Source organism: Prionailurus bengalensis, chromosome B3 (assembly GCF_016509475.1).
Source record: "Prionailurus bengalensis isolate Pbe53 chromosome B3, Fcat_Pben_1.1_paternal_pri, whole genome shotgun sequence".
Taxonomy (NCBI): Eukaryota; Metazoa; Chordata; class Mammalia; order Carnivora; family Felidae; genus Prionailurus; species Prionailurus bengalensis.
Window position 1 is genome coordinate 148,132,989 of NC_057355.1, and position 144,179 is coordinate 148,277,167.

The 144,179-nt window shown below is 43.4% G+C and overlaps 3 gene segments (V, D, J or C); all 3 read right to left on the reverse strand.

Annotated features, from left to right (window-relative positions):
• Positions 1–2,727: 2,727 nt before the first annotated feature.
• On the reverse strand, positions 2,728–74,707 carry LOC122469637. The segment is given in 3 exon segments: positions 2,728–2,755; positions 31,064–31,367; positions 74,581–74,707. Coding segments are annotated over 3 exon segments (363 nt in total).
• Positions 74,708–95,791: 21,084 nt separating this feature from the next.
• Positions 95,792–96,429, reverse strand: LOC122468139. The segment is given in 2 exon segments: positions 95,792–96,192; positions 96,294–96,429. Coding segments are annotated over 2 exon segments (447 nt in total).
• An 11,070-nt stretch (positions 96,430–107,499) lies between these two features.
• LOC122469639 lies at positions 107,500–108,024 on the reverse strand. The segment is given in 2 exon segments: positions 107,500–107,828; positions 107,914–108,024. Coding segments are annotated over 2 exon segments (360 nt in total).
• Between the last annotated feature and the right edge of the window lie 36,155 nt (positions 108,025–144,179).

Sequence of the window (144,179 nt, forward strand, 5' to 3'; positions counted from 1 at the left end):
CCTTTCTCTCTGGGCCTCGCGTGTTCTCTGTCTCAAAAATAAATAAATAAACATTACAAAAATAAAGATACATACAGGTCAGTGAGATTTAATGGAGAACCCAGAAATAATCCCCTTCATCTTTGGTCAACTTAATTTTGACAAGGGCAGACGACATGACATTGGGGAAACAATGGTCTTTTTAATAAAGGGTGCTAGACAGCTGGCTATCCATGTGCAGAGGAATGAAATTGCGTCCAGACCTCACACCATATACAAACATCAAATCAAAATGGATCAACAGTTTAAATGTAAAATTATGACCTCTGGAAGCAATATATCGAGATAAATCTTCATGACCATTGGGTTTAGCAATGCTGTTAGAGATGACACCAAAGCACAAGCAAGGAAAGAAAAAGTAGATAAATTTAGTTTTCTCAACATTAGAAACCTTTGTACACCAGAAGATGCTATACCCAAAGTGAAAAGACAAAGCCTAATGGAAGACAATATTTGCACAGTATTTGTCTGGTAAGAGCCTGTTATGCAGAATGTATAAAGAGATTTTACAACTCACCAACAAAAAGACAACCCAGTTTTTAATATGGACAAAGTATTTGGCTATATATTTCCCCAGTGCAATCATACAAATGGTGAATACCACTTGAAAAGATATTAAACATCAATAGTCCTTATGGAAATGAAGATTTAAACCACAGTGAGATACCCTTTTACACGCACTAAAAATGCTCTAATCAATAAAACTACAAAATAACAAATGTTGGTAAAGATGTTGAGAAATTGGAACCCTTCAACCTTGCTTGTGGAAATGTAAAATGGTGGAGACTATGTGTAAAATAGTTTGGCAATTCCCCCCCGCCAAAAAAAGGATAAAAACATAGAATTACCATATGGCCCAACAATACTACTCCTAGATGCATATCTCGAAGAATTGAAAACAGCTATTTAAACAAAGTGCATGTGCACATACATAGCAGCACTGTTCACAATAGCCAAATTGTAGAAACTGTGCAAATGCCTATCGGTGTGTGAATGGATAAACAACCTGGGGCAGACCCTTAAACAGGAATATTATTCTGTCATACAAAGAAATAAAGTAAAATGTTGTGGCTGTACAGAATATTGGTTTCTCAGAAAGCTATCACAGAACTCCACATCTGCACTTACATCTGGAAATTTAAAGCAAAGCCTTGAGCAGGTATTCATGGTCCTGTATTCATAGCAGCTTCTTCACAACAGCCAAAAGATGGAAGCAACCCAAGTAACTATTCACAGATGAGTAAATAAACAAAATGTAGTATATACACAATGGAATATGATTCAGCCTTAAAAAGGAAGAGAGTTCTGACACACACTAGCACACTGACTGAACTTGGCAGTCATTATGCTGAGTGAAATGAGCCAGTGACAGAAGGAAAATACACTATGGTTCCACTTAAGTGAGGTGTCCAGAAAAGTCATACTCAGAGACACCAAGTAGAATGTGGCTGTAGGGGCCGAGGGGAAAGGGGAATTGGGATTTAGGGTTTAACAGATACAGAGTTTCCCTCAGGGAACATGACAACGTTCTGGAGATGGATGTACAACAGTGTGAATGCAGTTAATGCCAGACAACTGTATGCTTAAAGTGACTTATGTGGTAAATGTTATGTTACGTACATTTAATCAGAATTTAAAAATGAAGGACTGATACTGGTCACAACATGGGTGAATGCAGAAAACATCCTCAGTGACAGAAGCCATCCAGAAAAGGCCACTCAGGAACCATCTTGCTCTTTTTTTTTTTTAACATTTATTATTTATTGTTGAAAAAGAGAGACAGAGACAGGTCATGATAGCGGCAGGGGCAGAGCAAGAGGGAGACACACAATCTGAAGCAATCTGCAGGCTCTGAGCTGTTAGCACAGAGCACAAAGCAGGCGCTGGAACCCATCAACTTGGAGATCATGACCTGAAGTGAACTCGGCCTTTAGCAGACTGAGACCCCAGGCGCCCCAGGAACCACCTTGCTCTTTAAATCCCCCCAGGTTACACAGATAGGGGAAAGTCTCAGGAGCACTTCCCCAAAAGAAACCAGATCAGAATGGGAAAAGACATTTCACAGTGGGGCAGGTGGGGACACTTGAAGTGGGCCTGTGGTCTGGGTTCTAAGGTGGAAACGCAGGGATTTCCTCATTTGGGGTTCTGTGGTGGTTTCTCGGGAGGGCGTCCCCGTTTGGGTTAAAACGCACCAAAGTATCTCATGTGAAGTGGAAAACGCCGCAAAGAAACGAGCGTCCAGGTAAAGTGTATTTGCGCTGCCGTGACACGTTCACTGCACGTCTGAAATCACAGAGTAAGGTACTCCTCGAAACAACAGTGTCAGCCCCGCATGACAGAAGCAAGAGAGGGGTCAAACGCTGTGACGTAGGCCCACGCCCAGACCCAGCTCACCCAGGCGGAGAGGCCACGGGCCCTGCAGGAGGCAGCACGTGAGCCAGAGGCACGTGGGAGGGTTCAATTGGTGGCCACGTGTCTTGGGTGCAGCGGAAGCAGTGGGATTTGGAATTCCGGTTGTCCACAAGACGCCACGAATAAGCTGTTAGAAGTGCGAAAACCAATGAAGGGACATCTCATCGAAGTGGACTCGGGAGGCGGGGAGGGGAGGCTGGAAGGCGGAGCCCAGCACCCAGGGTCAGGCTCGGGAACAACCCACCGCTACAGACCCAAGATTAGAACCCTCGGCGGAGAGAAGCCCCAGGCTCAGGCCCCGCCAGGGGGAAGCTGTGCCCTGCGGCCCCTACAGGAAACCCACCGCGCCTGCAGCTGGGCCCGGGAGGCGCCTGCTCGCCCTGCAGCCCTGCTTTCCTCCTGCGGACCTCGCTTCAAAACCACCCTCCCAACTTCCTCTTCTCCGGAAACAGCGTTCCTCTCCGTGTGCTCCCCACCCGGCCGCGGTTCTGCCACAGCTTGCTGGGCCCGGATGGCAATTCTCCGCTACTCCTGAATAAACCCACTTTTGCTGGTAACGTAACTGGCGGGGTTGTTTCCAAGGGCAACGGAAGGATAAACGAGGACACTCGCGGGATAGGAGATCAGCACGCACACACCACGTGCACGTCTGCACGCTCCTGACGACCCGTCGGAAAGAGAAAGGAGACGGTGCCATTTGCAACCGCAGCAGAAGGAACGACGTGCCCCAGAGGAAGTCTGAGCAAGGAGGTGGCAGGCCTGCTGTCCCAGGACAGGGCGCTGGGGACAGAAACGGAGGAAGACGCACGGGGGCAGAGAGCGGCTCTGTGCTCCTGGCCGCGGAGGAACCGACCCCGTGAGCACGTCTGTCCTGCCCGGAGCGACCTGCAGCTCCGGGGTGTCGCACCGAACTCCCCAAGGCGCCGTCGCAGACTCAGGAGAGACACCCCGCCCCGCACGGAGGCTTAAGGGACCCGCGAGGCCAGAGCGGCGGGAGTGCAAGCTCCGCCAGGGGACCCCGCTCCTGGACCGCGAACCGCATGAGGAAGCGGAGGGAACCGAGTGGGCGCGGAGCAGGAACACGGCCGCGCGGCCCCGCCGCCCGGCGCCGGTGAGGTAAGCCCCGCGGGGGACACGGTGTCACCGCGCACGACGCCGCGCAGGGTCCTTTCCCCCCAAGGTCTGGGGAACACCGCCGCCCTCAGCCTCCAGGTTCCGGAAGCTCCTCCTCCCGGGGCCTGGCTTTCTCCTCACCTGCTCCTCCCTTGGCGGGACCTGAGGAGACCGGGTTCTTGTCAGTGTGGAGGCCGGGCCACGTGCCTCTGAATCCTCCACAGCGGGTCCTGAGAGGACCGGGTTCTTGTCGGTGTGGACGCGGGGCCACATCCCCCTGAATCCTCCACAGCGGGTCCTGAGGAGACCGGGTTCTTGTCAGTGTGGACATGGGCCCTCATCCACCCAAAGTCTCCACAGCGGGCCCTGAGGAGTCCAGGTTATTGTTGGTTTTGACGAGGGGCCACATCCCTCTGAATCCTCTACAGTGGGTCCTGAGGAGACCGGGTCCTTGTCTGTGTGGATGCAGGCCCAGGTCCTGCTGAATCATCCACAACAGGTCCTGATGAAACCGGTTTCTTGTTGGTGCGGACATGGGCTCTCGTCCTCTCGAATCCTCCACAGGGTGTCCTGACGAAACTGGTTCTTGTCCGTGTGGACACGGGCCCTTGTCCACCCGAAGTCTCCACAGCAGGGCCTGAGGAGACCGGGTTCTTGTCAGTTTGGACGTGGCCCCTCGCCCTCCCAAATCCTCCACAGGGGGTCCTGATGAAACGGGGTCTTATCGCCATGGATGCATGCCCTCCTCCGCCCAAAGTCTCCACAGTGGGTCCTGAGGAGACCAGGTTCTCGCCACGTGGACAGGAACCCATGTCGTCCTGTTCCCCCACTGTGAATGTAATGGCACAGCCTTAAGATCAGAGTGGTCCTTCATGAAGAGCTCCTTAGATTGTGTTGTCAAGGGCCTGTCCTCCAGGTTGGAAATGGTCAAGGATCTTGGGCTCATGACACAAGGCAAAAACAAAAAACAAAAACCCCACACTCTTTGAATTGTCCCCATTCTGTCTTAGAGGTGGATTGGGTCTCTCCCAGTGGGCCTGTGCTGCCATGCCATAAAAATCCAAGTCCCAGGAATCAGAGCTTCTTTCTTCCTACCTCTGTGGGCTCTGGGGGCTTGGGGAGCGTCTTCCTCAGAGCCTTCCCCCTTTTTTTTTTTGTCTGTGTCTCCTGCCCTGTGCCTTGGCGTGCTTGTCATGGTCTTTTGATAGAGTGGAAAGTCTGGAGGCTCCTCTAGGGTGTCTCTGTAAACAGGCTGTGGATACTTTGAGTTTTTCAGTGAATGATGACTTTGGCGGTCTTGGACCAATTCAGTCAGCTGCAGTATGTCAAGTGCTGTAAGCAACAGCTCGGAGCCAATGACGAAGACCACAAAAGCCAATCAATGTCCTTGTCTCCCTCCCTTTGGACAAATGATTCTAGGAAGCCTTGCATTTCCATGATGGTATAGTGCCTGTCACCATTTCTGTCTCTCACGCTGGTCCTTGGACATGTAGGTGTAGTGGATCGTGACAGGGAAAATCTGGGATAGAAGTTATTTCTTCCCAGAGTCGTGTTCTGTGGCCTCCCACACTGAGGTGTCCCACTCAACACCTGACAGGTGGGGAGCCATTGGCGGCAGCAACGAGGATTGCAGCCACTAGGGAGAGCTTGCCTTGGCCAAGTCCTCCACCCTGGGTGCCATGATGTTTCTTGTAGATTTGCCTCCATCACTAGCTAGGGCTGGCTAATCAAGCACAACACCACGGTGCTGGCCGCAACACAGTGGACCAAGCAGCTGGCATCTTCTTTGACACTAATATAGAACACTGTCCTTGGTGTCCACCTCCTTTCGAGGTGAATAGGAAATACACACCCCTGCACCCCCCGACTGGTGCCTGCTTGTTGGTCTCTGCAGGGAGTCTGACCTTTTATGGCACTGATAATTTAGGGTGAGGGTTTCTGGCAACACCTGGCATAAGCCCAAATCAAAGCTACAGACCACCAGCAAGCACCAGCTCCTTCCCACAGCAGCTGAGACGTGAGGGTGAGGAATGAGTGAGCCATTCTTAGGTCTAAGGCATTGTAGGGGGGCATCAGCTAGGCTCCCATTCCCATCATTGGGGATAAATGTATTGTGCGACCTCAGCTTCTGGACTGAATTAAGAACATGTAGACTGTGACCTGCTGAAGGAAGTGGCAACAGCAAGTCACAGTGGGTGACAGGCAGCTCCCTAGGCATCTGAGCTCTCGCTTGGGGTACATGAGATGTGCGGGCCCCTTGTGACTGAAGGTGGGGTTTCAGTACACCCCCAACAAAGGAAATGGAAGCACAGGATTTATGACTTACAGAGCCCAGAACAAGAGGGCACAAGGACCCAGGGAAGGGCAGGCCTCCATCCCACATTCGCAATGATCAGGACATAGAAAACAGGAGAGCAAGTACAGGATTTCTTGGGAGTGGATGGGGCTGAATTCGCTAACTTTCACAGGCTCACCTCTGTGTTATTCTAGAAGGTGCTTGGAAAAGCAAAGTGGGAACCCTAGGCAGATTCTTATCTAAGGTAAACTCACTGAAAAGTAGGCAAGAGAAAGAGAGCAGGGGTTCACATTTACCGGTCTCCCTCTGGATGCCAGAGTCATCCATAGGCACTTGTGTCTACCTTTCTGATTGATTTATGGGGTGCTCCTTTCAGCCTCATGGTCTCAGTCTCCCACATTTGGAAATTTGCTCTCCAGAGAGGCACGGCTTGCACTAGGTGGAACCTAATACCAGTCCCCTTCCCTCACAGCCTGCAGACACCCCCGTGTGGGACAGGCAGTATGGGTGGGTGGTAGCCCTCTATTATCCTGAACCCACGTTGGCACTGGGGGAAGACAGATTACCTGGAGAATGAGAAACTTTTCAGTCCACAACAGCGTAGTTTTGGAGAAAACTCATGAAGTTGCCAATAAAGGAGCTTGTGTCAACTTCTCTTAATTCTGGAACCAGACACTTCCGCTCAAGACACAGCTGTGACTCAGGTCCTCTTCCCAGAAACTAAGGCTCAGTTTGGGCTCTTACAGGCTTAAAAACTACATAAAGGCCACAAGCATGCAGTTTTCAAGTTTTATTTCAGAGTGCTGGTCGGTGACCATGAGAGACCTGGTGTCAGAGCCATGATGTGCCTAAGGACCCCTGTGTCTCCCACGGACCCTTGGAAACGTGCATGTCAGCTGTGCCGCCTCATTACTGTATTTTTACAGATGTACCAGGTGCATTGTCTATAGTTGTTCAGGGGTCTGGAGGTTGAAGTATGGATTGTTTCCTCCAAAAATCCCTTCCTTAACTTTCTCTGTGTTTATAGTTCTGACATTTCTGTAAACAAGAAAGAGGAATGCAGCTATTATAGCATAAATGTGACCAAAAACCACTCTGAGATATACCATGCATTCATGACTTTGCCTGAGTGACTTAATTGTTCTTGGAGGGGTCCACTGTCTGTGCTCCCACCAGTGCCTTGTCCGTGCACCATGGAGGATCCCAGCTTATGTGGCAATGGCAGTTCCTGTTATGGTTGCACATCCCTCAGTGACTGCATTTCTCTGGGATACAGTCATAATTCAGCTGAGCCACACTGCCATTGGAGTAGGTATCCTGACAGAACTTTCCAGGAGCACAGGAAGTACCAGTTCTCAACCAATCTCGGTTGTTCCTGTGCTACGATGTGAATCCAGCCCCAAACATCAGAACCCTGGATCTCAGACAGATGGAATCCAACATGCTCTTGCAGCTGAGGGAGATGTGTGACATTCCTACACTGCAGCCTTCCACACGGCATGTCTGTGTGGGAACGGGGTTCAGCGTTGAATTCCCCGGGGTCTTCTGCAGTGTCTATATTGGCTGCCTTTTGATTTATGGTATAGCAGACATCTTCATCTTTCCCAGAATTTCTGCCAAAGCTTTCTTGGCAGTGAATAGTGCAGTCAGTGCAGTTTCCATGATAGCAGCAGCCCTCTTCAGTGCACGCAGTTCCATCTTGCATATGGAAGTCATCAGGGTACGCCAAGGTCACCCCATGGCAGGACTCTGGAAGATCACGTATATTTTGGATTGTTCTGCAGAGTGTCCAAGCAGCGGAGTTGGTGCAGTCTGTATAGCATCTGCCTGTATTACATTTGCCCCCAGGGGTTCAGATACAATCACGCATACAGCCTAGATTGCTGTAGCACTGGTTGAATGAGCCGCAGTCACACTGCTTGCCTGGATCCACTATGTAGTTTCCATAATGATAGTGGGTCAGGCTTTTATTTACATGCACCATTTCAGTGTTGAACCTGAACTTGCCTGTTCCACAATTCATTATAATGAAGGAACAGTTACTGAAAGCTTCCATTATACCAGTTAATTGGGTCCTAAGGCAGCTGGACCATTTTTGGCAAGCACATTCATCAGTGTCATTGCACAAGCCACAATTTCTTGCCATCTGATGTGTTGCTATGACAGACAAGAGTAAATAATGTCTGCCTAAATAACTCAGAATGATGGCATATAACCCATTGGTGGATGGCATATAGAATACACAACTGGAGTGCAATGAACCTCATGGGGCCCATCTCAAATCACAATTAAGGGTGAATGTGTTTTAAGAAATCGAAAATACTTTGACTCATACTATTGAAGAGAAAAAAGGACTCTGATGCAACACATAATTGCCCGTGTGAGCTTGATGTCTCTCACTATAAATGACCATGAAACCAATAACTTACATCAATACCATGAAATATTGACTCAATTAAGCTAACTAGCCTTATTAGGAATTGGGCACTTTTTTCCACGTGGTTAACACACTATACATTGTTTTGAAACTGAGAGCAAGTCCTTTGAAAATTCTGTGATGGGATGAACAGAACTTACTAGAGATCCTTGGGGCTGCACTGGCATTTCCTTGAGGAACAGGGGGTCCCCTGTCCTCCTTATATCCCAGGTTATAAGTAGGTCCCATTGCACAGATGTCTGCGACTCTCTGAGAAACAAGTGTTCAAACCATTGGAAATCACCGAGGGGTCTCATTTCATAGGCAAGTTAATCCAACTTCATGATATCTTCAAGGCTGCCATAGCCTGTGTCAATTGTGACCATGGAAAAAGGAATCTCCTCCAGGTAGCCGAGGTAGTAACAGTCTGGAGGCATGAAGGGGTAGTCCATATGCAAGGCTCCCTGAGCATCCTGAGTCATCATCAGCAGAGTCTGGACCAAAAGAGTTTCTTGTGGGGCATATGCGTAACATGTCTCTTGCCCCCAAAACGCAGGCTATAGGACAGACAGCCAGGCATCTGAATGCCCTTGCTGTGGTTCGGCTCCTTCTTGGGAATTACCACCTCAGAGGAGGTGTAGCACCATGAGGGATGCCCTTGAGAACCCTGCACAGGAGCCAGCACTGCCCAGAATGCAAACAGCAAGAGGGGTGCCCTCAGGGTGACCTGGCCCTCTGCCAGCCTCATGCCCCTGCTCAGGGACATCTGCCAGTGAGAATGGATAAATGGAGGATCCTCAGCAACACCAGGTCTAGACCATCAGACAGAGCAGAGGGCTGTGCCAGGAGGCCAGCACGCTGCACCTGGGGGCCAACAGTGGGGTTCGGCAACAGTCCCAGGGTGTGGCATTGGGTGACCTGCACATCAGTTAAGCTTGGGTGGATGTGGGAGGGGCAGGTGGGCCATGGTCAAGAGTGGTCACTTGGACATGGGTAGGGATTTGGACCCAGGCACCTGGCTCTAGTCAACACCTTCAGTCTTTCCTCCAGCTACTTGCATATGGGCTATGCAGTTATAACACCCTGAACTTCTCTACCAATTCCATGTCCTGTGGTACTGCTGGGTCACTTTCTTTGGATGACTACCTTTCCTCATTACAGACCACTGCTTTTGCTTCCTTGTGATGTGGAGGTAAACATTGTCAATTTTACCTTTATGGGTGATGCAGAAAATCACTTTGTAGTTTTATGTGTCTTATTCTCCTTGGCTATTAGTTTGCAAGCCATTTGGTCCTTTTGGTTTTTGCTTTGAAGGTTCCTCTGAGTTCACTGAGGAAAACATTTCTCAGTATTCTGAGTGATGATTGGTGAACTACAAGGTTGTATTTTAGTATTTTCTTATATCAGCTGGGGAGAACAGAAAGTACTGCTGACCATGTGTGAGCCCCAGGGGTTTTCTCCTCTAATCCCTTATGGTGGTTCTTTCCTGGCCTCTGGCAGTCTCCTCCCATGTAGTTTGGTTCCCTCTTCAGCTGGAGATGGAGGGGAGTAGAGGTTACTTTGGCAGCTTGTACCATGGAGTCTGCCCATGATCAAAAGATGGTATTGACCATGGCACTCCCTTGCTTGATTAAGTACCCTCTACTGCTTTAAAACGCCCTGGGTCAGGGAGAAACCTCAGAGTTGGCATTTGGACAAGAGATTGCCTTTTCCCCAGTGGCTGGCCTTCTGAATATAGCTCAAATTCCTTTCCCACCAAAACTAAAACTTTGAACATTGACCTTTCCAGCAACAGGCAGCTGAATTTGGGTTTTGATAACAGTGAAATGGCAGTTTCCAGGGCCTGGCAGGGAGGGTCAATGAGGAGTAAATCTTGAGGGCTATGATTTTTTGTTATGCAAGATGATTAAGTTCCAGAGGGGACTCCACATCATTACCCCTGTAGTTAACAATACTGTAAGGTATGGTTAAAATTTTGTGAAGAGTGTGGGCCTCATGTTCAGTGAGATCTTACCATGATATAAAAGTGGAAGACATGAGTTTTGCTTCTCACACAACACTGTGTTGAACTGCATGGACACACTCTCTACTGATAATTTGAAAACAATTTAAAAAAACATATGTTTTGAAAACTAACCCTGAGGATATGCCATTTACAGATATCTTCTTCCATTCCATAGGTTGCTTTTTTGTTTTGTTGATTGTTTCCTTCACTGTGCAGAAGCTTGCTATTTTGAGGTAGTCTCTCTCTATATAGAATTTTCTTGTATTGTATTAATGTAAATTCAAGTCTGTTAACATACAGTGTAGTACTGCTTTTAGGGGTAGAATTTAGGGAACCATCGCATACATATAACACCCAGTTCTCATTTCAACCAGTGCCCTCCTTAATGGCCACATGCCATTTAGCCCACCTCCCCCACTTCCCCTCAGTTTGTTCTCTGTATTTAAGAGTGTCTTCTGGTTTCCTCCCTCTCTGTTTTGATTTATTTTTCCTTTCCGTATGTTGTGTTTCTTCTATTCCACTAATATGTGAAATCATAGGATTTTGACTTTTTCTGACTGACTTGTTCCACTTAGCATAATACACTGTAGTTCCATCCACATTATTGTAATTGGCAAGATGTCATTCTTTTTGATGGCTAAGTAATATTCCATTGTATATATTTACCACCTCTTCTTTATGCATTCATGTGTTGATGAATATTTGGGCTGTTCCACAATTTGTTTTTTGTTGATAAGGCTGCCATAAAGATTGGGATGCATGTGCCCCTTCGAATCAGCATTTTGGTATCCTTTGGATACCTTTGGTATCCTTAGATAAATGCAATTGCTTGATCACAGGATAGTTCCGTTTTTCATTTTTTGAGGAATCTCCACACTGTTTTCCAGAGTGGCTGCACCAGTTTGCATTACCATCAACAGTGTGAAAGGGTTTCGCTTTCTCTGCATTCTTGGTGACATTTTGTGTTTTCTGAATTGTTAATTTTCGTCATTGTGACAGGTGTGAGTTGGTATCTCATTGTGGTTTTGATTTATATTTCACTGATGAAGAGTGTTGTTGAGCATCTTAATTCGTGTCTTTTTGCCATCTGGATGTCTTCTTTGGAAAAATATGTATTCATGTCTTCTGCCCATTTCTTCACTGGATTATTTGTTTTTTCTTGATGAGATCCCAATAGTTTATTTTTGCTATTGTTTCCCTGCCTCTGGGGACACGTCTAGTAAGAACTTGTTCTGGCCAAGGTCAAAGAGGTTGGTGCCTGTGTTCTCCTCTAGGATTTTGATGGTTTCCTGTCTCACATTTAGGTCTTTCATTCATTTTGTATTTATTTTTGTGTGTACTGTAAGAAAGTGGTCCAGGTTCATTACAAGTTCATGATGCTGTCCAGTTTTCCCAACGCCAGTGGTTGAAGGGACTTTTTCCATTTGATAGTCTTTCCTGCTCTGTCAAAGATGAGTTGATCATATAGTTATGTGTCCATTTCAGGGTTTTCTAATCTTTTCCATTAATCTATGTGTCTTTTTTGCCAGTATCATCCTGTCTTGACGACTACAGCATTGTAATATAGCTTGATATCCATAATTGTGATGCCTTCAGGTTTTTTTCTTTTTCAAGATCTTTGGTTATTTGGGGTCTTTGGTGGTTCCATGATAATTTTAGAGTTATTTGTTCTAGCTCTGTGAAAAATGCTGGTAGTATTTGACAGGAAATTGAATTATTTGCATTGAATGTCTAGATTGCTTTGGATAGTATTGTCATTTACAATGATTTTTCTTTTATCCATGTGCATGGAATATTTTTCCATTTCTTTGTGTTTTCTTCAATTTCTTCCATAAATGTCCCAGACCTTTCAGAGTACAGATCTTTTACCTCTTTACTTAGGTTTATTTCTAGTATATTATGGTTTTGGTGTAATTTTAAATGGGATTGATTCCTTGATTTCTCTTTCTCCTGCTTCATTATTGGTGTATAGAAATGTAACAAATTTCTATATGTTGATTTTGTATGCTGCAAATTTACAGGTTTATTGTACCAGTTCTAGCGGGTTTTTTTTTTTAGTGGAGTCTTTCAGGTTTTCTATATATGGTATAAAATTCAACTCCAGAACTGAATAATCCTATTAAAAATGGCCAGGAGACATGAATAAGCATTTTTCCAAATGTGACCTACAGATTGTCAATAAACACATGAAAAGATGGTCAACATCACTCCTCATCAGGGAAATATAAATCCAAACTACAATGAAATATCAACTCACACTGGTCAGAAAGGCTGAAGTCAACAGCACAAGAAACAACAGGTGTTGGTGAGGATGCAGAGAAAGAGGATCCTTTTCGAGGTGCTGGTGGGAATGCACACTGGCACAGCCACTATGGAAAACAACATGGAGGTTCCTTAGAAAGCTAAAAATATAACTACGTTACGATAGAACAAATGCACTACTAGGTATTCACCCAAACGATACAAAAATACTAATTGAAGGGAATTGTACCTCTATGTTTATAGCAGCTATGTCACAAACAGCCCAGGTATGGAAACAACCCAGCCCAAGTATGCATTGATTGATGAATGGGTATAGAATACGTGGTATATCTACATAACCCCATCCATGCAAACTGGAATATTTCTCAGCCACAAAAGAAATGACATTAGCCATTTGTAAGGACAGGGATGGGCCTAGAGAGTATTATATTTACTGAAATAAGTCAGAGAAAGACAAATATATGATTTCATCCATATGTAGAATTTAAGAAACAACAAATGGGCAAAGGGACAAATAAGAGAGAAGAGGCAAACCAAGAAATAGGCGATTTTTTCAATGTTCACTTATTTATTTAGAGAGAGAATGGGAGTGGGGCAGAGGCAGATGGGAAGAGAATCCCAAGGAAACGTCGTGCTGTCAGTGCAGAAACCAAAGTGGGGCTCGATCTCAGGAACGATGAGATCAAGACAAGAGCCCAGATCAAGAGTCATGGGCCTAACCCATGGAACCACGTAAGCACCACGAAACAGATACTTAACTATAGGGAAAAAACTGATGGTTACCGGGCTGGGGGGGGAGGGTGGGTGGAGGGATGGGGAGGTAGTTGATGGGGATTAAGGGGAGTGCTCATAATGAACAGTGGGTGCTGTATTGCAATGTTGAATCACTATATTTTACACCTGAAACTAGTATTACATTGCATGTTAACTGACTGGAATTTGAAGAAAAACTCAAATAATGTATTTATAGTGCCTGCAAATGGCCATGTTGGCATACAGCCCATGAGGAAGCATTTATTGCAGAAAATATACTACCAGAAAGAATACCTAGAATATTTGAACTAAGGTATGTTCTTTTCCTTTCCCACCCCAGATCAGCAAGTAGAAACTCCAGTGCAAGTAACTGGGACTATAGGCATGTGCCACTGAGCCTGGCTGCAACCTCCCCTCCAGACTGTTGTAGCCAATACACAGGATTCCCGGTGACCAGCTCCTGTTCAGAGGACTCTTTCCCAGAGGGACAGGATGTCAGTGACCCTAAGCTGTTTGCTGTTGAGGCCAAGCCCCAGCAGGTGCCACTGAGATGTGCGACTCACTCATTGTTGGCAGCCCCACTCCCAGGAAGGAAGCTCTGCCCTGGGCACAGTCCACTAGGGATGCTGGGAACCTGATCACCCCAGACCTGACTTGTATGGCAGGAGTCTCATGCCACCAGGACAAGCAAGCCACAAGGCAGTGAAGCTGCCAGCCACCCCTAAACAGAGCCCTCAGTTTCCAAACTGTTTGGAATCCTGTTTGTCCCCGACACCCCCTGCAGCTGCAGACCTTTGCCCAGAGTATTGCCCAGGGTAAGGGGGAGATGGAGCAATCCTCTAAATCAAGGAGCAAATCTGTTCCTATAGAACTGACTTCATTTCCAGCTGAGTGTGAGGAAGAAGGTCTGGGCCTCATGTTGTGGGAGAGTCAGGTGCAGGAGACCAATAGTTTCAGTGGAGGATTCCTAACCTACTCCTGCTCACCTGCAGGAGAGAGCCAGAGCCAGGGACAGTGGAGGGAACAGCTCCTGTCAGAACACATGTGAGATTATGGCCTCAACAACTCTCCATTCAGAGGAGTCCGAGGTTGTAGGGTTCAGTCTGTGGAGACTCCATACATCAGAGGGTGGTTGAACATAGGAGTGCTCTCAAATGAAGCAGAGTATCTCATCATGTGGTTTGGGAAAGAAAGAGATAAGGAATGCCCAACCAAACCACTGTCACCATGGTCTGGCTGTGTGAATGTCCCAGGTCACACCACCTCTGTAATTATGGGACTACCGCCCTTCCCTCCACATCATGTCTTTGAGTTTCACCTGGTTTGAGGTGTGCATCAGTAGTGTCACATTTCTGTGGCAAAGCATCCCATTGATGGAAGTTTCGTAGTTGGTTTATTCCTTTATATTTAGAAAGACTTTTGCCTTATTCTGAGCTTCTAACACTAAGAAAGATGCTATAAATATTTACACACCATTTATTTTCTGAGCATGGGATTTCATTTTTCAGGGACAAATACTCGGGAGTGGTATTTCCAGGTTCCTTTTTTATGCCATCCATGTATAATTTCATAAGTAACAGCCAACGGTTTTCCAGAGCTGGTGTTTATTTGCCAATCCTTCCTGCATTGTTTGAGGCCCCACGTATGCTGGATGCTCACCTGGATGTTGCTGTCAGTGTTGTTTTCATTCCGGAGCCATTGGGATGTGTGTATAGGGCATCTATTGCATTCTTGTTTTGAATTTCCCTGACAGTCGATGGTGTGAAGAGTCTTCTCCAGTCTCTACCTAATGTGTCTATAACCTCAAGGATAGGATGTCTACTACACAAGGCTGTGCTTGTTTTATGGAGGTTTGTTTCCTTTCTTCCTATTGACTGTTGAGGGCTCTTAGCATATTCAAGATGCAGGTCCCTTGGTGGTTATGCAATTTGTGAATATGTCTCTTACTCTGTAACTTCTCTTACTATGGGTATTCATGTGGGCAGATAAGCATATTTGATTTTCACAAAGTCTATTTATACTATTTCTTTTTATGGGTGTTGTGTTCTTAGCTATAGTTTTCATTTTCTTGACAATTGATTGCTTGTGACTAATATTTTTTTAAGATGTTTATTCTTTTTTTTAACGTTTATTTATTTTTGAGACAGAGAGAGACAGAGCATGAATGGGGGAGGGTCAGAGAGAGGGAGACACAGAATCTGAAACAGGCTCAAGGCTCTGAGCTGTCAGCACAGAGCCCGACACAGAGCTTGAACTCACAGACCACGAGATCATGACCTGAGCCAAGTTGGCTGCTTAACCGACTGAGCCACCCAGGCGCCCCTAAAATGTTTATTCTTGATAGGGAGAGAGAGACAGAACATGAGCGGGGAAAAGCAGAGAGAGGGAGACACAGAATCTGAATCAGGCTCCAGGTTCTGAGCTGTCAGCATAGGGCCTGACAACAGGGCTCAAACCCTCAAATCGTGACATCGAGACCTGAGCTGAAGTGAGACACTTAACCAACTCAACCACCCAGGCACCCCACTGATATCTTGACTTACAATGTAACTAAAAGTCTTGTTTTTTTCTGGTTTCTTTCAACATTGAATTCTTCTCTATTTGGTCTCTGGTGACTTAGAGTTTTGTCGTTTGTTTTTAAATTTATAGACTCTAGCAAATCATTTTCATGGCATGGTTTTTCATAATATATGGAAATTAGGTTCTCATGCTGAAATTGAAGTTCACATTTCACAAGAGTTGCCATTCTGTGTCTCTTTGGCCAGACTGCTCATCAGATTTGATAGATATGCTCCTGGGGTCAAAAAACACGTTTACCTTTTCAGGTGGTGGGCTTTCTATATGTCTCAGGAGCCGTTGAGCTCTGTGCACACAACCGAGTTCTTGACACAATTTTTCCTTCGCAATTCTATGTGAAACCCTCAAAATCCATTTTTTGCATTGCCAAATTTAGACAGTTCATGAATAGAACACATTGAAGCTCTTGTATCATTTCCTAAAATTATTTTACTCTTGCGTGTTGGGACTGTGATTTTTCTTCTTCCTCCCAAGGGGAGCTCATATCTGCATTTGTGGAATTCTTCCAGGCTTCTCATCTCTTAATACTTTTCCAACGTGCTGTGCAGTTTTTTTTACCAAATGAATACTTAGGTTTATTTGTACTCTACCACATTGGGTGATAGGAGCCGTGAGACAGGCTGCATCATATGGGCTTTTTTTTTGTCCCCTTGTATGTTATCTGTCATATTGAATGTTTATAGAACATCTAGCCCCTCACTTTCATGAACCACTAACAGGGGACATGGTTCTCTTCAAGACACAGGAAAGGAAGACAAGGAAGCTGAGACAGCAAGTCGGGGAAGGAAACCCAGAGCTTCTCAGGAAGCGTCAGCTGTTCACACTTTCCAGTTCTGCAGATGTGGGTCCCTGCTGAGGTCCAACCTGGGTTCTTGTGCAGGTGTCTGGACAAGCTGCCCATGATGTGTGGGCACAGTGGAGTTGGGAAGGGCAGCTGTGGTTTGAATTCCAGCCCACCTGGCACTGCTGTGAAAATTCATGAGTATGTTAATTTATGTCCACCATCAGTTAGGGATATAATGAGTAAATGCAAGACGTTAGACTCACTACCTTAGATTCCATGTTCATGACAATTTGTGACAACAATTCTCCCTTCCTATTTTCCACTTTTAAATTTTTTAAGTTTGTGTTTAAATTTTTGTTAGTTAACATATTGTGTAATATTTCAGTAGTAGAATTTATTGATTCATCACTTACCTTAACAACCAGTACTCATCACAACACGTGGCCTCCTTAATCCCCAACACCCATTATCCCACCCCCCACACACCTGCCCTCCAGCAACCCTCAGTTTGGTCTCTAACCTTAGAGTTTTTTTATGATTTCTTGCTCTTTTACCCCTTCCCCTAGATCATCTGTTGTGTTTCTTAAATTCCCCATATGAGGAAATCATATGGTGTTTGTTATCTTTGACTGACTTACTTTGCTTAGCATGATACCCTCTAGCTGCATCAACATCTTTGTGAATGGCAAGATTTCATTCTTTTTATGACTGAGTAATATACCATTCTAGACATATAGCAGATTAATCACATGGTGGACTTTTGGTCTCTTTCCTCAGTTTGCCTGTCATAGTTAATGCTGCTGTAAACATTGGGGTGCATGTACTTCCTCAAATCAGAAGTTTTGTATGCTTTGGATGAATTCCTAGTAGAGCAATTGCTGGTGTGCAAGGTTGTTTGATTTTTAGTTTTAAAACTGTTTTCTGGAATGGTCTGGGCACTTGGCATTCCCACCAAGAGTATAAAAGGGTTCCCTTCTTTCCTCATCCTCATCAATATCTGTTGTTTCCTGAGTTGTTAATTGTAGCCATTCTGACAGGTGTGCGGGCATCTCTCATTGTAGTTCTGATTTGTAATTCCCTGATGATGAGTGATGTTGAGCATATGTTCGTGTGTCAGTTAGCCATCTGAATGCTTTGTTTGGAAAAGTATCTCCTCATGTCTTCTGCCCATTTCTTCACTGGATTCTTTGTATTTTGGGTGTTGAGTTTGAGAAGTTTTTGTAGATTTTGGATAGTAAGCCTTTATCAGATATGTGGTTTGCAAATACCTTTTTAATTTCTGTAGAATGCCTTTTAGATTCGTTGATTGTTTCTTTAGCTGTGCAGAAGGTTTTTATTTTGATGAGGTCCCAGTAGTTCAAGTTTGCTGTTGTTTCCCTTGCCTCTCGAGACACGTCTAGTAAGAAGTTGCTATGTCCGATGTCCAGGAGATTGCTGCCTGTTCTCCTCTAGGATTTGATGGTCTCCTGTCTCACATTTAGGTCTTTCACCCATTTGGATTTCCTTTTGTGTATGGAGTAAGAAAGTGGTTCAGTTTCATTCTTCTGCATGTTCTGGTCCAGTTTTCCCAACACCCTTTGTTGACAAGGCTGTCTTTTTTCCCATTACATAGTCTTTCCTACTTCATCCAAGATGAGGTGGCCATACATTTGTGAGTCCATATCTGGGTTTACTCTTCTGTTCTCTTGATCTATGTGTCTCTTTTGTGCTTGTAGCTTACTGTCTTGATAAGTACAGCTTTGTAATATAGCATGAAATCCATAATCATGAAGTCTCCCATTTCTTTGTGTAGCATAGACATTTCAACACTCCTTGCTCCTTAAATCCATGAACATTGAAGGTGTTTCCATTTCTTTGTGTCATCCTCAGTTTCTTTCACTGTTTTTAGAGTCTTCTGAGTATAGATATTTTAACTCTTTAGGTATCCTATTATATTTGGTGCAATTGTAAACGGGATGGATAGTTTTTTTTATTTTTCTTTCTGTTTCTTCATTATTGCTGTGTAGAAATGCAGCAGATTTCAGTATGTTGATACTGTATCTTGTGACTTTGCTGAATTTGTGTATCAGTTCTTGGAATATTTTGGTGGAGTCTTGAGTTTTTTATATAGAGTGTCATGTTATCTGTGAAGAGGGAATGTTTGACTTCTTCTTTCCAACTTGAATGCCTTTATTTATTTTTGTTGTCTGTTTTTGAGGATAAGGTTTCCACTGCTGTGTTAAGTAGAATGATGGGAGTGGACATCCCTCTTGTGTTCCTGACAGTAGAGGAAAAGGTTTCTTTTCCCCACTGAGGATATTAGCTGTGGGGTTTTCATGTACGGACTTTATGATGTTGAGGCGTGTTTCCTCTACCCCTTCTTGAGGGTTTTATCAAGAGAGAATGCTGTACTATGTCAATTTTTTTTTGCATCTATTGAGAAGGTCATATCATTCATATCCTTTCTCTGATTGATGGTATGTATTACATTGATTTATTTGTGACTATTGAACCACCCTTACAGCCAAGGAATAAATCCCACCTGGTCACGTTAAAGGATCCTTTTAATGTATTGGTGGATTCAATTTGCAAGTATTTTCTTTCTTTTTTTTTTAACGTTTATTTATTTTTGAGACAGAGAGAGACAGAGCATGAATGGGGAGGGTCAAAGAGAGGGAGACACAGAATCTGAAACAGGCTCCAGGCTCTGAGCTGTCAGCACAGAGCCCGACACGGGGCTCGAACTCACGGACCACAAGATTACGACCTGAGCCGAAGTTGGACGCTTAACCGACTGAGCCACCCAGGTGCCCCTGCAAGTATTTTCTTGACAATTTTTGCATTCTTGCTCATTAGGGCTAGTGGCCTGTAAGTCTCATTTTTAGTGGGGTTTAATCTGGTTTGGAACCGCGATCATACTGATCTTATAGAATGAATTTGGAAGTTTTCTTTCCATTTCTATTATTTGGAACAGTTTGTGAAGACAGGAATATTCTATTCTACCTAAATAGAATATTTGACACTCTTCTTAAATATCTGGTAGAATTTACCTGTGAACCTATCTGGCCCTGGATTTTTGTGTGTCAGTAGATTTTTGATTAATGATTCAATTTCTTTGCTCATTATCAGTCTGTTCACGTTTTCTATTTCTTCCTTTTTCAGTTTAGGTAGTTTACATTATTCTGGGAATTTATCCATTTCTTCCAGATTGCCCAATTTGTTGGCATATAAATCTCCAAACTATTTCTCATAGTTGTATTTCTGTGGTGTCAGTCGCGATGTCTCCTTTCAAATTCTGATTATATTTACTTTCGTCCTTTCTCTTTTGTTTTTGCCAAGTCTGCCCATGGGTTTATCATTTTTATTTATTCTTACAAAAACCAACTTATAGTTTCATTCATCTGTTCTACTGTTTTTTTTTGTTTCTATATCATTTATTTCTGCTCTAATCTTTTTTGTTTACCTGTTCCTGCTGGCTTTAGGGTTCATTTGTTGTTCTTTTTCTAGCTCCTTTAGTTGTAAAGGTGGTTGTGTGTTTGAGACCTTTCTTCTTTCTTGAGTTTGGCCTGTACTGCTGTATATTTCACTCTTCGATCAACTTTGCTGCATCCAGATGGTTTGGAACTGGCATGTTTTCATTTTCATTTGCTTCCATGTATTTTTTATTGCTTCTGTAATTTCCTGAAAATCTCATTCCGCTTTTACTACAATGTTCTTTAACCTAATGTATTGGTGGTGTTGCCCAAATTTTTCTTGTGGTGGACCTCAAGTTTCATAGTGTTGTGGTTTGAAAATATGCATGGAATGATCTCAGTCTTTTTGTACTTGTAGAGGGCTGATTTGTGACATAGTATGTGATCTGTTCTGGAGAATGTTCCATGCACACTCAAAAAGAATGTGTCTTCTGGTGCTTTAGGATGGAATGTTGTGAATATATCCGTTAAGTCCATTCAGTCCATGTGTCTTTCAAAGCCTTTGTTTCCTTATTGATTTTCAGCTTAGATTGTCTTTCCATTGTTGTAAGTGGAGTGTTAACGTTCTCTATTACTACTATTGTCTATTATCAATGAGTTTCTTTATGTTTCTTAGTAATTGAGTTATATATTTCAGTGCTTACATTTTTGGGGTATAAATATTTAAAGCTTCAGATCTTCTTGTTGGATAGACCCCTTTATGATGATATACTGCCTTCCTGATCTCTTGTACCAAACTTTGGTTTGAAAACTAGTTAGTGTGATATGAGTGTGGTACTACAACTTTCTTTTGACGTCCATTAGCATGATAAATTGTTCACCCTCCCCTCACTTTCAATCTACAGGTGTTTTAGGTTGAAAATGAGTCAATCGTGTGCAGTGTATAGAAGGATCCTGTATTTGTTTTTATCCATTCTGGTATCCTATGTCTTTTGATTGGAGCATTTTGCCCATTTACATTCACAGTAATTATTGATAGATATAAACTTAGTGCCATAGTATTACCTCCAAAGTCATTGTTTCTGGAGATTTTCTCTGTTTATTTCTAGTCTTTGTTACTTTTAGTCTTCCTTTCCCACTCAAAGGGTCCCCTTTAATTTCTCGCAGGGCTGATTTAGAGGCCTGAACTCCTTTGGTTTTATTTGTCTGGGAAATTCTATCACTCCTTGTATCTGAATGACTGCCTTACTGGAGAAAGTATTCTTAGCTGCATAATTTTCAAATGCGCATGTTGAGGATATGATGCCACTCCTTACTTGCATGAAGGTTTCTGTAGAGACATCTGCCATAGTTTTTTTTTAATCTTCCCTTGTTAGTTAGCAACTTCTTTTGTGTTGATGCTTTTATGGTTTTTCTTTATCTGGATATTTTGCCATTTTGCTATGATATGTCTCACTGTTGACCTGTCTTTTTTTTAAATTTTATTTTAATGGGTGTTCTCTCTGCCTCCTAGATGTGGATGTCTATTTCCTTCCGCAGCTTGTGGAAATTTTCACTATAATTCACTCAGCTAAAATGTATCCCCCTTTTTCTCCCTCTTATTCTTTTGGGACACCTTTCAAAAGAATGTTATTACAGTTTATGGAGTTGCTGATTTCCCTAAGTGTATGTTTGTGATGCAATATTTTAATTTTCCTCTTCTTTCCAGCTTCATTTCCCCCATAATTTTATCTTCTGTGTCCCATCCTCGTTCATCTGCTTCTTTCAGCCTTGAGGTCATTATATCCAATCAGTTTCACATCTCGGTTACAACATTTAAAATTTCTTCCTGACTAGTTTTTAGGTCTTTTCTGTTTGCAATAAGGGTATCCCTCATGTCTCATATGCTTTCCTCAAGCACAGATCGTATCCTTAAGATACTTTTTGAAAATCCTGTTTCAATATGAGAGTTTTAGAAATTCTGTTTGAGGCACATTAGTTTATGTGTTTTAATTACATCCCTCACAATGACCTTTTATCATTTTTTCTTTTAGGATGAATTCCTCCATCATGTTGTTGTCTATGTCTCTGCCTTCTTAATTGTTTTAGAAAATCCTGTTATCTTTTCTGCTTCTAGAGTAGTATCTTTATTGAGAAGTGTTCACATACTGTCCAGGGCCTGACACTTCATGAAGCATTTGTTTTTTGTCACTTTGATCGGGATTTCATTGAATATGTAGATTGCTTTGGGTACTATCAGCATTTTAACAATATTTGTTCTTCCTATTCAGGAGCATGGAATGTTTTTCCATATTTTGTCTTCTTCAATTTCTTTCATAAGGTTTCTATGGTTTTCAGTGTAAAGATTTTTCACCTCTTTGGTTAGATTTATTCCTGGGTATTTAATGGTTTTTGGTGCTACTGTAAATGGGATAGATTCCTTGATTTCTCTTTCTGTTGCTTCATTGTTGGTGTATAGGAATGCAACCGATTTCTCTGCGTTGATTTTATATCCTGCCACTTGGCTGAATTCATGAATCAATTCTAGCAGTTTTTTGGTGGGGTCTTTTGGATTTTCCATATAGAGTATCATGTCATCTGTGAAGAGTGAAAGTTTGACCATCTCCTGGCCAATTTGGATGCCTTTTATTTCTTTGTGTTGTCTGAGTGCAGAGGCTAAGACTTCCAATACTATGTTGAATAACAGTGGCGAGAGTGGACATCCCTGTCTTGTTCCTGACCTTAGTGAGAAAGCTCTCAGATTTTCCCCATTGAGGATGATATTAGCATTGGGTCTTTCATATATGGCTTTTATGATCTCAACATTTATTTATTTTTTTGGGACACAGAGAGAGAGAGCATGAATGGGGAGGGGCAGAGAGAGAGGGAGACACAGAATTGGAAACAGGCTCCAGGCTCTGAACCATCAGCCCAGAGCCTGACGGGGGGCTCGAACTCACGGACCGCGAGATCATGACCAGGCTGAAGTCGGACGCTTAACCGACTGCGCCACCCAGGCACCCCTGGCTTTTATGATCTCGAGGTATGGTCCTTCTATCCCTACTTTCTTGAGGGTTTTTATCATGAAAGGATGTTGTATTTTGTCAAATGCTTTCTCTGTATCTATGGAGAGGATCATATGGTTCCTGTCCTTTCTTTTATCGATGTGATGAATCACGTTAATTGTTTTACAGATATTGAGCCAGCCCTGCATCCCAGGTATAAATCCCACTTGGTCGTGGTGAAGAATTTTTTAATGTATTATTGTTTCTGGTTGGATAATATGTTGTTGAGGATTTTTGCATCCATGTTCATCAGGGAAATTCGTGTATAGTTCTCTTTTTAAGTGTTGTCTGTGTCTGTTTTTGGAATCGAGGTAATGCTGGCTTCATAGAAAGGGTTTGGAAGTTTTCCTTCCATTTCTATTTTTTGGAACAGTTTCAAGAGAATAGGTGTTAACTCTTCCTTAAATGTTTGGTAGAATTACCCTGGAAAGCCATCTGGTCCTGGATTGTTGTCTTTTGGCAGATTTTTGATTACTAATTCAATTTCCTTACTGGATATGTGTCTGTTCAAATTTTCTATTTCTTCCTGTTTCAGTTTTGGTAGTGTATATGTTTCTAGGAATTTGTCTATTTCTTCCAGATTGCCCATTTTATTGGCATATAATTGCTCATAACATTCTCTTATTACTGTTTTTATTTCTGTTGTGTTGGTTGTGATCTCTCCTCTGTCATTCTTGATTTTATTTAGTTGGGTCCTTTCCTTTTTCTTTTTGATCAAACTGGATAGTGGTTTGTCAATTTTGTTAATTCTTTCAGAGAACCAGCTTTTAGTTTCATTGATGTGTTCTACTGTGTTTTGGTTTCGATAGCACAAATTTCTGCTCTAATCTTTAGTATTTCCTGCCTTCTGCTGTTTTTGGGTTTTATTTGGTGTTCCTTTTCCAGCTCTTTAGTCATAAGGTTAGGTTGTGTATCTGAGATCTTTCTTCCTTCTTTACGAAGGCCTGGATTGCTATATACTTTCCTCTTATGACCGCCTTTGCTGCATCCTAGAGGTTTGCGTTGTGGTGTTATCATTTTCATTGGCTTCCATATACTTTTTAATTTCTTCTTTAACTGCTTGGTTAGCCCATTCATTCTTTAGTAGGTTCTTCAGTCTCTGATTATTTGTTACCTTTCCAGATTTTTTCTTGTGGTTGATTTAGAGTTCATGGCATTGTGGTCTGAAAATATGCATGGTATGATCTCGATCTTTTTGTACTTACTTAGGGCTGATTTGTGTCCCAGTATATGGTCTATTCTGGAGAACATTCCATGCGCACTGGAGAAGAGTGCATATTCTGTTGCTTTAGGATGAAATGTTGTGGATATATTTGTTAAGTCCTTCTGGTCCAGTGTGTCATTCAAAGCCATTGTTTTCTTGTTGATTTTTTGATCAGGTGATCTGTTCATTGTTGTGAATGGGGTGTTGATGTCTCCTACTATTATGGTATTCTTATCGATGAGTTTCTTTATGTTTGTGATTAATTGATTTCTATATTTGGGTGCTCTCACAGTTGGTGCATAAATGTTTACAATCGTTGGATCTTCTTGGTGGTTAGACCCTTTGATTATGAAGGATATAATGCCATTCTGCATCTCTTGATGCAGTCTTTATTTTAAAGTCTAGATTGTCTGATATCAATATGGCTACTCCGGCTTTCTTTTGTTGAACATTAGCATGATAGATAGTTCTCCATCCCCTTATTTTCAATCTTAGGCGTCTTTAGGTCTAAAATGGGTCACTTGTAAAAAGCATATAGATGGATCTTGTTTTCTTCTCCATTCTGTTACCCTATGTCTTTTGATTGGGGCATTGAGTCCATTGACGTTTAGAGTGAGTACTGAAAGATAGGAGTTTATTGCTATTATGATGCTTGTAGAGTTGGAGTTTATGGTGGTGTTCTTTGGTCTTTCTAATCTTTGTTGATTTTGGTATTTATTTATTTATTTATTTATACAGATATATTTTCATCTTTTCTCCCCTCAGAGATTCCCGCTTAAAATTTCTTGCAGGGCTGGTTTAGTGGTCACAAACTCATTTAATTTTTGTTTGTATGGGAATCTTTTTATCTCGCCTTCTATTTTGAATGACATCCTTGCTGGATACAGAATTCTTGGATGCATATTTTTCTGATTTAGCACACTGAATACATCCCGCCACTCCTTTGTGGCCTGCCACCTTTCTGTGGATAGGTCTGCTAAACCTGATCTGTCTTCCCTTGTAAGTCATGGACTTTGTTTCCCTGTTGGTTTTATGATTCTCTGCTTGCCTGAGTACTTTGTCAATTTGACTATGATGTGCCTTGTTGATGGTGGGTTTTGGTGGAGTCTAATGGGAGTCCTCTGTGCTTCCTGGATTTTGATGTCTGTGTCTTTGGCCAGGTTAGGAAAGATTTCCGCTATGATTTGCTCACATAACCCTTCCACCCCTATTTTTCTCTTCCACATCTGGTTCCCCTATGATTCTCATGTTTTTCCTTTTTAATGAGTCACTGATTTCTGTAATTCTTAAATCTTGCTCTTTTGCCTTAATCTTCCTCTTTTTTTCTGCTTCATTATTCTCTATAAGGTTGTCCTCTATAACGCTGATTCTCTGTTCTGCCTCATCCATCCATGCCACCGCTGCATCCATCTGTGATTGCAGCTCAGTTATAGCATTTTAAATTTCATTCTGGATATTTTTTACTTCTTTTATCTCTGCAGAAAGGGATTCTAATCTATTTTTGACTGCAGCTAGTATTCTTATTATTGTGATTCTAAATTCGGGTTCAGAAATCTTGCTTGTATCTGTGTTGGTTAAATCCCTGGCTGTCATTTCTTCGTGGTCTTTCTTTTGGGGTGAATTCCTTCATTTTATCATTTTGAAGGGAGAAAAGGAATTAATGAGGTCGCAAAATTGAAATGAAAAGATAAAATTACAGAAATATTAAAATTACAAATTAAACACACACAAATTGAATGGAATATGCTAGATCCTAGGTGTGTTTTGTTCTGGGTGTTGAAAGTGGTTTGACAGATTAGAGAAAAAAATGGGAGGGGGAGGAAAAAAAGGAAATAATTTGAGAATTTGAAAAAATGAATACACTGAAGTAGACTAAAATGAGATGATGGGAGTAAAATAGAGTTTGAAAAAATATACAGGAAAGTAAAGAATATAGTGGAAAAAATAAAGAAAAATATTTTTAATAACAATTAAAAATAAATGTGATTTTTTTTCTTTTTCTGTGTTCTAGAAAAAAGAGAGGAAACAAAAAAGAGAAAAAAGGTACAAAAAGGAAAAAAAGGAAATCATTTGAAAATTCAAAAAGTGAATACACCGTAGTAGACTAAAATAAAATGATGGAAGTAAAATAGAATTTGAAAAAATTTACATAAAAGCAATCAATATAGTAAAAAAATTAAGGAAAAATATTTTTAATAGAAATTGAAAGTAAAATGAAGTTTTTCTCATTCTGCATTCCAGAAAAACTACAGAAACAAAGAAGAGAAAAACAGAAAAAAAAGAAAAAGTAAAAAGGAAACTGGAAATTTGAAAACGGGAGTACACTGAGGTAGAGTAAAATAAAATGATGGAAGTAAAATAGAATTTGAAAAAAAAATTACAGAAATGTAAAAAATATAGTAATAAAAATTAAGAAAAATATTTTTAATAATAATTGATAATAAAAATAATTTTTTCTGCATTCAAGAAAAAGAAAAGAAGTGTAAAAGAGAAAAAGAAAAAAAAGAAAGAAAATTGACTAGATGAACTGGCTAACAGATTGAAATAGGACTGAAATTACTTCCTTATCCCCTAGATGTCAGTCTATGTAGCTCTATATAGTCCATAAAGTAAGCGGCAGTGAGACTTGTGTTCCTGAAGAGCCCTGTTGACCCAGTTGGGAGGGGCTCAGTGTAATGGCTCTGCTGTCCACTAGATGGCACTTTTAGGCTCCTGGGGTGGATTGTTGCGGTGCTTGTAGGTGCCAATGCAAATGCGCGGGAGTGGTGAAAATGGCGCCACCAGGGTACCCAGAGTGTTCTCCTGGATCAGCAATTGCACACCCATCCTCTGTCTTCAGCCCTTGTCCACTCCTGCTCCTTCACTCTCTGTGACCAGGCCCAGGCCGCACCTCTCTCCCAAGTTTTGTCACAGACACGGCTGTTTTCCCGGTCCCTTACGTCCAAAGGACCGCGGCTTTGACCCCTTCTGCCCGTCTGTGGGAGGGTCTCACCAAGCAATGTCCGAATGAGCAATGTCCGAATATCGGCTGCAGCTAGGAATGCTTGCTGGACCCTGCTGTTGTCGGTGCCCCGAGACTGTGGCCAGGTACCAGCCCGCCCCAGAAAAAGTTTGCGAGAGAGGGTAGCAGCAGCGTTTCGTGGATTATGGAAAATCACAACACACGTCTGGCACCAGGCTTCCCCCTGAATGACCTTGTTCCAGCTCCAGCGAATGTGGCCATTTTCCGGGGTCTGCTGGGACCAGATGGCTTTGGCAGTCTCCTCCAAATGTCCTTCCAGCAGTGCAACTGCCTCTCCCCGTGTGGCCTGAGAACATCCCGGACCCCACTCTGTTCCTGGGATTCTCCCTTCCCACCAGAGCACCTCCAGGTATCGAGCTGTGGAGTTGCAGCCTTTGCACTCCCCTTGTTTACAGTCTTAGTGGAATTTACCTACTCTCCTTTCTCCTTTCTCCCTTTTTAGTTTAGTCCCTGTGGCTGTTTCCAATTTTCCACGTTCTGTCCAGCTGCTTTTGGGGAGGGGTGCTTTTCCTGTTTTCTCCCCCACTCCCCAGTCTCCGACCTCTCTCTGCCTGCAAAAGCACCTCCCTTCCTGCAGTTTCTTGCTACCCAAGGCCCCCTCTCCACGCCACATAGTTGTTGAATTCTGTGGTTCAGGTTGTGCAGATTGTTGTGTTAATCCTCAATCAGTTTTCTAGGTGTGTAGGATGGTTTAGTGTTGGTCTGGCTGTATTTCATGGATGTGAGACACACAAAAATCTTCCACGTTGTTCTGCCATCTTGTCTCCTCCCCCATTGACTGCCTGATTTTCAATTGAACATTTGAGGGTATTATGCCACTCCCTTCTTTCCTGCAGGTTTCTGTGGACACTTCTGACATAATCTTTTTTTTTATCTTCCCGTATTCGTTAGCAAACTCTTCTGTCTTCATGCTTATAGGGTTTTTTAATGTGTGTATTTTGTGAATTTTGCTATGTTATGTCTCAGAGTCGGCCTGCTTTTTTTTTTTTTTTTTTTTTATTTTAATGGGAGTTCTCTGTGACTCATAGATGTGGACGTCTGTGTCCTTCAGCATTTAGTGGAGATTTTCCACTCTAATGCACTCAGACAAAACTTTTTTCTCCCTCTCTTCTTCTTCTGGGACTCCTTTGAAAAGAATATTATTACACTTTATGAAGTTGCTGATTCCCTAAGTATACGTTTGTGATGCAATATTTTAATTTTCCTCTTCTTTCCTGCTTCATTTCTCACAAAATTTTATCTCTCATGTCACTTACTCATTCATCTGCTTCTTTCTGCCTTGAGTTCATTATATCCAATCAGGTTCACATCTCGGTTACAGCATTTTAAAAGTTTCAGCCTGACCTGGTTTTAGGTCTTTTCCATCTGTAGTCAGGGTATCCTCATGCCTTCTAGACTTTCTCAAGCGCAGCTAGTATTCTTATGATAGTTTTTAAAAGTTCTGTTTCTTTATGCTAGGTATTAAATTCTGTTTGAGGCTTATTATTTATATGTGTTTTAATTATATCCCTGGCAATGTCCTTTTATGGTTTTTTCTTTTGGAATGAATGCCTCCATCACTCTGTATGTCCATGTCTCCGCTTTCTTAAGTGTTTTAGGAAAATCCTGTTATGTTTTCTGCTTCTAGAGTAGTGTCTTTTTTGAGAAATGATTACATACTGTTGACGACCTGACATTCTGGAAGCATTTCTTGCATGTGCTGTGTGCACTGTGCTGTCATGTATTGGCTGCTCTGTCCCTCAGGTCAGTCGTCTGCAGAGTTCTCCTTGCCTCCAGGGGAGAGTTTTTCAACTTTGTCCATAGTGTTGTGAGTTTTAACTAGGTGAGTTTGGTCTCCTTATTAAAAGAGGCTAATTCCTATTTCCCTAGAGGTGAAGCTATGCCTCACTATATGGTCAGTAGACTTGGTGCCTGTGGGGGTATAAGGTGCTCTTTGGAAGGAAGGGTGCAATGGTGGTCTGGGTTCTAGGCACTCGTTCCCTAGTAAGGAAGCACCTGAGGAAGGAAAGGTGGGTATGTCTTGGTGTCAGTGGCTCAGTATCTACTGGGGGGTGTTGTGCTGCTCACTGAATTCTGTCCATGATAATTGGTGGGAGGAATATTGGCAAAAGCTCCTTCTCTAGTCCCTGCAGTTGGAGTTTCCAGCCACCCCTGTTCAGGAAGCCCTCACAAAGAGAGAACAATCTGTACTCATGGGTCCCAGGCTTCCTTCAGAACCCAGCCTTCACCCTGCCTTTGTCCAATCCATTGGCACACCTGGCAGCTCAGGACTCTTATGTTTTATCTCAGGAGCTCTAGCTGGGTTTGAATACACCAAATAGTTGAACTCAATGTGACAGGGACCCCACTGATCCTCTGGGACAGTGTCTTGCTGTGATGTGGTTGGAGCTGGTTATCCCAGAAGGGCAGTTGCATGAACACTAGGAGCTTGGAGTTCATGGTGAGGAAGAACAAGAAGGGAGCGTTCAGTTAGCTGCTCTCAGCAGAGGCTCCTATGCTAATGACCAGGGCAGTGCAATGGTGCCTGTCAGCTCTCCTGCCCCATGAGAGGCAATGCCCTGTCTCCCAAATGCACTCCAAGAAGGTAACTGTCTCACCCGATATGACCCAGGGGATCCTCAAACCTCAGCAGTCCCTATGGGCCTCGGGGCTCCTTCTCCACAGGAGCACTGCTATGCCCACCAGGGTCCACCCCAGTGATGGCATGGACTTCTAAATCTTCAGGTTTTGAACTCGACAATTACAGCAGGTTGACTTGTCATGATTACCTTTATGTGTCATCGTGACTGCATCATGGGTGTCCAGATTCACAACTGTTTCCGTGTATGTCTGTGATGAGTTTCCAGAAGAGATTGGCATTTCCATCCATGGTTTCTTTCTGCCTGGGCATCACCCATTCCATCATAGTTCTGAGTAGAATCCGTTGCAGAGGGAGGAAGAATTCCCTCATTTTTACTTCCCATGTGCTTGTTTGAACTGGAACATTGGTCTCCTCCTGCCCTTGTTCTTAGAGTTACATCATCGGCTCTGCAGGTTCTGAGACTAGACACTAGTTCAGAATCAGGCGAGAATTATACCACTGGTTTTCCTGGCTCCCCAACTTGTGACAGTAGATCATGGGACTTCTCAACATATTTTGTCATGGAAACCAATGTGCTTTGGGTTCTGTTGCTCGAGGGAATCCTGATTAATACATGGAGATGATTTATCTCTTGTTTAGAGGAATTGAATAAAGCTGTAGCTCATTTAAAGTCCTGAGTAGCAAAGTGCCATGAAGGAAGTGTCACGTTGTTTGATTGGGACAAGGGCTGGGTGAAGATAATGGGGAGCTGTGGGAGCTTGTGGTCCTGGCTGCACAGGGAGTGCATCTGGGCCTCATGTAAATGTTCAGCTATTGTGCCTCAGGAAATCTGTAATTCACTCATGTTGAGGGACAGGAGAAAGCAATGCAAACAACTGTGTCATTGTGCATGGTAGGGTAGTTTTCCTATGAAAACAATGATCTAATTCACACAGGTAATAGGTAAACACAGAATCCTGTGTCCAGAGAGGCTCCCTGGAGAAACTGCTGTGTGGACAGGAAGCCCCAGACCCTGAGAGGAAACCTGCCTGTAACCTCCATCTACACCTGCTCCTGGCAACACAAAGCAGAATTGTGCATAGTGTGCGCCCCCTGGTGGTGCTGATCCCCTCCTGCAGGGAGGTTTGCCTGTGAGCTCCCAGCGAGGTCCCCTCACCCTGTTTCTTGCACAGTAATATGTGGCCGTGTCCTCAGACTTCAGGTTGTTCATCTGCAGATACAGCGTGTTCTTGGCGTTGTCTCTGGAGATGGTGAATCGGCCCTTCACGGAGTCTGCGTAGCTTGTGCTACTTCCATCATATCTAATATATGCGACCCACTGCAGCCCCTTCCCTGGAGCCTGGCGGACCCAGTTCATGCTGGAACTACTGAAGGTGAATCCAGAGGCTACACCGGTGAGTCTCAGGGACCCCCCAGGCTTCACCAGTTTTCCTCCAGACTCCACCAGCTGCACGTCACACTGGACACCTGCAGACGCAAGACATCTTGGTCAGGAAACTGTCACACATCCACTGGTTCTCACTCATATCCACTCACATACTCAGTGTCTCTCGTTCACCATGAATTACCTTTTAAAAATGCAACAAGGTAAACCAAGCCAAGCACATACTCCATGGTGAGGTGTCTGTGTTCTGTCCTGATCACAGAATGGAAACACCTGGGACCCCTGGAGCTGGGCCTTTCTCCCAGCTGCATGGTTGGGATGGGCTGGTTTAATCAGCACAGAGAGGGCCCTATTTGCATGTCCTCTTACATATATATCACACTGCAGACTTAGATTTGATTCTTTAAAAGTGAATGGCAGGTTTGGGATGCATTTCTCCATTCGTTTGTGTGGATGGTGCTGCGACAATATGAATAATTCTTATCAGTGAGCACAGGTATATTTGCGGAACTTGTGCATTTTTACATGTCTTTCATCAACAAAGGTCATTTTCGCTCTACAATTATTTTACATACTTTATGAAGTTTAATCCCAAGTACTTTATTCTGTGCCATTTTCAGTTGTATAATCTTGTTATTTGTTTTGCATATATTTGCATGCTGGTGTGTAGAATCATAGGTGGTTTATTTTTATTTATTTTCTTTGTTCATTGTGCTCATTGTGCATCCTGCACTTTTCCTCATTTTCAAAAACTGGTTCTAATATTTTTTGTGGTATCTCTAGGGTTTTGTTATGTTTAAGATCATGTCATCTGCAAACAAGTAATTTTCCTTCCTCCTTACTGATTTAAATGTCTTTTATTTTTTTATTGCCAAAGTTTGTGGGTACTTCTTCCAGTTGTAGGAGAAGAATGCCTTTCCCTTCTTTTCTTCTGGGTTTTCACCCGGTGTAAGCATTCAGTTGACATAAGACTGATCTAAAGGGGAGAATAAATTTCCTTTTGCAAGTGCCTGGGCTTCCTAATAATATGACACCCAGAGAATGAACAAAGCAGGTGGCACTTGTGACTTTCAGACAACAAAACATTGGATTTGGCAAGAGTCAAGGCAAAGGTGTGGTTTTGGGGTATTTAATTAGTCAACAAATAACTAGGTTTGTTTTCACAACTTTCTTGTCCCTGAGTTCCTTATTCTGGTGCTAAGGATGGTTCTCCCCTCCTGGTACAGGGAAGGGGAGTTTCCCAAGGTGATTTATATCCTGCTGTCAAGGGACACAGGAGGGTCTGAGTGTCCTTGGACTGGCTGTTTCTCCCGTGACTTTCATCCAAATAAGGACTGTGACACGATGATATGGTTTGAGGAAGCATAGTTATTCTTCACGTTATCATGTGGAATACTTCTATTGGGATGACCATCATTGCCTGGCTCCTGATGTGGCAGGAATGGTTTTAGTATTTTATGTTCAATATGCTGTCAGGTGTGGGCTTTCATAGTGGCCATGATCATGTGGAGGTAATTTCCTTCTCCTTTTTAATTGAGTTATTTTAAAGTGATGAAGATGTGTTTTTTTGTTCATGAAAAAACTGTGTCTAATGATTTTATGAATTAATTAAGGATGATTCAATCATTCCCTCTGTTAATGGAGGACATCAGATTTTTGCATTTGTGTATGTTGAAGGATACTTGCATTTCAGGGATGAATCACACTGGAGTATCATGTATGATCCTTTCAGTGTGCTGTTGAATTCAGTAGGCTCGGACTTAATCAAGGAATTTTGCATGTATGTGTATGTGAGACACTGGCCTGTAGTTTCCCTTCTTGTGGTGTGTTTCTCTGGCTTTGTTGTGAGAGTAAGGTGTCCTCATAAAGTGCATCTGGGAGTGGTCTTTTTCATCAGCAATTTGTAATAGTTTGAGAAGTATTGGCATTAATTATTCTTTAAATATTGTAGAATTTTAATAAAGCCTTGGTTTTTTTTTTTTTTTTTGGAGGGTGAAGGTTTTACATTAAGGACATCTTCTTACTAATTTGTGTTTTGTTCCTCTTGTATTTTGCATGAAAGAGTCTTGGTGGATTACATAATGCTAGAAAATGTGTAATTTGTTCTTGGTGATCTAATTGTTGACCTATAAATATCTAAGTTTTTCCTTTATGATCCTTTTCATGTGTTTAGTTCAGTTAGGTCTCCTTTTTCAGTTCCGATCGCATTTGTTTGAATCTTACCTATTTCCCTAGGCTACCTAAGTTTTCTAAATTTCACTTATCTTTCCAAATTCAAATTTTAATGAAGTTGATTTGTTTTCTGTATTTGTGATAGTGTTTTTTCTCTGCTGTATCTTTTTATGTTAATTTTATATTTATCTTTTTATCTCAATGAAAATACCAATGCCTTTTTTAAAAGGAATCTGAAAAATATACTAATTCATATGTAACCACAAAACACATGGAAGTAAAAAACAAAATCATGAAGACGAGAGAACACAGAGAAGGAGAACACTTCTTCCTTCTAAATATATTGCAGAGATACATTAACTCCAACAGTGTACTGCTGGCATGAAATGAGTCATATAGACCAGTGGAGCTCATTACGGAGCCAAATGTAGAATTGTGCAGATGCAGTCAGCAAATCCTCCATGAGATTTCCAACAATGCACAGTGGGGAAAGGATTGTGTTTCTTAAACATGGTGTTGACTAGGGGCGCCTGGGTGGCTTAGTCAGCTAAGCATCCAACTTCCAGTCATGTATTATTGTCATGATTTGTGGGTTTGAGCCCCACATCAGGCTCTGTGCTGACAGCTCAGAGCCTGGATTCTGTGTCTGCCTCTATCCCTGTGCCTCCCCTGATCATGATCTATCTCTCTCCCTCAAAAATAAAAGAAACATTAAAAAATGGTGTTGATATACACATGCAAAATAATGACATTTGGCCGTAATCTTTTTTTTTTTTTTAAATTTTTTTTTTCAACGTTTATTTATTTTTGGGACAGAGAGAGACAGAGCATGAACGGGGGAGGGGCAGAGAGAGAGGGAGACACAGAACCGGAAACAGGCTCCAGGCTCCGAGCCATCAGCCCAGAGCCCGACGCGGGGCTCGAACTCCCGGACCGCGAGATCGTGACCTGGCTGAAGTCGGACGATTAACCGACTGCGCCACTCAGGCGCCCCTTGCATCATACATATATGTCAACACAAACAAATCTCAAAATCGATTAAAGATTAAGCAGAACCCTGACCCAAAATGCCTTCGAAGAAAACACACAGGATAAACATCATGACATTCTCTTGACAATGATTTATTTGATCCAAAAGCAAAATCACAGAGAACCATGGCAGACAAGGGGGACTGCATCAAACTAGAAAGGGGGCAAATCAAACAGTAGCAGGGTGAGAAGGCAGTCTATGAAATGGGAGACATTACATTAAAAATATTGAAAAGCAGTTAATCTCCAAAATACAGGAGTGACTCCTTAACATGAATAGCAAAAATCACAATTATAATCATAACAGTAAGCACATCACCTGATTAAAATTTGGGTCAAGCATGTAAATATCCATTTTGTAATTAAGGTTGAAAAAATGTCCATCCAGCATATGAATGGTGTTCATCATCACTAATCATCAGAGAATTTTCCCCCCACCGATCCACTGAGATATCACCTCACAACTGATAGCAAGGCTACTATAAAATAAGGTAAACACAACGAGAACATCTCAAGTGTTGCTGAGGATGTGGAGAACAGGCAATCCTAGAATTCACTTGATGGGAGTGCAACATCATGTAGCTACTATGGAAAACTGTGGTGAAATAACCCACTAAACTGAGTTCCTAATCTGCTCCCATACAGTTGACTTCATGTCCAGCTGAGTGTGAGGAAGGTCTGGGCCTCATGTTCTGTGGAGAGGCAGGTACAGAGACAGGTGGATCCAGTGGATGATTCCTTAACTACTTAAGTAGAATGGACCCCAGGCTGACCGTTTTGTAAGACTTGACTCAGTGTGCCTCCCCACTGGTTGTCTCTGGTTTCCTGAACTGGATGGAGAACAAAAGGAGTGAGGGGTAGAAACGACTCTTTTCTCTCAGGAACGTGTATATACTGAGAAACTTGAGAGAAAGTCATGGAGTTGATGAAGACGCTGTGGGGTTGCGACAACCACAAGGGTCTTTCCTCATGGTCTCTCTTCATGGGCATCAAAGGAAAACCTTAAGGAAAATCAAAGGAGAGAGGAGCTGCTCAAATATATTAAATTTAGATCACTTGAATGAGTCCGTCTCCTCCGTTTGAAAATCACTTACATGATGGAAACCAATTTGTCAATAAATTTCAGAAAAAAAAAAAAAAAAGAAAAAAAAAGAAAATCACTTACATGTATTTTAAATGGTGGCCCGTGTACTTGTGAGGCACAGGTCTGTATATGAGTTGATTTATCCCCAAGCTTGGTCTCTGTCAAGGTCGGCACTGCTATATGACTGTTCACTCTAAATGTTAGAAGACATCTGTGTTTGTAAATGGTTTAGGAAACAGTGTGTACTGTTTACTGGTCAGGATGAAGCTTGCAGGGCATGATGAGAAAGATGCTTCACAGGAAACCTGACCCTGAAACACTGGTTCCGGATATGAATTCTGAGATCTTGGGTGCCCCCTGGAGATGTGTGAACCCCCAGGTTACCTACGTGGCTCCTGGTGTCCTGTGTGTTCCTGATGACCTGAGTGCCCCCAGGTGAACTGAGTGGCAACTAGTGGCCTCAATGCCCCATGGAGACCTGAGCATCCCCCTGGAGGTCTGAGTGCTCAGTGCAGAACTGAGCAACCCTTGTGTCCTCTGCTCCCCCTGTTACCCTGAGCACCCCAGGAGATCTCAGTTACCCCTGGTGTTCTGAATGCCCCCTCGTGACTTTTAGGTAACCTAAGGGCAAATTGCAATTTTTGGGCCCATGCTCAGCTCTCAGAAGTCCTTTGTGGTGTTTGAGCCAGCTCTGTGGCTAGGCCTATCCTGTCCTGTTCACCCTTAGAGGCAGTTCTGATTGTGTGGCTGTTAATCCTGGGGGAACCTCCAAGGGTGTGGCCAGCACCTGCTTTATCCCTCTTCCTCTTGCCTAACAAACTGCCTAACTGATGGACATGTGGCTCTTGTGGTATGGACCCTAGTATGTGATATAGAATATATGATAGTATGTGAACCATCCACTGCATCCACTCTGCTGGGGTCGATGGATCCAATTCCACCAGAAATTACTGGTTGAGTGGAGAATCCCAAGATGCTGCCAGCGAGGTTCAGGGTGTGCAAGGCACTCACCAGTTGGTTGTGAACCCTGCAGCTGCACCTGGGACAGGACACCTTGGGACAAGGAGACTCAGCCTGGGCCAGTCACCAGCAGTCACAACCATTCCCATCATCCCACATCTGATATCTGAAACCCTCACCTTTGGGACCTCTCACCAGGCACAAGGAAGGCCCTACAGTCTCTTCTGTTTCTCGAATACAGTTCTGCCTTCCTTAGGGACTTCAGCCCTGTCTGAGGAGAGAGCTGTGGGCTCCCACACCCTGATATTGGAGTTTACTGTAGATCTTGAGAAGTTTGCCTGTGTGGGAGGGAGCATGTCCTTATAAGTGGACAAAAATTGAGTCAGGTTCCCCTTGTCCTTCCAGGTCCACCTGTGGGCATCTCTTTGTGGATCAACAGGCTTGTTGGTCCTCAGTCAAGGCAGCACTTGGTCTATGAATTGTGTTGGAGGCAGGTCAAGTGATGGCCTCATCTTCCTGATCAGATAGTGAACAAATGAGTGGATCACAATTCACTATACTCTATCTGTCCAAAAGATATTTGAAGGGATCCATATTTTCTCCAGAAAACTTTCCAAATCAAGTCTTTAAATACATTCAATTTTAACAGTCATTCCTCACATAACTGCATAGGAAAAATCTATACTGATGTCCAGTCTGGTGTAAATACAACAAGCAAAGGACACTTGTTCCCAGGATCACATTTCTTTAGTTTCCACAATGATGTATTAACCTCACCTGACAACTACCTGCAAAGCATGGGTACACCTGGAGACTTCTGATCTTGATGGTTCTCTGCTGATGGGGTTTGCTTCCTCAGTCATCTGCAAAGCTTGGAAGCAGTGCCGACATCTTTAAGTGCACAGACACCAAGACATGGATACCTTTCTGCCACCTGCAGATATGATTCCCATGCATGGCTGGTGTCTTCATCTCCTGAGAAATCCCCATCCAACACAAGGGGCTGTTAACTCAGGGAGGAGGCACTGATTTCACAGAAAAGTTGGGGACTGTTCACTGATATGGCACAGAGACCATCAGTATCTGAGGTAAGAAGTTAATGGCACTAAAACAACCACATTAATGAAAATGGATTGGCTGACCTGGACATCATTGGAATCTAAAAATCCGGAGCCGGGGCGCCTGGGTGGCTCAGTTGGTTAAGCGTCCGACTTCGGCTCAGGTCATGATCTCGCAGTCTGTGAGTTCGAGCCCTGCATTGGGCTCTGTGCTGACAGCTCGGAGCCGGGAGCCTGTTTCCAATTCTGTGTCTCCCTCTCTCTCTGACCCTCCCCCATTCATGCTCTGTCTCTCTCTGTCTCAAAAATAAACCTTAAAAAAATTTTTTTAAAAATAAAAATAAAAAAAATAAAAAAACAATAAAAATCCGGAGCCTAAAAAATTGTAGAAAATGTGTTCATAGTGCTGAAGGCATGTGCCAAGAGGATAAATGCTGAGTTAGCTGAATAGACTTCAAATAGAGATCAGAATGCTAGATAGTAGACAGATGATAAGTGGATAGGTGATGGATGACAGAGGGTAGATAGATGATAGATAGATAATAGATAATTTTATGTTATATTAAAGTCATTTTAGAGGATTCACATCATTATGAATGTATTTGAATGAAATTACCCAATATTGGCAATATTTTTAAAAGACCATAATTTCATACGGAAAAGAATATTTGACACCAACTTTAGATATACAAAAGAAATAATTATGACTTCAATATTTTCTGAATACAGCTTCCACATGGGGTAGCACATGCTTGCTTGTAGATTTCTCCTCCCTCTGGGGCTTTGGCTTCCATTCCCATTTGTTCCCAGGGTCTCCCTTCCCAGGATGTCCTGAGCTCTGGGATGTGCAGGGACAAGAGCTCTGTCCTGGATCTGGACCATCGTCCCTCTGGCCTAACATTTACAGCTCCTTCCAGGCCCTTGCTCAACCACCAGGCTTCTGCCCACCAGGCTCCCTCCCTGCATCCACCACCTGCCAGCCTCCTTCTGGACTCTTCCATTCATTTCCTGTGGATTTAACAACAGTTTGTTAGGTTGGCAGGTCTCCTAATAATAATTCGCATTGAGGAAAGAACTGTATAGGTAAAACATGACAGACTCTTTCCACCAAAGCCTTGAGTTCATTCCCATGATGTTATTATTTTGCACCCCATCTCAGCCCCTTGACCCCACAGTCTTGCATTAGAAACGGTCACTTTCATGAACTGAACTAAATCCGTCCCCCCTACAAAACTGGTCCATCCTATCTATCTACTCTATATGGTCATCAGACAACCACCAAGCTAAGAAGGAACACAATACAGAGTGTGAAGACATAAGTATTTATAGAAATAATTTTATAAAATTTTATCTAATAATCAAAGTAATGATATATTTACAGAAGTAACTTAAATATGGTAAATGACCATGTTTATTATAAGATTCTATGAGTTTAGATGAACATAATCAAGTTACAGGACAACTGAGTAACCACAGGTCAAAGAAATATATCATTCTCAGGTATATCCAAACCCTTTCCTTTGCACAACAATCAGTTTCATATCTCTCCCTTTCTCTCTGGGCCTCGCGTGTTCTCTGTCCCAAAAATAAATACATTACAAAAATAAAGATACGTACAGGTCAGTGAGATTTAATGGAGAACCTAGAAATAAGCCCCTTCATCTTTGGTCAACTGAATTTTGACATATACCTCACACCATATACAAACATCAAATCAAAATGGATCAAGTGTTTAAATGTAAAATTATGACCTCTGGAAGCAATATACCGAGATAAATCTTCATGACCACTGGGTTTAGCAATGCTGTTAGAGATGACACCAAAGCACAAGCAAGGAAAGAAAAAGTAGATAAATTTAGTTTTCTCAACATTAGAAACCTTTGTATACCAGAAGATGATATCCCCAAAGTGAAAAGACAAAGCCTAATGGAAGACAATATTTGCACAGTATTTGTCTGGTAAGAGCCTGTTATGCAGAATGTATAAAGAGTTTTTACAACTAATCAACAAAAAGACAACCCAATTTTTAATGTGGACAAAGGGTTTGGATATATCTTTCCCCAGTGCAATCATACAAATGGTGAATACCACTTGAAAAGATATTAAACATCCATAGTCCTTATGGAAATGAAGATTTAAACCACAGTGAGATACCCTTTTACACGCACTAAAAATGCTCTAATCAATACAACTACAAAATAACAAATGTTGGTAAAGATGTTGAGAAATTGGAACCCTTCAACCTTGCTTGTGGAAATGTAAAATGGTGGAGACTATGTGTAAAATAGTTTGGCAATTCCCCCCCCCCTAAAAAAAGATAAAAACATAGAATTGCCATATGGCCCAACAATACTACTCCTAGATGTATATCTCGAAGAATTGAAAACAGTTGTTTAAACAAAGTGCATGTGCACATACATAGCAGCACTGTTCACAATAGCCAAATTGTAGAAACTATGCAAATGCTTATCGGTGTGTGAATGGATAAACAACCTGGGGCAGACCCTTAAACAGGAATACTATTCTGTCATACAAAGAAATAGAGTAAAATGTTGTGGCTGTAGAAAATACTGGTTTCTCAGAAAGCTATCACAGAACTCCACATCTGCACTTACATCTGGAAATTTAAAGCAAAGCCTTGAGCAGGTATTCATGTTCCCATATTCATAGCCGCTTCTTCACAACAGCCAAAAGATGGAAGCAACCCAAGTACCTATTCACAGATGAGTAAATAAACAAAATGTAGTATATACACAATGGAATATGATTCAGCCTTAAAAAGGAAGAGAGTTCTGACACACACTGGCACACTGACTGAACTTGGCAGTCATTATGCTGAGTGAAATGAGCCAGTGACAGAAGGAAAATACACTATGGTTCCACTTAAGTGAGGTGTCCAGAAAAGTCATACTCAGAGACACCAAGTAGAATGTGGCTGTAGGGGCCTAGGGGAAAGGGGAATTGGGATTTAGGGTTTAAGAGATACAGAGTTTCCCTCAGGGAACATGACAACGTTCTGGAGATGGATGTACAACAGTGTGAATGCAGTTAATGCCAGACAACTGTATGCTTAAAGTGACTTACGTGGTAAATGTTATGTTACGTACATTTAATCAGAATTTAAAAAGGAAGGACTGATACACGTCACAACATGGGTGAATGCAGAAAACATCCTCAGTGACAGAAGCCATCCAGAAAAGGCCACTCAGGAACCATCTTGCTCTTTTTTTTTTTTTTAACATTTATTATTTATTGCTGAAAAAGAGAGACAGAGACATGTCATGATAGCGGGAGGGGCAGAGCAAGAGGGAGACACAGAATCTGAAGCAATCTGCAGGCTCTGAGCTGTTAGCACAGAGCACAAAGCAGGCGCTGGAACCCATCAATTGGAGATCATGATCTGAAGTGAACTCGGCCTTTAGCAGACTGAGACCCCAGGCGCCCCAGGAACCACCTTGCTCTTTAAATCCCCCCAGGTTACACAGATAGGGGACCTTCTCCGGAGCACTTCCCCAAAAGAAACCAGATCAGAATGGGAAAAGACATTTCACTGTGGTCTGGGTTCTAATGTGGAAACGCAGGGATTTCCTCATTTGGGGTTCTGTGGTGGTTTCTCGGGTGGCGTCCCCGTTTGGGTTAAAACGCACCAAAGTATCCCATGTGAAGTGGCAAACGCGGCAAAGAAAGGAGCGTCCATGTAAATTGTATTTGCGCTGCTGTGACACGTTCACTGCACGTCTGAAATCACAGAGTAAGGTACTCCTGGAAACAACAGTGTCAGCCCCGCATGACAGCAGCAAGAGAGGGGTCAAACGCTGTGATGTAGGCCCAAGCCCAGACCCAGCTCACCCAGGCGGAGAGGCCACGGGCCCTGCAGGAGGCAGCACGTGAGCCAGAGGCACGTGGGAGGGTTCAATTGGTGGCCACGTGTCTTGGGTGCAGCGGAAGCAGTGGGATTTGGAATTCCGGTTGTCCACAAGACGCCACGAATAAGCTGTTAGAACTGCGAAAACCAATGAAGGGACATCTCACCGAAGTGGACCTGGGAGGCGGGGAGGGGAGGCTGGAAGGCGGAGCCCAGCACCCAGGGTCAGGCTCGGGAACAACCCACCGCTACAGACCCAAGATTAGAACCCTCGGCGGAGAGAAGCCCCAGGCTCAGGCCCCGCCAGGGGGAGCTGTGCCCTGCGGCCCCTACAGGAAAACACCGCGCCTGCAGCTGGGCCCGGGAGGCACCTGCTCGCCCTGCAGCCCTGCTTTCCTCCTGCGGACCTCGCTTCAAAACCACCCTCCCAACTTCCTCTTCTCCGGAAACAGCGTTCCTCTCCGTGTGCTCCCCACCGGGCCGCGGTTCTGCCACAGCTTGCTGGGCCCGGATGGCAATTCTCCGCTACTCCTGAATAAACCCACTTTTGCTGGTAGCGTAACTGGCGGCGTTGTTTCCAAGGGCAACGGAAGGATAAACGAGGACACTCGCGGGATAGGAGATCAGCACGCACACACCACGTGCACGTCTGCAGGTTCCTGACGACCCTTCGGAAAGAGCAAGGAAGAGACGGTGCCATTTGCAACCGCAGCAGATGGCACGACGTGCCCCAGAGGAAATCTGAGCAAGGAGGTGGCAGGCCTGCTGTCCCAGGACAGGGCGCTGGGGACAGAAACGGAGGAAGACGCACGGGGGCGGAGAGCGGCTCTGTGCTCCCGGCCGCGGAGGAACCGACCCCGTGAGCACGTCTGTCCTGCCCGGAGCGACCTGCAGCTCCGGGGTGTCGCACCGAACTCCCCACGGCGCCGTCGCAGACTCGGGAGGGACACCCCGCCCCGCGCAGAGGCTGAAGGGACCCGCGAGGCCAGAGCGGCGGGAGTGCAAGCTCCGCCAGGGGACCCCGCTCCTGGACCGCGAACCGCATGAGGAAGCGGTGGGAAACCGAGTGGGCGCGGAGCAGGAACACGGCCGCGCGGCCCCGCCGCCCGGCGCCGGTGAGGTAAGCCCCGCGGGGGACACGGTGTCACCGCGCACGACGCCGCGCAGGGTCCTTTCCCCCCAGGGTCTGGGGAACACCGCCGCCCTCAGCCTCCAGGTTCCGGAAGCTCCTCCTCCCGGGGCCTGGCTTTCTCCTCACCTGCTCCTCCCTTGGCAGGACCTGAGGAGACCGGATCCTTGTCAGTGTGGACGCGGGGCCACGTCCCCCGAATCCTCCACAGCGGGTCCTGAGGAGACCGGGTTCTTGTCAGTGTGGACGCGGGGCCACGTCCCCCGAATCCTCCACAGCGGGTCCTGAGGAGACCGGGTCCTTGTCAGTGTGGACGCGGGGCCACGTGCCCCCGAATCCTCCACAGCGGGTCCTGAGGAGACCGGGTTCTTGTCAGTGTGGACGCGGGGCCACGTGCCCCCGAATCCTCCACAGCGGGTCCTGAGGAGACCGGGTCCTTGTCAGTGTGGACGCGGGGCCACGTCCCCCGAATCCTCCACAGCGGGTCCTGAGGAGACCGGGTTCTTGTCGGTGTGGACGCGGGGCCACGTCCCCCTGAATCCTCCACAGCGGGTCCTGAGAGGACCGGGTTCTTGTCGGTGTGGACGCGGGGCCACGTCCCCCCAGAATCCTCCACAGGGGGTCCTGAGGAGACCGGGTTCTGGTCCGTGTGGACGCGGGGCCACGTGCCCCTGAATCCTCCACAGCGGGTCCTGAGGAGACTGGGTCCTTGTCTGTGTGGACGCGGGGCCATCTCCCCCTGAATACTGCACAGTGGGTCCTGAGGAGACCGGGATCTTGTCCGTGTGGACACAGGCCCGGTCCTCCCAAATCCTCCACAGTGGGTCCTGATGAAACCGGGTTCTTGTCGGTGTGGACGCAGGCCCAGGTCCTCCCGAATCCTCCACAGCGGGTCCTGAGGAGACCGGGTTCTTGTCTGTGTGGACACAGGCCCGGTCCTCCTGAATCTTCCACAGCGTGTCCTGACGAAACCGGGTTATTGTCAGTGTGGATGCAGGCCCAGGTCCTCCCGAATCCTCCACAGCGGGTCCTGACGAAACCGGGATCTTGTCGGTGTGGACACGGGCCCTCATCCCCCCGAAGTCTCCACAGAAGGTCCTGTGGAGACAGGGTTCTTGTCAGTTTAGACGCGGGCCCTCCTCCTCTCGAATCCTCCACAGGGGGTCCTGATGAAACCGGTTCTTGTCAGCGTGGACATGGGCCCTCATCCACCCGAAGTCTCCACAGCAGGGCCTGAGGAGACCAGGTTATTGTCGGTTTTGATCAGGGGCCACATCCCTCTGAATCCTCTACAGTGGGTCCTGAGAAGACCAGGTCTTTGTCTGTGTGGACGCAGGCCCAGGTCCTCCTGAATCCTCCACAACAGGTCCTGACGAAACCGGGTTCTTGTCGGTGTGGACATGGGCTCTCGTCCTCTCGAATCCTCCACAGGGTGTCCTGACGAAACTGGTTCTTGTCAGCATGCACATGGGCCCTCGTCCATCCGAAGTCTCCACAGTGGGGCCTGAGGAGACTGGGTTATTGTCGGTTTGGATGCAAGGCCACCTCCCCCTGAATCCTCTACAGTGGGTCCTGAGGAGACCGGGTCTTTGTCTGTGTGGACGCAGGCCCAGGTCCTCCTGAATCCTCCACAACAGGTCCTGATGAAACCGGGTTCTTGTTGGTGCGGACATGGGCTCTCGTCCTCTCGAATCCTCCACAGGGTGTCCTGACGAAACTGGTTCTTGTCCGTGTGGACACGGGCCCTTGTCCACCCGAAGTCTCCACAGCAGGGCCTGAGGAGACCGGGTTCTTGTCAGTTTGGACGTGGCCCCTCGCCCTCCCAAATCCTCCACAGGGGGTCCTGATGAAACGGGTTCTTATCGCCATGGATGCATGCCCTCCTCCGCCCAAAGTCTCCACAGTGGGTCCTGATGAGACCAGGTTCTTGTCACGTGGCCAGGAACCTATGTCGTCCTGTTCCCCCACTGTGAATGTAATGGCACAGCCTTAAGGTCAGAGTAGTCCTTCATGAAGAGCTCCTTAGATTGTGTTGTCAAGGGCCTGTCCTCCAGGTTGGAAATGGTCAAGGATCTTGGGCGCATGACACAAGGCAAAAACAAAAAAAAAAACCCCACACTCTTTGAATTGTCCCCAGTCTATCTTAGAGTTGATGGCGTCACCTGGGCTTGACCTCTCCCAGTGGGCCTGTGCTGCCATGCCATAAAAATCCAAGTCCCAGGAATCAGAGCTTCTTTCTTCCTACCTCTGTGGGCTCTGGGTGCTTGGGGAGCGTCTTCCTCAGAGCCTTCCCCCTTTTTTTTGTCTGTGTCTCCTGCCCTGTGCCTTGGCATGCTTGTCATGGTCTTTTGATAGAGTGAAAAGTCTGGAGGCTCCTCTAGGGTGTCTCTGTAAACAGGCTGTGGATACTTTGAGTTTTTCAGTGAATGATGACTTTGGCGGTCTTGGACCAATCCAGTCAGCTGCAGTATGTCAAGTGCTGTAAGCAACAGCTCGGAGCCAATGACGAAGACCACAAAAGCCAATCAATGTCCTTGTCTCCCTCCCTTTGGACAAATGATTCCAGGAAGCCTTGCATTTCCATGATGGTATAGTGCCTGTCGCCATTTCTGTCTCTCACGCTGGTCCTTGGACATGTAGGTGTAGTGGATCGTGACAGGGAAAATCTGGGATAGAAGTTATTTCTTCCCAGAGTTGTGTTCTGTGGCCTCCCACACTGAGGTGTCCCACTCAACACCTGACAGGTGGGGAGCCATTGGCAGCAGCAGCAAGGATTGCAGCCACCAGGGGGAGCTTGCCTTGGCCAAGTCCTCCACCCTGGGTGCCATGATGTTTCTTGTAGATTTGCCTCCATCACTAGCTAGGGCTGGCTAATCAAGCACAACACCATGGTGCTGGCCGCAACACAGTGGACCAAGCAGCTGGCGTCTTCTTTGACACTAATCTACGAACACTGTCCTCAGTGCCCACCTCCTTTGGAGGTAAATAGGAAATACACACCCCTGCACCCCCAGACTGGTGCCTGATTGTTGGTCTCTGCAGGGAGTCTGACCTTTTATGGCACTGATAATTTAGGGTGAGGGTTTCTGGCAACACCTGGCATAAGCCCAAATCAAAGCTACAGACCACCAGCAAGCACCAGCTCCTTCCCACAGCAGCTGAGACGTGAGGGTGAGGAATGAGTGAGCCATTCTTAGGTCTAAGGCATTGTAGGGGGGCATCAGCTAGGCTCCCAATCCCATCCTTGGGGATAAATGTATTGTAGGACCTCAGCTTCTGGACTGAATTAAGAGCATGTAGACTGTGACCTGCTGAAGGAAGTGGCAACAGCAAGTCACAGTGGGTGACAGGCAGCTCCCTAGGCATCTGAGCTCTCGCTTGGGGTACATGAGATGTGCGGGCCCCTTGTGACTGAAGGTGGGGTTTCAGTACACCCCCAACAAAGGAAATGGAAGCACAGGATTTAATACTTACAGAGCCCAGAACAAGAGGGCACAAGGACCCAGGGAAGGGCATGCCTCCATCCCACATTCGCAATGATCAGGACATAGAAAACAGGATAGCAAGTACAGGATTTCTTGGGAGTGGATGGGGCTGAATTCGCTAACTTTCACAGGCTCACCTCTGTGTTATTCTAGAAGGTGCTTGGAAAAGCAAAGTGGGAACCCTAGGCAGATTCTTATCTAAGGTAAACTCACTGAAAAGTAGGCAAGAGAAAGAGAGCAGGGGTTCACATTTACCGGTCTCCCTCTGGATGCCAGAGTCATCCATAGGCACTTGTGTCTACCTTTCTGATTGATTTATGGGGTGCTCCTTTCAGCCTCATGGTCTCAGTCTCCCACATTTGGAAATTTGCTCTCCAGAGAGGCACGGCTTGCACTAGGTGGAACCTAATACCAGTCCCCTTCCCTCACAGCCTGCAGACACCCCCGTGTGGGACAGGCAGTATGGGTGGGTGGTAGCCCTCTATTATCCTGAACCCACGTTGGCACTGGGGGAAGACAGATTACCTGGAGAATGAGAAACTTTTCAGTCCACAACAGCGTAGTTTTGGAGAAAACTCATGAAGTTGCCAATAAAGGAGCTTGTGTCAACTTCTCTTAATTCTGGAACCAGACATTCCGCTCAAGACACAGCTGTGACTCAGGTCCTCTTCCCAGAAACTAAGGCTCAGTTTGGGCTCTTACAGGCTTAAAAACTACATAAAGGCCACAAGCATGCAGTTTTCAAGTTTTATTTCAGAGTGCTGGTCGGTGACCATGAGAGACCTGGTGTCAGAGCCATGATGTGCCTGAGGACCCCTGTGTCTCCCACGGACCCTTGGAAACGTGCATGTCAGCTGTGCCGCCTCATTACTGTATTTTTACAGATGCACCAGGTGCATTGTCTATAGTTGTTCAGGGGTCTGGAGGGTGAATTATGGATTGTCTTCTCCAAAAATCCCTTCCTTAACTTTCTCTGTGTTTATAGTTCTGACATTTCTGTAAACAAGAAAGAGGAATGCAGCTATTATGGCATAAATGTGACCAAAAACCACTCTGAGATATACCATGCATTCATGACTTTGCCTGAGTGACTTAATTGTTCTTGGAGGGGTCCACTGTCTGTGCTCCCACCAGTGCCTTGTCCGTGCACCATGGAGGATCCCAGCTTATGTGGCAATGGCAGTTCCTGTTATGGTTGCACATCCCTCAGTGACTGCATTTCTCTGGGATACAGTCATAATTCAGCTGAGCCACACTGCCATTGGAGTAGGTATCCTGACAGAACTTTCCAGGAGCACAGGAAGTACCAGTTCTCAACCAATCTCGGTTGTTCCTGTGCTACGATGTGAATCCAGCCCCAAACATCAGAACCCTGGGTCTCAGACAGATGGAATCCAACATGCTCTTGCAGCTGAGGGAGATGTGTGACATTCCTACACTGCAGCCTTCCACACGGCACATCTGTCTGGGAATGGGGTTCAGCGTTGAATTCCCCGGGGTCTTCTGCAGTGTCTATATTGGCTGCCTTTTTGATTTGTGGTATAGCAGACATCTTCACCTTTCCCAGAATTTCTGCCAAAGCTTTCTTGGCAGTGAATAGTGCGGTCAGTGCAGTTTTCATGAGCAGTAGCCCTCTTCAGTGCACGCGGTTCCATCTTGCATATGGAAGTCATCAGGGTACGCCAAAGTCACCCTATGGCAGGACTCTGGAAGATCACGTATATTTTGGATTGGTCTGCAGGGTGTCCAAGCAGCGGAGTTGGCTCAGTCTGTATAGCATCTGCCTGTATTACATTTGCCCCCAGGGGTTCAGATACAATCACGCATACAGCCTAGATTGCTGTAGCACTGGTTGAATGAGCCGCAGTCACACTGCTTGCCTGGATCCACTATGTAGTTTCCATAATGATAGTGGGTCAGGCTTTTATTTAAATGCACCATTTCAGTGTTGAACCTGAACTTGCCTGTTCCACAATTCATTATAATGAAGGAACAGTTACTGAAAGCTTCCGTTATACCAGTTAATTGGGTCCTATGGCAGCTGGACCGTTTTTGGCAAGCACATTCATCAGTGTCAATGCACAAGCCACAATTTCTTGCCATCTGATGTGTTGCTATGACAGACAAGAGTAAATAATGTCTGCGTAAATAACCCAGAATGATGGCATATAACCCATTGGTGGATGGCATATAGAATACACAACTGGAGTGCAATGAACCTCATGGGGCCCATCTCAAATCACAATTAAGGGTGAATGTGTTTTAAGAAATCAAATATACTTTGACTCATACTATTGAAGAGAAAAAAGGACTCTGATGCAACACATAATTGCCCGTGTGAGCTTGATGTCTCTCACTATAAATGACCATGAAACCAATAACTTACATCAATACCATGAAATATTGACTCAATTAAGCTAACTAGCCTTATTAGGAATTGGGCACTTTTTTCCACGTGATTAACACACTATACATTGTTTTGAAACTGAGAGCAAGTCCTTTGAAAATTCTGTGATGGTATGAACAGAACTTACTAGAGATCCTTGGGGCTGCACTGGCATTTCCTTGAGGAACAGGGGGTCCCCTGTCCTCCTTATATCCCAGGTTATAAGTAGGTTCCATTGCACAGATGTCTGCGACTCTCTGAGAAACAAAGTGTTCAAACCATTGGAAATCACCGAGGGGTCTCATTTCATAGGCAAGTTAATCCAACTTCATGATATCTTCAAGGCTGCCATAGCCTGTGTCAATTGTGACCATGGAAAAAGGAATCTCCTCCAGGTCGCCGAGGTAGTAACAGTCTGGAGGCATGAAGGGGTAGTCCACCTGCAAGGCTCCCTGAGCATCCTGAGTCATCATCAGCAGAGTCTGGACCAAAAGAGTTTCTTGTGATGCATGTGCATAACATGTCTCTTGCCCCCAAAATGCAGGCTATAGGACAGACAGCCTGGCATCTGAATGCCTTTGCTGTGGTGCGGCTCCTTCTTGGGAATTACCACCTCAGAGGAGGTGTAGCACCATGAGGGATGCCCTTGAGAACCCTGCACAGGAGCCAGCACTGCCCAGAGTGCAAACAGCAAGAGGGGTGCCCTCAGGGTGACCTGGCCCTCTGCCAGCCTCATGCCCCTGCTCAGGGACATCTGCCAGTGAGAATGGATAAATGGAGGATCCTGAGCAAAGCCAGATCTAGACCATCAGACAGAACAGAGGGCTGGACCGGGTGGCCAGCACCCTACACCTGGGGGCCAGCTGTGGGGTTCGGCAACAGTCCCAGGGTGTGGCATTGGGTGACCTGCACATGAGTTAATCTGGGGTGGATGTGGGAGGGGCAGGTGGGCCATGGTCAAGAGTGGTCACTTGGACATGGGTAGGGATTTGGACCCAGGCACCTGGCTCTAGTCAACACCTTCAGTCTTTCCTCCAGCTACTTGCATATGGGCTATGCAGTTATAACACCCTGAACTTCTCTACCAATTCCATGTCCTGTGGTACTGCTGGGTCACTTTCTTTGGATGAATACTTTTCCTCATTACAGAGACCACTTCTTTTGCTTCCTTGTGATGTGGAGGTAAACATTGTCAATTTTACCTTTATGGGCAATGCAGAAAATCACTTTGTAGTTTTATGTGTCTTATTCTCCTTGGCTATTAGTTTGCAAGCCATTTGATCCTTTTGGTTTTTGCTTTGAAGGTGCCTCTGAGTTCACTGAGGAAAACATTTCTCAGTATTCTGAGTGATGATTGGTGAACTACAAGGTTGTATTTTAGTATTTTCTTATGCCAGCTGGGGAGAACAGAAAGTACTGGTGACCATGTGTGAGCCCCAGGGGTTTTCTCCTCTAATCCCTTATGGTGGTTGTTTCCTGGCCTCTGGCAGTCTCCTCCCATGTAGTTTGGTTCCCTCTTCAGCTGGAGATGGAGGGGAGTAGAGGTTACTTTGGCAGCTTGTACCATGGAGTCTGCCCGTGATCAAAAGATGGTATTGACCGTGGCACTCCCTTGCTTGATTAAGTACCCTCTACTGCTTTAAAATGCCCTGGGCCAGGGAGAAACCTCAGAGTTGGCTTTTGGACAAGAGATTGCCTTTGCCCAGTGGCTGGCCTTCTGAATATAGCTCAAATTCCTTTCCCACCAAAATTAACTTTGAACATTGACCTTTCCAGCAACAGGCAGCTGAATTTGGGTTTTGATAACAATGAAATGGAGAGTTAAATGGCAGTTTCCAGGGCCTGGCAGGGAGGGTCAATGAGGAGTATATCTCGAGGGCTATGATTTTTTGTTATGCAAGATGATTAAGTTCCAGAGGGGACTCCACATCATTACCCCTGTAGTTAACAATACTGTAAGGTATGGTTAAAATTTTGTGAAGAGTGTGGGCCTCATGTTCAGTGAGATCTTACCACGATATAAAAGTGGAAGAGATGAGTTTTGCTTCTCACACAACAGTGTGTTGAACTGCATGGACACACTCTCTACTGATAATTTGAAAACAATTTAAAAAAACATATGTTTTGAAAACTAACCCTGAGGATATATCATTTACAGACATCTTCTTCCATTCCATAGGTTGCTTTTTGGTTTTGTTGATTGTTTCCTTCACTGTGCAGAAGCTTGCTATTTTGAGGTAGTCTCTCTCTCTCTCTATAATTTTCTTGTATTATATATATGTAAATTCAAGTCTGTTAACATACAGTGTAGTACTGCTTTTAGGGGTAGAATTTAGGGAACCATCGCATACATATAACACCCAGTTCTCATTTCAACCAGTGCCCTCCTTAATGGCCACATGCCATTTAGCCCACCTCCCCCATTTCCCCTCAGTTTGTTCTCTGTATTTAAGAGTGTCTTCTGGTTTCCTCCCTCTCTGTTTTGATTTATTTTTCCTTTCCGTATGTTGTGTTTCTTCTATTCCACTAATGTGTGAAATCATAGGATTTTGACTTTTTCTGACTGACTTGTTCCACTTAGCATAATACACTGTAGTTCCATCCACATTATTGTAATTGGCAAGATGTCATTCTTTTTGATGGCTAAGTAATATTCCATTGTATGTATTTACCACCTCTTCTTTATGCATTCATGTGTTGATGAATATTTGGGCTGTTCCACAATTTGTTTTTTGTTGATAAGGCTGCCATAAAGATTGGGATGCATGTGCCCCTTCGAATCAGCATTTTGGTATCCTTTGGATACCTTTGGTATCCTTAGATAAATGCAATTGCTTGATCACTGGATAGTTCCGTTTTTCATTTTTTGAGGAATCTCCACACTGTTTTCCAGAGTGGCTGCACCAGTTTGCATTACCATCAACAGTGTGAAAGGGTTTCGCTCTCTCTGCATTCTTGGTGACATTTTGTGTTTTCTGAATTGTTAATTTTCGTCATTGTGACAGGTGTGAGTTGGTATCTCATTGTGGTTTTGATTTATATTTCACTGATGAAGAGTGTTGTTGAGCATCTTAATTCGTGTCTTTTTGCCATCTGGATGTCTTCTTTGGAAAAATATGTATTCATGTCTTCTGCCCATTTCTTCACTGGATTATTTGTTTTTTGAGTGTTGAGTTTGGTAAGTTCTTCATAGATTTTGGATACTAACCCTTTATCTGAGATGTCATTTGCAAATATCTCCCCCCATTTTGTCAGTTGCCTTTTAGTTTTGTTGATTTGTTCTTTGCTGTGCAGAAGCTTTTTATCTTGATGAGATCCCAATAGTTTATTTTTGCTATTGTTTCCCTTGCCTCTGGGGACACATCTAGTAAGAACTTGTTCTGGCCAAGGTCAAAGAGGTTGGTGCCTGTGTTCTCCTCTAGGATTTTGATGGTTTCCTGTCTCACATTTAGGTCTTTCATTCATTTTGTATTCTTTTTTGTGTGTACTGTAAGAAAGTGGTCCAGGTTCATTACAAGTTCATGATGCTGTCCAGTTTTCCCAACACCAGTGGTTGAAGGACTTTTTCCATTTGATAGTCTTTCCTGCTCTGTCAAAGATTAGTTGATCATATAGTTATGTGTCCATTTCAGGGTTTTCTAATCTTTTCCATTAATCTATGTGTCTTTTTTTGCCAGTATCATCCTGTCTTGACGACTACAGCATTGTAATATAGCTTGATATCCATAATTGTGATGCCTTCAGGTTTTTTTCTTTTTCAAGATCTTTGGTTATTTGGGGTCTTTGGTGGTTCCATGATAATTTTAGAGTTATTTGTTCTAGCTCTGTGAAAAATGCTGGTAGTATTTGACAGGAAATTGAATTATGTGCATTGAATGTCTAGATTGCTTTGGATAGTATTGTCCTTTACCAATGATTTTTCTTTTATCCATGTGCATGGAATATTTTTCCATTTCTTTGTGTTTTCTTCAATTTCTTCCATAAATGTCCCAGACCTTTCAGAGTACAAGTCTTTTACCTCTTTACTTAGGTTTATTTCTAGTATATTATGGTTTTGGTGTAATTTTAAATGGGATTGATTCCTTGATTTCTCTTTCTCCTGCTTCATTATTGGTGTATAGAAATGTAACAAATTTATATATGTTGATTTTGTATGCTGCAAATTTACAGATTTATTGTACCCGTTCTAGCGGGGTTTTTTTTTTGGTGGAGTCTTTCAGGTTTTCTATATACGGTATAAAATTCAACTCCAGAACTGAATAATCCTATTAAAAAATGGCCAGGAGGGGCGCCTGGGTGGCGCAGTCAGTTAAGCATCCGACTTCAGCCAGGTCATGATCTTGTGGCCCGTGAGTTCGAGCCCCGCGTCAGGCTCTGGGCTGATGGCTCAGAGCCTGGAGCCTGTTTCCGATTCTGTGTCTCCCTCTCTTTCTGCCCCTCCCCCGTTCATGCTCTGTCTCTCTCTGTCCCAAAAATAAATAAATGTTGAAAAAAAATTTTGGGGCGCCTGGGTGGTGCAGTCGGTTAAGCGTCCGACTTCAGCCAGGTCACGATCTCACGGCCGTGATTTCGAGCCCCGCATCGGGCTCTGGGCTGATGGCTCAGAGCCTGGAACCTGTTTCCGATTCTGTGTCTCCCTCTCTCTCTGCCCCTCCCCCGTTCATGCTCTGTCTCTCTCTGGCCCAAAAATAAATAAACGTTGAAAAAAAATTTAAAAAAAAAAAAAGAAAAAAAAAATTTTTAAAAATGGCCAGGAGACATGAATTAGCATTTTTCCAAATGAGACCTACAGGTTGTCAATAAACACATAAAAAGATGGTCAACATCACTCCTCATCAGGGAAATATAAATCCAAACTACAATGAAATATCAACTCACACTGGTCAGAAAGGCTGAACTCAACAGAACAAAAAACAACAGGTGTTGGTGAGGATGCAGAGAAAGAGGATCCTTTTCGAGGTGCTGGTGGGAATGCACACTGGCACAGCCAGTATGGAAAACAACATGGAGGTTCCTTAGAAAGCTAAAACTATAACTACGTTACGATAGAACAAATGCACTACTAGGTATTCACCCAAATGATACAAAAATACTAATTGAAGGGAATTGTACCTCTATGTTTATAGCAGCTGTCACAAACAGCCCAGCTCTGGAAACAACCCAGCCCAAGTATGCATTGATTGATGAATGGGTATAGAATACGTGGTATATCTACATAACCCCGTCCACGCACACTGGAATATTTCTCAGCCACAAAAGAAATGACATTAGCCATTTGTAAGGACATGGATGGGCCTAGAGAGTATTATATTTACTGAAATAAGTCAGAGAAAGACAAATATATGATTTCATCCATATGTAGAATTTAAGAAACAACAAATGGGCAAAGGGACAAATAAGAGAGAAGAGGCAAACCAAGAAATAGGCGATTTTTTCAATGTTCACTTATTTATTTAGAGAGAGAATGGGAGTGGGGCAGAGGCAGATGGGAAGAGAATCCCAAGGAAACGTCATGCTGTCAGTGCAGAAACCAAAGTGGGGCTCGATCTCAGGAATGATGAGATCAAGACAAGAGCCCAGATCAAGAGTCATGGGCCTAACCCATGGAACCATGTAAGCACCACGAAACAGATACTTAACTATAGGGAAAAAACAGATGGTTACGGGGGGGGGGGGAGGGTGGGTGGAGGGATGGGAGGTAGTTGATGGGGATTAAGGGCAGTGCTCATAATGAACAGTGGGTGCTGGATTACAATGTTGAATCACTATATTTTACACCTGAAACTAGTACTACATTGCATGTTAACTGACTGGAATTTGAAGAAAAACTCAAATAATGTATTTATAGTGCCTGCAAATGGCCATGTTGGCATACAGCCCATGAAGAAGCATTTATTGGAGAAAATATACTACCAGAAAGAATACCTAGAATATTTGAACTAAGGTATGTTCTTTTCCTTTCCCACCCCAGATCAGCAAGTAGAAACTCCAGTGCAAGTAACTGGGACTATAGGCATGTGCCACTGACCCTGGCTGCAACCTCCCCTCCAGACTGTTGTAGCCAATACACAGGGTTCCTGGTGACCAGCACCTGTTCAGAGGACTCTTTCCCAGAGGGACAGGATGTCAGTGACCCTAAGCTGTTTGCTGTTGAGGCCAAGCCCCAGCAGGTGCCACTGAGATGTGCGACTCACTCATTGTTGGCAGCCCCACTCCCAGGAAGGAAGCTCTGCCCTGGGCACAGTCCACTAGGGATGCTGGGAACCTGATCACCCCAGACCTGACTTGTATGGCAGGAGTCTCATGCCACCAGGACAAGCAAGCCACAAGGCAGTGAAGCTGCCAGCCACCCCTAAACAGAGCCCTCAGTTTCCAAACTGTTTGGAATCCTGTTTGTCCCCGACACCCCCTGCAGCTGCAGACCTTTGCCCAGAGTATTGCCCAGGGTAAGGGGGAGATGGAGCAATCCTCTAAATCAAGGAGCAAATCTGTTCCTATAGAACTGACTTCATTTCCAGCTGAGTGTGAGGAAGGTCTGGGCCTCATGTTGTGGGAGAGTCAGGTGCAGGAGACCAATAGTTTCAGTTGAGTATTCCGAACCGACTCCTGCTCACCTGCAGGAGAGGGCCAGAGCCAGGGACAGTGGAGGGAACAGCTCCTGTCAGAACACATGTGAGATTATGGCCTCAACAACTCTCCATTCAGAGGAGTCCGAGGTTGTAGGGTTCAGTCTGTGGAGACTCCATACATCAGAGGGTGGTTGAACATAGGAGTGCTCTCAAATGAAGCAGAGTATCTCATCATGTGGTTTGGGAAAGAAAGAGATAAGGAATGCCCAACCAAACCACTGTCACCATGGTCTGGCTGTGTGAATGTCCCAGGTCACACCACCTCTGTAATTATGGGACTACCGCCCTTCCCTCCACATCATGTCTTTGAGTTTCACCTGGTTTCAGGTGTGCATCAGTAGTGTCACATTTCTGTGGCAAAGCATCCCATTGATGGAAGTTTCGTAGTTGGTTTATTCCTTTATATTTAGAAAGAGTTTTGCCTTATTCTGAGCTTTTAACACTAAGAAAGATGCTATAAATATTTACACACCATTTATTTTCTGAGCATGGGATTTCATTTTTCAGGGACAAATACTCGGGAGTGGTATTTCCAGGTTCCTTTTTATGCCATCCATGTATAATTTCATAAGCAACAGCCAACGGTTTTCCAGAGCTGGTGTTTATTTGCCAATCCTTCCTGCATTGTTTGAGGCCCCACGTATGCTGGATGCTCACCTGGATGTTGTTGTCAGTGTTGTTTTCATTCCGGAGCCATTGGGATGTGTGTATAGGGCATCTGTTGCATTCTTGTTTTGAATTTCCCTGACAGTCGATGGTGTGAAGAGTCTTCTCCAGTCTGTACCTAATGTGTCTATAACCTCAAGGATAGGATGTCTACTACACAAGGCTGTGCTTGTTTTATGGAGGTTTGTTTCCTTTCTTCCTATTGACTGTTGAGGGTTCTTAGCATATTCAAGATGCAGGTCCCTTGGTGGTTATGCAATTTGTGAATATGTCTCTTACTCTGTAACTTATCTTACTATTGGTATTCATGTGGGCAGATAAGCATATTTGATTTTCACAAAGTCTATTTATACTATTTCTTTTTATGGGTGTTGTGTTCTTAGCTGTAGTTTTCATTTTCTTGATGATTGATTGCTTGTGACTAATATTTTTTTAAGATGTTTATTCTTTTTTTAACTTTTATTTATTTTTGAGACAGAGAGAGACAGAGCATGAACGGGGGAGGGTCAGAGAGAGGGAGACACAGAATCTGAAACAGGCTCAAGGCTCTGAGCTGTCAGCACAGAGCCCGACACGGGGCTTGAACTCACAGACCACGAGATCATGACCTGAGCCGAAGTTGGCTGCTTAACCGACTGAGCCACCCAGGCGCCCCTAAAATGTTTATTCTTGATAGGGAGAGAGAGACAGAACATGAGCGGGGAAAAGCAGAGAGAGGGAGACACAGAATCTGAAGCAGGCTCCAGGTTCTGAGCTGTCAGCATAGGGCCTGACAACGGGGCTCAAACCCTCAAATCGTGACATCGAGACCTGAGCTGAAGTGAGACACTTAACCGATTGAACCACCCATGCACCCCACTGATATTTTGAGTTAAAATGTAACTAAAAGTCTTGTTTTTTTCTGGTTTCTCTCAACGTTGACTTCTTCTCTATTTGGTCTCTGGTGACTTAGAGTTTTGTCGTTTGTTTTTAAATTTATAGACTCTAGCAAATCATTTTCATGGCATGGTTTTTCATAATATATGGAAATTAGGTTCTCATGCTGAAATTGAAGTTCAAATTTCACAAGAGTTGCCATTCTGTGTCTCTTTGGCCAGACTGCTCATCAGATTTGATAGATATGCTCCTGGGGTCAAAAAACACGTTTACCTTTTCAGGTGGTGGGCTTTCTATATGTCTCAGGAGCCGTTGAGCTCTGTGCACACAACCGAGTTCTTGACACAATTTTTCCTTCGCAATTCTATGTGAAACCCTCAAAATCCATTTTTTGCATTGCCAAATTTAGACAGTTCATGAACAGAACACATTGAAGCTCTTGTATCATTTCCTAAAATTATTTTACTCTTGCGTGTTGGGACTGTAATTTTTCTTCTTCCTCCCAAGGGGAGCTCATATCTGCATTTGTGGAATTCTTCCAGGCTTCTCATCTCTTAATACTTTTCCAACGTGCTGTGCAGTTTTTTTTACCAAATGAATACTTAGGTTTATTTGTACTCTACCACATTGGGTGATAGGAGCCGTGAGACAGGCTGCATCATATGGGCTTTTTTTTGTCCCCTTGTATGTTATCTGTCATATTGAATGTTTATAGAACATCTAGCCCCTCACTTTCATGAACCACTAACAGGAAACATGGTTCTCTTCAAGACACAGGAAAGGAAGACAAGGAAGCTGAGACAGCAAGTCGGGGAAGGAAACCCAGAGCTTCTCAGGAAGCGTCAGCTGTTCACACTTTCCAGTTCTGCAGATGTGGGTCCCTGCTGAGGTCCAACCTGGGTTCTTGTGCAGGTGTCTGGACAAGCTGCCCATGATGAGTTGGGAAGGGCAGCTGTGGTTTGAATTCCAGCCCACCTGGCACTGCTGTGAAAATTCATGAGTATGTTAATTTATGTCCACCATCAGTTAGGGATATAATGAGTAAATGCAAGACGTTAGACTCACTACCTTAGATTCCATGTTCATGACAATTTGTGACAACAATTCTCCCTTCCTATTTTCCACTTTTAAATTTTTTAAGTTTGTGTTTAAATTTTTGTTAGTTAACATATTGTGTAATATTAATTTCAGTAGTAGAATTTATTGGTTCATCACTTACGTTAACAATACCCAGTACTCATCACAACACCCATTATCCCACCCCACACACACCTGCCCTCCAGCAACCCTCAGTTTGGTCTCTAACCTTAGAGTTTTTTATGATTTGTTGCTCTTTTACCCCTTCCCCTAGATCATCTGTTGTGTTTCTTAAACTCCCCATATGAGGAAATCATATGGTGTTTGTTATCTTTGACTGACTTACTTTGCTTAGCATGATACCCTCTAGCTGCATCAACATCTTTGTGAATGGCAAGATTTCATTCTTTTTTATGACTGAGTAATATACCATTCTAGACATATAGCAGATTAATCACATGGTGGACTTTTCGTCTCTTTCCTCAGTTTGTCTGTCTTAGTTAATGCTGCTGTAAACATTGGGGTGCATGTACTTCCTCAAATCAGAAGTTTTGTATGCTTTGGATGAATTCCTAGTAGAGCAATTGCTGGAGTGTAAGGTTGTTTGATTTTTAGTTTTAAAACTGTTTTCTGGAATGGTCCGGGCACTTGGCATTCCCACCAAGAGTATAAAAGGGTTCCCTTCTTTCCTCATCCTCATCAATATCTGTTGTTTCCTGCGTTGTTAATTGTAGCCATTCTGACAGGTGTGCGGGCATCTCTTATTGCAGTTCTGATTTGTAATTCCCTGATGATGAGTGATGTTGAGCATATGTTCGTGTGTCAGTTAGCCATCTGAATGCTTTGTTTGGAAAAGTATCTCCTCATGTCTTCTGCCCATTTCTTCACTGGATTCTTTGTATTTTGGGTGTTGAGTTTGAGAAGTTTTTGTAGATTTTGGATAGTAAGCCTTTATCAGATATGTGGTTTGCAAATACCTTTTTAATTTCTGTAGAATGCCTTTTAGATTCGTTGATTGTTTCTTTAGCTGTGCAGAAGGTTTTTATTTTGATGAGGTCCCAGTAGTTCAAGTTTGCTGTTGTTTCCCTTGCCTCTCGAGACATGTCTAGTAAGAAGTTGCTATGTCCGATGTCCAGGTGGTTGCTGCCTGTTCTCCTCTAGGATTTGATGGTCTCCTGTCTCACATTTAGGTCTTTCACCCATTTGGATTTATTTTTGTGTATGGAGTAAGAAAGTGGTTCAGTTTCATTCTTCTGCATGTTCTGGTCCAGTTTTCCCAACACCCTTTGTTGACAAGGCTGTCTTTTTTCCCATTACATAGTCTTTCCTACTTCATCCAAGATGAGGTGGCCATACATTTGTGAGTCCATATCTGGGTTTACTATTCTGTTCTTTTGATCTATGTGTCTCTTTTGTGCTTGTAGCTTACTGTCTTGATAAGTACAGCTTTGTAATATAGCATGAAATCCAGAATCATGAAGTCTCCCGTTTCTTTGTGTAGCATAAACATTTCAACACTCCTTGCTCCTCAAATCCATGAACATTGAAGGTGTTTCCATGTCTTTGTGTCATCCTCAGTTTCTTTCACCATTTTTAGAGTCTTCCCAATATAGATATTTTAACTCTTTAGGTATCTTATTATATTTGGTGCAATTGTAAACGGGATGGATAGTTTTTTTCTTTTTCTTTCTGTTTCTTCATTATTGCTGTGTAGAAATGCAGCAGATTTCAGTATGTTGATACTGTATCTTGTGACTTTGCTGAATTTGTGTATCAGTTCTTGCAATATTTTGGTGGAGTCTTGAGTTTTTTATATAGAGTGTCATGTCATCTGTGAAGAGGGAATGTTTGACTTCTTCTTTTACAACTTGAATGCCTTTATTTTTTTTTTGTTGTTGTCTCCTTTTCAGGAGAAGACTTCCACTGCTGTCTTAAGTAGAATGATGGGAGTGGACATCCCTCTTGTTTTCCTGACAGTAGAGGAAAAGGTTTTTTTTTCCCCGCTGAGGATATTAGCTGTGGGGTTTTCATGTACGGACTTTATGATGTTGAGGTGTGTTTCCTCTACCCCTTGTTGAGGGTTTTATCAAGAGAGGATGCTGTACTATGTCAATTTTTTTTTGCATCTATTGAGAGGGTCATATCATTCATATCCTTTCTCTGATTGATGGTATGTATTACATTGATTTATTTGTGACTATTGAACCACCCTTACAGCCAAGGAATAAATCCCACCTGGTCACGTTAAAGGATCCTTTTAATGTATTGGTGGATTCAATTTGCAAGTAGTTTCTTTCTTTTTTTTTAACGTTTATTTATTTTTGAGACAGAGAGAGACAGAGCATGAATGGGGGAGGGTCAAAGAGAGGGAGACACAGAATCTGAAACAGGCTCCAGGCTCTGAGCTGTCAGCACAGAGCCCGACACGGGGCTCGAACTCACGGACCACAAGATTATGACCTGAGTCAAAGTCGGACGCTTAACCGACTGAGCCACCCAGGCGCCCCTGCAAGTATTTTCTTGACAATTGTTGCATTCTTGCTCATTAGGGCTAGTGGCCTGTAAGTCTCATTTTTAGTGGGGTTTAATCTGGTTTGGAACCGTGATCATACTGATCTTATAGAATGAATTTGGAAGTTTTCTTTCCATTTCTATTATTTGGAACAGTTTGTGAAGACAGGAATATTCTATTCTACTTAAATAGAATATTTGACACTCTTCTTAAATATCTGGTAGAATTCACCTGTGAAGCTATCTGGCCCTGGATTTTTGTGTGTCAGTAGATTTTTGATTAATGATTCAATTTCTTTGCTCATTATCAGTCTGTTCCTGTTTTCTATTTCTTCCTTTTTCAGTTTAGGTAGTTTACATTATTCTGGGAATTTATCCATTTCTTCCAGATTGCCCAATTTGTTGGCATATAAATCTCCAAACTATTTCTCATAGTTGTATTTCTGTGGTGTCAGTCGCGATGTCTCCTCTCAAATTCTGATTATATTTACTTTCGTCCTTTCTCTTTTGTTTTTGCCAAGTCTGACCATGGGTTTATCATTTTTATTTATTCTTACAAAAACCAACTTATAGTTTCATTCATCTGTTCTACTGTTTTTTTTGTTTGTTTCCATATCATTTATTTCTGCTCTAATCTTTTTTGTTTACCTGTTCCTGCTGGCTTTAGGGTTCATCTGTTGTTCTTTTTCTAGCTCCTTTAGTTGTAAAGTGGTTGTGTGTTTGAGACCTTTCTTCTTTCTTGAGTTTGGCCTGTACTGCTATATATTTCACTCTTCGATCAACTTTGCTGCATCCAGATGGTTTGGAACTGGCATGTTTTCATTTTCATTTGCTTCCATGTATTTTTTATTGCTTCTGTAATTTCCTGAAAATCTCATTCCGCTTTTACTACAATGTTCTTTAACCTAATGTATTGGTGGTGTTGCCCAAAGTTTTCTTGGGGTCGACTTCAAGTTTCATAGTGTTGTGGTTTGAAAATACGCATGGAATGATCTCAGTGTTTTTGTACTTGTAGAGGGCTGATTTGTGACATAGTATGTGATCTGTTCTGGAGAATGTTCCATGCACACTCAAAAAGAATGTGTCTTCTGGTGCTTTAGGATGGAATGTTGTGAATATATCCGTTAAGTCCATTCAGTCCATGTGTCTTTCAAAGCCTTTGTTTCCTTATTGATTTTCAGCTTAGATTGTCTTTCCATTGTTGTAAGTGGAGTGTTAACGTTCTCTATTACTACTATTGTCTATTATCAATGAGTTTCTTTATCTTTCTTAGTAATTGAGTTATATATTTCAGTGCTTACATTTTTGGGGTATAAATATTTAAAGCTTCAGATCTTCTTGTTGGATAGACCCCTTTATGATGATATACTGCCTTCCTGATCTCTTGTAACAAACTTTGGTTTGAAAACCAGTTAGTGTGATATGAGTGTGGTACTACAACTTTCTTTTGACATCCATTAGCATGATAAATTGTTCACCCTCCCCTCACTTTCAATCTACAGGTGTTTTAGGTTGAAAATGAGTCAATCGTGTGCAGTGTATAGAAGGATCTTGTATTTGTTTTTATCCATTCTGGTATCCTATGTCTTTTGATTGGAGCATTTTGCCCATTTACATTCACAGTAATTATTGATAGATATAAACTTAGTGCCATAGTATTACCTCCAAAGTCATTGTTTCTGGAGATTTTCTCTGTTTATTTCTAGTCTTTGTTACTTTTAGTCTTCCTTTCCCACTCAAAGGGTCCCCTGTAATTTCTCGCAGGGCTGATTTAGAGCCCTGAACTCCTTTGGTTTTATTTGTCTGGGAAATTCTATCACTCCTTGTATCTGAATGACTGCCTTACTGGAGAAAGTATTCTTAGCTGCATAATTTTCAAATGCGCATGTTGAGGATATGATGCCACTCCCTCCTTGCATGAAGGTTTCTGTAGAGACATCTGCCATAGTTTTTTTTTAATCTTCCCTTGTTAGTTAGCAACTTCTTTTGTGTTGATGCTTTTATGGTTTTTCTTTATCTGGATATTTTGCCATTTTCCTATGATATGTCTCAGTGTTGGCCTTTTTTTTTTATTTTAATGGGTGTTCTATCTGCCTCCTAGATGTGGATGTCTATTTCCTTCCCCAGCTTGTGGAAATTTTCACTATAATTCACTCAGCTAAAATGTATCCCCCTTTTTCTCCCTCTTATTCTTTTGGGACTCCTTCCAAAAGAATGTTATTACAGTTTATGGAGTTGCTGATTTCCCTAAGTGTATGTTTGTGATGCAATATTTTAATTTTCCTCTTCTTTCCAGCTTCATTTCCCCATACTTTTATCTTCTATGTCCCTTCCTCATTCATCTGCTTCTTTCAGCCTTGAGGTCATTATATCCAATCAGTTTCACATCTCGGTTACAACATTTAAAATTTCATCCTGACTAGTTTTTAGGTCTTTTCTGTTTGCAATAAGGGTATCCCTCATGTCTCATATATTTTCCTCAAGCACAGATCGTATCCTTATGATACTTTTTGAAAATCCTGTTTCAATATGAGAGTTTTAGAAATTCTGTTTGAGGCACATTAGTTTATGTGTTTTAATTACATCCCTCACAATGACCTTTTATCATTTTTCCTTTAGGATGAATTCCTCCATCATGTTGTTGTCTATGTCTCTGCCTTCTTAAGTGTTTTAGAAAATCCTGTTATCTTTTCTGCTTCTAGAGTAGTATCTTTATTGATAAGTGTTCACATACTGTCCAGGGCCTGACACTTCATGAAGCATTTGTTTTATGTTCCATGGCACTGTGCTGTCGTGTTTTGGCTGCTCTGTCTCTCAGGAGAGTCCTCTGCAGATTTTCTCCTTGCCTCCAGTGGGGTGTGTTGGACCTTGTCCCCAGTGTTGTGAGTTTTAACTAGGTGAGTTTTGTCTTCTTGTTAAAAGAGGCTAATTCCTGGGGCACCTGGGTGGCGCAGTCGGTTAAGCGTCCGACTTCAGCTCAGGTCTCGATCTTGCGGTCCGTGAGTTCGAGCCCCGCGTCAGGCTCTGGGCTGATGGCTCGGAGCCTGGAGCCTGCTTCCGATTCTGTGTCTCCTTCTCTCTCTGCCCCTCCCCCCTTCATGCTCTGTCTCTGTCTCAAAAATAAATAAACCTTTAAAAAAAAAAAGAGGCTAATTCCTATCTCCCCTAGAGTTGAGGATATGCCTCACTGTATGATCAGCTGACTTGGTGCGTGTGTGGGTTTACGGTGGTCTTTGGAGGAAGGGGTGCAGTGGTGGTCTGGTTGCCAGGCACTCTTTCCTAGTAAGCAAGCACTTGATGGGGGCTGGAGTAGGTGGAGCTTGGTGTTAGTGGCTCAGCTTCCACTGGGGATGCTGTGATGCTGAGTGAAACCTGTCTATCCTGATTGGTGGGAGGAAATACTGGCATCAGCTCCCTCTCTAATCCCTGGAGTTGGAGTTCCCAGCCTCCCCTGTTCAAGAAGCCCTCACACAGAGAGAACATTTGTGGGTCCCAGGCTTCTGTCAGAATTGCTTTCACCCTGTCTGCGTCTAAGCCATTGGCCCATCTGGTGGCACAGGGCTCTTATGTTTTATCTCAGGAGCTCTAGCTGGGTTTGAAAACTCCAAATTGTATGAACTCAATATACAGGGACCCCACTGATCCTCTGGGAGAGGGTCTTGATGTGCTGTGCCTGGAGCTGGTTTACCCCAGATGGGCAGTTGCATGAATACTAGGGGCTTGGAGTACATGGTGAAGAACAACCAGAAGGCAGCGTCCAGCTAGCTGCTCTCAGAAGAGGCTCCTGTGCTAATGATCAGGGAATTTTAATGGTGCCTGTCAGCTCTCCTGTCCTATGAGAGGCAATGCTCCGTCTCCCAAATGCACTCCACGAAGGGAATTGTCTCTCCCCATGCGACCCAGGGGATACTCAGACCACAGTTCCCCTTATGGGCCTCTGCCCTCCTCCACAGGAGCACTGCTGTGCCCACCAGACTCCACCCCAATGATGGGATCGACTTTTAAATCTTCAGTCTTTGAGCTCCACGTTTACAGGAGGTTGACTTGTCATGATTAACTTCATGGGTTATCTTGACTACATCATGGGTGCCCAGATTCACCACAGTTTCTGTGGATGTCTGTGATGTGTTCCAGAAGAGATTGGCATTTCCATCCATGGTTTCTTTCTGCCTGGGCACCACCCATTCCATTAAGGTTGTGACTAGAATCTGATGCAGATGGGGGACGAATTCCCTCATTTTTACTTCCCATGTGCTTGTTTAAACTGGAATATTGGTCTCCTCTGGCCCTTTTTCTGAGAGTTACATCATCAGCTCTCCACATTCTGAGACTAGACACTAGTTCAGAATCAGACAAGAATTACATCACTGGTTTTCCTGGGTCTTCAGCTTGTGACAGTAGATCATGGCACTTCTCAACATATTTAGTTATGGAAACCAATGACCTTTGGGTTCTGTTCCTCAGGGGAATCTTGACTAATACATGGAGATTGTTTGTCTCTCCTTTAGAGTAATTGAATAAAGCTGTAGCTCATTTAAAGTCCTGAGTAGCAAAGGGCTATGAAGAAAGTGTCACATTGTTTGACTGGGACAAGGGCTGGGTTAGGATAAGGAGGAGCTGTGGGATCCTGTGGTCCTGGCTGCACAGGGAACGCATCTGGGAATCCTGTAAAGGTGCAGCTGTTGTGCCTCAGGAAATCTGTAATTCACTCATGTTGAGGGACTGGAGTAAGCAAGTGCAAACAACTGTGTCTTTGTGCACATTAGTCTAGTTTCCCTATGACAACCCAGTTGCTAATCCAGAGAGTTAATAGGTAAACACAGAAGCATATAACCAGGGAGGCTCCCTGGGGAAACTGCTGTGTGGAGAGGAAGCCCCAGACCCTGACAGGAAACCTGCCTGTAACCTCCATCTGCACCTGCGTCTGGAAACACAAAGGAGAATTGTGCATAGTGTGCGCCCCCTGGTGGTGCTGATCCCCTCCAGCAGGGAGGTTTGTGTGTGGGCTCCCAGTGAGGTCCCCTTACCGTGTCTCTTGCACAGTAATATGTGGCCGTGTCCTCGGTCTTGAGGCTGTTCATCTGCAGATACAGCGTGTTCTTGGCGTTGTCTCTGGAGATGGTGAATCGGCCCTTCACGGAGTCTGCGTAGCCTGTGCTACCTCCACTACCACTAATTGCTGCGACCCACTGCAGCCCCTTTCCTGGAGCCTGGCGGACCCAGCTCATTCCATATCTACTGAAGGTGAATCCAGAGGCCACACAGGTGAGTCTCAGGGACCCCCCAGGCTTCACCAGGTCTCCCCCAGACTCCACCAGCTGCTCGTCACACTGGACACCTGCAGACACAAGACATCTTGGTCAGGAAACTGTCACACATCCACTGTTTCACTCATATCCATTCACAGACTCAGTGTCCCTCGTTCACCATGAATTACCTTTTAAAAGAGCAACCAGGAAAACCCAGCCAAGCACAAACTCCATGGTGAGGTGTGTGTGTTCTGTGCTGATCACAGAATGGGAACACCTGGGACTCCTGGGGCTGGGGCTCGTCTCCCAGTTGCACGGTTGGGCTGGGCTGGTTTTATCAGCACAGACAGGGCTTCATTTGCATGTCCTCTGACATATATATCAAGCTCCAGACTTAGATTTGATTCTGTAAAAGTGAATGACAGGGTAGGGACGCACTTCAATATTAGTTTGTGTGGATGGCGGTGTGACAATATGAAGAATTCTTTTTTTTTTCTGTTTTGGATTTTTACCTTTATTAATGGAGGCTTCAGCATAATCTTTAAGAAATATTTACCTCAACAGCATGATCGCGCTTTATTTTCTCTTACAATATTTTAATTTTGAAGTAGTATTTATTTTTAGTTTTAAAAATTAACATCCAAATTAGTTAGCATATAGTGCAACGATGATTTCAGGAGTAGATTCCTTAGTGTCCCTTACCAGTTTAGCCCATCCCCCCTCCCACAACTCCTCCAGTAGCCCTCTGTTTGTTCTCCATATTTATGAGTCTCTTATGCTCTGTCCCCTCCATGTTTTCATATTATTTTTGTTTCCCTTCCCTTACGTTCATCTGTTTTGTCTCTTAAGGTCCTCATATGAGTGAACTCATATGATTTTTGTCTTTCTCTGACTGACTCATTTCACTTAGCATAATACCCTCCAGCTCCATCCACATAGTTGCAAATGGCAAGATTTCACTCTTTTTGATTGCCGAGTAATACTCCATTGTATATATTTACCACTTCTTCTTTATCCATTCATCCATCGATGGACATTTGGCTCTTTCTATACTTTGGCTATTGTTGATAGTGCTGCTATAAACACGGGGGTGCATGTGTCCCTTTCAAACAGAACACCTGTGTCCCGTGAATAAATGCCTAATAGTGCAATTGCTGGGTCGTAGGGGAATTCTATTTTCAGTTTTTGAGGAATCTCCATACAGTTTTCCAGAGTGGCTGCACCAACTTGCATTGCCTCCCAGAATGCAAAAGAGATCCTCTCTGTGCATATTCGCCAACATCTGTTGTTGCCTGAATTGTTAAGGTAGCCATTCTGTCAGGTGTCAGGTGGTATCTCATTAGGGTTTTGATTGGAATTTCCATGATGATGAGTGATGTGGAGCATTTTTTCATGTGTCGATTGGCCATCTGGATGTCTTCTTTGGAGAAGTGTCTATTCATGTCTTTTGCCCATTTCATCACTGTATTGTGTCTTGGGTGTTGAGTTCGATAAATTCTTTATAGATTTTGGATACTAACTCTTTATGTGACATGTCATTTGCAAATATCTTCTCCCATTCTGTCAGTTGAATTTTAGCTTTGCTGATTGTTGCCTTCACTATGCAGAAGATTTTTATTTTGATGAGGTCCCAGTAGTTCATTTTTGCTTTTGTTTTCCTTGCTCTGGGGACGTGTTGAGTAGGAAGTTGTTGCGGCCAAGACCAAAGATGTTTTTGCCTGCTTTCTCCTCGAGGATTTGGGTGGCTTCCTGACTTACATTGAGGTCTTTCATCCATTTTGAGTTTATTTTTGTGTATGGTGTAAGAAAGTGGTCCTGGTTCATTCTTCTGCATGTCGCTGTCCAGTTTTCCCAGCACCACTTGCTGAAGACACTGTCTTTATTCCATTGGATAGTCTTTCCTGCTTTGTCAAAGATTAGTTGGCCATACATTTGTGCGTCCATTTCTGGATTTTGTATTCTGTTCCATTGATCTGAGTGTCTGTTCTTGTTTTTTTTTAAATATTTTTTGGCATTTATTTATTACTTTTCAGAGACAGAGACAGAGCATGAGCGGGGGGAGTGTCAGAGAGAGAGGAAGACACAGAATTCCAAGCAGGCTTCAGGCTCTGAGCTGTCAGCACACAGCCTGATGTGGGACTCTAACTCACGAACTGCCAGATCGTGACCTGAGTCAAAGTCGGATGCTTAACAGACTGATCCACTCAGATGCCCCTGAGTGTCTGTTCTTGTGCCAGTACCATACTGTCTTGATGATTACATCTTTGAAGTATGCCTTGAAGTCTGGGATTGTCATGCCTCCTGCTTTGGTTTTCTTTTTCAAGATTTCTTTGGCTATTCGGCGGCTTTTCTGGTTCCATACAAATTTTAGGATTATTTTTTCTAGCTCTGTGAAGAATGCTGGTGTCACTTTGATCGGGATTACATTGAATATTTAGATTGCTTTCGGTACTATCAGCATTTTAACAATATTTGTTCTTCCTATTCAGGAGCATGGAATCTTTTTCCATATTTTGTCTTCTTCAGTTTCTTTCATAAGCTTTCTCTAGTTTTCAGTGTAAAGATTTTTCACCTCTTTGGTTAGATTTATTCCTGGGTATTTAATGGTTTTTGGTGCTACTGTAAATGGGATAGATTCCTTGATTTCTCTTTCTGTTGCTTCATTGTTGGTGTATAGGAATGCAACCGATTTCTCTGCGTTGATTTTTATCCTGCCACTTGGCTGAATTCATGAATCAATTCTAGCAGTTTTTTGGTGGGGTCTTTTGGGTTTTCCATATAGAGTATCATGTCATCTGTGAAGTGTGAAAGTTTGACCATCTCCTGGCCAATTTGGATGCCTTTTATTTCTTTGTGTTGTCTGAGTGCAGAGGCTAAGACTTCCAATACTATGTTGAATAACAGTGGCGAGAGTGGACATCCGTGTCTTGTTCCTGACCTTAGGGAGAAAGCTCTCAGTTTTTCCCCATTGAGGATGATATTAGCATTGGGTCTTTCATATATGGCTTTTATGATCTCAACGTGTATTTATTTTTTTTTGGGACACAGAGAGAGAGAGCATGAACGGGGGAGGGGCAGGGAGAGAGGGTGACACAGAATCGGAAACAGGCTCCAGGCTCTGAGCCATCAGCCCAGAGCCTGACGCAGGGCTCGAACTCACGGACCGCGAGATCGTGACCTGGCTGAAGTCGGACGCTTAACCGACTGCGCCACCCAGGCACCCCTGGCTTTTATGATCTCGAGGTCTGGTCCTTCTATCCCTACTTTCTTGAGGGTTTTTATCAAGAAAGGATGTTATATTTTGTCAAATGCTTTCTCTGCATCTATGGAGAGGATCATATGGTTCCTGTCCTTTCTTTTATCGATGTGATGAATCACGTTAATTGTTTTACAGATATTGAGCCAGCCCCGCATCCCAGGTATAAATCCCACTTGGTCGTGGTGAATAATTTTTTAATGTATTATTGTTTCTGGTTGATTATATCTTTAGTTGAGGATTTTTGCATCCATGTTCATCAGGGAAATTGGTGTATAGTTCTCTTTTTAAGTGTTGTCTGTATCTGTTTTTGGAATCGAGGTAATGCTGGCTTCATAGAAAGGGTTTGGAAGTTTTCCTTCCATTTCTATTTTTTTGGAACACCTTCAAGAGAATAGGTGTTAACTCTTCTTTAAATGTTTGGTAGAATTCCCCTGGAAAGCCATCTGGTCCTGGACTGTTGTCTTTTGGCAGATTTTTGATTACTAATTCTATTTCCTTACTGGTTATGGGTCTGTTCAAATTTTCTATTTCTTCCTGTTTCAGTTTTGGTAGTGTATATGTTTCTAGGAATTTGTCCATTTCTTCCAGATTGCCCATTTTATTGGCATATAATTGCTCATAACATTCTCTTATTACTGTTTTTATTTCTGTTGTGTTGGTTGTGATCTCTCCTCTGTCATTCTTGATTTTATTTAGTTGGGTCCTTTCCTTTTTCTTTTTGATCAAACTGGATAGTGGTTTATCAATTTTGTTAATTCTTTCAAAGCACCAGCTTTTAGTTTCATTGATTTGTTCTGTTTTGGTTTCGATAGCACAAATTTCTGCTCTAATCTTTAGTATTTCCTGCCTTCTGCTGTTTTTGGGTTTTATTTGCTGTTCCTTTTCCAGCTCTTTAGTCATAAGGTTAGGTTGTGTATCTGAGATCTTTCTTCCTTCTTTACGAAGGCCTGGATTGCTATATACTTTCCTCTTATGACTGCCTTTGCTGCATCCTAGAGGTTTGCGTTGTGGTGTTATCATTTTCATTGACTTCCATATACTTTTTAATTTCTTCTTTAACTGCTTGGTTAGCCCGATTCATTCTTTAGTAGGTTCTTCAGTCTCTAATTATTTGCTACCTTTCCAAATTTTTTCTTGTGGTTGATTTTGAGTTCATGGCATTGTGGTCTGAAAATATGCATGGTATGATCTAGATCTTTTTGTACTTACTTAGGGCTGATTTGTGTCCCATATGTGGTCTATTCTGGAGAAAGTTCCATGCGCACTGGAGAAGAGTGCATATTCTGTTGCTTTAGGATGAAATGTTCTGAATATATTTGTTAAGTCCTTCTGGTACTGTGTGTCATTCAAAGCCATTGTTTTCCTGTTGATTTTTTGATCAGGTGATCTGTTCATTGTTGTGAATGGAATGTTGAAGTCTCCTACTATTATGGTATTCTTATCGATGAGTTTCTTTATGTTTGTGATTAATTGATTTCTATATTTGGGTGCTCTCACAATTGGCGCATAAATGTTTACAATCGTTAGGTCTTCTTGGTGGATAGACCCTTTGATTATGAAGGATATAATGCCATTCTGCATCTCTTGATGCAGTATTTATTTTAAAGTCTAGATTGTCTGATATCAATATGGCTACTCCGGCTTTCTTTTGTTGAACATTAGCATGATAGATAGTTCTCCATCCCCTTATTTTCAATCTTAGGCGTCTTTAGGTCTAAAGTGGGTCTCTTGTAAAAAGCATATAGATGGATCTTGTTTTCTTCTCCTTTCTGTTACCCTGTGTCTTTTGATTGGGGCATTGAGTTCATTGACGTTTAGAGTGAGTACTGAAAGATAGGAGTTTATTGCTATTATGATGCTTGTAGAGTTGGAGTTTATGGTGGTGTTCTTTGGTCTTTCTAATCTTTGTTGATTTTGGTATTTATGTATTTATTTATACAGATATATTTTCATCTTTTCTCCCCTCAGAGATTCCCCCTTAAAATTTCTTGCAGGGCTGGTTTAGTGGTCAAAAACTCATTTAATTTTTGTTTGTATGGGAATCTTTTTATCTCGCCTTCTATTTTGAATGACAGCCTTGCTGGATACAGAATTCTTGGATGCAGTTTGTCGTGTTAATCCTCAATCAGTTTTCTAGGTGTGTAGGATGGTTTAGTGTTGGTCTGGCTGTATTTCATGGATGCGAGACACACAAAAATCTTCCACGTTGTTCTGCCATCTTGTCTCCTCCCCCATTGACTGCCTAATTTTCAATTGAACACTTGAGGGTATTATGCCACTCCCTTCTTTCCTGCAGGTTTCTGTGGACACTTCTGCCATAATCTTTTTTTATCTTCCCGTATTCGTTAGCAAACTCTTCTGTCTTCATGCTTATAGGGTTTTTGAATCTGTGTATTTTGTGAATTTTACTATGTTATGTCTCAGAGTCGGCCTGCTGTTTTTTTTTTTTTTTTAATTTTAGTGGGAGTTCTCTGTGACTCAGAGATGTGGACGTCTGTTTCCTTCACCATTTAGTGGAAATTTTCCACTCTAATGCATTCAGACAAAACTTCTCCGCCTTTTTCTCCCTCTCTTCTTCTTCTGGGACTCCTTTGAAAAGAATTTTATTACACTTTATAGAGTTGCTGATTCCCTAAGTATATGTTTGTGATGCAATATTTTAATTTTCCTCTTCTTTCCTGCTTCATTTCTCACAAATTTGTATCTTCCATGTCACTTACTCATTCATCTGCTTCTTTTGCCTTGAGTTCATTATATCCAATCAGGTTCACATCTCGGTTACAGCATTTTTTTTTAAATTTTTTTTTCAACGGTTTTATTTATTTTTGGGACAGAGAGAGACAGAGCATGAATGGGGGAGGGGCAGAGAGAGAGGGAGACACAGAATCGGAAACAGGCTCCAGGCTCCGAGCCATCTGCCCAGAGCCTGACGCGGGGCTCGAACTCACGGACCGCGAGATCGTGACCTGGCTGAAGTGGGACGCTTAACCGACTGCACCACCCAGGCGCCCCTTGGTTACAGCATTTTAAAAATTTCAGTCTGACTGGGTTTTAGGTCTTTTCCATCTGTAGTCAGGGTATCCTCATGTCTTCTAGACTTTCTCAAGTACACCTAGTATTCTTATGATAGTTTTTAAAAGTTCTGTTTCCTTATGATATGTATTAAATTCTGTTTGAGGCTTATTATTTGTGTTTTAATTATATCCTTGGCAATGTCCTTTTATGGTTTTTTTCTTTTGGAATGAATTCCTCCATCTCTCTGTATGGCCATGTCTCCGCTTTCTTAAGTGTTTTAGGAAAATCCTGTTATGTTTTCTGCTTCTAGAGTAGTGTCTTTTTTGAGAAATGATTACATACTGTTGACGACTGGACATTCTGGAAGCATTTCTTGCATGTGCTGTGTGCACTGTGCTGTCATGTATTGGCTGCTCTGTCCCTCAGGTCAGTCCTCTGCAGAGTTCTCCTTGCAGGTCTCCTTGCAGGACTCCAGGGGAGAGTTTTTCAACTTTGTCCATAGTGTTGTGAGTTTTAACTAGGTGAGTTTGGTCTCCTTATTAAAAGAGGCTAATTCCTATTTCCCCTAGAGGTGAAGCTATGCCTCACTATATGGTCAGTAGACTTGGTGCCTGTGGGTGTGTATGGCGGTTTTTGGAAGGAAGGGTTCAATGGTGGTCTGGGTTCTAGGCACTCGTTCCCTAGTAAGGAAGCACCTGAGGAAGGAAAGGTGGGTATGGCTTGGTGTCAGTGGCTCAGTATCTACTGGGGGTGTTGTGCTGCTCACTGAATTCTGTCCATGATAATTGGTGGGAGGAATATTGGCATCAGCACCTTCTCTAGTCCCTGCAGTTGGAGTTTCCAGCCACCCCTGTTCAGGAAGCCCTCACAAAGAGAGAACAATCTGTACTCATGGGTCCCAGGCTTCCTTCAGAACCCAGCCTTCACCCTGCCTTTGTCCAATCCATTGGCACACCTGGCAGCTCAGGACTCTTATGTTTTATCTCAGGAGCTCTAGCTGGGTTTGAATACACCAAATAGTTGAACTCAATGTGACAGGGACCCCACTGATCCTCTGGGACAGTGTCTTGCTGTGATGTGGTTGGAGCTGGTTATCCCAGAAGGGCAGTTGCATGAACACTAGGAGCTTGGAGTTCATGGTGAGGAAGAACAAGAAGGGAGCGTTCAGTTAGCTGCTCTCAGCAGAGGCTCCTATGCTAATGACCAGGGCAGTGCAATGGTGCCTGTCAGCTCTCCTGCCCCATGAGAGGCAATGCCGTGTCTCCCAAATGTACTCCAGGAAGGTAACAGTCTCACCCGATATGACCCAGGGGATCCTCAAACCGCAGCAGTCCCTATGGGCCTCGGGGCTCCTTCTCCACAGGAGCACTGCTATGCCTACCAGGGTCCACCCCAGTGATGGCATGGACGTCTAAATCTTCAGGCTTTGAACTCGACATTTACAGCAGGTTGACTTGTCATGATTACCTTAATGTGTCATCTTGACTGCATCATGGGTGTCCAGATTCACGACTGTTTCTGTGTATGTCTGTGATGAGTTTCCAGAAGAGATTGGCATTTCCATCCATGGTTTCTTTCTGCCTGGGCATCACCCATTCCATCATAGTTCTGAGTAGAATCCGATGCAGAGGGGGGAAGAATTCCCTCATTTTTACTTCCCATGTGCTTGTTTGAACTGGAACATTGGTCTCCTCCTGCCCTTGTTCTTAGAGTTACATCATAGGCTCTGCAGGTTCTGAGACTAGACACTAGTTCAGAATCAGGCGAGAATTATACCACTGGTTTTCCTGGCTCCCCAACTTGTGACAGTAGATCATGGGACTTCTCAACATATTTTGTCATGGAAACCAATGTGCTTTGGGTTCTGTTGCTGGAGGGAATCCTGACTAATACATGGAGATAATTTATCTCTTGTTTAGAGGAATTGAATAAAGCTGTAGCTCATTTAAATTCCTGAGTAGCAAAGTGCCATGAAGGAAGTGTCACGTTGTTTGATTGGGACAAGGGCTGGGTGAAGATAATGGGGAGCTGTGGGAGCTTGTGGTCCTGGCTGCACAGGGAGTGCATCTGGGCCTCATGTAAATGTTCAGCTATTGTGCCTCAGGAAATCTGTAATTCACTCATGTTGAGGGACAGGAGAAAGCAATGCAAACAAGTGTGTCTTTGTGCATGGTAGGGTAGTTTTCCTATGAAAACAATGATCTAATTCACACAGCTAATAGATAAACACAGAATCCTGTGACCAGAGAGGCTCCCTAGAGAAACTGCTGTGTGGACAGGAAGCCCCAGACCCTGACAGGAAACCTGCCTGTAACCTCCATCTGCACCTCCTCCTAGCAACACAAAGCAGAATTGTGCATAGTGTGCGCCCCCTGGTGGTACTGATCCCCTCCTGCAGGGAGGTTTGTGTCTGGGCTCCCAGCGAGGTCCCCTCACCCTGTTTCTTGTACAGTAATATGTGGCCTTGTCCTCGCCCGCAGGTTGTTCATCTGCAGATACATTGTGTTCTTGGCGTTGTCTCTGGAGATGGGGAATCGGCCCTTCATGGAGTCTGCGTAGCTTGTGCTACTTCCATCATCATAAATATATGTGAGCCACTGCAGCCCCTTTCCTGGAGCCTGGCGAACCCAGCTCATTCCATAGCTACTGAAGGTGAATCCAGAGGCTACACAGGTGAGTCTCAGGGACCCCCCAGGCTGCACCAGATCTCCTCCAGATTCCACCAGCTGCACATCCCACTGGACACCTGCAGACACAAGACATCTTGGTCAGGAAACTGTCACACATCTACTGGTCTCACTCATATGCACTCACATTCTCAGTGTCTCTCGTTCCCCATGAATTACCTTTTAAAAGAGCAACCAGGAACACCCAGCCAAGCACAAACTCCATGGTGAGGTGTCTGTTCTGTCCTGATCAGAGAATGGGAACACCTGGGACTCCCGGGGCTGGGGCTCCTCTCCCAGCTGCAGGGTCTGGGATGGGCTGGTTTTATCACCATAGAGAGGACCCCATTTGCATGTGCTCTGACATATATATGAAGCTCCAGTCTTAGATTTGATTCTTTAAAAGTGAACAACAGGGTTAGGGACACACTTGTAGTTTAGTTTGTGTAGACGGTGCTGTGACAATATGAATAATTGTATTCAGTGAGTACAAGTGTGTTTGCAGTCCTGTGTGCATTTTTACAGGTCTTTCATCAACATAGATCATTTTCACTCTACAAGTATTTTACATACTTTTTGAAGTTTAACCCACAATACTTTATTCTGTGCCATTTTCACTTGTATAATTTTGTTATTTTTTTTGCATGTATTTTCATGCTGGTGTGTAGAATCACAGGTGGTTTATTTTTATTTATTTTCTTTGTTCATTTTGCATCCTGCTCTTTTCCTCATTTCAAAAAACTGGTTCTAATATTTTTTGTGGTATCTCTAGGGTTTTGTTATGTTTAAGATCAATGTCACTTGCAAACAAGTAATTTTCCTTCCTCCTTACTGATTTAAATGTCTTTTATTTTTTTATTCCCTATTTTTTTCTGGTTACGTCTTCCAGTTGTAGGAGAAGAAAGCTTTTCCCTTCTTTTCTTCTGGGATTTAGCCAGTGTAAGGATTCAATTGACATAAGACATATGTACAGGAGAGAATAAATTTCATTTTGTAAGTGCATGGCCTTCCTAATGATACGACACCCAGAGAAAGGACAAAGCAGGTGGCACTTGTGATTTTCAGACAACAAAACATTGGATTTGGCAAGAGTTAAGTTTGGGGTATTATGTTAGTCACCAAGTAAGTAGGTTTGTTTGCATAGCCTTCTTGTCCCTGTGTTCCTTATTCTGGTGCTAACGATGGTTCTTCCCTCTTGATACATGGGAGGGAGATTTATATCCTTTTGTCAAGGGACGATGGCGAGTCTGAGTGTACTTGGACTATTTCTCAAGTGACTTTCATCCAAATAAGCAGTGTGACAAGATGACATAGTTTGAGGTGGCATATGTATTCTTCACATTACCATGGGGAATGCTTATGTTAGGGGTGACCATCATTGCCTGGCTCCTGATTTGACAGGAAAGCCTTCAGCATTTTACCGTTCAATATGCTGTCAGGTGTGGGCTTTTCATAGTGGCCATGATCATGTGGAGGTAATTTCCTTCAGTTCCTTTTTGTTTGGGTTCTTTTTAAATGATGAACATGTGTTGAATTTTGTCTAATGTTTTTTTGAATCAATCAATGATGGCTTTGATTCAATCATTCCCTCTGGTAATGGAGGACATCACATTTATGCATCTGTGTATGTTGAAGGATCCTTGCATCATCCCTGGAGTGAATCACCCGGGATTATGTTGTATGATCCTCTCAATGTTCTGTTGAATTCAGTATGCTCAGATTTTGTGAAGGAATTTTGCATGTATGTTCATTTGAGATAGTGACCTGTAGTTTCCCTTCTTGTGGTGTCTTTCTTTGGTTTGGTGTGAGAGCAATGCTGTCCTCACAAAATGCATTTGGGAGTGCTGTTTTTTATCAGTGTTTTGTAACAGTTTGAGAAATATTGGCATTAATTCCTCTTTAAATACTTAGTAGAAGTTTTAATAAAGCCATGAACTCCTATGCAGATTTCTTGGAGGGTGAGGTTTTAGATAGAGAAATCTTACTAATTTTTCTTTTGTTCATTTTGTATTTTTCCATGAAACAGTCTTGGTGGACTACATTATGGCATAAAATGTGTAATTTGTTCTTGGTGATCTAATTGTTGGCCTATAAATACCTAAGTTTTTCTTTAATGATCCTTTTCATGTCTTTAGTTCAGTTATGTCTCCTCTTTCAATTCTGATTGCATTTGTTTGAGTCTTCCCTATTTCCCCAGGCTACCTATTTGTTTCAAATTCAGTTACTTTTCCAAATACAAATTTTTATGTAATTGATTTGTTTTCTGTATTTGTGATAGTCTCTATTTTCTGTCTGCTTTATCTTTTTATGTTATTTTTGTTTATCTTGTTATGTCAATAAAAATGCCAATGAGTTTTTTAAGGAATCTGAAAAATATACTAATTCATATGAAAGCACACAACACATGGAAGCAACAAAACAATCATGACGTCGAAAGAACCTGGAGACATCACACTTCTCTCTTTCTAAAGATATTGCAGAGGTACATTAACCACAACAGTGTGCTGCTGGCATCAAATGAGACATTTAGACCAGTGGAGCTCATTACGGAGCCCAGAAGTAGACGTTTGCAGATGCAGTCAGCAAATCCTCCACGAGATTTCCAACAATGCACAGTGGGGGGAGGATAGTGTCTCTTAAACATGGTGTTGACTAGGGGCACCTGTGTGGCTCGTTAAGTTAAGCATCCCACTTCCACTCAGGTCATGATCTCACGGTTTGTGGGTTCGAGCCTCACATCAGGCTCCTGCTGACAGCTCAGGGCCTGGATTCTGTTTCTGCCTCTATCTCTGTGCCTCCCTACTCATGATCTGTGTCTCTCCCTCAAAAACAAAGTAAAAATTAAAAATAGTACTGATATATACATGCAAAATAATAACATTTGGCCATAATCTTGCTTCATACATATACATCGACACAAAAAAAATCTCAAAATGGATGAAGGATTAAGAAGAAGACTTGAACCTAAATGCCTTCAAAGAAAACATGAAAGATAAACGTGATGACATTCACTTGAGAATGATTGATTTGATATAAAAGCAAAGTCACAGAGAACAAAGCAGGCAAGGGGGACTACACCATACTAGAAAAGGGGCAAGCAAATATTTGCAGAGCTAGAAGGCAGTGTATGGGAGGGTAGACATTACAATAAAAAATATTGAAAAGGAGTTAATATCCAAAATGCAGGAGGGACAATAAGGTGTTCTCATTTCCCTGCCATCAGACCACACCTCAAGCTTCCCCCTTTCCCTAATGGAGACCCACCTCCATTCAAAGTGCTCCTCAGAGGATGAGTCTTAAAGATGTGCCCACTAGTGTCTGGGCCTCACATGCACAAGAGAATGGATTGCCCCCAGTGCAGAGCCTGTGCTCAGGGGGCCTGAGAAAGGAACTGCCCCCACCCATCAGTAGCCAGATGCCCTGTCTTGCTGCAGAGGGAGGACCTGACCCTGTGATAGACTCTGTTACCGCAGGATGTTCTTGCTTTACCTCCTCACCGTGTAACACCCCGATCTTGTGAGTAAAGAAAGAACAGAATTTGATTCAGAAGGCAAAGCTACTGATTTGTACAATGTAGGAACCATAAAGTCTTTTGTCATCTATTACCCCCCCCCCAATCTTTTGTCCCTAACTGGGCTGCCATTCATGCCTCAATTCCTGGTGATGAAGATGCATTACTGGAATGAATATCTCTACTTTCTTGTCAATGCCATTGCACTCTGATTCACAAGTTCTCTTTTCATGTATGCTTGGGGAAGGCAACTAAGTTGGGCTCAATATTACTCCAAGTTCTTGAAGCCAACTTACATTCTGTGCCTTCACCCAAGGCTGCACTCTTGTTTAGTATGTCCCTGACTTGTCACTCTATTACCAAAGGAATCAGGGAGCCCTTGCAGACTCGCCACCCTCCTAAAGCACTAGCCAGACAGGGCCATACACCCTCCTGTCTTCCTAATGTCCACGGTTGCAAACAGCTACTGCCAACGAGGACTATGTCACAGTGCTTCAAAACTCCCCACAAAGTGTCTTGTCATTTTTTCACATCCCTCTCACTGGTACAAAAATGCAGTTGCATAAGCTTCTAAGGAAACCTGGCTACTGCTTCCCAAGGACCCCTAACTTCACTGCCTTTGCTCTGTCTCTGTGAGCCCCTCACCCCTACCTGATGCTGCCACAGATTTCTTTTCGTGGCTTTCAGAGTCATTAACCTAAAGTGTTAATATTAGCTCTGTGCACACCCCGAACTCTCAGCTGTCTGAATATCAATAACATGTTTCACCTCTCATTCCATGGAAATGGAGTGGCTACAGGTATCCTGCGACAACCTGTGCCTCTCGGATATGTCCTATAACTTTCTTCCCATGAAAATTAGACCTTGGGCCATCAGGCCCCACTGCATGCTTGCACCCCCACAACTGCTGTCTGGATACATTAGGATCCCCACTCACCTCTGTATTCCTCTCTGACAAGTTTGTAATTTCCAGGCCCACCACCTACCTACCAGTAGGCCACTGACCAACCCCTCCATCATCTTGTGTCATGTTAACAGTTTAAATGAGGCTATCCCACTCCCCTCCCTAAAAAGGGAGACCTGGGGTACCTGGGTGGCTCAGTTGGTGGGCATCCTACTTCAGCTCAGGTCATGATTTTGCGGTTTGTGAGTTTGAGCCCTGCAACGGGCTCTGTGCTGTCAGCTCAGAGCCTGGAGCCTGCTTCAGATTCTGTGTCCCTCTCTCTCTATGCTCCTCCCAACTCACACTCTTTCTCTCAAAAATAAATAAACATTAAAAAAATTTTAAAGGGGAGACCCTACTTCATTCCACACGATTGCCCTCAGCTACAGGAATGGTTTCTGGGACATCTGGTGGTCAACCCTGAGTTCTAGTTTAAAAAAATTTTTTTTCTTTTACATTTATTTCTTATTGAAAGACAGAGAGACACAGGGTGTGAGCAGGGAAGGGGTAGAGAGAGGGGGAGACATAGAATCTGAAGTAGGCTCCAGGCTCTGAGCTGTCAGTCCAGAGCCCGATGTGGGGCTTGAACTCACAAACTGCGAGATCATGACCTGAGCTGAGGTCCCTAGCTTAACCAACTGAGCCACCCAGGTGCCCCACCCTGACTTCTATTTTGTGATGGCTTCTGTATGTGGGGAAACATAGGAACCACTCAGGCCAGTGTCCCTACTAGAGGTACTCCAGGCGTCCTCTCTGCCTGCTGTAAAATCAGTCTAAGCCACTGCGCTCCCAGGTTTTCCCAAGCTTGCACATCTGCAGAGGGAAAGACTGCCACTGTTCACAGGCATTCCAGACATGCCCTGGAGTCTTCAGGGCTGTTGGCACCCTCTGGAAATCCCACAGGTCCTAACAGCCATGAGTACCAGAGGACAGAGGACATTTTGCCAGCAGGCCTATAATTGCTGCCCCATTATACGCAACTGATCTTTCTGCTAAAATTGCTAACAGTCACTCTCCAGCCCAAACCGTGAGGAGACTGCCACTGTCTCTCCAGCGACTGACAGAGCTCACAAGGCTGTCAAATACACAGCCAAGATCAGAGGCCCCTGTCCTTTCCTTCACTTTAGAAGCCTGCCTTTTTCCCTGACTTGGACTATTGTTTATCATGTAAGTTCCTCACAATGGGAAAAGACAGGTGGACAGATAATGATCAGATGGGGTGTACATTGGGGTTGAGTGGGCCTCCTGAGGCCCCTTTCTTCTCTCCTTTGGTCTTGCACCAACCCCATCAGATGGGATAATTAAGAAACTGAGAGACAGTGGGTTCTTCCCAGGCATCCACTAAACCTCTGACTAAATTATTTCCCAGGGCACTACTTGTAAATCTCTCCAAGTTTTGTATAATATCAGCAGGCCCCAGGGAGTCCCTCTAGCCCCTCCCTACCCACTGGGGCTCTCCAGATGGATTTGACAAATTGGCTTCCTCTTTGGTTAATGGCTGCATGTTTGGTGGATGGACTGATGCTGTCTGACTGGACATGCCAGTGCCACAACTGTGGTAAAGAATGTAATGCCTGAGATGGTTCCTGGATTTGCCATTCCATTATGGATTTAGCCAGACCAAGGAACTCACTTCAGCACATAGACAAACTACGTACTTGCAAAGACTGGGGGTGATAATTAGAATTTCATACCCCACATCATCCTTAATCATCACAGAAGAGGACGATGAGGATATGTGGATTAGGGGAACAGATATGGAACATGAAAATCTAGACACAAAAGTCCTTCAGGAAAAATCCGCCTGGAAACTGGCCTGGAACATCCAGAATCATTGTCCTTGGCCCTTAATGAGATTTGGAATGCTCCAAATAGCAGGCAGGGACTGACCCCCTTTGCAACAGTATTTTAGAAAGGAATCCTTAACCCTTTCTTTACTGATTGAGTGAACTTCATGATAACTTATATGACCAAGTTGATGCCATGCATAGCCATGTCCAAGAACTAACAGGTACACTTGGGTCATATCATCCACAGACAATAAGAACATGGCCTCTGCCACTGACTAGCCTTGCCACCCTTTCTACAGAATATGGGACAGTCATCAGGTCTTCAGAGAGCACCCAGTGCCACCTCACTGAGAAGGACCTTATGACGAACTCCTAACCGACTACACTGCCATCAGAATTACGGAAAGATTCCTCTGGATTCACGCAAGCTGCACAAAATAGTTCCAGATCGCCATTGTCAAGACCGTGGATGACCATCCCCATGATGACCATTGGTAAGGATTCCCAGAGCCAATTCCCAGGCTCCGGAAGCACATGGCATCACATAGTAGGTCATGGATCAAAAAACTGCATTTCCACCTAGTTTCATTTTCCGGCTCTTTCTTGTCAGGAAAAAAAAAAACTTTTTAAAATAGAGCCTACCCTTTCCCCCACTATTAAAAGACTGACTACATTTCCTGCTCTCCCTCTGAACCTCTACAACTGTCTGTCTTCAGACTGCATCTGCCCCATTCACCAGTGTAGTTATCTTAGCAGGTCAGACACAGACCCTTACACCAGTTTTCCAAGTCCCGTCTACAGTAAATAATCAGTCTGATTGTCAATTGTTTTGACATCAGGATAGCAAGTAAGCCCCCAAAGTAGTGTTATTTCCTGCCAATGCAAGCAGGTGAATGCACCATGTGGATGGACAAATGGAAGGGTGTGGTATCCACAACCAGCACGACAATGTCACTCTGCCTTTCCTTCCACTGCATTGATTGGGACCACAACTTTGATGGAAGCTTCAGGATGGTCCTTTGCTCAGGTGAAGTATTGGGAGAGAATATTTCCCTTTGTATGAAGACAGTCATGGTGCTGGGTTCTCTCTCTTGGTGACATAGCAAGGCAATCTGGTGCCAGATGGTCACTAGGTGCTCCAGCATAACCCCCATGGCACAAACACTTTCCAGATCCCAAAATGTTTCATTGGCACTCAGACTACCTGTGCATCAAGTGGCATAGCTCAGCCACTTCCAGGTAAGGCTGCCTAAATGCACAAGTCATATGAAAGTAGACCGAAAATCTGGAGTAGCTCAGTCAGGTGACAAAACCCACCTTATAGCTGCTGAAATGCTTCAGGCATCCCATGTCTCACAAACTTTCAGGAATGCATGATAATTGACCAGTGACAGTGACCCTCAATTGCCCAGACCAGTGGGAACTCATGACAGACTCTACATGAGCTGGTCAGCCTAACATCTTGGCACTGTTTGGACTGTTAGGAATTCCCAAGGCAGCAGGGTAGAGATGTACAGGTTGAGAGCAGACTGTGGCTGGGACTCCTTGGTCATCGATGCTGAATGGGACATACTGGCTAGCTCAGTCATGACAGAGTCTCCCCTGTGGCCCTTTAGATACCCTCAACTGCCTAGACAGTCTTGGGAATCTAAGCCATCTTATGGACAGCTGGGCATTTACATTTCAGTAGTCAACTGTAAAGTGCCATCTGTTAGGAGGGGGCTTTAATGCCCGTCAAGTGGGCAGACTGAAAGGAGAAATGGTGTGTTTCATGCCCCTGCTCCTTCACTAAATCTTGAATTATGGGGTGCAATTACTCAGTCCTCTATTGCACACAATATTGATGTACATATACTGTCTTAATTGGATGTTTGGGGGGGTGCAATTTGCAGTCCTACAGACTCCTGATATGTAGCTCCCCTCAGGAAAGCCAGGCACTGGGTTTGTTCCCACTGGCCTTGATGGCATGTGAGGGCATCCACATCATTAACAAGACATTGCAGGGTCAAAGGGGCCACCGTTGCTAAAAGAGATTCAGTAAAGATTCTTCCAATAGTGACATCAAAGGGATGTTGAGACCCTTCTACTATCCCTCCCTTTATACCTAGTAAGCTAAAGGAGCACCACACTTATATTTGGAGGGGTTCCTGGGAAGCACTGTACCTTGGCTTCAGGGTCAATGAGAGAAATAAAGTGTTGTCTGTGTCTGTGTCCTACAGGGTAATTACAGAAGTGTACAGGCAGTTGTCCCAGGAGGAAGGACATACTCCACAAACCTCCGGGTCCCTAGGCAGGGGCCTTGGCATCTCCCCACCCACTGGGATCCCAGCTCCCCACTACCAGGGCTGTCATGTCCAGAGAAGTGATGGCACCCACCCGAAGGGTAGGAACAGCATTCTCTTGAAGATCCCAAAGAGTCTGATCAAAGTTTCTAACTTGTGTTCAGGCTGTTCTGAGATTAAGTCACTAGGGACCCCTCTTCTCAGAGCTGTGCATAAAGAGAAGTGTGGGCCTCATCTCTAGAGCAAGAGATCTGGGTTGAAGTTCCACCCCTTGAATGGGGCACTGCTGGGACCCTCCTGTGGGCTCCTATCTATGGAGGTGGTGATCCCATCAGCATTTGCAGCAAAGAAGTCTTGGGCTTCTTGAAAATTCTCCTTTTCACATCTGACTATGGCATGCATGCTAATGCCTGCTACACTAAAGCTGGTATTTCCATGAATTGTATTGCCACAAGGCTTAAGATCAGAGTGGTCCTTCAAGAAGAACTCCTTAGATTCTGTTGTCAAGCCTCTCCTCCAGGTGGAAATGGACAAGGGCTCATGGGCGCATGACATAAGGCAAAAAAACCCAAAAACCCAAAACCCACACCCATTGAATTGTCCCCATTCTATCTTAGAGTTGGATTGCATCACCTGGGCTTGACCTCTCCCAGTGGGCCTGTGCTGTCGTGCCATAAAAATCCAAGTCTGGAGAATCAGAGCTTCTTTCTTCCTACCTCTTTGGGCTCTGGGGCTCTAGGGAGCCTCTTCCTCAGAGCCTTCCCCTTTTTCCTTGGTGTGTGTCTCTTGCCATGTGCCTTGGGGTGATTGTCATAGCCTTTTGATACAGTGAAAAGACTGGAGGCTCCGTAGGTTGTCTCTAAGTAAACAGGCCGTTGATACCTTGAGCTTTTCAGTGATTTATGAATCTGGGGCACTTGGACCAATCCAGACAGCTGTAGTATGTCAAGTGCTTAAAGCAACAGCTTGGAGCCAATTGTGAAGACCCACTAGAGCCAATCAATGTCCTTGTCTCCCTCCCTTTGGACAAATGATTCCAGGAAACCTTGCATTTTCATGATGGTGTAGTGCCTGTCACCATTTCTCTCTTTCACACTGGTCCGTGGATATGTTGGTGTAGTGGTCTTGACAGGGAGGACCTGGGATAGAAGTTAGCTCTTCCCAGACAAGTGTGCTGAGGCCTCCCACACTGAGGTGTCCCCGACAACACCTGTTAAATAGGGAGCCATTGTCAGCAGAAGTGAGGAATACAGCCAGTAGGGGAAGGTTGCCTTGGTCGTGTCCTCCGCCCAGGGAGACATGATGTTCCTGGTAGAGTTGCCTCTGTCACTAGGTAGGCATGGCTAAGCAAACACAACACCAGGGTACTGGCTGCAACACAGTGGACCCAGCAGCTGGTGTCTTGTTCGACACTAATCTAGGGATATGGTCTTCAGTGTCCAGCAATATCTCACTTGGAGATGAGTAGGAAATACACACCTCTGGAACCCCAGGACGGTGCCTGATTGTTGGTCTCTGCAGGGAGTCTGACCTTTTATGGCACTGGTAACTTAGGGTAGGGGTTTCTGGCAACACCTGGCATCAGCCCAAAGCAAAGCTACAGACCACCAGCAAGCTCCAGCTCCTTCCCAGAGCAGCTGAGATGTGGGGGTGAGGAACGAGTGAGCCATTCTCAGTGCTAACACATTGTTGGAGGGCACCACCTAGGCCCCCAATCCCATCCCTGGGGACAAATGTGTTGGGGACCCCAGCTGTTGTACAGAATTAAGAACATGTAGACTGTATCCTGCTGAAGGAATAGGCAAGAGCCATTGCTCAGGGGGTGGACAGGCGGCTCCCTAGGCATCTGAGCTCTGGCTTTGGATACATGAGATGCATGGGGCCCTCCTGACTCAAGGTGTGGTTTCAGTGCACCCCCAGCAAAGGAAATGGAGGCACAGGATTTATGACTCACAGGGCCCAGAAGCAAGGGTACACAAGGACCTTGGGAAGGGCAGGCCTCCTTTCCACAGTCCCAGTGATCAGGACATAGAAAACAGGGTAGCAAGTACCTGATTACTTGAGAATGGTTGGGGCTGAAGTCCCTTACTTTTCACAGGCTCACCTCTGTGTGGTTATTCGAGAAGGCTCTCAGAAAACCAAAGTGGGAATCCTAGGCAGATCCTTATCTAAGGTTAAACTCACTGAAAGGTAGGCAAGAGAAAGAGCAGGGATTCACATTCATCGGGCTCCAACTGGATGCCAGAGTCATCCACAGGCACTTGTGCCTACCTTTCTGATTCATTTCATTGGGTGCTCCATTCAGTCTCATGGTCTCAGTCTCCCACATTTGGAAATTTTGTCTCCAGAGAGGCACAGCTTGTGCTAGGTGGAACCTAATGCCAGTCCCCTTCCCTCACAGCCCACAGACACCCCAGTGTGGAACAGGCAGTGTGGGTGGTAGCCCTCCATTATCCTGAACCCACATTGGGACTGGGGGAAGACAGATTACCTGGAGAATGAGAAAATGTTCAGTGTGCAACCGCACAGTTTTGGAGACAACTCATGAATTTGTTCCTGAAAGAGATTGTGTGAACGTCTCTTAATTCTGGAAGCATATACCTCAGTTCAAGACCCAGATGCTGACTCAGGTCCTCTTCACATAATCTGAAGCTCAGTTTGGGCTCTTGGAAGCTTAGATATATATGTAGAGGCCACAAGCATGCAGTTTTTAAGTTTTATTTCAGCGTTCTGGTCAGTGAGCCATGAGAGATGTGTGTCAGAGCCTGATGTGCCTGTGGACCCCTGTGTCTCCTGCAGACCCCCAAAACGTGGATGTCAGCTCTGCAGCCTCATTACTGTATTTTCACACATGTGCCAGTTGGATTGTCTATAGTTGTTCAGCAGTCAGGAGGCTAATTATGGATTGTCGTCAGCAACAATCAGTCCCTTAACTTTCTCGGGGTTGATAATTTGACATTTGTGGCAACACCACAAGGAATGCAGCTATTATGGCTTAAATGGGACCAAAAACCGATCTGAGATATAACAGGGATTCATGAGTTTGCCTGACTGGCCCCATTCTTCTTGGAGGGGTCCACTGTCTGTGCTCCCACCAGTGCCTCGTCCAGTGCACCATGGAGGATCCCAGCTTATGTGGCAATGGCAGTTCCTGTTATTGTCACACGACCCTCTGTGACTGCGTTTCTCCGGGATACAGTCATAGTTCAGCTGAGCCACACTGCGACTGCAGTAGGTATCCTGACAAATGTTTCCAGGAGCACATGACATACCAGTTTTCACATGACCAAATCAGTTGTGCTATGACATGAATCCAGCCACAAACACCAGAACCATGAGATCTCAGACGGATGGAATCCAACATGCTCTTGCAGCTGAGGGAGATGTGTGACATTCCTACACTGCAGCCTTCCACACGGCACGTCTGTATGGGAACAGGTTCAGTGTTGAATTCCCCGGGGTCTTCTGCAGTGTCCATGTCGGCTGCTTTTTTGATTTATGGTCTAGCAGACATCTTCACCTTTCCAGAATTTTTGTAAAGATTTCTTGACAGTGCATAGTGCGGTCAGTGCAGTTCCCATGATAGCAGCAGCCCTCTTCAGTGCATGGGGTTCCATCTTGCATACGGAAGTCATCAGGGCCCGACAAGGACACCCCACGGCAGGACTCTGGAAGATCACATATATTTTGGATTGGCCTGCCAAAGTGTCCCAGCATCGAAATCGGTGCAGTTTGTATAGCATCTGCCTGTATTACATTTGTCCCAAGGGGTTAAAATACAATCACTCATACAGCATAGATTGCTATAGCACTGCTCTAAGGAGCTGCAGTCACAATGCTTGCCTGGGTCAGCTAAGTAGTTTCCGAAATGATTGTGGGTCAGGCTTTTATTTCAATGCACCATTTAGATGTTGAAGAAGCACTTGCCTAATCTGCCACTGATTATCAGTGCGTATGAATGAAGGAACACTTCCTGAAAGCTTCAGGTATACAAGGGAATTGGGTCCTAATGCAGTTGGACCTTTTCTGGCAAGCATATTCATCAGTGTCAACCCACAAACCAATATATTTTGCAATCTGATGTGTTGCTATGACAGACAAGAGTAAATAATATCTGCCTAAATAACCCATTATGATAGGGCTTTGTGGATGGCATATACTACATACAACTGGACTGAAATTAACTTCATGGGATCCATCTCAAATCCCAACTAAGGATGAATGTGGTTTAAGAATTCGAAAACACTTGGACTCATAATATCAAAAAAAAAGGACTCTGGTGCAACACATATTTGCCTATGTTAGCTGGATCTCCATCATTATAAATTATCATGACCCAATATAGTAACTTACATGAATGCCATGAAACAATGAGTCAATTAAGCTAACTAGTCTTATTAGGATTTGGGCACATTTTGACCCGTGGTTGAACACACTATATATTGTTTTGGAACTGAGAGCGAAATTCCGTGATGGGATGACTACAACTTACTAGAGATCCTGGGCACTGCACTGGCATTTGCTTGAGGAACAGGGGTCCCTATCCTCCTTATATCCCAGGTTATAAGTAGGTCCCATTGCATTGGTGTCTGCCACTCTCTGAGAAACAATGTGTTCAAATGTTGGGAATCGCTGATGCGTCTGATTTCATAGGCAAGGTCATCCAACTTCATGATACCTTCAAGGCCCTGATAGCACATGTCCATGGAGACCATGGAAAGAGGAATCTCCTCCAGGTAGCCGAGGTAGTAACAGTCTGGAGGCATGGAGGGGTAGTCCATCTGCAAGTCTACCTGATCATCCTGAGTGATCATCACCAGATGTCTGGACCTAAAGGGTTGCTTTGGCCTCATGTGGATAACGGGTCTCTTGTTCCAAAACACAGGCTACAGGACAGCCAACCAGTCATCTGAATGCCCTTGTCATTGTGCAGCTCCTTCTTTGTAATTATCACCTCAAGGAGATGTAGAGCCATGATGGACGACCTTGAGAACCCTGGACAGGAGCCAGCACTGCCCAGAGTGCACACTGCAAGAGGGACGCCCTCAAGGTGACCTGGCCCTCTGCCAGCCTCATGCCCCTGCTCAGGGACATCTGCCAGTGAGAATGGATAAATGGAGGATCCTCAGCAAAGTGAGGTCTAGGCCATCTGACAGAACAGAGGGCTGTACCGGGTGGCCAGCCCCCTGCACCTGGGATCCACTTGTGGAGTTAGGTAACAGTCCCAGGGTGTGGCATTGTGTGACCCTGCACAACAGTTCAGCTGGGGTGGATGTGGGAGAAGCAGGTGAGCCAGTTCAAGCGTGCTCACATGGACATAGTAACAACTTGGATCCAGAGACATGGCTCTATTCAACACATTCCATCTTTCCTCCAGCTAGTGAATATGGGATATGAAATTTTAACACCCTGAACTTCTCTACCAATTCCATGTCCTGTGGTACTGCTGGGTCACTTTCTATGGATGACTGCTTTTCCTCATTATGGAGACCAATGCTTCCTACTTCCTTGGGATGTGGAGGTGGACATTGTCAATTTTACCTTTATAGGCGACTAAAAGAATAGCTTTGTCGTTTTTCATGTCTCATTCTGGTTAGAGAGTACTTTTCAAGCCATTTGATCCTTTTGGTTTTTGGTTTGAAGCTTCCTCTGAGTTTACTGAGGAAACATTTCCCAGTATTCTGTCATGATTGGTGAAGTACAGGTTGTATTTTAGTATTTTTTTTATGTCAGCTGGGGAGAACAGAAAGTACTGCTGACCATGTGTGGGCCCCAGGGGTTTTCCACTCTAATCCCTTTTTGGGGTTCTTTCCTGGCCTCTGGCAGTCTCCTCCCATGCATGTGTGGTTCCCTCCTCAGCTGGAGATGCCAGGGAGTTGATGTAACTTTGGCAGCTTGCACCATGGAGTCTGCACATGATCAAAAGACGTTATCAACCATGGAACTCCCTTGTTTGATTAAATATGCTCTACTCCTTTAAAACAACCTGCGTCAGGGAGAAACCTCAGAGTTGGCTTTTGGACAGGAGTCTGCATTCTTACCAGTGGCTGGCCTTGTGCATAAAGCTCAAATTCCTTTCCTACCAAAACGAAAACTTTGAACGTTGACCTTTCCAGCAACAGGCAGCTGAATTTGGGTTTTGATAACAATAAAACAGAGAATGGAGTAGCAGTTGCCAATGGCTGGCAGCGAGGCGCAATGAGGGTTAGATATCAAGGGGTGTGATTTTCTGTTATGCAAGACGACTAATTTCTAGAGGTCTTCTCCACAACATTACACGTGTAGTTAACAATACTGTATTGTATGGTTAAATTTAGTGAAGAGGGTGGATCTCAGTTTCAGTGAGATCTTACCACAATACACGAGTTTTGCTTCTCACACAAAGTATGCATGGACACACACTCTGTACTGATAAGTGAAAATAATTTAAAAAAATGTACATACTTTGGATCCTAACCCTGGGGATATGCCATTTACAAATATCTTCTTCCATTCCATAGGTTGCCTTTTAGTTTTGTTTATTGTTTCCTTCACTGTACAGAAGCTTGCTATTTTGAGGTACTCCCAAGAGTTCATATATGTATGTATTTAATTTTATTGTTTTATTTTAAATTTAAATACAAGTGTGTTAACCTACAGTGTAGTATTGATTTCAGGTGTAGAATTTAGTAATTCATCACGTACATATAACACCCAGTTCTCATCTCAACAAGTGCCCTCCTTAATGCCTATCTCCCTTTTAGCCCAACTTCCCCACATCCCCTCAGTTTGTTCTCTGTATTTAAGAGTCTCTTCCTGTTTCTTCTCTCTCTGTTTTTCTCTTATTTTTCCTTCCCCTATGTTGTGTTTCTTATATTCCACATATGAATGAAATCATATGATATTTGGCTTTTTCTTACTGACTTATTTCACTTAGGTTAATACATTGTTGTTCCACACACATTGTTGTAAATGGCGAGATTTCATTCTTTTTGATGGCTGCGTAATATTCCATTATATATTTTTACCACCTCTTCTTTATGTGTTCATCTCCTGATGGATATTTGGGCTCTCCCACAATTTGCTTATTGTTGATAAGGCTGCTATAAACATTGGGGTCCATGTGCCCCTCCGAATCAGCATTTTGGTATCCTTTGGATAAATACCTAGTAAAACAATTGCTTGATCACAAGATAGTTCTATTTTTAATTTTTTCAGGAATCTCCACACTATTTTCCAGAATGACTGCACCAGTTTGCATTCCTACCATGTTAAATTTAGCCATCCTGACAGGTTTGAGGTGTTATCTCATTGTGGTTTTGATTTATGTTCCCTGACGAGGAGTGACAATGAGCCTCATTACATGTGTCATTTCGCCATCTGGAAGTCTTCTTTGCAAAATGTCTATTCATGTCTTCCGACCATTTCTTCACCAGATTATTTGTTTTTTTCAGTGTCGAGTTTGAGCAGTTCTTTATAGATTTTGGATACTAAGCCTTTATCTGATATGCCATTTGCAAATATCTTCTCCTATTTTGTCAGTTGCCTTTTAGTTTTGTTGATTGTGTCTTTGCTGTACAGAAGCTGTTTATCTTGAGGTCCCAATAGTTCATTTTTGCTTTTGTTTCCCTTGCATCTTTGACATGTCCAGTAAGAAGTTGTTCTGACCGTGCTCAAAGAGTTTGGTGCCTGTGTTTTCCTCTAGGATTTTGATGGTTTCCTGTCTCACATTTAGGTCTTTCATCCAATTTTGAATTTGATTTTGTGTATATTGTAAGAAAGTGGTCCAGTTCCATTAGAGTTTCCTGTTGCTGTCCAGTTTTCCCAACACCATTTGTTGAAGGAACTGTCATTTTTCCATTTGATACTGTTTCCTGTTTTGTCGAAGATTAGTTGACCATTTATGGGTTTTCTACTCTGTTCCATTAATCTATGTGTCTCTTTTTGTGCCAGGAGCATACTGTCTTGATGACTACAGCATTGTAATATAGCTTGAAATCCAGAATTGTGATGCCTCCATTTTTTTTCTTTTTTAGGATCGCTTTGGGTGTTTAAGGTCTTTTGTGGTTCCATGATAATTTTAGAATTATTTGTTTTAGCTCTGTGAGGAATGCTTGTATTATTTGACAGGGATATTTGCACTGAATTATTTGCATTGAATGTCTAGATTGCTTTGGGTAGTATCAGCATTTTAACAGTGTTTTTTTTGTTTTAATCCATGTGCTTGGAATATTTTTCCATTTCTTTGTGTCTTCTTCAATTTGTACCATAAATGTTCCAGGTTTTTCAGAGTAAAGCTCTTGTAACTCTTTAGTGAGGGCTATTTCTAGGTATCTTATGGTTTTTGGTGTAATTGTAAATGGGATAAATTCCTTGATTTCTCTTTCTCCTGCTTCATTATTTTTCTATTCAAATGCACAAATTTCTGTATGTTGATTTTGTATGCTGCCGCTTTACTGGTTTATTGTATCAGTTCTAGTGGTTTTTTTTTTTTGGTGGAGTTTTTCAGGTTTTCTGTATGTAGTATAAAATTCAACTCCAAAACTGAATAATCCTATTAAAAAAAATGAGAAGAAGGCGTGAATAGACTTTCCAAAATGCAACATACAGATGGCCAATAAACACATGAAAAGATGCTCAACATCACTCATCATCAGGGAAATATAAATCAAAACTACAACGAAATATCAACTCACTCCTGTCAGAATGACTAAACTCAACTACGCAAGGAACAACAGGTGTTTGTGAGGATACAGAGAAAGAGGAACACTTTTGCACTGCTTGTGGGAATGGAAACTGGTGCAGCTTGTCTGGAAAACAGCATGGGCGTTCCTCAAAATGCTAAAAATATAACTACCTTATGATTGATCAATTGAACTACTAGGTATTTACCCAAAGGATACAAAAATACAAATTTAAAGGGGATTGCAACTTTATGTGTATAGCAGCCCTATCAAAAACAGCCCAGCTCTGGAAACAGTCCAAGTAAGCATTGACTCATAAATGGATAAAGTATATGTGGTATATCTACACACACACACACACACACACACACACACACACACACTCATACTCATACACTGGAATGTTTCTCAGCCCTGAAAGGAATGACATTTGCTATTTGTAATGATATGGATGGAGTTAGAGAGTATTATGCTAACTGAAACAAGTGAGAGAAAGACAAATATATGATTTCATTCGTATGTAGAATTTAAGAAACTTCAAATGGGAAAGGGGACAAAGAAGAGAGAAGAGCTACACCAAGAAATAAACTTTTTTCAATGTTTTTAAATTTATGTTGAGATAGAATGGGGGGAGGAGCAGAGGAAGCGGGAAGGAGAATCTCAAGCAGTCTCTTTGCTGTCAGTGCAGAAACCAAAATGGGGCTTGATCTCAGGATCCATGAAATCAAGACATGAACCCAAATCAAGAGTCTTAGGCTTAACCCATGGAACATATAAACCCAACAAAACAGATTCTTACCTATACAAAACAAACTTATGGTTACCAGAGGGAAGGTGGGAGGAGGTTTGGGGAAGTAGGTGATGGGGTTGCAGGGCCGCAGTCATAATGAGCACTGGGTGTTGTATGGAAATGTTGAATCACTATATTTTACACCTGAAAGTAATACTACATTGAATGTTTACTATGTGGAATATGAATAAAATCTCAAATGATGTATTTACAGTGTCTGCAAATGGCCTTGTTGGCATACAGCCCATGAAGAAACATTTATTCCAGAAAATATATCGACAGACAGAAAAGCTAGAATTTTGAGCTAAGGTATGTGCCTTTCCTTCCCCACCCCAGCTCAGCAAATGGAAACTCCAGTGCAAGGAGCTGGGACTATAGGCATGTGCCACTGAGCCTGGCTGCAACCTCCCCTCCAGACTGTTGCAACCAATACCAGGGTTCCTGGTGACCATCTCCTGTTCAGAGGACTCTTTCCCAGAGGGACAGGATGTCAGTGACACTAAGCTGTTTGCTGTTGAGACCAAGCATCAGCAGGTGCCACTGAGATGTGGGACTCACTCATTGTTTGCAGCCCCACTCCCAGGATGGAAACTCTGCCCTGGGCACAGTCCACTAGGGATGCTGGGAGCCTGGTCACCCCAGACGTGACTTGTACGGCAGGGGTCTCATGCCACCAGGACAAGCAAGCCTCAAAGAAGTGCAGCTGCCACTCACCCCTCAACTGAGCCCTTATTTTGTCCCCACCTGCAGCTGCAGAGTTTTGCCCAGGGCAGCGGGGAGCTGGAGCAATCTACTAAACCAAGGTGCATATCTGTTCCAGTACAACTGACTTCATTTACAGATGAAGGTGAGGAAGTTCTGGTCCTCATGTTGTGGGAGAGTCAGGTGCAGGAGACAGATGGTTTCAGTGGAGGATTCCTAACCTACTCCTCCTCACCTGCAGGAGAGAGACAGAGCCAGGGACAGTGGAGGGAACAGCTCCTGTCAGAACACATGTGAGATTATGGCCTCAACAACTCTCCATTCAGAGGGGTCCGAGTTTGTAGGGTTTAGTCTGTGGAGAGTTGAAACATCTTGGTTACAACATTTAAAATTTCAACATGACTGGGTTTTAGGTCATTTCTATCTGCAGTAAGGGTTTCCTTCATGTTTGCTATGCTTTCCTCAAGCACAGCAAGTATCCTCATGATAGTTTTGAAAAATTCTATTTCCTTGTGAGAGATTTAGAAATTCTATTTGAGGCATATTAGTTATATGTGCTTTAATAATATCCCCGGCAATGACCTTTTATTATTTTTTCTTTTGGGATGAATTCCTCCATCATGGTGTATGTCTATGTCTCTGCTTTCCTAAGTGTTTTAGAAAATCCTGTTTTGTTTTCTGCTTCTGGAGTAGTGTCTTTATTGAGAAGTGTTCAATTGCTGTTGAGGGCTTGACACTTTAGGAAGCATTTGTTGCAGATTCTGTGTGCACTGTGCTGTCGTGTATTGGCTGCTCTGTCCCTCAGCTAAGTCCTCTGCAGAGTTTCTCCTTGTCTCCAGTGATGAGTGTTTAGACACTGTCCACAATGTTGTGAGTTTTAACCAGGTGAGTTTGTTCTGCCTGTTAAAAGAGGCTAATTCCTATTTCCCCTAGAGGTGAAGCTATGCCTCACTATATGGTCAGTAGACTTGGTGCCTTTGTGGGTATATGTCGTCTTTTGAGGGAGGGGCGCGGTGCTGATCTGGTTTCCAGGCCCTATTTCTCTAGTAAGGAAGCACCTGAGGAAGGCAAGAGGGGTGGAGTATAGCTTGGTGTCAGTGGCTCAGCTTCTACTGGGAGGTTCTGTGCTGCTCACTGAATTCTGTCCGTGCTGATTGGTGGGAGGAAATATTGGCATCAGTTCCCTATCTAGTCCCTTGAGTTGGAGTTCCCAGCCTCCCCTGTTCAGGAAGCCCTCCCACAGAGAGAACAATCTGTACCTGTGGGTCCCAGGCTTCCATCAGAACCCTGCTTTCACCCTGTCTGTGTCCAAACCATTGGCCCACCTGGTGGCACAGGGCTCTTATGTTTTATCTCAGGAGCTTTAGCTGGTTTTGAAAACTCCAAATTATATGAACTCAATATGACTGGGACCCCAGTGATCCTCTGTGAGAGTGTCTCGCTGTGCTGTGGCTGGAGCTGTTTATCCCAGGAGGGCAGTTGCATGAACACTAGGGTCTTGGAGTTCATGGTGAGGAAGAACAAGAAGGCAGCATTCAGTTAGCTGCTCTCAGCAGAGGCTCCTATGCTAATGACCATGGCAGTGCAATGGTGCCTGTCAGCTCTCCTGCCCCACGAGAGGCAATACTCCCTTTATGAAATGCACCCCGAGAAGGGAACTGTCTCTCCCCAAGTCTCCCAAGGGATTATCAGACCACAATGCCCCCTATGCGACTCTGCCCTCCTTCTCCACAGAAGCACAGCTATGCCCACCAGGCTCCATGCCAGTCATGGCATGGACTTCTAAATCTTCAGTCTTTGAACTGCACATTTACAGGAGGTTGACTTGTCATGATTACCTTTATGTGTCATCTTGACTGCATCATGGTGCCCAGAAGCCTCACTGTTTCTGTGGATGTCTGTGATGTGTTCCAGAAGAGACTGGCATTTCTATCCATGGTTTCTGTCAGCTTGGGCATCACCCATTCCATTAAGGTTCTGAATAGAAACTGATGCAGAAGGAGGAGGAATTCCCTCAGTTTTACTTCCCATGTGCCTGTTTGAATTGGAACATTGGTCTCCTCTGGCCCTTGTTCTGAGAGTTACATCATCAGCTCTTCACATTCTGAGACTAGAAACTAGTTCAGAATCAGATGAGGATTACACCACTGGTTTTCCTGGGTCTCCAGCATGTGAGAGTGGAATGTGGGTCTTATCAATGTATTTAGTCATGTAAACCAGTTTCTTTGGTTTCTGTTCCTCGGGAGAATCCTGAGTAATACATGGAGATGAATTATCTCTTCTTTAGAGGAATTGAATAAAGCTGTAGCTCATTTAAATTCCTGAGTAGCAAGTGCCGGGAGGGAAGTGTCACGTTGTTTGGGACAAGTGCTGGGTGAAGATAATGGGGCTCTGGGGCTTCCTGTAGGCCTGGCTGCACAGGGAGTGCATCTGGGACTCCTGTAAAGGTTCAGCTGTTGTGCGTCAGGAAATCTGCAATTCACTCATACTGAGTGACAGGAGTAAGGAATGCAAACAACTGTGTCTATGTGCATGTTAGGGTAGTTTTCCTATGACAACACAGTTGCTAATCCAGAGAGTTAATAGGTAAACACAGAAGCATATAACCAGAGAGGCTCCCTGGAGAAACTGCTGTGTGGAGAGGAAGCTCCAGACCCTGAAAGGAAACCTGCCTGTAACCTCCATCTGCACCTGCTCCTGGGAACACAAATCAGAATTGTGCATAGTGTGCGCCCCCTGGTGGTGCTGATCCCCTCCTGCAGGGAGGTTTATGTGTGGGCTCCCAGTGAGGTCCCCTCACCGTGTCTCTTGCACAGTAATATGTGGCCGTGTCCTCGGTCTTGAGGCTGTTCATCTGCAGATACAGCGTGTTCTTGGCGTTGTCTCTGGAGATGGTGAATCGGCCCTTCACGGAGTCTGCGTAGTATGTGCTACTTCCATCATATCTAATATATGCGACCCACTGCAGCCCCTTCCCTGGAGCCTGGCGGACCCAGTTCATGCTATAGCTACTGAAGGTGAATCCAGAGGCAACACAGGTGAGTCTCAGGGACCCCCCAGGCTTCACCAGGTCTCCCCCAGACTCCACCAGCTGCACGTCACACTGGACACCTGCAGACACAAGACATCTTGGTCAGGAATCTGTCACACATCCACTCTTTCTCAGTCATGTCCACTCACATACTCAGTGTCTCTCGTTCCCCATGAATTACCTTTTAAAAGAGCAACCAGGAAAACCCAGCCCAGCACAAACTCCATGGTGAGGTGTCTATGTTCTGTGCTGATCACAGAATGGGAACACCTGGGACTCCTGGGGCTGGGGCTCCTCTCCCAGCTGCAGGGTTGGAGCTGGACTGGTTTAATCAGCACAGGGAGGGCCCTATTTGCATATCCTCTGACTATATATCAAGCTCCAGACTTAGATTTGTTTCAAATTTAAAACCAGTGTTTGAGAGGCACTTCTAGATCACTTCTTTCAGAAGGGACTGTGACAGTGTAAATAATTCTAATCTGTGAACACAGTTATGTTTTCATCTGTGTTTGCCATTTTACATGTCTTTCTCCCAGCAGGTCATGTTTGGTATGCTATTTTACTTTTTAGTGAAATTTAATCGTAACTACTTTATTTTGTGCCATATAATTTTAATGTGTGTTTATTTTTGTGTGACACAGAGAAAGAGAGAGCGATCAGAGAGAGAGAAGGGGACAGAGAATCCCAAGCAGGCTCTGCACAATCATTGCAGACCCTGCCTCAGAATTAAACTCAGGAACCATGAGATCATGACCTGAGCCAAAATCAACAGTAGGCACTTAACGGATTGAGCCACACAGGTGCTCCCTTTTGTGCCATTTTCAATTGTGTGATTTTGTTAGTGTTTTCATATACTATGTTTTTGGTGTATGGAAATACAACATATTTTTGTATGTTGATTTGTACCCTGAACTTTTCCTGTTTGTTAGTTCTGATATTTTTTTGTGGAGTTTCTAAGGTTTCACTATATGTAAGTGCATGTGATTCTCAAACAAATAATTTTCTTCTTACTGATTTACATGTCTTTATTTCATTTTCTTACCTAATTTTTATGGGTACATCTGCAACTTGTAGGAGCAGCAAGCTTTTTCCTTCTTTGCTTCTGTGTTCTTTGTCTGGTCTAAGGATTCACTTGACATAAGACAGATCTACAGAAGAGAATAAATTTCATTTTGCATGTGCACAAGCTTCCTAATAATATGACACCCAGAGAATGAAGAAAGTAGGTGGCACTTGTGCCTTTTAGAATAAAAAACAATGTATTTGTGAAGAGTTAACAAGACAGAGATTTGGGTTTGTGCAAGTCAATTAGTGAGGAACTAACCAGGCTTGTTTGCACAGCCTTCTTGGTGCTACGTTCCCATTTCTGGTACTAAGGATGGTTCTTCCATTCTGGTAGAGGGAAGGAAGTTTCCCAGGAGAGATTGATTTCCTGCTCCCAGGGGGACAAGGAATGGCCACAGTTTCCTTAGACTAGCTGTTACTCAAGTGGCTTTCCTCCAAATAAGCAATGTGACAAGATGACATACATTGGGTGCCATATTTTACTGGTCTTCATGTTACCATGTGGAATACCTATGTAGGGAATGAGCATCCTTGCCCGGCTCCTAACGTGACAGGAAAAGCTTCAGTTTTTCACTGTTAAATATGCTGTCAGGTGTGGGCTTTTCATCCATGGCCACGATTTTGTGGAGGTTCTTTCTTTCTTTCCCTCCGTTGCTGAGATTTTTTACTAATGACAATTTGGTGAATTTTGTCTAGTTTTATATGTATCAATAGATGATGATATAGATGATCAACAGATGTGACTGCATTGTCACATATGACCCTTTCATTGTGCTGTTGCATTCACTGTGCTAGGAGTTTTGCATGTATGTCCATCTGAGATATTGGCCTTTAGTTTCTCTTCTTACTGTGTCTTTCGATTTTGCAGCATAGTTAAGGTTGGTCTTGTAGATGAATTGGGGCATATTCCTTTCTTTTCAGTTTTTGGTAAGAGTCTGAGAGGTATTGTCATTAAGTCTCTTATATTTTGACATAATTCATAGATAAAGCCCTGTGTTACTAAGCTGACTTTTTTCTTCTGGGGCAGTGTATGATTAGATTATAGATTGAATTTTATTTGTTTTCATTCTGTTTATTTTCTATTTCTTCAAGTACAGTCTGCAGACTGTTTGTCTCTAGAAATTGCCTAGTTGCCCTTTGTTATCTAATAATGGGTCTATAATTATCTAGGCATTTTCTGTTATTGTTTTTCACTTCGTTGGTATCAGTTATGTCCCTCCTTAATTCTGATTGTATCTGTTTTAGTTTTATCTATTTTCCTAGTAGAGATGCTTTTTCAATTGCATTTAGCTTTCCAGATATCCATTTCAATTTGTTAATTTTTTGTATTATTACACTTTTTATTCCTTTTATGTGTTCTAATAATTTCTAATATTAGTTGAGTTAATAAAAATGCCAATGAATGTATCTGGGAAATTCTTATTTATATGGTACCACAGAGCACACAGAAGTGAGAAAACAATCCTGAGAAAGAAGAACAAACCTGGAGACAGCACACATCCTTCTTTCTAAGTATATTGCAGAGGTACATTGTCTGTAACACTGTGCTGCTGGCACAGAGTCAGACACACAGAGCAGTGGAGCAGATTACAGAGACCAGAGTGAAATGTGTCTGGATGCAGTCAGCAAATCCTCCATGAGATTTCATAGAATTAAAATTAGGGAAAAAATGGCCTCTTTCACAAATGGTTTTGAATTCCAGTGAGTAAAATAATGACATTTGGTGCTTATCTTATACCATACAGACATGTAGAACCCCATTCAGCCCCTTCCCTGGAGTCTGGCAGACCCACCTCATCAATTAGCTACTGAAGGTGAATCTAGAGACTGAACAGGAGAGTCTCAGGGACCCCCTCCCCTGCCAGGCTTCATCAGGTCTCCCCCAGACTCCACCAGCTCTGCGTCACACAAGACATCTACAGATACAAGTCAGGAAACTGTCACACATCCACTGTTTCTCTCACTCATATCCACTAACATAGTCAGTGTTTCTTGTTCACCATGAATTACTGTTTAAAATAGAACCAAGGAAAACCAAAGTGAACCCAAACTCCATGGTGAGATGTCTGTGTTCTGTTCTGATCACTGAATGTGAACACTTAGGGGCTGGGGCTCTTCTCCCAGCTACAGTTTCAGGGATGGAGGGTTTAATCAGCATACAGATGTCCTTTGACAATATAGCAGATTTTGCAGTAGAATCCTCAAGAAGCCAGTGGCCCTTGGCAGGTGTAAGGGATGGGGCAGTGTCGGTGTCACAATATCTTCAGGACATTGTGATTTATTAATTTGTGATTTTGCTGCAGTGATTATAAGTACCCATGATAATCCTTATTTTCACATATGCACCCAAACACTTGAGGTAAGAATCAGTATACCACCATTGTACAGGTTAACAGATACACTGCAGCAGAGACAGAGTGTGTGAATGTCCAAGATCACGTATGAGGTGAGAGTAGTCCCAGTATCTGAACCTGTCCTCCCCATCAGGGGACCCACCGGCCTCCTGAACCACATGCAAGACAAGGCTGGACATCCCAGTGAGGTTTGCAGGTTCCTAACCTTCTAGAAGTCCCAGGAGAGTGACGGGTGGAAGCCAGGTCTATTCTGTCACAAATTGGAGAGAGTGAGAAGCCTTGACAGAGACTCACAGAGCTGATGGAGATGCCAGGGGTTTTCTACAAACACAAGGGGTCATTTACACATGAACTCTATGTGGACATCAATGGAAACCCTCCATATGGAGCCTCTGGGTGGCTCAGTTGGTTAAGTGTCCGATTTTGACTCAGGTCATGGTCTCACAGTTTATGAGTCTGAGCCTTGTGTCATGCTCTGGGCTGACAGCTCAGAGCCTGGAGACTGCTTCATATTCTGATATTGTGTCTCCTCTCTCTCTCTCTTCCCCTTGCCCGCTCGTAGTCTGTCTCTCTTTCTCATAAAAATAAATAAACATTAAAAAACGAAAGCCTCAATAACATTAAAATGGTTGAATTTTATTGAAATATGTTGAAGGCAAAAACACCTGAGATCAGGAAGGATGATGTTAATTAAAAATATTTCTTCATCTATGGAATGGAGATCATTATTCTTCTAAACTCTTGTTAATGTGAGAATGATCAAAGATGTATTTATCCCAGTGTCTGACCCTGGGAAAATTTGTGTATCCCCATTATCATGGTTTATTTAAACAGGGAGGACACTTGTGTGTTTCCACAGCTTTTACAAACTCTTTGCTGTGTTCATGTCAGAATAAGTGTGCAGAGCCTGGATCCGAAAGCCCTTGAGAGGAGACCAGTCCTCAACCAATCTCTCGTCCTGGATCATGAGCTCCCTGGTCTCTGAGTTCCCTCATGGTGGTTGTGATTGCCCCCGGTGGTCCCCGTGCTCCTGTTGTTTCACAGACCCCTGCAGAGATACAGTGACTCCTTTATTCCCCTCCCCATTTATGCAACATGCAAGGGTGAGACCCTTCCATCCTGAGCACTGCAGACCCTTCTGTTCACAGGATGTCTCCTCCTACATATTTTCCATCTTTGAACCCCTCTCTATGCTCCTTACCTGGAATATAAGTTATATTTCCTTTAAACATTGGTGAGGAACAATCTTGGATAGTCATCCTGATCAGCTGGCAAGAGTCAGAAGAACTTTTCATTTGATAATCGAGAGAACGAAAAGAAAGATTTTTGGGCTCAGAAATTCTACTTTCATGAAGCTGGGATAAATGTGCTCAACTTCAAACATGTACCACCCTTAAGAATAAAGGAAGTGTGAATCCCAGAGACAAGTTGGAGTCTGAGATTCAGAACATTCTGTCTTTGAACCTAACGGGTTTCCCCAGATTGATCATCAAATTGTTTCTTGTTGGTGATGCACTTCTCAATTACACTGTATTTCTTCTGGCATAGGAATGTCAGTACCTGTTATGTTATAGTTACCATGCAGAAGCATTCAGAAGAACAACAATGGTTTTCTAGAAATGCAGGTTGGCTGATGGAGAGTGTTTCACCCCCGGATGGAAGGTACCACAGTCTCACCCTACCCAAGCTACATGATTAGATTTGGGGGTTTAGAGGTAGTGAAATTTAGGTACGTTTTGGACTTGACTTAATATTTAATGATTTGACATGTTGGAGGATTTGGGGGTGTGGTAATGTGAGTGTCATGTGGGATGGAGGTGAACTTTCCCTGACATCAGTGTGGAATGTGGTCATCTATGTCATTCTTGAACCTGTGTAGAATAACTTATGTGGCCAAAGGGACTTGTCACATGAGATTAATTTTGAGACATTGATATTACTGCCATGTGTATGAGTCTGGGGATGGAGTTCAGGACACAGATGGGCAGTCACCAAATGTCCGTCTCGGAACCGAAGATGAGTGGGTCCTGAAGACAGCACATCTGTGGGAGGGAATACCTTGAGAATTGTGGGATGAAACCTCTCATCACCAGGCACAGACACTTTCTTGCATGAAGTCCATGTCTCCCTCTGGATCTGAGTGTCTAACCGAACCCAGGTGGATATGCATGGATGTCCCCCAAATGCTCTGAGGTGAAGAGAAACAGTAAGGAAAGAAACATGAAGACAGATAACAGCAAGGAAAGACACATAAAGGAGTCATTGCCATTGAGAGAGGACTTCTGGGGCTGACATGCATCCTGTTTTCTGCAGCCTTGATCGTACGATGTTGGACACTAGCCAGTGGAGGTCAGGGGCAGCCCTACAAACTGGGCTCTGGGATGTAAGAACAGAACCATAGCCACCCTCAAAGCTGACTGTATTGTGGACAAGTGACATGACTCGGGAGGTCCCTCACCTGAGGGTAAAGAGAAGTTCCAGCCACCCCTGTGGCCCCTCCACCCTCTGAGGTCACTCCCTCCAGTTGTTATACATTCACAGCCTCTATTGTATGTGAAATGTACCCTCTCTCAGTAAGGCGATGGTCCACTGCTGGTTCTGGGAGGATCCGTGCTTGTGACCTTGTCTCTGCTATAAACCTCTTCTCTGTCTTCTAAGAATGAAAGCAAAGTTCCCCTTAACATGCAGCTAAAATCCAATATTGTGCCCTCACTTGGATCCAATTATTTTTTGGTGTAAATCACTAGTGAAATTGTCATCTGTTTGGAAATTCCCTTCAGAAGCAAGTACTGGAATACATGGGTGGTGTCAGGTGGTGTAGACCAGTGGAACAGCACATGGTAAACATGCATCCTCAAGGCTGAACTTGTTCCCTAGTGAGGAATGGGAAGTACAAGGAATGCCAGCTGACACTAGTCTGTGCTTTCTGAGTACCCAGCAGACCTGGGTGAACAGGCCTGCTCCAGGAGCAAGGACGTCTACACACAGGCAATACATAGATGCCAGCTGTCTAGACAGGCTGCCCATGAGATGTGGTCACAGAGGATCTGGGAAGGGCAGCTGGGGTTTGAATTCCAACTCACGTGGCACCAACATTGGGAATCATGAGTATGTTTGTTAATTAATGTCCACTACCAGTTAGGGATAAAATGGGTAAATGCAAGTAGTTAGACTCACTGCCCTAGATCCCATTGGTTATGACCATTTGTAACATAATTTGTCCCCTTCCTTGTTTTCCCCTGTTTTTTAATGTCTGAAGATTTTTTTTTATTTACATCTTTGTTAGTTAACGTGTAGTGTAGTTTTAGTTTTGGGAATAAAATTTAGTGATTCATCACATACATTAACACCCAGTGCGCATCTCAACAAGTGACCTACATAATCTCCATCACCCGTTTAGCTATTTGAATCAGAATTTTTGTGTCCTTTGTGTAAATACCTTGTAGAGAAATTGGTGGGACATAAGGTAATTCTATTTTAACTTTTTAAACTCTTCTCCAGTGTGGTCACACCACTTTGCATTCCCACCAAGAGTATAGGAAGGTTCCTCTGTCTCCACATCCTTGCCAATATCTGTTGTTTCCTGAATTGTTCATTTTAGCCATTCTGACAGGTGTGAGGTGGTATCTTATCATGATTTTGAATTGTTTTTCCCCAATGATGAGTGATGTTGAGCATCTTTTCATGTGTCTCTTAGCCATCCAGATGTTTTCTTTGGACAAGTGTCTGCTCATGTTTTGACCATTTTGACCATTCACTGGATATTTGTTCTTCTGTGTTTGTTAAGTTCTTATAGATTTTGGATACTAACTCTTACCATGTATGTCATTTTAAATATCTTCACTCCTCTGTCATTTGCCACTTAGTGTTGTTGACTGTTTCCTTCACTGTGCAGAAGCTTTTTATCTGGATGAGGTCCCAATAGTTCATTTTTTGCTTTTGTTTTCCTTGCCTCTAGAGGCATGTCTATTAAGAAGTTGCCGAGGTCGAGGTCAAAGAGGTTTCTGCCTGTTTTCTCTTATAGATGTTGATGCTTTTTGGTCTTATATTTAGGTTTTCCATCCATTTGGAATATATTTTTGTGTTTGCTGTAGGAAAGTGTGCCAGATTCATTCTTCCGCATGTTACTATCGAGTTTTCCCAGAACCATTTGCTAAACAGACTGTTCAGCAAATCTGGTTCTCTATTCTGTCCCATTCATGTATGTGTCTATTTTTGTGCCAGTACCATACTTTCTTGATGATTACAGCTTCGTAATACAGCTTGAAGTCTAGAATTGTGATGCTTCCAGCTTTGGATTTCTCTTTCACCATTGCTCTGCCTATTCGGTGTTTTCTGGTTTTATACAAATTTTAAAATTCTTTGTTCTTTTTCTGTGAAGAATGTTGGTGTTATTTTGGTAAGGATCACATTGAATGTGTAGATTGCTTTGGGTAGTATTGATATTTTAACAATATTTGTTTCCCAATCCATGACCATGGAATGCTCTTCCTTTGTGTCTTGTGTAATTTGCTTCATATGCTTTCTATAGTTTTTAGCATACAGATCTCTAACATCTTTGGTTACGTTTATTCCTAGGTATGTTATGATTTTTGGTGCAATTGTAAATGGGTATGATTCCTTAATATCTCTCTTTTCTGCTTCATTTTTGGTGTATGTATATAGTGCCAATAACTTGATGTTGTCTTTGTATCCTACAACTTTTCTGAGTTTTGTCTCCATCCTAGAAGTCTTTTGGTGGAATCTTTTGGATTTTCCCCATAGAGTATCATGTAATCTGCAAAGAGTGAAAGTTTGACTTACTCCTTTCAAATGTCTATGCCTTTTATTTCTTTCCATTGTTTGATTGCAGAGGCTAAGCCTTCTAGTACTACGTTGAACAAAATTAGTGACAGTGGATATCCCTGTCATGTTCCTGACCATATGTGGAGAGCACTCAGTGTTTCCCCATTGAGGATGATGTTAACAGTGCGTGTTTTCTATATGGCCTTCATGTTGTTGAAGAATTTTCCATCTATCTTTACTTGCTTGATGGTTTTTATCAAGAAAAGATAGTGTAGTTTATCAAATGCTTCTCTGCATTTATTGAAAGGGTCATTTGGGTCTTATCCTATTATTGATATGGTGTATAACTTTGATTGATTGTTAATATTGATCCATCCTTGCACCCCAGGAATAAATCCGACTTCATCGTGGTAAATGATTCTTTTAATGTACTGTTGGAACAATTTGTAAGTATGTTGTTGATAATTTTTGCATTCATGTTCACCTGGGCAATTGGTCTGTAATTCTCCTTTTCTAATTCTTCCTGTTGGAATTTTGGTAGTTTACATGTTTCTGGAAATTTATTCATTTCTTCCAGATGGCCTAATTGGTTGGTATATAGTTTTTCATAATATTCCCTTATAATTGATTGTATTTCTGTATATTCTGTCTCAATCTTTTTATACTTGTAGGGGCTGATTTATGACCCAGTGTGTGATCTCTTCTGGAGAATGTTCCATGTGCACTCGACAGGAATGTATCCTGCTGCTTTAAGATGGAATGTTTTGAATATATCTGTTAAGTCCATCTGCACCTGTGTCATTCAAAGCCATTGTTTCCTTCTTGATTTTCTTCTTACATGATCTATTCATTGTTGTAAGTGGGGTGTGAAAGTCCCCTACTACTAGTGTATTATTATCAATGAGTTTTTTTATGTCATGAGTTGCTTTACATATTTCAGTGCCCCAATTTGTGGTCATAAATATTTACAGTTGTTAGTGCTTCTTGTTGGATAGACCACTTTAGGATATAATGCCCTTCTTCATCTCTTTTTGTAGTCTTTGTATTTTAAATCTGGGTTGCCCGATATGAATATGGTACTACAGCTTTCTTTTTATGTCCAGTAGCATGATAAATTGTTCTGCAACCCCTCACTTTCAATCAACAGGTATCTCTAGGTCTCAAAGGAGTCTTTTACAGGCAGAATATACATGGATCTTGTTTTTTTAATCCATTCTGATACCCTGTGTCTTTTGACTGGACTTTTTAGTTCATTTACATTCACAGTGATTACTGAAAGATATGATATTAGTGTAATTGTGTTATCACAATGTTTCTGTAAAGTAATTTTTTTTCTGGAGATTTTCTCTGTTCCTTTCTAGTGTTTGTTGCTTTTGGTCTTTCTTTTGCACTCAAAGAGTCCCCTTTAGTATTTCTTGCACGGTTGGATTAGGGGTCACAAACTCCTTTAGATTTTGTTTGTCTGGGAAGCTCTTTATCTCTCCTTCTTCTCAATGACAAACTTCCTGGATAAAGTATTCTTGCCTGCCTATTATTTTCCCATTCTCTTGCTGCTTTTAGGATTTTTCCTTTATTTCTGTATTATGTCAATTTTCTGTGATTTATCTTGGTAATGGCCTGCTTTTGTTGATTTTGATAGGTGTTCTCTGTGCCTTCTGGATTTGGATGTTCATTTCCTTCCTTGGGTTAGGGCAACTTTCAGCTACAATTTGCACAAATAAACCTTCTGTCCCTTTTTCCCTCTCTTGTTTTGGGACTCCTATGAAAGGAATTTTACTACACTGTACAGAGTGGCTGAGTTCTCTAAGTCTACATCCATAACCCAAGAAATTAGTTTACCCTCTCTTTTCTGATTCCTTATTTTCCACAATTTTATCTTCTATATCACTTAGTCATTCCTCTGCTGCTTCCACCCATTATTATATGCAGTAAGCATCATGTCTCTTTCATAGAATTTTTAAATTTCACCGTTGACCAGGTTTTATTTCTTTTATCTTTGTGGTATGCATATCCTTGATGTCTTCTATGCTGTTCTCAAGCCCATCCATTATCCTTACTATTGTTGTTTTAAGTTCTGTTTTAGGCCTATTCCTTATATCTGTTTTGGTTAGATCCCTGGATATGATCCTTTCTTGTTCTCTCTTTGGGGATGGATTCCTCCATATTCTCATATTGTCTAGGTCTCTGTATTCTTCTGTGTTTTAGAAAACCTGTTATGTTTTCAGCTTCTGAGAGTAATGGCTACATTAAGAAGAGTTCATATGCTGTACGGAGACTGGCACTTCAGGAAGGGTTTGTGGTGAGTGCTGTGTGCACTGTGTTCTTGCGTTTGGTGTCTTGGGAAGTGGGAATCACCCAATCCATTAAGGTTATGAATAGAATAAAAATAAAAGTGAAGCAAATTCTCTCATTTTTACTTCTTGTGTGCCTGCTTGATCTGTAACATTGACTTTCTCTTGCCCTTGGAGTGACAGTTAAACCATCAGGTCCCCATGTTCTCAGACTTGACACTAGTTTGGAATCAGATGAAAATCACACCACTGACTTTACTGGGTATCCAGCATGTGATAGTATATCATGGGACTTCTCAGCCTATTTAGTCATGTAAGCCAATGTGCTCTGTGTTCTGTTCCTCAGGATTATCCTGACTAATACACGTAGATGCTTTTTCTCTTGTAGTTTCAAGTATTTGAAGAAAACTGTAACACATATAAAGTTCTGAGAAGCAAAGTGACGTGAATAAAGTGTCATGGTGTTTGACTGGGGCAAGAGCAGGGTGAGGATAACAAGGAGCTATGGGGTCCTGTGGTCCTAGATGCAAAGTGAGCGCTCCTGGGACTCCTGGAAATGTTCCGTTGATGTGCATCAGGATACGTGTAAACCACTGATATTTAGTACAAGGGTAAGCAATTGTAAGAGACTCTATCTCTTGTTCATGTAATTATAGTTTTCCTGGTAAAACAAACTTTGTAAACCAGACCCAAGTAGGTAAGCACAGAATCATGTGTCCAGAGAGGCTTCCTGGGGGAAACTGCTGTATGGAGAGGAAGCCCCAGGCCATGGCACAAAACCTTCCAGCAACGCCTACCTGCACCTGCTCCTGGGAACACAAACAGAATGGTGCATAGTGTGCACCCCCTGGTGGTCCTGATCGTCTTCCACAGGGCGGTTTGTGACTGGGCTCACACTGACAACCCCTCACTGTGTCCTTGCACAATGATACACGGCCGTGTCTGTAGACCTCAGACTGCTCAGCTCCATGTAGGCTGTGTTTGTGGATGTGTCTGCTGTCAGGGTGAGTCTGCCATGGAACTTCTGTGCATAGCTTGTAGCACCATCTTCAGGGTCAATGCTTCCCATCCACTCAAACCCTTGTGCAGGAGCCTGTCGCACCCAGTGCATATAGTAATCAGTGAAGCTGTATCCAGATGCTTTGCAGAAGATCTTCACTGATGCCCCAGGCTTCCTCACTTCAGCCCCAGACTGCACCAGCAAAACCTGTGAGTGCACACCTGTAGAGAGGGGACAAGAGTGGATGAAATCAATGTTGACTGGTCCTGGTCCTCTCCTCTGTCCAGGGATTTGGCTGACCATTACCTGTCACCACTGCCAGCAGGTAGAGGATTCTCCAGCTCCATTCCATTGTGAGGGGATGTGTCTCAGGGTCTCCTGTAGAGGATGGCGTTGTACGGTGATGCTCTCAGGGCACAGCCACACCCGTACTTAACCTAGTGCTCTTAGGACTATTTGCATAGTCATGAGACATAGTATTTCATACACAGGACCAGAACCATCTGGAGATGGTCCCAGAGACCGTGTACATTGGGACTCAGCGAGCACCAGTCTAATCCTTGTTTGAGGACATGGGTCCTTGGCCAGGTTCCTGAACTGTGTGCAGACTGAGCTCCTGCCACTGAGTGGTAAGACCTTACAGGAAATTCTCCCCATTGTGGACCAGTGTTGAATGAGGCAGAGACCACCTGAACCTGTTGTTGGCTCTGATATCTGATTGTCTTATTCCTGGATAAGCGTGACTCCAAACTGCTGCACAAAATGGGGTAATAAATGCATCCTGGTTTCCATCTCTTAGATGAAGATATCTAAAAGCCCTGGGCTAGCAGCGTCTTCAAGTGTCTTCTCACTGCCTGAGTTCATTAAATGCTCTGATGGAACAGGATATTTAAACACCCTTTAGCATCCCTCATCTACTCATATTTTAGATTGCTTTCAGGAAAAGGAAACACTGGCTTCTGACAGGAAAGCCTTCCTCACCCCTTGTGCACCTACTCACCTGGGGTATCAGCCTGGTGCTGGGTAGTACTGAAAGGCCCCTGCCATCTAGGCCCGGCCCTGCAGGGAGATTCCTGTCAAGACTCACAGGACATTTATTCCAGTGTCTCTACTCCAGCATTACATGGTGGAGGGGAGCAGAATATGCCACCCCAAATATGCCACTGGAATGAAACATGCTTGAGAAACAGCCAGTGCACCCAAAAATAAATAAACGTTGAAAAAAAAATTTAAAAAGGGGCGCCTGGGTGGCGCAGTCGGTTAAGCATCCGACTTCAGCCAGGTCACGATCTCGTGGTCCGTGAGTTCGAGCCCCGCGTCAGGCTCTGGGCTGATGGCTCAGAGCCTGGAGCCTGTTTCCGATTCTGTGTCTCCCTCTCTCTCTGCCCCTCCCCCGTTCATGCTCTGTATCTCTCTGTCCCAAAACTGTCCCAAAAATAAATAAACGTTGAGAAACAGCCAGTGCAGAGATGCACTGACCATCCTTTGTTCCCTAAACAGAATATAAATCTCCAATGTGAAATACACCCTTTTTGTGCCAGGAGGGGAGAACTGTCCTTAGCACCAGAAAAAGGAATTTAGGCCTCAGAATGCTGTGCAGAGAAACCTTAGTTCTTCACTATTGTAGTAACACTAAGCACATTGAAGCTCTCAGTTTTTCCCCATTGAGGATGATATTAGTGTTGGGTCATTCATATATGGCTTTTATGATCTCGAGGTGTGCTCCTTCTATCCCTACTTTCTTGAGGGTTTTAGTCAAGAAAGGATACCATATTTCGTCAAATGCTTTCTCTGCATCTATGCAGAGGATCATACGGTTCTTGTCCTTTCTTTTATTGATGTGATGAAACACGTTAATTGTTTTGCAGATATTGAACCATCCCTGCATCCCAGGTATAAATCCGACTTGGTCTTGGTGTGTAATTTTTTTTTAATTTTTTTCAACGTTTTTTATTTATTTTTGGGACAGAGAGAGACAGAGCATGAACGGGGGAGGGGCAGAGAGAGAGGGAGACACAGAATCGGAAACAGGCTCCAGGCTCCGAGCCATCAGCTCATTGCCTGACACGGGGCTCGACTCACGGACCGCGAGATCGTGACATGGCTGAAGTCGGACGCTACACCGACTGCACCACCCAGGCGCCCCTTGGTGTGTAATTTTTTAAATGTATTGTAGGATCCGGTAGGCTAATATCTTGTTGAGGATTTTTGCATCCATGTTCATCAGGGAAATTGGTCTATAGTTCTCCTTTGTAGTGTGGTCTCTGTCTGCTTTTGGAATCAAGGTAATTCTGGCTTCAGAAAGAGTCTGGAAGCTTTCCTTCCGTTTCTAGATTTTGGAACAGCTTCAAGAGCAGAGGTGTTAACTCTTCCTTAAATGTTTGGTAGAATCCCCTGGAAAGCCATCTGGCCCTGGACTCTTGTTTTTGACAGATTTTTGATTACTAATACTATTTCCTTACTGGTCATGGGACTGTTCAAATTTTTATATTTCTTCCTGTTTCAGTTTTGGTAGTGTATATGTTTCTAGGAATTTGCCCATTTCTTCCAGATTGCCCATTTTATTGGCATATAATTGCTCATAATATTCTCTTACTATTGTTTTCATTTCTGTTGCACTGGTTGTGATCTGTCATTCTTGATTTTACTTATTTGCATCCTTTCCTTTTTCTTTTTGATCAAACTGGCTAGTGGTTTATCAATTTTGTTCATTCTTTCAAAGAACCTGCTTCCGGTTTCATTGATTTGGTCTACTGTTTTTTTGGTTTTGATAGCATTAATTTCTTTTGTAATCTTTATTATTTCCTGTATTCTGCTGGTTTTGGGTTCTATTTGCTGTTCTTTTTCCAGCTCCTTAAGGTGTAAGGTTAGGTTGTGTATCTGAGATCTTTCTTCCTTCTTTAGGAAGGCCTGGAATGCTATATACTTTCATCTTATGACCACCTTTGCTGCGTCCCAGAGGTTTTGGGTTGTGGTGTTATCATTTTAATTGACTTCCATATACTTTTTAATTTCCTCTTAACTGCTTGCTTAGCCCATTCATGTTTTAGTAGGATGTTCTTTAGTCTCCAAGTATTTTTTACCTTTCCAAATTTTTTCTTGTGGTTGATTTCGAGTTTCATAGCATTGTGATCTGAAAATATGCACAGTATGATCTCGATCTTTTTGTACTTTTTGTACTTTTTACTTACTTAGGGCTGATTTGTGTCCCCGTATATGGTCTATTCTGGAGAACGTTCCATGTGTGCTGAAGAAGAATGCATATTCTGCTGCTTTAGGATGAAATGTTCTGAATATATCTGTTAAGTCCATCTGGTCCAATGTGTCATTCAAAGCCATTCTTTCCTTGTCGATTTTTTGTTGACATGATCTGTCCATTGCTGTGAGTGGGGTGTTGAAGTCTCCTAATATTATGGTATTACTATCGATGAGTTTCTTTATGTTTGTGATTAATTGATTTATATATTTGTGTGCTCTCCCATTTGGCGCATAAATGTTTACGATTATTAGGTCTTATTCGTCTATAGACCCCTTGATCATGATATAATGCTCTTCTGCATCTCTTGATACAGTATTTTTAAGTCTAGATTGTCTGATATAAGTATGGGTACTCGGGCTTTCTTTTGTTGACCATTAGCATGATAGATGGTTCTGCATCCCCTTATGTTCAATCTGAAGGTGTCTTTAGGCCTAAAGTGGGTCTCTTGTGAACAGCATATAGATGGATCTTGTTTTCTTATCCATTCCGTTACCCTATGTCTTTTGATTGGGGCATTGAGTCCATTGAGGTTTAGAGTGAGTACTGAAAGATATGAGTTTATCGCCATGATGATGCTTGTAGAGCTGGAGTTTCTGATGGTGTTCTCTGGTCCTTTCTAATCTTTCTTGCTTTTGTTATATATATATATATATATATACACACACACACACACACACGCATATATATTCTTTTTTTTGTGTGTCATCTTTTGTCCCCTGTGAGAGTCCCCCTTAAAATTGTTTGCAGGGCTGGTTTAGTGGTCAAAAACCCTTTTAATTTTTGTTTGTCTGGGAAACTTTTATCTCTCTTTCTATTTTGAACGACAGTCTTGCTGGATAAAGAATTCTTGTCTGCATACTTTTCTGATTCAGCACACTGAATAGACTCCGCCACTCCTTTCTGGCCTGCCAAGATTCTGTGGATAGGTCTGCTGCAAACCTTATTTGTATTCCCTTGTATGTTAGGGACTTTTTTTTCCTTGCTGCTTTCATCATTCTCTCTTTGCCTGAGTATTTTGTGAATTTGACTATGATATGCCTTGTTGGTGGCCAGTTTTTGTTGAATCTAATGGGGGCCCTCTGTGTTTCCTGGATTTTGATGTCTGTGTCTTACCCCGGGTTAGGAAAGTTTTCCGCTATGATTGGCTCACATAACCCTTCTACCCCTATTTCTCTTTCTTCCTCTTCTGGGACCCCTATGATTCTGATGTTCCTTTTTAATGAGTCACTGATTTCTCTAATTCTTAAATCTTGCTCTTTTGCCTTAATCTCCCTCTTGTTTTTCTGCTTTATTATTTTCTATAAGTTTGTCCTCTATATCGCTGATTCTCTGTTCTGCGTTATCCATCCTTACAACAGCTGCATTCATCCGTGATTGCAGTTCAGGTATAGCGTTTTTAATTTCATTCTGGCTATTTTTTTTTACTTCTCTTATCTCTTCAGAAAGGGATTCTAATCTATTTTTGAGTGCAGCTAGTATTCTTATTATCGTGATTCTAAATTCTGGTTCAGACATCTTGCTTGTACCTGTGTTGGTTAAATCCCTGGCTGTCGTTTCTTCATGGTCTTTCTTTTGGGGTGAATTCCTTCGTTTTGTCATTTTGAAGAGAGAAAAGGAATTAATGAAGTAGAAATATTGAAATAAAACAATAAAATTACAAAAATATTAAAATTAAAAATTAAACACACACACACACACAAATCTAATAGTTAATGCTAGATCATAGGTGTGTTTTGTTTGGGTGTTGAAAATGGTTTGACAGATTAGGGGAAAAAAGGGGGGCAAAGTAAATGATTTGAGAATTTGAAAAAATGAATACACTGAAGTAGAGTTAAATGGGTAGATGGGAGTAAACTAGAATTTGAAAATAATATAGACAAAAGTAAAGTATATAGTAGAAAAAATTAAATAAAAATATTTTTAATAAAAATTAAAAATAAATATGAAATTTTTGTTCTGTATTTAAGAAAAAAGTAAAGAAATGAAAAAGAGAATAAAGATAAAAGAAAAAAGAAATCATTTGATAATTTGAAAAAGTGAATATACTGTAGTAGACTAAAGTAAAATGATGGAAATAAAATGGAATTTGAAAAAATTTACATAAAACTAAAAAAACATAGTAATGACAATTAAATTAGATTATTTTGTAAATATGAAATTTATTGTCAAATAGGTTTCTATACAACACCCAATGCTCATCCCAACAGGTGCCCTCCTCAGTGCCCATCACCCACCCTCCTCTGCCTCCCACCCCCCATCAACCCTCAGTTTATTCAGTTTTTAAGAGTCTGTGATGGTTTGACTCCCTCCCTCTCTAACTTTTTTTTTTCTTCCCCTTCCCCATGGTCTTCTCTCAAGTTTCTCCGGATCCAAATAAGAGTGAAAACATACGGTATCTGTCTTTCTCCGTATGACTAATTTCACTCAGCACAACACTCTGCAGATCCATGCACGTTGGTACAAAAGGCCACGTTTCATTTGTTCTCAATGTCAGGTAGTATTCCATTTTGAATAGATACCACAATTTCTTTATCCATTCATTAGTTGATGGACATTTAGACCCTTTCCATAATTTGAATATTGTTCAAAGTGCTGCTATAAACATTGGGGTACAAGTGCCCCTATTCATCAGCACTCCTGTATCCTTTGGGTAAATTCCTAGCAGTGCTCTTGCTGGGTCATAGGGTAGGTCTATTTTTAATTTTTTAGGAACATCCACACTCTTTTCCAGAATGGTTGCACCAATATGCATTCCCACCAACAGTGCAAGAGGGCTCCCGTTTCTCCACATCCTCTCCAGCATCTCTAGTCTCCTGATTTGTTCATTTTGGCCACTCTGACTGGCGTGAGGTGGTATCTCAGTGTGGTTTTCATTTGTATTGCACTGATGAGGAGCAATGTTGAACATCTTCTCATGTGCCTGTTGGCCATCTGGATGTCTTCTTTAGAGAAGTGTCTATTCATGTCTTCTGCCCATTTCATCACTGGGTTATTTGTTTATCAGGTGTGGAGTTTGATGAGTTCTTTATAGATTTTGGATACTAGCCCTTTGTCTGATATGTCATTTGCAAATATCTTTTCCCATTCCGTTGGCTGCCTTTTAATTTGGCTGATTGTTTCCTTTGCAGTGCAGCTTTTTATCTTCATGACGTCCCAATAGTTCATTTTTGTTCTTAATTCCCTTGCCTCTGGAGATGTGCCAAGTAAGAATTTGCTGTGGCTGAGGTCAGAGAGGTTTTTTCCTGCTCTCCCCTCTAGGGTTTTGATGGTTTCCTGTCTCACATTCAGGTACTTTATCCGTTTTGAGTTTATTTTTGTGAATGGTGTAAGAAAGTGGTCTAGATTCATCCTTCTGCATGTTGCTGTCCAGTTCTCCCAGCACCATTTGTTAAAGAGACTGTCTTTTTTCCATTGGATATTCTTTCCTGCTTTGTCAAAGATTAGTTGGCCATACATTTGTGGGTCTAGTTTCTGGAGTCACTATTCTATTCCATTGGTCTATGTGTCTGTTTTTGTGCCAATACCATGCTGTCTTGATGATGACAGCTTTGTAGTAGAGGCTAAAGTCTGGGATTGTGATGCCTCCCGCTTTGGTCTTCTTCTTCAATATTTGGCTATTCTGGGTCTTTTATGGTTCCATACAAGTTTTAGGATTGCTTGCTCTAGCTTCGAGAAGAATGCTGGTGCAATTTCGATTGGGATTGCAATTTCGATTGTGTAGATTGATTTGGGTAGTATTGACATTTTAACAATATTTTTCTTCCAATCCATGAGCATGGAATGTTTCTTCATTTCTTTGCATCTTCTTCAGTTTCCTTCATAAGCTTTCTATAGTTTTCAGCATACAGATCTTTTACATCTTTGGTTAGGTTTATTCTTAGGTATTTTATGAATCTTGGTGCAATTGTGAATGGGATCAGTTTCTTCATTGGTCTTTCTGTTGCTTCATTTTTAGTGTATAAGAATGTAACTGATTTCTGTACATTGCTTTTGTATCTTGCGACTTTTCTGATTTCATGTATCAGTTCTAGCAGACTTTTGGTGGAGTCTATTGGGTTTTCCATGTGTAGTATCATGTCATCTGCAATAAGTGAAAGCTGACTTCATCTTTGCCAATTTTGATACCTTTGATTTCCTTTTGTTGTCTGATTGCTGATGCTAGAACTTCCAACACTATGTTAAACAACAGCAGTCAGAGTGAACATTCCTGTCGTGTTCCTGATCTCAGGTGGAAATATCTCAATTTTTCCCCATTGAGGATGATATTAGCTGTGGGGTTTCCATAAATGGCTTTTATGATGTTCAAGTGTGTTCCTTCTATCCCGAGTGTCTTGAGGGTTTTTATTAAGAAAGGATGCTGAATTTTGTCAAATGCTTTCTCTGCATCAGTTGACAAGATCCTATGCTTCTTATCTTTTCTTTTATCAATGTGATGTATCACACTGATTGATTTGCGAATGTTGAACCAGGCCTGCAGCCCAGGAATGAACCCGTTGATCATGGTGAATAATTCTTTTTATATGCTGTTGAATTCGATTTGCTAGTATCTTATTGAGAATATTTGCATCCATATTCATCAGGGATATTGGGCTGTAGTTGTCTTTGTTGTAGGGTCTTTGTCGGGTTTAGGAATCAAAGTAATACTGGCTTCATAGAATGAGTCTGGAAGTTTTCCTTCCCTTTCTATTTTTTGGAACAGCTTGAGAACTAGAGGTATTATCTCTGATTTAAATGTCTGGTAGAATTCCCCAGGGAAGCCATCTGGTCCTGGACTCTTGTTTGTTGGGAGATTTTTAATGACTGATTCAATTTCTTCACTGGTTATGGGTCTGTTCAAATTTTCTATTTCTTCCTGTTTGAGTTTTGGCCGTGTGTGGGTGCTTAGGAATTTGTCCATTTCTTCCAAGTTGTCCAGTTTGTTGGCATATAATTTTTCATAGTATTCCCTGATAATTGCTTGTATTTCTAAGGGTTTGGTTGTAACAATTCCATTTTCATTCATGATTTTATCTATTTTTATCTATCCCTTTTCTTTTTGAGAAGGCTGGCTAGAGGTTTATCAATTTTGTTTATTTTTTCAAAAAAACCAACTCTTGGTTTCATTGATCTGCTCTTCAGTTTTTTAGATTCTATATTGTTTATTTCCACTCTGATCTTTATTATTTCTCTTCTTCTGCTGGGTTTAGGGTGTCTTTGCTGTTCTGCTTCTATTTCCTTTATGTGTGCTGTTAGATTTTGTATTTGGGATTTTTTTCTTGTTTCTTGAGATAGGCTTGGATTACAATGTATTTTCCTCTCAGGACTGCCTTTGCTGCATCCCAAAGCATTTGGATTGTTGTATTTTCTTTTTTTTGTTAATGTTTATTTATTTTTGAAAGAGACAGAGACAGAATGCGAGTGGGTTAGGGGCAGAGAGAGAGGGAGGCACAGAATCTAAAGCAGGCTCCAGACTCTGAGCTGTCAGCACAGACCCAGACGTGGGGCTCGGACTCACAAGCTGGGAAATTGTGACCTGAGCCGAAGTTGGAATCTCAAACGACTGAGCCACCTAGGCCCCCTTGGAGTGTTGTATTTTCATTTTCATTTGTTTCCATATATTTTTTAATTTCTTGTCTAATTGCCTGGGTGACCCATTCATTCTTTAGTAGGGTGTTCTTTAACCTCCATGCTTTTGGAAGTGTTCCAGGCTTTTTCCTGTGGTTGATTTCAAGTTTCATAGCATTTTGGTCTGAAACTGTGCATGGTATGATCTGAGTTCTTTTGTACTTAGGAAGGGCTGTTTTCTGACCCAGTATGTGATCTATCTTGGAGAATGTTCCATGTGCACTCGAGAAGAAAGTATATTCTGTTGCTTTGGGATGCAGAGTTCTAAATATATCTGTTAAGTCCATCTGATCCAATGTATCATTCAGGGCCCTTGTTTCTTTATTGATCCTGTGTCTAGATGATCTATCCATTGTTGTATGTGGGGTGTTAAAGTCCCCTGCAGTGATCACATTCTTATCAATAAGGTTGCTTATGTTTGTAATTATTTTATATATTTGGGTGCTACCATATTCGGTGCATAGACATTTATAATTGTTAGCTAACATCAATAGCAAAAATCACAATTATAATCATAACAATACACACATCACCTGATTAAAATTTGGGTCAAGCATGTAAATATCCATTTTGCTATTAAGGTTGAAAAAATGTCCATCCAGCATATGACTTGATGTTCATCATCACTAATGATCAGAGAATTCCACCCCCGATCCACTGAGATATCACCTCACACCTGTTAGTAAGGCTATTATAAAATAAGGCAAACACAATGAGAACATCTCAAGTGTTGCTGAGGATTTGGAGAAAAGGCAATCGTAGAATTCACTTGATGGGAGAGCAACATAGTGTAGCTACTATGGAAAACTGCAGTGAAATAACCCACTAAACTGAGTTCCTAATCTGCTCCCGTACAGTTGACTTCATGTCCAGCTGAGTGTGAGGAAGGTCTGGGCCTCATGTTCTGTGGAGAGGCAGGTGCAGAGACAGGTGGATCCAGTGGATGATTCCTTAACTACTTAAGTAGAATGGACCCCAGGCTGACCGTTTTGTAAGACTTGACTCAGTGTGCCTCCCCACTGGTTGTCTCTGGTTTCCTGAACTGGATGGAGAACAAAAGGAGTGAGGGGTAGAAACGACTCTTTTCTCTCAGGAACGTGTATATACTGAGAATCTTGAGAGAAAGTCATGGAGTTGATGAAGACGCTGTGGGGTTGTGACAACCACAAGGGTCTTTCCTCATGGTCTCTCTTCATGGGCATCAAAGAAAACCTTAAGGAAAATCAAAGGAGAGAGGAGCTGCTCAAATATATTAAATTTAGATCACTTGAATGAGTCAGTCTCCTCCGTTTGAAAATCACTTACATGTATTTTAAATGGTGGCCCGTGTACTTGTGAGGCACAGGTCTGTATATGAGTTGATTTATCCCCAAGCTTGGTCTCTGTCAAGGTCGGCACTGCTATATGACTGTTCACTCTAAATGTTAGAAGACATCTGTGTTTGTAAATGGTTTAGGAAACAGTGTGTACTGTTTACTGGTCAGGATGAAGCTTGCAGGGCATGATGAGAAAGATGCTTCACAGGAAACCTGACCCTGAAACACTGGTTCCGGATATGAATTCTGAGATCTTGGGTGCCCCCTGGAGACCTGTGAACCCCCAGGTTACCTACGTGGCTCCTGGTGTCCTGTGTGTTCCTGATGACCTGAGTGCCCCCAGGTGAACTGAGTGGCAACTAGTGGCCTCAATGCCCCATGGAGACCTGAACATCCCCCTGGAGGTCTGAGTGCTCAGTGCAGAACTGAGCAACCCTGGTGTCCTATGCTCCCCCTGTTACCCTGAGCACCCCAGGAGATCTCAGTTACCCCTGGTGTCCTGAATGCCCCCTCGTGACTTTTAGGTAACCTAAGGGCAAATTGCAATTTTTGGGCCCATGCTCAGCTCTCAGAAGTCCTTTGTGGTGTTTGAGCCAGCTCTGTGGCTAGGCCTATCCTGTCCTGTTCACCCTTAGAGGCGGTTCTGATTGTGTGGCTTATAATCCTGGGGGAACCTCCAAGGGTGTGGCCAGCACCTGCTTTATCCCTCTTCCTCTTGCCTAACAAACTGCCTAACTGATGGACATGTGGCTCTTGTGGTCTGGACCCTAGTATGTGATATAGAATATATGATAGTATGTGAACCATCCACTGCATCCACTCTGCTGGGGTCGGTGGATCCAATTCCACCAGAAATTACTGGTTGAGATGGAGAATCCCAAGATGCTGCCAGCGAGGTTCAGGGTGTGCAAGGCACTCACCAGTTGGGCACAACCCCTGCAGCTGCACCTGGGACAGGACCCCTGGGGACAAGGAGACTCAGCCTGGGCCAGTCACCAGCAGTCACAACCATTCCCATCATCCCACATCTGATATCTGAAACCCTCACCTTTGGGACCTCTCACCAGGCACAAGGAAGGCCCTACAGTCTCTTCTGTTTCTCGAATACAGTTCTGCCTTCCTTAGGGACTTCAGCCCTGTCTGAGGAGAGAGCTGTGGGCTCCCACACCCTGATATTGGAGTTTACTGTAGATCTTGAGAAGTTTGCCTGTGTGGGAGGGAGCATGTCCTTATAAGTGGACAAAAATTGAGTCAGGTTCCCCTTGTCCTTCCAGGTCCACCTGTGGGCATCTCTTTGTGGATCCACAGGCTTGTTGGTCCTTGGTCAAGGCAGCACTTGGTCTATGAATTGTGTTGGAGGCAGGTCAAGTGATGGCCTCACCTTTCTGATCAGATAGTGAACAAATGAGTGGATCACAATTCACTATACTCTATCTGTCCAAAAGATATTTGAAGGGATCCATATTTTCTCCAGAAAACTTTCCAAATCAAGTCTTTAAATACATTCAATTTTAACAGTCATTCCTCACATAACTGCATACGAAAAATCTATACTGATGTCCAGTCTGGTGTAAATACGACAAGCAAAGGACACTTGTTCCCAGGATCACATTTCTTTTCGTTTCCACACTGATGTATTAACCTCACCTGACAACTACCTGCAAAGCATGGGCACACCTGGAGACTTCTGATCTTGATGGTTCTCTGCTGATGGGGTTTGCTTCCTCAGTCATCTGCAAAGCTTGGAAGCAGTGCCGACATCTTTAAGTGCACAGACACCAAGACATGGATACCTTTCTGCCACCTGCAGATATGATTCCCATGCATGGCTGGTGTCTTCATCTCCTGAGAAATCCCCATCCAACACAAGGGGCTGTTAACTCAGGGAGGAGGCACAGATTTCACAGAAAAGTTGGGGACTGTTCACTGATATGGCACAGAGACCATCAGTATCTGAGGTAAAAAGTTAATGGCACTAAAACAACCACATTAATGAAAATGGATTGGCTGACCTGGACATCATCGGAATCTAAAAATCCGGAGCCGGGGCGCCTGGGTGGCTCAGTTGGTTAAGCGTCCGACTTCGGCTCAGGTCCTGATCTCGCAGTCTGTGAGTTCGAGCCCTGCGTCGGGCTCTGTGCTGACAGCTCGGAGCCTGGAGCCTGTTTCCAATTCTGTGTCTCCCTCTCTCTCTGACCCTCCCCCATTCATGCTCTGTCTCTCTCTGTCTCAAAAATAAATAAACGTTAAAAAAATTTTTTTAAAAATAAAAGTAAAAAAAATAAAAAAACAATAAAAATCCGGAGCCTAAAGAAATTGTAGAAAATGTGTTCATAGTCCTGAAGGCATGTGCCAAGAGGATAAATGCTGAGTTAGCTGAATAGACTTCAAATAGAGATCAGAATGCTAGATAGTAGACAGATGATAAGTGGATAGGTGATGGATGATAGAGGGTAGATAGATGATAGATAGATAATAGATAATTTTATGTTATATTAAAGTCATTTTAGAGGATTCACATCATTATGAATGTATTTGAATGAAATTACCCACTATTGGCAATATTTTTAAAAGACCATAATTTCATACGGAAAAGAATATTTGACACCAACTTTAGATATACAAAAGAAATAATTATGACTTCAATATTTTCTGAATACAGCTTCCACATGGGGTAGCACATGCTTGCTTGTAGATTTCTCCTCCCTCTGGGGCTTTGGCTTCCATTCCCATTTGTTCCCAGGGTCTCCCTTCCCAGGATGTCCTGAGCTCTGGGATGTGCAGGGACAAGAGCTCTGTCCTGGATCTGGACCATCGTCCCTCTGGCCTAACATTTACAGCTCCTTCCAGGCCCTTGCTCAACCACCAGGCTTCTGCCCACCAGGCTCCATCCACAACCTGCCAGCCTCCTTCTGGACTCTTCCATTCATTTCCTGTGGATTTAACAACAGTTTGTTAGGTTGGCAGGTCTCCTAATAATAATTCGCATTGAGGAAAGAACTGTATAGGTAAAACATGACAGACTCTTTCCACCAAAGCCTTGAGTTCATTCCCATGATGTTATTATTTTGCACCCCATCTCAGCCCCTTGACCCCACAGTCTTGCATTAGAAACGGTCACTTTCATGAACTGAACTAAATCTGTCCCCCCTACAAAACTGGTCCATCCTATCTATCTACTCTATATGGTCATCAGACAACCACCAAGCTAAGAAGGAACACAATACAGAGTGTGAAGACATAAGTATTTATAGAAATAATTTTATAAAATTTTATCTAATAATCAAAGTAATGATATATTTACAGAAGTAACTTAAATATGGTAAATGACCATGTTTATTATAAGATTCTATGAGTTTAGATGAACATAATCAAGTTACAGGACAACTGAGTAACCACAGGTCAAAGAAATGTATCATTCTCAGGTCTATCCAAACCCTTTCCTTTGCACAACAATCAGTTTCCTATCTCTCCCTTTCTCTCTGGGCCTCGCGTGTTCTCTGTCTCAAAAATAAATACATTACAAAAATAAAGATATGTACAGGTCAGTGATATTTAATGGAGAACCCAGAAATAAGCCCCTTCATCTTTGGTCAACTGAATTTTGACATATATCTCACACCATATACAAACATCAAATCAAAATGGATCAAGAGTTTAAATGTAAAATTATGACCTCTGCAAGCAATATACCGAGATAACTCTTCATGACCATTGGGTTTAGCAATGCTGTTAGAGATGACACCAAAGCACAAGCAAGGAAAGAAAAAGTAGATAAATTTAGTTTTCTCAACATTAGAAACCTTTGTATACCAGAAGATGATATCCCCAAAGTGAAAAGACAAAGTCTAATGGAAGACAATATTTGCACAGTATTTGTCTGGTAAGAGCCTGTTATGCAGAATGTATAAAGAGTTTTTACAACTCACCAACAAAAAGACAACCCAGTTTTTATTTTTTTTTTTTTTTATTTTTTTATTTTTTAAATTTTTTTTCAACGTTTATTTATTTTTGGGACAGAGAGAGACAGAGCATGAACGGGGGAGGGGCAGAGAGAGAGGGAGACACAGAATCGGAAACAGGCTTCAGGCTCTGAGCCATCAGCCCAGAGCCCGACGCGGGGCTCGAACTCACGGACCGCGAGATCGTGACCTGGCTGAAGTCGGACGCTTAACCGACTGCGCCACCCAGGCGCCCCAACCCAGTTTTTAATATGGACAAAGGATTTGGATATATATTTCCCCAGTGCAATCATACAAATGTTGAATACCACTTGAAAAGATATTAAACATCAATAGTCCTTATGGAAATGAAGATTTAAACCACAGTGAGATACCCTTTTACACGCACTAAAAATGCTCTAATCAATACAACTACAAAATAACAAATGTTGGTAAAGATGTTGAGAAATTGGAACCCTTCAACCTTGCTTGTGGAAATGTAAAATGGTGGAGACTATGTGTAAAATAGTTTGGCAATTCCCCCCCCACTAAAAGATAAAAACATAGAATTGCCATATGGCCCAACAATACTACTCCTAGATGTATATCTCGAAGAATTGAAAACAGTTGTTTAAACAAAGTGCATGTGCACATACATAGCAGCACTGTTCACAATAGCCAAATTGTAGAAACTATGCAAATGCCTATCGGTGTGTGAATGGATAAACAACCTGGGGCAGACCCTTAAACAGGAATACTATTCTGTCATACAAAGAAATAGAGTAAAATGTTGTGGCTGTAGAAAATACTGGTTTCTCAGAAAGCTATCACAGAACTCCACATCTGCACTTACATCTGGAAATTTAAAGCAAAGCCTTGAGCAGGTATTCATGTTCCCATATTCATAGCCGCTTCTTCACAACAGCCAAAAGATGGAAGCAACCCAAGTAACTATTCACAGATGAGTAAATAAACAAAATGTAGTATATACACAATGGAATATGATTCAGCCTTAAAAAGGAAGAGAGTTCTGACACACAGTAGCACACCGACTGAACTTGGCAGTCATTATGCTGAGTGAAATGAGCCAGTGACAGAAGGAAAATACACTATGGTTCCACTTAAGTGAGGTGTCCAGAAAAGTCATACTCAGAGACACCAAGTAGAATGTGGCTGTAGGGGCCGAGGGGAAAGGGGAATTGGGATTTAGGGTTTTACAGATACAGAGTTTCCCTCAGGGAACATGACAACGTTCTGGAGATGGATGTACAACAGTGTGAATGCAGTTAATGCCAGACAACTGTATGCTTAAAGTGACTTACGTGGTAAATGTTATGTTACGTACATTTAATCAGAATTTAAAAAGGAAGGACTGATACACGTCACAACATGGGTGAATGCAGAAAACATCCTCAGTGACAGAAGCCATCCAGAAAAGGCCACTCAGGAACCATCTTGCTCTTTTTTTTTTTTTTAACATTTATTATTTATTGTTGAAAAAGAGAGACAGAGACAGGTCATGATAGCGGGAGGGGCAGAGCAAGAGGGAGACACACAATCTGAAGCAATCTGCAGGCTCTGAGCTGTTAGCACAGAGCACAAAGCAGGCGCTGGAACCCATCAATTGGAGATCATGACCTGAAGTGAACTCGGCCTTTAGCAGACTGAGACCCCAGGCGCCCCAGGAACCACCTTGCTCTTTAAATCCCCCCCAGGTTACACAGATAGGGGAAAGTCTCATGAGCACTTCCCCAAAAGAAACCGGATCAGAATGGGAAAAGACATTTCACAGTGGGGCAGGAGGGGAAACTTGAAGTGGGCCTGTGGTCTGGGTTCTAATGTGGAAACGCAGGGATTTCCTCATTTGGGGTTCTGTGGTGGTTTCTCGGGAGGGCGTCCCCGTTTGGGTTAAAACGCACCAAAGTATCTCATGTGAAGTGGCAAACGCGGCAAAGAAACGAGCGTCCAGGTAAAGTGTATTTGCGCTGCTGTGACACGTTCACTGCACGTCTGAAATCACAGAGTAAGGTACTCCTCCAAACAACAGTGTCAGCCCCGCATGACATAAGCAAGAGAGGGGTCAAACGCTGTGACGTAGGCCCACGCCCAGACCCAGCTCACCCAGGCGGAGAGGCCACGGGCCCTGCAGGAGGCAGCACGTGAGCCAGAGGCACGTGGGAGGGTTCAATTGGTGGCCACGTGTCTTGGGTGCAGCGGAAGCAGTGGGATTTGGAATTCCGGTTGTCCACAAGACGCCACGAATAAGCTGTTAGAACTGCGAAAACCAATGAAGGGACATCTCACCGAAGTGGACCCGGGAGGCGGGGAGGGGAGGCTGGAAGGCGGAGCCCAGCACCCAGGGTCAGGCTCGGGAACAACCCACCGCTACAGACCCAAGATTAGAACCCTCCGCGGAGAGAAGCCCCAGGCTCAGGCCCCGCCAGGGGGAGCTGTGCCCTGCGGCCCCTACAGGAAACCCACCGCGCCTGCAGCTGGGCCCGGGAGGCGCCTGCTCGCCCTGCAGCCCTGCTTTCCTCCTGCGGACCTCGCTTCAAAACCACCCTCCCAACTTCCTCTTCTCCGGAAACAGCGTTCCTCTCCGTGTGCTCCCCACCCGGCCGCGGTTCTGCCACAGCTTGCTGGGCCCGGATGGCAATTCTCCGCTACTCCTGAATAAACCCCCTTTTGCTGGTAACGTAACTGGCGGCGTTGTTTCCAAGGGCAACGGAAGGATAAACGAGGACACTCGCAGGATAGGAGATCAGCACGCACACACCACGTGCACGTCTGCACGCTCCTGACGACCCGTCGGAAAGAGAAAGGAGGAGACGGTGCCATTTACAACCGCCGCAGAAGGAACGACGTGCCCCAGAGGAAGTCTGAGCAAGGAGGTGGCAGGCCTGCTGTCCCAGGACAGGGCGCTGGGGACAGAAACGGAGGAAGACGCACGGGGGCGGAGAGCGGCTCTGTGCTCCCGGCCGCGGAGGAACCGACCCCGTGAGCACGTCTGTCCTGCCCGGAGCGACCTGCAGCTCCGGGGTGTCGCACCGAACTCCCCACGGCGCCGTCGCAGACTCGGGAGGGACACCCCGCCCCGCGCGGAGGCTGAAGGGACCCGCGAGGCCAGAGCGGCGGGAGTGCAAGCTCCGCCAGGGGACCCCGCTCCTGGACCGCGAACCGCATGAGGAAGCGGCGGGAACCGAGTGGGCGCGGAGCAGGAACACGGCCGCGCGGCCCCGCCGCCCGGCGCCGGTGCGGTAAGCCCCGCGGGGGACACGGTGTCACCGCGCACGACGCCGCGCAGGGTCCTTTCCCCCCAGGGTCTGGGGAACACCGCCGCCCTCAGCCTCCAGGTTCCGGAAGCTCCTCCTCCCGGGGCCTGGCTTTCTCCTCACCTGCTCCTCCCTTGGCGGGACCTGAGGAGACCGGGTTCTTGTCCGTGTGGACGCGGGGCCACGTGCCCCTGAATCCTCCACAGCGGGTCCTGAGGAGACCGGGTTCTTGTCCGTGTGGACGCGGGGCCACGTCCCCCTGAATCCTCCACAGCGGGTCCTGAGGAGACCGGGTTCTTGTCCGTGTGGACGCGGGGCCACGTCCCCCTGAATCCTCCACAGCGGGTCCTGAGGAGACCGGGTTCTTGTCCGTGTGGACGCGGGGCCACGTCCCCCTGAATCCTCCACAGCGGGTCCTGAGGAGACCGGGTTCTTGTCCGTGTGGACGTGGGCACTCGTCCACCCGACGTCTCCACAGCGGGACCTGAGGAGACCGATTCTTGTCCGTGTGGACACAGGCCCGGTCCTCCCGAATCCTCCACAGTGGGTCCTGACGAAACCGGGTTATTGTCGGTGTGAACGCAGGCCCAGGTCCTCCCGAATCCTCCACAGCGGGTCCTGAGGAGACCGGGTTCTTGTCTGTGTGGACACAGGCCCGGTCCTCCCGAATCCTCCACAGCGGTTCCTGACGAAACCGGGTTATTGTCAGTGTGGTCGCAGGCCCAGGTCCTCCCGAATCCTCCCCAGCGGGTCCTGACGAGAACGGGTTCTTGTCGGTTTGGACGCGGGCCCTCGTCTTCCTGAATCCTCCTCAGCGGGTCCTGAAAAGCCGGATTCTTGTTGGTGTGGACACGGGACCTTGTCCGCCCAAAGGCTGCACAACGGATCCTGAGGAGACCGGGTTCTTGTCGGTTCGGACGGTGGCCCTAGTCCACCCCAAGACTCCACAGCGGGTCCTGTAGAGACTGGGTTCTTGTCGGTTTGGACCTGGGACTTCGTCCTCCCGAATCCCCCACAGCGGGTCCTGATGAAGCTGGTTCTTGTCAGCATGGACGCAGGCCCTAGTCCTCCCGAATCCTCCCCAGGGGGTCCTGTGGAGACCAGGTTCTTCTGGGTTTGGACATGGGCCATAGTCCTCTTGAATCCTCCACAGCGGGTCCTGACGAAACCAGCTCTGGTCGGCGTGGACGTGGGCCCTCCTCCGCCGGAAGTCTCCACAGTGGGTCCTGAGGTCAGGTTCTTGTCACGTGGACAGGAACCCATGTCGTCCTGTTCCCCCACTGTGAATGTAATGGCACAGACTTAAGATCAGAGTGGTCCTTCATGAAGAGCTCCTTAGATTGTGTTGTCAAGGGCCTGTCCTCCAGGTTGGAAATGGTCAAGGATCTTGGGCACATGACACAAGGCAAAAACAAAAAACAAAAACCCCACACTCTTTGAATTGTCCCCAGTCTATCTTAGAGTTGGATGGCGTCACCTGGGCTTGACCTCTCCCAGTGGGCCTGTGCTGCCATGCCATAAAAATCCAAGTCCCAGGAATCAGAGCTTCTTTCTTCCTACCTCTGTGGGCTCAGGGGGCTTGGGGAGCGTCTTCCTCAGAGCCTTCCCCCCCTTTTTTTTGTCTGTGTCTCCTGCCCTGTGCCTTGGCGTGCTTGTCATGGTCTTTTGATAGAGTGAAAAGTCTGGAGGCTCCTCTAGGGTGTCTCTGTAAACAGGCTGTGGATACTTTGAGTTTTTCAGTGAATGATGACTTTGGCGGTCTTGGACCAATTCAGTCAGCTGCAGTATGTCAAGTGCTGTAAGCAACAGCTCGGAGCCAATGACGAAGACCACAAAAGCCAATCAATGTCCTTGTCTCCCTCCCTTTGGACAAATGATTCTAGGAAGCCTTGCATTTCCATGATGGTATAGTGCCTGTCACCATTTCTGTCTCTCACGCTGGTCCTTGGACATGTAGGTGTAGTGGATCGTGACAGGGAAAATCTGGGATAGAAGTTATTTCTTCCCAGAGTCGTGTTCTGTGGCCTCCCACACTGAGGTGTCCCACTCAACACCTGACAAGTGGGGAGCCATTGGCGACAGCAGCAAGGATTGCAGCCACTAGGGGGAGCTTGCCTTGGCCAAGTCCTCCACCCTGGGTGCCATGATGCTCCTTGTAGATTTGCCTCCATCACTAGCTAGGGCTGGCTAATCAAGCACAACACCATGGTGCTGGCCGCAACACAGTGGACCAAGCAGCTGGCGTCTTCTTTGACACTAATCTACGAACACTGTCCTCGGTGCCCACCTCCTTTAGAGGTGAATAGGAAACACACACCCCTGCACCCCCAGACTGGTGCCTGCTTGTTGGTCTCTGCAGGGAGTCTGACCTTTTATGGCACTGATAATTTAGGGTGAGGGTTTCTGGCAACACCTGGCATAAGCCCAAATCAAAGCTACAGACCACCAGCAAGCACCAGCTCCTTCCCACAGCAGCTGAGACGTGAGGGTGAGGAATGAGTGAGCCATTCTTAGGTCTAAGGCATTGTAGGGGGGCATCAGCTAGGCTCCCAATCCCATCCTTGGGGATAAATGTATTGTGGGACCTCAGCTTCTGGACTGAATTAAGAACATGTAGACTGTGACCTGCTGAAGGAAGTGGCAACAGCAAGTCACAGTGGGTGACAGGCAGCTCCCTAGGCATCTGAGCTCTCGCTTGGGGTACATGAGATGTGCGGGCCCCTTGTGACTGAAGGTGGGGTTTCAGTACACCCCCAACAAAGGAAATGGAAGCACAGGATTTAATACTTACAGAGCCCAGAACAAGAGGGCACAAGGACCCAGGGAAGGGCAGGCCTCCATCCCACATTCGCAATGATCAGGACATAGAAAACAGGGTAGCAAGTACAGGATTTCTTGGGAGTGGATGGGGCTGAATTCGCTAACTTTCACAGGCTCACCTCTGTGTTATTCTAGAAGGTGCTTGGAAAACCAAAGTGGGAACCCTAGGCAGATTCTTATCTAAGGTAAACTCACTGAAAAGTAGGCAAGAGAAAGAGAGCAGGGATTCACATTTACCGGTCTCCCTCTGGATGCCAGAGTCATCCATAGGCACTTGTGCCTACCTTTCTGATTGATTTATGGGGTGCTCCTTTCAGCCTCATGGTCTCAGTCTCCCACATTTGGAAATTTGCTCTCCAGAGAGGCACGGCTTGCACTAGGTGGAACCTAATGCCAGTCCCCTTCCCTCACAGCCTGCAGACACCCCCGTGTGGGACAGGCAGTATGGGTGGGTGGTAGCCCTCTATTATCCTGAACCCACATGGGACTGGGGGAAGACAGATTACCTGGAGAATGAGAAACTTTTCAGTCCACAACAGCGTAGTTTTGGAGAAAACTCATGAAGTTGCCAATAAAGGAGCTTGTGTCAACTTCTCTTAATTCTGGAACCAGACATTCCGCTCAAGACACAGCTGTGACTCAGGTCCTCTTCCCAGAAACTAAGGCTCAGTTTGGGCTCTTACAGGCTTAAAAACTACATAAAGGCCACAAGCATGCAGTTTTCAAGTTTTATTTCAGAGTGCTGGTCGGTGACCATGAGAGACCTGGTGTCAGAGCCATGATGTGCCTGAGGACCCCTGTGTCTCCCACGGACCCTTGGAAACGTGGATGTCAGCTGTGCCGCCTCATTACTGTATTTTTACAGATGCACCAGGTGCATTGTCTATAGTTGTTCAGGGGTCTGGAGGGTGAATTATGGATTGTCTTCTCCAAAAATCCCTTCCTTAACTTTCTCTGTGTTTATAGTTCTGACATTTCTGTAAACAAGAAAGAGGAATGCAGCTATTATGGCATAATGTGACCAAAAACCACTCTGAGATATACCATGCATTCATGACTTTGCCTGACTGACTGAATTCTTCTTGGAGGGGTCCACTGTCTGTGCTCCCACCAGTGCCTTGTCCGTGCACCATGGAGGATCCCAGCTTATGTGGCAGTGGCAGTTCCTGTTATGGTTGCACATCCCTCTGTGACTGCATTTCTCTGGGATACAGTCATAATTCAGCTGAGCCACACTGCCATTGGAGTAGGTATCCTGACAGAACTTTCCAGGAACACAGGAAGTACCAGTTCTCAACCAATCTCGGTTGTTCCTGTGCTACGATGTGAATCCAGCCCCAAACATCAGAACCCTGGATCTCAGATGGATGGAATCCAAGATGCTCTTGCAGCTGAGGGAGATGTGTGACATTCCTACACTGCAGCCTTCCACATGGTACTTCTGTGTGGGAATGGGGTTCAGCGTTGAATTCCCCACGGTCGTCTGCAGTGTCCATGTCGACTGCCTTTGTGATTGATGGTATAGCAGACATCTTCATCTTTCCCAGAATTTCTGCCAAAGCTTTCTTGGCAGTGAATAGTGCTGTCAGTGCAGTTTCCATGATAGCAGCAGCCCTCTTCAGTGCACGCAGTTCCATCTTGCATATGGAAGTCATCAGGGTACGCCAAGGTCACCCCTTGGCAGTACTCTGGAAGATCAAGTATATCTTCGATTGTTCTGCAGAGTGTCCAAGCAGCGGAGTTGGTGCAGTCTGTATAGCATCTGCCTGTATTACATTTGCCCCCAGGGGTTCAGATACAATCACGCATACAGCCTAGATTGCTGTAGCACTGGTTGAATGAGCCGCAGTCACACTGCTTGCCTGGATCCACTATGTAGTTTCCATAATGATAGTGGGTCAGGCTTTTATTTACATGCACCATTTCAGTGTTGAACCTGCACTTGCCTGTTCCACAATTCATTATAATGAAGGAACAGTTACTGAAAGCTTCCATTATACCAGTTAATTGGGTCCTAAGGCAGCTGGACCTTTTTTGGCAAGCACATTCATCAGTGTCAATGCACAAGCCACAATTTCTTGCCATCTGATGTGTTGCTATGACAGACAAGAGTAAATAATGTCTGCGTAAATAACCCAGAATGATGGCATATAACCCATTGGTGGATGGCATATAGAATACACAACTGGAGTGCAATGAACCTCATGGGGCCCATCTCAAATCACAATTAAGGGTGAATGTGTTTTAAGAAATCGAAAATACTTTGACTCATACTATTGAAGAGAAAAAAGGACTCTGATGCAACACATAATTGCCCGTGTGAGCTTGATGTCTCTCACTATAAATGACCATGAAACCAATAACTTACATCAATACCATGAAATATTGACTCAATTAAGCTAACTAGCCTTATTAGGAATTGGGCACTTTTTTCCACGTGGTTAACACACTATACATTGTTTTGAAACTGAGAGCAAGTCCTTTGAAAATTCTGTGATGGGATGAACAGAACTTACTAGAGATCCTTGGGGCTGCACTGGCATTTCCTTGAGGAACAGGGGGTCCCCTGTCCTCCTTATAGCCAGGTTATAAGTAGGTCCCATTGCACAGATGTCTGCGACTATCTGAGAAACAAAGTGTTCAAACCATTGGAAATCACCGAGGGGTCTCATTTCATAGGCAAGTTAATCCAACTTCATGATATCTTCAAGGCTGCCATAGCCTGTGTCAATTGTGACCATGGAAAAAGGAATCTCCTCCAGGTCGCCGAGGTAGTAACAGTCTGGAGGCATGCATGAAGGGGTAGTCCGTATGCAAGGCTCCCTGAGCATCCTGAGTCATCATCAGCAGAGTCTGGACCAAAAGAGTTTCTTGTGCCGCATGTGCATAACATGTCTCTTGCCCCCAAAATGCAGGCTATAGGACAGACAGCCAGGCATCTGAATGCCCTTGCTGTGGTTCGGCTCCTTCTTGGGAATTACCACCTCAGAGGAGATGTAGCGCCATGAGGGATGCCCTTGAGAACCCTGCACAGGAGCCAGCACTGCCCAGAGTGCAAACAGCAAGAGGGGTGCCCTCAGGGTGACCTGGCCCTCTGCCAGCCTCATGCCCCTGCTCAGGGACATCTGCCAGTGAGAATGGATAAATGGAGGATCCTCAGCAAAGCCAGGTCTAGACCATCAGACAGAGCAGAGGGCTGTGCCAGGTGGCCAGCACGCTGCACCTGGGAGCCACCTATGGGGTTCGGCAACAGTCCCAGGGTGTGGCATTGGGTGACCTGCACATGAGTTAAGCTGGGGTGGATGTGGGAGGGGCAGGTGGGCCATGGTCAAGAGTGGTCACTTGGACATGGGTAGGGATTTGGACCCAGGCACCTGGCTCTAGTCAACACCTCAATCTTTCCTCCAGCTACTTGCATATGGGCTATGCAGTTATAACACCCTGAACTTCTCTACCAATTCCATGTCCTGTGGTACTGCTGGGTCACTTTCTTTGGATGACTCCTTTTCCTCATTACAGAGACCACTGCTTTTGCTTCCTTGTGATGTGGATGTAAACATTGTCAATTTTACCTTTATGGGTGATGCAAAAAATCGCTTTGTAGTTTTGTGTGTCTTATTCTCCTTGGCTATTAGTTTGCAAGCCATTTGGTCCTTTTGGTTTTTGCTTTGAAGGTTCCTCTGAGTTCACTGAGGAAAACATTTCTCAGTATTCTGAGTGATGATTGGTGAACTACAAGGTTGTATTTTAGTATTTTCTTATGCCAGCTGGGGAGAACAGAAAGTACTGCTGACCATGTGTGAGCCCCGGGGGTTTTCTCCTCTAATCCCTTATGGTGGTTCTTTCCTGGCCTCTGGCAGTCTCCTCCCATGTAGTTTGGTTCCCTCTTCAGCTGGAGATGCAGGGAAGTTGAGGTTACTTTGGCAGCTTGTACCATGGAGTCTGCCCACAATCAAAAGATGGTATTGACCGTGGCACTCCCTTGCTTGATTAAGTACCCTCTACTGCTTTAAAATGCCCTCAGAGTTGGCATTTGGACAAGAGATTGCCTTTTCCCCAGTGGCTGGCCTTCTGAATATAGCTCAAATTCCTTTCCCACCAAAACTAAAACTTTGAACATTGACCTTTCCAGCAACAGGCAGCTGAATTTGGGTTTTGATAACAATGAAATGGAGAGTGAAATGGCAGTTTCCAGGGCCTGGCAGGGAGGGTCAATGAGGAGTAGATCTCAAGGGCTATGATTTTGTGTTATGCAAGATGATTAAGTTCCAGAGGGGACTCCACATCATTACCCCTGTAGTTAACAATACTGTAAGGTATGGTTAAAATTTTGTGAAGAGTGTGGGCCTCATGTTCAGTGAGATCTTACCACAATATAAAAGTGAAAGACATGAGTTTTGCTTCTCACACAACAGTGTGCTGAACTGCATGGACACACTCTCTACTGATAATTTGAAAACAATTTAAAAAAAAACATATGTTTTGAAAACTAACCCTGAGGATACGTCATTTACAGATATCTTCTTCCATTCCATAGGTTGCTTTTTTGTTTTGTTGATTGTTTCCTTCACTGTGCAGAAGCTTGCTATTTTGAGGTAGTCTCTCTCTATATATAATTTTCTTGTATTATATTAATGTAAACTCAAGTCTGTTAACATACAGTGTAGTACTGATTTTAGGGGTAGAATTTAGGGAACCATCGCATACATATAACACCCAGTTCTCATTTCAACCAGTGCCCTCCTTAATGGCCATGTGCCATTTAGCCCACCTCCCCCACTTCCCCTCAGTTTGTTCTCTGTATTTAAGAGTGTCTTCTGGTTTCCTCCCTCTCTGTTTTGATTTATTTTAGTTTTCCTTTCCGTATGTTGTGTTTCTTCTATTCCACTAATGTGTGAAATCATAGGATTTTGACTTTTTCTGACTGACTTGTTCCACTTAGCATAATACACTGTAGTTCCATCCACATTATTGTAATTGGCAAGATGTCATTCTTTTTGATGGCTAAGTAATATTCCATTGTATATATTTACCACCTTCTTTATGCATTCATGTGTTGATGAATATTTGGGCTGTTCCACAATTTGTTTTTTGTTGATAAGGCCGCCATAAAGATTGGGATGCATGTGCCCCTTCGAATCAGCATTTTGGTATCCTTTGGATACCTTTGGTATCCTTAGATAAATGCAATTGCTTGATCACAGGATAGTTCCGTTTTTAATTTTCTGAGGAATCTCCACACTGTTTTCCAGAGTGGCTGCACCAGTTTGCATTACCATCAACAGTGTGAAAGGGTTTCGCTTTCTCTGCATTCTTGGTGACATTTTGTGTTTTCTGAATTGTTAATTTTAGTCATTGTGACAGGTGTGAGTTGGTATCTCATTGTGGTTTTGATTTATATTTCACTGATGAAGAGTGTTGTTGAGCATCTTAATTCGTGTCTTTTTGCCATCTGGATGTCTTCTTTGGAAAAATATGTATTCATGTCTTCTGCCCATTTCTTCACTGGATTATTTGTTTTTTGAGTGTTGAGTTTGGTAAGTTCTTTATAGATTTTGGATACTAACCCTTTATCTGAGATGTCATTTCCAAATATCTCCCCCCATTTTGTCAGTTGCCTTTTAGTTTTGTTGATTTGTTCTTTGCTGTGCAGAAGCTTTTTATCTTGATGAGATCCCAATAGTTTATTTTTGCTATTGTTTCCCTTGCCTCTGGGGACACGTCTAGTAAGAACTTGTTCTGGCCAAGGTCAAAGAGGTTGGTGCCTGTGTTCTCCTCTAGGATTTTGATGGTTTCCTGTCTCACATTTAGGTCTTTCATTCATTTTGTATTTATTTTTGTGTGTACTGTAAGAAAGTGGTCCAGGTTCATTACAAGTTCATGATGCTGTCCAGTTTTCCCAACACCAGTTGTTGAAGGTGCTTTTTCCATTTGATAGTCTTTCCTGCTCTGTCAAAGATGAGTTGATCATATAGTGATGTGTGCATTTCAGGGTTTTCTAATCTTTTCCATTAATCTATGTTTTTTTTTTTGCCAGTATCATCCTGTCTTGACGACTACAGCATTGTAATATAGCTTGATATCCATAGTTGTGATGCCTCCAGGTTTTTTTATTTTTCAAGATCTTTGGTTATTTGGGGTCTTTGGTGGTTCCATGATAATTTTAGAGTTATTTGTTCTAGCTCTGTGAAAAATGCTGGTAGTATTTGACAGGAAATTGAATTATTTGCATTGAATGTCTAGATTGCTTTGGATAGTATTGTCATTTACCAATGATTTTTCTTTTATCCATGTGCATGGAATGTTTTTCCATTTCTTTGTGTTTTCTTCAATTTCTTCCATAAATGTCCCAGACCTTTCAGAGTACAGGTCTTTTACCTCTTTACTTAGGTTTATTTCTAGTATATTATGGTTTTGGTGTAATTTTAAATGGGACTGATTCCTTGATTTCTCTTTCTCCTGCTTCATTATTGGTGTATAGAAATGTAACAAATTTCTATATGTTGATTTTGTATGCTGCAAATTTACAGGTTTATTGTACCAGTTCTAGCGGGGGTTTTTTTTGGTGGAATCTATCAGGTTTTCTATATATGGTATAAAATTCAACTCCAGAACTGAATAATCCTATTAAAAAATGGCCAGGAGACATGAATAAGCATTTTTCCAAATGCGACCTACAGATTGTCAATAAACACATGAAAAGATGGTCAACATCACTCCTCATCAGGGAAATATAAATCTAAACTACAATGAAATATCAACTCACACTGGTCAGAAAGGCTAAACTCAACAGCACAAGAAACAACAGGTGTTGGTGAGGAGGCAGAGAAAGAGGATCCTTTTCGAGGTGCTGGTGGGAATGCACACTGGCACAGCCACTATGGAAAACAACATGGAAAACAAACAGCACCTTTTCGAGGTGCTGGTGGGAATGCACAGTGGCACAGCCACTATGGAAAACAATACCTAGTAACAAATTTCTATATGTTGATTTTGTATGCTGCAAATTTACAGGTTTATTGTACCAGTTCTAGCGGGGTTTTTTTTTTGGTGGAATCTATCAGGTTTTCTATATATGGTATAAAATTCAACTCCAGAACTGAATAATCCTATTAAAAAATGGCCAGGAGACATGAATAAGCATTTTTCCAAATGCGACCTACAGATTGTCAATAAACACATGAAAAGATGGTCAACATCACTCCTCATCAGGGAAATATAAATCCAAACTACAATGAAATATCAACTCACACTGGTCAGAAAGGCTGAACTCAACAGCACAAGAAACAACAGGTGTTGGTGAGGAGGCAGAGAAAGAGGATCCTTTTCGAGGTGCTGGTGGGAATGCACACTGGCACAGCCACTATGGAAAACAACATGGAGGTTCCTTAGAAAGCTAAAAATAGAACTACGTAGCACTAGAACAAAGGCACTACTAGGTATTTACCCAAAGGATACAAAAATACTAATTTAAGGGTATTGTACCTCTATGTTTATAGCAGCTATGTCACAAGCAGCCCAACTATGGAAACAACCTAGCCCAAGTATGCATTGATTGATGAATGGGATAGAATACGTGGTATATCTACATAACCCCGTCCACGCAGACTGGAATATTTCTCAGCTGTAAAAGGAATGACATTAGCCGTTTGTAAGGACAGGGATGGGCCTAGAGAGTATTATATTTACTGAAATAAGTCAGAGAAAGACAAATATACGATTTCATCCATATGTAGAATTTAAGAAACGACAAATGGGCAAAGGGACAAATAAGAGAGAAGAGGCAAACCAAGAAATAGGTGATTTTTTCAATGTTCACTTATTTATTTAGAGAGAGAATGGGAGGTGGGGCAGAGGCAGAGGCAGATGGGAAGAGAATCCCAGGGAAACGTCGTGCTGTCAGTTCAGAAACCAAACTGGGGCTTGATCTCAGGAACGATTAGATCAAGACAAGAGCCCAGATCAAGAGTCATGGGCCTAACCCATGGAACCACGTAAGCACCACGAAACAGATACTTAACTATAGGGGAAAACCTGATGGTTACCCTGGGGAGGGTGGGTGGAGGGATGGGGAGGTAGTTGATGGGGATTAAGGGGAGCGCTCACAACGAACACTGGGTGCTGTAGTGCAATGTTGAATCACTATATTTTACACCTGAAAGTAATATTATATTGCATGTTAACTAACTGGAATTTGAAGAAAAACTCAAATAATGTATTTATAGTGCCTGCAAATGGCCATGTTGGCATACAGCCCATGAAGAAGCATTTATTGCAGAAAATATACTACCAGAAAGAATACCTAGAATATTTGAACAAGGTATGTTCTTTTCCTTTACCACCCCATATCATCAAGTAGAAACTCCAGTGCAAGTAACTGGGACTATAGGCATGTGCCACTGAGCCTTGTTGCAACCTCCCCTCCAGACTGTTGTAGCCAATACACATGGTTCCTGGTGACCAGCTCCTGTTCAGAGGACTCTTTCCCAGAGGGACAGGATGTCAGTGACCCTAAGCTGTTTGCTGTTGAGGCCAAGCCCCAGCAGGTGCCACTGAGATGTGCGACTCACTCATTGTTGGCAGCCCCACTCCCAGGAAGGAAGCTCTGCCCTGGGCACAGTCCACTAGGGATGCTGGGAACCTGATCACCCCAGACCTGACTTGTATGGCAGGAGTCTCATGCCACCAGGACAAGCAAGCCACAAGGCAGTGAAGCTGCCAGCCACCCCTAAACAGAGCCCTCAGTTTCCAAACTGTTTGGAATCCTGTTTGTCCCCTGACACCCCCTGCAGCTGCAGACCTTTGCCCAGAATATTGCCCAGGGTAAGGGGGAGATGGAGCAATCCTCTAAATCAAGGAGCAAATCTGTTCCTATAGAACTGACTTCATTTCCAGCTGAGTGTGAGGAAGGTCTGGGCCTCATGTTGTGGGAGAGTCAGGTGCAGGAGACCAATAGTTTCAGTGGAGGGTTCCGAACCTACTGCTGCTCACCTGCAGGAGAGATCCAGAGCTAGAGACAGTGGAGGGAACAGCTCCTGTCAGAACACATGTGAGATTATGGCCTCAACAACTCTCCATTCAGAGGAGTCCGAGGTTTTAGGGTTCAGTCTGTGGAGACTCCATACATCAGAGGGTGGTTGAACATAGGAGTGCTCTCAAATGAAGCAGAGTATCTCATCATGTGGTTTGGGAAAGAAAGAGATAAGGAATGCCCAACCAAACCACTGTCACCATGGTCTGGCTGTGTAAATGTCCCAAGGTCACACCACCTCTGTAATTATGGGACTACCGCCCTTCCCTCCACATCATGTCTTTGAGTTTCACCTGGTTTCAGGTGTGCATCAGTAGTGTCACATTTCTGTGGCAAAGCATCCCATTGATGGAAGTTTCGTAGTTGGTTTATTCCTTTATATTTAGAAAGACTTTTGCCTTATTCTGAGCTTCTAACACTAAGAAAGATGCTATAAATATTTACACACCATTTATTTTCTGAGCATGGGATTTCATGTTTCAGGGACAAATACTCGGGAGTGGTATTTCCAGGTTCCTTTTTATGCCATCCATGTATAATTTCATAAGTAACAGCCAACGGTTTTCCAGAGCTGGTGTTTGTTTGTCAATCCTTCCTGCATTGTTTGAGGCCCCACGTATGCTGGATGCTCACCTGGATGTTGTTGTCAGTGTTGTTTTCATTCCGGAGCCATTGGGATGTGTGTATAGGGCATCTTTTGCGTGCTTGACTTCAATTTCCCTGACAGTCGATGGTGTGAAGAGTCTTCTCCAGTCAGTAACTAACGTGTCTCTAACCTCAAGGATAGGATGTCTACTACACAAGGCTGTGCTTGTTTTATGGAGGTTTGTTTCCTTTCTTCCTATTGACTGTTGAGGGTTCTTAGCATATTCAAGATGCAGGTCCCTTGGTGGTTATGCAATTTGTGAATGTTGTCTCTTACTCTGTAACTTATCTAACTATTGGTATTCACGTGGGCAGATAAGCGTATTTGATTTTCACAAAGTCTATTGATAGCATTTCTTTTTATGGGTGTTGTGTTCTTAGCTATAGTTTTCATTTTCTTGATGATTGATTGCTTGTGACTAATATTTTTTTAAAGTGTTTATTCTTGATAGAGAGGGACAGAGACAGAACGTGAGCGGGGAAAAGCAGAGAGAGAGGGAGACACAGAATCTGAAGCAGGCTCCAGGTTCTGAGCTGTCAGCATAGGGCCTGACAACGGGGCTCAAACCCTCAAATCGTGACATCGAGACCTGACCTGAAGTGAGACACTTAACCGACTGAACCACCCAGGCACCCAACTGATTTCTTGACTTACAATGTAACTAAAAGTCTTGTTTTTTTCTGGTTTCTCTCAATGTTGACTTGTTCCCTATTTGGTCTCTGGTGACTTAGAGTTTTGTCATTTGTTTTTAAATTTATAGACTCTAGCAAATCATTTTCATGGCATGGTTTTTCCTAATATATGGAAATTTTGTGGAAATATATGAAATTGAAGTTCAAATTTCACAAGAGTTGCCATTCTGTGTCTCTTTGGCCAGACTGCTCATCAGATTTGATAGATATGCTCCTGGGGTCAAAAAACACGTTTACCTTTTCAGGTGGTGGGCTTTCTAAAAGTCTCAGGAGCCGTTGAGCTCTGTGCACACAACCGAGTTCTTGACACAATTTTTCCTTCGCAATTCTATGTGAAACCCTCAAAATCCATTTTTTGCATTGCCAATTTTAGACACGTCATGAATAGAACGCATTGAAGCTCTTGTATCATTTCCTAAAATTATTTTACTCTTGCGTGTTTGGGACTGTAATTTTACTTCTTCCTTCCAAGGGGAGCTCATATCTGCATTTGTGGAATTCTTCCAGGCTTCTCATCTCTTAATACTTTTCCAACGTGCTGTGCAGTTTTTGACCAAATGAATACTTAGGTTTATTTGTACTCTACCACATTGGGTGATAGGAGCTGCGAGACAGGCTGCATCATATGGGTTTTTTTTTTTGTCCCCTTGTATGTTATCTGTCATATTGAATGTTTATAGAACATCTAGCCCCTCACTTTCATGAACCACTAACAGGGGATATGGTTCTCTTCAAGACACAGGAAAGGAAGACAAGGGAGCTGAGACAGCAAATCGGGGAAGGAAACCCAGAGCTTCTCAGGAAGCGTCAGCTGTCCACACTTTCCAGTTCTGCAGATGTGGGTCCCTGCTGAGGCCCAACCTGGGTTCTTGCGCAGGTGTCTGGACAAGCTGCCCATGATGTGTTGGCACAGTGGAGTTGGGAAGGGCAGCTGTGGTTTGAATTCCAGCCCACCTGGCACTGCTGTGAAAATTCATGAGTATGTTAATTTATGTCCACCATCAGTTAGGGATATAATGAGTAAATGCAAGACGTTAGACTCACTACCTTAGATTCCATGTTCATGACAATTTGTGACAACAATTCTCCCTTCCTTTTTTCCACTTTTTTAAATTTTTAAGTTTGTGTTTAAATATTTTTTAGTTAACATATTGTGTAATATTAATTTCAGTAGTAGAATTTATTGGTTCATCACTTCCATTAACAACCAGTACTCATCACAACACCCATTATTGCATCCCCCACACACCTGCCCTCCAGCAACCCTCAGTTTGGTCTCTAACCTTAGAGTTTTTTTATGATTTCTTGCTCTTTTCCCCCTTCCCCTAGATCATCTGTTGCGTTTCTTAAATTCCCCATATGAGGAAATCATATGGTGTTTGTCATCTTTGACTTACTTTGCTTAGCATGATACCCTCTAGCTGCATCAACATCTTTGCAAATGGCAAGATTTCATTCTTTTTTATGACTGAGTAATATACCATTCTATACATATAGCAGATTAATCACATGGTGGACTTTTGGTCTCTTTCCTCAGTTTGGCTGTCATAGTTAATGCTGCTGTAAACATTGGGGTGCATGTACTTCCTCAAATCAGAAGTTTTGTATGCTTTGGATGAATTCCTAGTAGAGCAATTGCTGGAGTGTAAGGTTGTTTGATTTTTAGTTTTTAAACTGTTTTCTGGAATGGTCCGGGCACTTTGCATTCCCACCAAGAGTATAAAAGGGTTCCCTTCTCTCCTCATCCTCATCAATATCTGTTGTTTCCTGAGTTGTTAATTGTAGCCATTCTGACAGGTGTGTGGTCATCTCTCATTGTAGTTCTGATTTGTAATTCCCTGATGATGAGTGATGTTGAGCATATGTTTGTGTGTCGGTTAGCCATCTGAATGCTTTGTTTGGAAAAGTATCTCCTCATGTCTTCTGCCCATTTCTTCACTGGATTCTTTGTATTTTGGGTGTTGAGTTTGAGAAGTTTTTTTTTTTAATAGATTTTGGATAGTAAGCCTTTATCAGATATGTGGTTTGCAAATACCTTTTTAATTTCTGTAGAATGCCTTTTAGATTCGTTGATTGTTTCTTTAGCTGTGCAGAAGGTTTTTATTTTGATGAGGTCCCAGTAGTTCAAGTTTGCTTTTGTTTCCCTTGCCTCTCGAGACACGTCTAGTAAGAAGTTGCTATGTCCGATGTCCAGGAGGTTGCTGCCTGTGTTCTCCTCTAGGATTTGATGGTCTCCTGTCTCACATTTAGGTCTTTCACCCATTTGGATTTATTTTTGTGTATGGAGTAAGAAAGTGGTTCAGTTGCATTCTTCTGCATGTTCTGGTCCAGTTTTCCCAACACCCTTTGTTGACAAGGCTGTCTTTTTTCCCATTACATAGTCTTTCCTACTTCATCCAAGATGAGGTGGCCATACATTTGTGAGTCCATATCTGGGTTTACTATTCTGTTCTCTTGATCTATGTGTCTCTTTTGTGCTTGTAGCTTACTGTCTTGATAAGTACAGCTTTGTAATATAGCATGAAATCCATAATCATGAAGTCTCCCGTTTCTTTGTGTAGCATAGACATTTCAACACTCCTTGCTCCTTAAATCCATGAACATTGAAGGTGTTTCCATTTCTTTGTGTCATCCTCAGTTTCTTTCACCGTTTTTAGCGTCTTCAGAGTATAGATATTTTAACTCTTTAGGTATCCTATTATATTTGGTGCAGTTGTAAACGGGATGGATAGTTTTTTTCTTTTTCTTTCTGTTTCTTCATTATTGCTGTGTAGAAATGCAGCAGATTTCAGTATGTTGATACTGTATCTTGTGACTTTGCTGAATTTGTGAATCAGTTCTTGCAATATTTTGGTGGAGTCTTGAGTTTTTTATATAGAGTGTCATGTTATCTGTGAAGAGGGAATGTTTGACTTCTTTCCTAACTTGAATGCCTTTATTTATTTATTTATTTATTTATTTATTTATTTATTTATTTATTTATTTATTTTGTTGTCTGTTTTTGAGGATAAGACTTCAAGTCCTGTGTTAAGTAGAATGATGGGAGTGGACATCCCTCTTGTGTTCCTGACAGTAGAGGAAAAGGTTTCTTTTCCCCACTGAGGATATTAGCTGTGGGGTTTTCATGTACGGACTTTATGATGTTGAGGTGTGTTTCCTCTACCCCTTGTTGAGGGTTTTATCAAGAGAGAATGCTGTACTATGTCAATTTTTTTTTGCATCTATTGAGAGGGTCATATCATTCGTATCCTTTCTCTGATTGATGGTATGTATTACATTGATTTATTTGTGACTATTGAACCACCCTTACAGCCAAGGAATAAATCCCACCTGGTCACGTTAAAGGATCCTTTTAATGTATTGGTGGATTCAATTTGCAAGTATTCTCTATCTTCTTTTTTTAACGTTTATTTATTTTTGAGACAGAGAGAGACAGAGCATGAATGGGGGAGGGGCAGAGAGAGGGAGACACAGAATCTGAAACAGGCTCCAGGCTCTGAGCTCTCAGCACAGAGCCCGACACGGGACTCGAACTCACAGACTGTAAGATTACGACCTGAGCCAAAGTCGGACGCTTACCCGACTGAGCCACCCAGGCGCCCCTGCAAGTATTTTCTTGACAATTGTTGCATTCTTGCTCATTAGGGCTAGTGGCCTGTAAGTCTCATTTTTAGTGGGGTTTAATCTGGTTTGGAACCGTGATCATACTGATCTTATAGAATGAATTTGGAAGTTTTCTTTCCATTTCTATTATTTGGAACAGTTTGTGAAGACAGGAATATTCTATTCTACTTAAATAGAATATTTGACACTCTTCTTAAATATCTGGTAGAATTCACCTGTGAACCTATCTGGCCCTGGATTTTTGTGTGTCAGTAGATTTTTGATTAATGATTCAATTTCTTTGCTCATTATCAGTCTGTTCCCGTTTTCTATTTCTTCCTTTTTCAGTTTAGGTAGTTTACATTATTCTGGGAATTTATCCATTTCTTCCAGATTGCCCAATTTGTTGGCATATAAATCTCCAAACTATTTCTCATAGTTGTATTTCTGTGGTGTCAGTCACGATATCTCCTCAAATTCTATTTACTTTTGTCCCTTCTCTTTTGTTTTTGCCAAGTCTGACCATGGGTTTATCATTTTTATTTATTCTTACAAAAACCAACTTATAGTTTCATTCATCTGTTCTACTGTTGTTCTTTCTTTCTATATCATTTATTTCTGCTCTAATCTTTTTTGTTTACCTGTTCCTGCTGGCTTTAGGGTTCATTTGTTGTTCTTTTTCTAGCTCCTTTAGTTGTAAAGTGGTTGTGTGTTTGAGACCTTTCTTCTTTCTTGAGTTTGGCCTGTACTGCTATATATTTCACTCTTACATCAACTTTGCTGCATCCAGATGGTTTGGAACTGGCATGTTTTCATTTTCATTTGCTTCCATGTATTTTTTATTGCTTCTGTAATTTCCTGAAAATCTCATTCAGCTTTTACTACAATGTTCTTTAACCTAATGTATTGGTGGTGTTGCCCAAACTTTTCTTGTGGTCGACTTCAAGTTTCATAGTGTTGTGGTTTGAAAATACGCATGGAATGATCTCAGTCTTTTTGTACTTGTAGAGGGCTGATTTGTGACATAGTATGTGGTCTGTTCTGGAGAATGTTCCATGCGCACTCAAAAAGAATGTGTATTCTGGTGCTTTAGGATGGAATGTTGTGAATATATCTGTTAAGTCCATTCAGTCCATGTGTCTTTCAAAGCCATTGTTTCCTTATTGATTTTCAGCTTAGATTGTCTTTCCATTGTTGTCAGTGGAGTGTTAACGTTCTCTATTACTACTATTGTCTATTATCAATGAGTTTCTTTATGTTTCTTAGTAATTGAGTTACATATTTCAGTGCTTACATTTTTGGGGTATAAATATTTAAAGCTTCAGATCTTCTTGTTGGATAGACCCCTTTATGATGATATACTGCCTTCCTGATCTCTTGTAACAAACTTTGGTTTGAAAACTAGTTAGTGTGATATGAGTGTGGTACTACAACTTTCTTTTGACGTCCATTAGCATGATAAATTGTTCACCCTCCCCTCACTTTCAATCTACAGGTGTTTTAGGTTGAAAATGAGTCAATCGTGTGCAGTGTATAGAAGGATCTTGTATTTTTTTTTATCCATTCTGGTATCCTATGTCTTTTGATTGGAGCATTTTGCCCATTTACATTCACAGTAATTATGGATAGATATAAACTTAGTGCCATAGTATTACCTCCAAAGTCATTGTTTCTGGAGATTTTCTCTGTTTATTTCTAGTCTTTGTTACTTTTAGTCTTCCTTTCCCAGTCAAAGGGTCCCCTTTAATTTCTCGCAGGGCTGATTTAGAGGCCTGAACTCCTTTGGTTTTATTTGTCTGGGAAATTCTATCACTCCTTGTATCTGAATGACTGCCTTACTGGAGAAAGTATTCTTAGCTGCATAATTTTCAAATGCGCATGTTGAGGATATGATGCCACTCCCTACTTGCATGAAGGTTTCTGTAGAGACATCTGCCATAGTTTTTTTTTTTTTTAATCTTCCCTTGTTAGTTAGCAACTTCTTTTGTGTTGATGCTTTTATGGTTTTTCTTTATCTGGATATTTTGGCATTTTCCTATGATATGTCTCAGTGTTGGCCTGCTTTTTATTTTATTTTTTATTTTAATGAGTGTTCTCTTTGCCTCCTACATGTGAATGTCTATTTCCTTCCCCAGCTTGTGGAAATTTTCACTATAATTCACTCAGCTAAAATGTATCCCCCCTTTTCTCCCTCTTATTCTTTTGGGGCTCCTTTGAAAAGAATGCTATTACAGTTTATGGAGTTGCTGATTTTCCTAAGTGTACGTTTGTGATGCAATATTTTAAATATCCTCTTCCTTCCAACTTCATTTCCCCCATAATTTTATCTTCTATGTCCCTTCCTCATTCATCTGCTTCTTTCAGCCTTGAGGTCATTATATCCAGTCA